Source organism: Aulonocara stuartgranti, assembly GCF_965226115.1.
Source record: "Aulonocara stuartgranti genome assembly, chromosome: 23".
Lineage (NCBI taxonomy): Eukaryota > Metazoa > Chordata > Actinopteri > Cichliformes > Cichlidae > Aulonocara > Aulonocara stuartgranti.
In genome coordinates, this window is record NC_138958.1 from 2,774,446 (window position 1) to 2,905,081 (window position 130,636).

Below are 130,636 nucleotides of genomic sequence, written 5' to 3' on the forward strand. Positions count from 1 at the left end.
TTTGGTCCATATTGATTGTAGTTGTAGATTTGTCATCTACACATCCATGATGTAAATCTCCCACTCCACCATATCCCAAAGATGCTCTGTTGGATTGAGATTGGTTTGAGATTGACTGCAGAGGGCATTTGAGTGCAGTGAACTCATTGTCAAACTCAAGAAACCAGTAGGAGAGTATTTGAGTTTTGAGACATTGTACAGCCATCAGAAGATGGGTACACTGTGGTCATAAAGGGATGACATGGTCAGCAACAATACTGTGGTGTTTAAACAATGCTCAGTTGGTGCCATGGAGCCCATGGTGTGTCAAAATGAGACCCCCTATGGCATTATACCAGAAACAGTGAGCCAAAACTGGATGGATTCATGTTTCCCAGTCTTAGTTGACATTAATGACACCTAGCGTGGTCTTCTGTTGCTGTTCATCTGTTTTAAGGTTCAACAAGGAACAGAGGTGCTCTTCTGCATACCTTGGTGGCAACGAGTGGTTATTTGAGTGGCTGTTGTCTTGTTATCGCCTCACAGAAATCGAGCCATTCTCCTCTGGCATCAACACATTTTCACCCAGAGAACGGCAGAAATGCTCAGAGCCGCCCATCCGGCATGGAATCAATTATTGCCCAGCTGATGCTTTAATATATCTAACTAAACTAATTTCTGAGAGCTTTGGAGAAACATGGGGGACAGATGTTTTTTTTGCCTGTTTTTTCTTAATCATTTGAAGTATTTTTTTTTTTAAAATAAATTCACATGTCTATAACACCAGAGATTAATACATGTGAATTTATATTGACAGAGAAACGGTGCAGGAGTATTACTATTTAGAAAAGGCTGACGGAGGAAAGTCGGGAGGTGGAGTTGTTTAGGACCATGAGGAGCGCGCTGTTGAATGAGGGCTTCCAGGAGAGAACGGGAGAAGAGTAGTGGAGTGTCGTTTTCTTTAGCTGCGCGGTGATCCCAGTAATGCCGCCGCTCAAGTGTTGCATGCTGAAGAGTCCCGACGCCTAGCATGAAGAGCCGACAAAAGGGGAAATGAAGATGAAGATAAAAGTGGTAATTATGAATGAAAGCCGTCGGAAGTATCACTGTAATATTCCGCTGTGGGGAGCTTTTATATATATATATTTCTGCCTCTCAGAAGTGGAGTTGCAGACTGAGCTCTTTCACCGAATGTGACCCAGTTGCACTTTGCCACATACGCGTAATATTCACAGAGAATAATCCTACAACAGCTCGGCCGTTTAAAGTTTTTTTCCCCTGCGTGGGTCGGGAGTGGGGATGGGGTTAAATATGACACGTCTGAACTGAGCAACCTAACAGTATTTTTGCAGCCTCGTTTTAAAACGTGTTTCCTTGTTGACAGAGCATGTTGAGCGCATTTGAGAAGAATAGCTGGCATTACGTTTTGAGCCTTGCATTTGTTATGTTGCATTTGTTTTGAAAGCTGGCAGTTAATTAGTCAAAAAGAAAGAAAGAACGAAAAACAATCCTGACCAAAGGTGCAGATTTCATCCTCAAGCTTGTGGCTGTGTCGGTCCTGAACTGGCTGAATCATGCTCTGGCGTGATGTTGAGATTTGTCTTTCTGGTGTTTCACGTGTCCCTGCAGTGCCAAGGGGTTGGTGGCATCATCATCGTTACCATGGTTACCGGCTTTTTGTTGGTGTACAACAGCAGCTCTGGTGACAGATCAGCTTCCTCATCAAGTTCTTCGTCCTCATCGTCCTCTTACCGTTTGGATGCGCGAGTTCAGTCCACTAAAGTACCGGACAGATCACAGAGACTCCAAACAACATCTCTGGAGGGGTACTCAGGTGTCATGGATCATAAGGTAAATACGGACCATCTGTTCCCTGTGAACCAAGTCAAGTCCTGTTATGGGCGGTAATGATGCTGCACCTGGTTCTTTGAAACTCCAGAGCACTTGCATGCATATTACAAACAGAGATATTATGGTCCACATTTGTTTTTGTCTTTTTGTTTTTTATAAAAGCTGCTTAGGAATTGAAACTGTGCAGGATATAGATCATCTCAGATGTTTAGCAGTAATGTTATCTCACCTGAAAATCAATAATGAAACTGTTTCCATTTTCAAAGATATCAAAGATATAACATAACACACAATAGCAGTGTTTGTTTGGAGTGTTTGGGTCCTTGCCAGTGCATTAGGTGCCTGCACAGAGAGGAGGAGGAGGAGGAGGTTTAGTCCTGGAAAATATATGTTTGAAGGTGAAGTGAAGTGTCTGGTGGCTAAATGTGTTTTGATTTAGGCACATGGATGCACAGAAACCAGTGACACGACAGAAACTCATGGGTCATAACATACCGCAGAGTGACAATGTTTGGAAAAGAGCAAGAAATTCGAATTCAGCATCTTTATGACGTTTTTTGACAAATTAACAGTTCTCCAACCATCTCCATCAGACTACACAAAGGAAGGTGAATTCACCCTGTGCATTTGGACATCTTTGTAATCGGATGGTCATATTATAAACATCATCAGAAAGCACATTGATTGCGCTGATTGCTTTGTTTTTGTTGTTTTTTTAGCAGCTGTACCTAATTTGTATTCTGCTGTCATCCAGGTAAAGCAGAGAGTAGCATGCAGAGTTCAGGTGTCCACTAAAAATGTGTTTTTTAAAATCCCCCCCAGTGACTGAAAACTCATTTGTGTATTTAATTTTTGTACTACTTTATGTGCCAGACAGTTTTCCTTTTTCCTTTTTGCAGCAGCAGCAGCAGCAGCAGCAGCAGCAGCAGTGAGGTCTTTTCGTTTGAACTTTTCACAACAATAAAAAAGTTCTAAAAACCAGTTAATTAAAATTGCTTAACACTTTCCATTAAGAAAGCAGCACGAGTCTATTAAAGGTTTATTTTGCCCTCAAAGGCTTTTATAATACCATCTCATCTCTTAAGCATGACCTCAAAGTTCTCTTTATAGTTCACTCTGTTGCTTAATTCATAATTAATGTCTTCGGCATAAAATATTTAGTGACAAAAGCACTTAAAACAGGGTGCATTTCAACTATAATGTCTACTCAAGATATGACCACTGTAATCTTTTGGTCGTGTAAGCAGCACCTTCAACAGTAATATAGTACAAAGGCCCGATTCTCTGACCCACTGCATTATCACAGGCTCGTCTTTGAGATAGATGGAGCATTCACACAGCATTACGTCTCCCCTCGCTGAGAACGATATACAGCAGGACACAGCAGAGTGGAAAGCATGCTGCAATGCTCAGGCAGCACTGGACAGGAACGGATTTGGAGAAAAAAAGTTTTGCTTAGTGTTCACCTTACACTGCTCAGCCATCAATGAACGAGAGTGTGAGAGTCATGCTGCTCTGAAGAGAGGATCCTGCTTAGGCCTGTTGGATTTGTCTCTGTGCTGTCTTGAGTAAGCTTGATTCTAAGATCAGCGCTCAGATTTTGCAGGTAGTCTTAGGAGAAATGAACGCAAGCTGCTTCACTTTGGACTTTGCGCGTGGGCACTTTATTATTCATGGTCTCTCCCGTTCATCCAACCCCTCCTAGCTGACAGGTGATTTGTGATGGATCCACACTGCGACAGTTTCATACTGCTTAGTGTCACTCTGTACCTCCCTCCCATTGGGGGAGATTCAAGCTCTGCTGCTGCTGCTGCTTCATCCTCTGCCAGAGCCCAAGAATGACTAACCAGAGCAGACCTGCTGCAGGATCTGTGGAGTGGGTGGATCCTTGCGTATAGTTCCTTTTAGGGTCATCTCAGGTCTGCTGCTGCTTCTAGTGGAGGGAATCTTGGCTTTGACACAAGTGTGTGTGCAGACACAGAGACACACACCATCACACAGCACGAGTACACTCACGCAGACACGCTGTTAAAATTTTATGCCCCCATCAGAGCCAGAGATGCTTGGGAATGTGAGGAAAGCTCTATCTGGTGTGCCTGCTGGACCCTGATTATTGCCTGTATTAACTTATGTGCATATCTTGTTCACATGGGCTGTGATTTCACTAAGGTGGGTGGTGGTCTGTGGCGGCTTTGCTCATTTATGCATCACCCAAGAGGTGGCAAAACACCCAGCACACATTAATCACTAAGACTGTGCTGCCTCATGTAGCAGAGGGTTATAGGCTTAACATTTGGCTTTCCTCTGTTCTCATTTCGTTGCTTAAATGTGTGAAAAGAAAACAGCAGCTTTGAACCCCACAAATCTCCGTACTGTGAGATCACACATCAGAGTTATGGTGCATATTTGTGTGGAATAGTTTCTCATTGTGTTTCTCTCTGTATGACTTTCGCAGCGTCTGCAAGTTTTCTTTTGGGGAGATTTCTGTCTCTAGTATGTGTTTCTTTTCTTTGGCGTGTTGCAGTGATTAGAGCTGCTGACTTGAACAGATTCTTTCACACACACACAGGTTAACACACTCTCGCTCCATCTTCTGCTTGGCCCCTCATCTTTGCAGCCTCACTGATGTTTTGCCGATTCGAGTTAAAGAGATGTTGACCTTTGAAGAACTGTCAGCAGAGCCAATCTACATTGGCCTTTATAGTCTCTAATCACAAAGCCGGTGTGAAAGCACGAGTGCGGACTGTGTGCCAGCGCAACTTTATGATGTACCTACTTATTATGGGCAATGCCTCTTTGTGCTCTGACAGCTTTTAATGCAGCCAGTCTGGGGTGAATGGGTGCCATTATAATGCTTATTCTGTCTTTACCTGTCTGACGTTCAATTTAAAGCCGTCTCGTAGTGTACAAAGGCAGCTTATATTAACAGTCAGCGTGTGGAAAAAAGCAGGAACAAAATAAATTCAGCTCTTTGAGCTCTCTTATTGGATGACTTAGGATATACACATTTAAATTCAGCTCAAGGTAAGGGAGCACTCCTGGTAAAACAGGCGATGTTATCAGCTGTAACACTCAGAATGATAATACAACGCCTAATTTGTTGTCTAGTTTTTACTGAAAAATTAGGCGAATAGCAATAGTCAAGAGGAAATCGTAAACATCACCAGCAGGAAATGATTTTTTGGCTCTTCTCTCTCTTAGTTGACTCGAGCAGAAGAAGAAGAAGACAGGTGCTGTTATTGTCTTAACTATTTCCTCAAATTGAGAACAGATTTGGAATCGCGACCTGATTGTGTGTCATTGGCAGGAGCTTAATGAGATGTCTAGGGGAACTGTCGGGAGGATTTCATTGTAATTAATTGGTCTCTGGGAAAAGAAAGCAGCACTGATCGTGAATCCCTCGTGCCACAGAAGAGGGGCTTTTTCCATCTCCTCCTGCTCTCAGCTGAGCCACTATAGCCCAATTCTGTGCACTTTGGAAAGTATTCAGTGACAATGTTCAACATCTAAATGATTTTGATTCCTTTCCAGAAAACGCATCTTGTTTTTTCCCCACTACTGCTCCTATCACAGGATAAGTCTTTCTATTGCTCACAATAATCAGAAATCCAATAAAAAAGTCTAAAACCAAATCAAGCAGTTATTGTCTGTGCATTCTTTCTGTGTATGCAGAGCTTTGTTATTATCTGAAAATGATTACAAACTAATTATTGAGGCACACTGTAGATAGCATGTTTCTACAGTTAAGCTTCCATAAGTGAACTTCAAATCTGCAGCTGAAAATAAAATAAATAAAGCCCCAATTATTGTTTCTGAAAATGTCTCTATGGAGACCACTGGGCTTGAGTCTAAGAGTCAGCTGAGATACAGTATGGAGTGTGCCCACTCCACTACCTTCTAGCAGTCTCTGTAGACTAATACCATTATAACCAGTGCTAAACAGACACCAAAGCAAGTTACCTGGATATCTAACAGTCATATGAACAAGTGGACAAAAAATCTCTGATTGAAGGTAATTCAGTTTCGTAATGTCTTTGGCTAAAACATGCTCTTTTTCCAACCTTGACCCTACATGTTGATCATAAACATAACAGGTAGCTTTACCTAAATCCAACAAAAACAACTTAGTCCAAAAGATAAGTCAGAAACTGGTGGTGAGAGACAAGCAGGTATAAATCTTCAGGTTACTTATCTGGGGTTTAATCTGTGGTTAATTACGACAGCAAGAGACGTTTTTTCCCAGGTTTTCTTCATCAGGTCTGTCTGACCTCTAAATATCACATCCCACGACTTCTTCCTGCAAGTCTGTGCGCTGTAACCTTTTTTAACCGAGTAGGTTTGCAGACATGAATTTGGAGACTGGAGGCACAATAGAAGAAGCTCTTGTTCAATATCAAAGGTTGACTGATGGGGTTTGCTCTGAAAGCAATTATGATCTTGGGTTCCCCTGGGAAGTGTATAATCAGGATCATACTGATTAGTCTGGAGTCAGAGAGTGGGCGGTAATTGACTGGGACTGGAACCAGAGCCGTACTCCGAACTGCATCTTCTTGTCCTGCTGTTAACAATATGGACCTCATTAATCCAGTCAGCTTCATCATGTTTCAGTGAACAGCCTCGGTTGAAATTAGTGTCTTTTTAGGTCACGTTAATTCAGGAAAGCGTATTGATTTATAGGTTGTGCACTATTGATCAAGGTAGACAACCTTCTGTCTGCATAATAAAGTCTGAATATGTGTGCGTAGGAGTCAGCAGGTGTTAAAGTGATGGTTGTTTCACGAATCAAAGGACAAATCAAAGGTAATTCAAGGCTGATTATGAGTGAAAACTACTTGTAATGAATTCCATTCATTTATTTATCCAGTCACTAGTCTGTGGGTTGCACCTTCAGCTGCCTGGCCTCTGAAATATTCTGCTTGTGATTTTGAAAGCCAGTCTCGCTGTGATACAGGATTTATAAGTGCCTATTTCCCAGCAACATCAAGCTGTCAGAAGCTCTGGGAGCTGAAGCTGGAACTTCAGCATCGCTGTCAAGGACACTTTTATTATTTTACAGGCACTTTAAACTATGACACCAGCCTGGCAACCTTCAATTGACTTTCACTTGTTTAACACACCTTCCTGACTTTTAACATTATTATAATTTGGATTATGCTTTGCGGTAATTGCTTGGACAGTGCTTAGGGGAAAATGCACTTTCTGTCTCTCTGTTGTCTGCAGAGAAAGAAAGACCTAAAAGGACTGTGATTCTTCCCAGCCAAGACGGGGAGGGTGTGTTTGTGCAACCAAGTGTGTAATTTGCTCCAACCTACCTGATATTGAGAGAGCGCGCACATCCCAACAGGGATGATTTTCAGGGGGGAAATCTGCTGGAGAATGGAAATGTGATGAGTGTTCCGAACAAAGACTTTGAGTGTGTTCGTTTGAAGGAATTCCAACTAGTTTTGGATCTAGATGTTTTTCAGACTGTTGCAAATTCTTGCCAGAGAAACATGATTTCATTACATATTTTGGGGCTACACTGAACTCACCACACAGATTTACAGACATCCCCAGACATTGCACTCATACACACATTTACGAAGAGACACACATGCACACATGGCAATCATTCAGCGTGGGGTCACAGAGATAGTGGGGGTGTATTATAAATATAGCTGTGGTAGCAGTGCAGCCTCTGGCGCTGGTAAAATCACCTGTCTGCACACACACACACACACACACACACACACACACACACACACACACACACACACACACACACACACACGTTCCCACCTCAGAACCTGATGGAGTGTGAAGTACCGAGCACAGTTCAGAATGCCGATGCAGCTCTCTATTAGGGTGGGGAATAATTCATGTGAAGAGTCTCTGGGTGTTTGCTGTCGGATCATTCAGTCTGAGCTCGCATTTTTCAAGTTTGAAAAACCTGGTTGGATGCCGCAACATGAATACCTGGTTCAATTCAAGCCCAAACAAGCACTCTTCACTCCAATGCTGCACAAAAAGCTTGCATGAACAGGATGTTGACCAGTGCATGTTGTCCCTGTTTTATGTTTTTTTTAATTTTAAGTGAAAACTGCTGAATGTGTGATGTTGATAGAAAATGAAAGCACTGTGTCAAATAGCCTCTGCTCTATACTGTCAACTGTTTAAATAACAGACAGAGTCGCCCAATACAAGTCTACCTGCTTGATTCAAGACCCGTCTGAATGCAGCCGAATCATAATCAATGATTGAAAGGGCTCTACACGAATTTGCTTTAAACTCCAGTGTTAGAATCCTCTTTGCTGATGCTTTATATCCTTCAAGCTTGCTTAAGCTTTTCGTGGTTGCCACATTTTAAAATCAAGCAGAGCATCTCAGAAAAAATAAGATTTGACTTGATAGTATCTCATTTCCCACATTTAAATACGTCAACAACTACTGAACGCAAATATTGTTGGTTTCTGGTTCTCAAAGGCTAAAAAACACTTTTTAACACACTTTTTATCTTCATGTGTTTAAGATACATTTTCAATCATGTAAGTAAAAATAATACAGTATCTTGCACATCAAGTTAGGACCTCGCTCTGAAGCTACATCTGGTTTTACGGAGTGCCAGAGAGATTTAAACTTATTTATCTGAAACTGTTAAGTCCATCTGCGACTTGTAGTTGGATTTTTCTCTTCCACCACTTTGTCTCATTACATAATGTGAATGAAACTGCAACGATGTCTGACTTTTTAACTTTGAACTTCACAGCCTCTGAACATGCACTGCAGGACTTGTGCCCTGGTGACCAGCTCTGGGCAACTGACAGCGAGCAAGAGGGGCGAAGAAATCGACCGCTCTGAGTGTGTTATTCGTATGAACGATGCTCCCAGCCTCGGGTATCAGCAGGATGTCGGTCGGCGCGCAAGCCTGCGTGTTATAGCCCACTCCAGCCTGCAAAGGGTGCTGCGGAGCAGGCAGGAGCTCCTCAACATGAGCCAAGACACAGTGTTCATCTTCTGGGGACCGAGCAGTTGCATGAGACGTGATGGAAAAGGCCATGTTTACAACAACCTAAAGCTTTTAAACCAGCTGCTACCCAAACTTAAAATCTACATTATTTCCAGGATCAAGATGCTGAAGTTTGATGAACTATTTAAAAAGGAAACTGGGATTGACAGGTAAATATTCACATGATGAGCAAGTTTTATATTTTTGGGACTTGAATGAGACAAGATGGAGAGGTGAAAAGAAATCAAGAGACACACAACACACAAAAGAACTGTCAGTAGTGTTTATATTAGGGGAATATATTACAAAGATAGAAAGCACTAATTTCCTACCTATTGTTTTATGTACAGAATTCAGTACACAGCAGATATATGTTTGTCATAAGCAAAGGCAGGAGTAAGGGATTCATTATTCATTATTTTTTGTTTTGACGCATAAACGTAAACACAGTTTAAAGAATGCAAAAACAACAGGATGCACCAGACACTGATATTACCTTCGAGATGTAAAATGCAATTTGTGAACAAACTCCAAACCCTGATTGTGCAAACAGGATGTGATGGATATATGAGCTGAGCGAGAGGCTGCGATTTGGATGAGGCTTTAATGAAGAGCTGCAGCAGCTCCCAGACATGCCAGAACCCTTTGATACATGTGACTCAATCTTTGTAGATGTAACTACATGAGTGGCCGACACCTTTGCCAGCATTCGTGATCGTTTTGGCAATCTCCCCTCAGGACATCTGTGAGTCCTTATCTTGAGGCTATCATCATCATTCACTCACTGATCTGAAAACTGGAGAAAAAAAGTAATGCATGGGAAGAATCCATGCTACTAAACTGGCCAATCACAACCATTGTAGGCTGTGTTCATGTGACATGTAGTTACATTTCCAGGAAGCAGCACATCATTTCATCATCAGTGTAAGGTTTCAGAGGGATCTACAGATATAACATACCTCCAGTGTACATTTTATGCAAAGGTATAATTGTCCTATGGGAAAGCCTAACAGGTTTATGCAGCTGGTAGGCATCAGGAAGTGAAATGCTTGCACTGTAGTCCCAATCCTGCATCTCGAATAAAATTATCTTTAATATTGCATTAAAAAGTAATAACATTCTAAAGAAACAGCTCACAAAAGTCTCAGCTGGAAAAAAGAAAACATTTTATCATCAAAAATCTCAAGCTGGGTTACCAAAGAGGTATACACGTTCTTTGCTTTTATAGAGATTATGAAGCGGAGGCACGTTTCCTGACTTTTAATACATGGTAATTGTCTCTTTGCATACGCGGGACAGGCAAAGTGAAAATGGCTGAATGTGACCTTGCAAAAAAAGACAAAGGCAGACAAAGACACCTCACTGTCGTGAATGCAGCTATTCATCTAAACTCATTTGCATGTGAACAATAAGCCAACAGAATGAAAACTGAATGAAAAATGTTGCATTTGAATGGCAATCCAGTGACTTCTGCTCTCATGTAGCAATAGCCAGTGTCAGAATGAATGTTTTTATGTATTTATCTTTATTTTATTTTCTATTCTATTCTATTTCTTGCCCATGTATCAACTGTCACACAGTCAGCTACAGGGTTTCCTCTTCAGCGACTGATCAGATGAAATCTAAAAACTACGGTTTTACCATCTTTAATCTTTTCTGAACAGGCAGTAAGAAGGAAGTGCGCTCAGTATATTTTTGTGAAAATGGTAAGCTTCTCTTTTCTTCCAGGAAGAGTTCCAACTCCTGGTTGAGCACCGGCTGGTTTACTATGGCTATAGCCCTGGAGCTGTGTGATAGGATCAACGTCTATGGCATGGTGCCTCCTGATTTCTGCAGGTAGATTCCTGCAGTTTCTTTTTCTTCTCCAAATATTTATTAGCTTTGCTTCATTTTTTTTTAAAACTTAGCATAATATGACTTGTAGATTTTTATTGATAAACCACCATGGCCAAAACATAGTTCCATGCAATTCAAATATTTTGGTTTTCAGTAATATTGTGTCAGTTTATAATTGGGTAAAAGGCCAGCAGGGTTTTCATTTGATGTTATAAAGTAAAGACCCCACCATTCTAAAATATGATATGTTTTTTAGTACCAAGATGTGTGATGGGAATTTTAATAGACTACAATGTAATTACTGAATAATAGAGCATTGAAAACCTATGATGAAATGACATATTATTATTGGCAATGTTTAATTTTACAGACGTACAGTTATTTAGTCTTGAAAATCTTAAATACATGAATGTTTCTCATATTTGTCAGATTTTACACAATATGGTTTCTCCACTATTTAGTCGGTTTATTACTACTAGGATAAACAAAAAACAAATGAAAAGAAGTCTGACGTTACAGGACTGCATTATTTCTTTGAGGACGAGCTCTTTTGGTCAGTCTGCATTAAATGTAAAGGTGTGTTAGAGTGGAGCTCTGTACCCGTCAGCGTCAGACAGCAGAGTTTGAAATGCCAGTTAAATAAATTAATAATCAGTTGATTGATAAGCAGATACAAAGCAGTGAGTTGGTTGTTCTCCTATTGCCAACTCGTTTCCCTTCACTATTGGGCTTTTGGTATGTTTTCTTTTTCTTCTTCTCCTTTTACCTTTTAAGATGTAGCCAGGGACCACATATTTAAATGATCCCAAGGCTAACTCTTGTGTCTTTACAGCAATGTTTATTAAAAAAAATATTTAGATAAGCTCCTTAATCATCTGAGCATTTTGCATTTTGCAGCATTTTGCTCTCCACCAACTCCCAAAAGAAATATCAATGTTCCACCATATTTAACATCTACTAACTAGCTTTGTCTGATGGGTGCAGTGGGTTTGGAGCTGCACAATGCAGCAGAAAACAAGACATACCAATCCGCCGAATGTTATTAGAATTAAATAATTGTACTGAGAAAGAGCGTGTCACACGTGCACGCACTTTTAACCCTTATTCACTGGTTTGTGAATGTTATTTTCTCCTTAGCATCGAGTTTTGTCTGTTAAAATATGCATTGAGATGCTTTATCCTCACGGCAGGTTCAGTTTGTCACTTCCTGTTTGAGCCAGTGGGCCAAATAGTGCATGAAGTGAATGGAACACTTCTTCTGTTTTGTGCTGCAGCCTCACTCTGTGATTTAGTGTGTGCCGACACCACTGATGTTTCCACATAAAATCGTGTCTAGTGCATCTTTAATGATGTCTTCCAACTTGGTAATATAGCATTTACTCCCTGCAGTGGACGACAGCACCACTGAAAACATCTTCACATTTTACAGTGAAACAGCGCTGCTGAAAATATACTGTACAGGTTTCACCATGTGTTTTTAGCATTTAAGAGACACTGGAAAATTTGCTGATTTTATTTTCTAAAATTTGGCCGCAAGGACAAGAGCACAAAGAACACTTTGAAAAATTCATGGCACTCTCACGTGTCACAGAAAGCTCCTCCACTGAGCTTTGTGTTAGCGTGAGTGTCAGATGAATAGGAGAGTGTATAATGAACATTTCTGTGAGTGCAGATTCTTCTGATCTTTCTGTTTTTCTTTGTTCCTTCTTCTCTTTATTCCCCTCTCCGACTTGTTTCTTTCCCCCTCCCCAACCATGAATCTCATAATTACACACTATTTCGACATCCCCCCTGTGCGCATTGGCTTTCATGCTATTTCATGGCTTCCTCCTCTCTCTTCTCGCCTGTGTAGATCCTCCTCCCATCCTACTGTACCATATCATTACTATGAGCCCTCGGGGCCCAACGAGTGCTCCATGTATCTTTCTCACGAGAGAAATCGGCGAGGAAGCCACCACCGTTTCATCACAGAGAAGGCGGTATTTGCAAACTGGGCTCGAACTCGTGACATCCACTTTTACCAGCCAGACTGGAAGCCCTCTCCCATCGTCACCACCGTGAATGGCTCGTACACTGCAAATCCAGCCGGATCCTGAAATGCACCCCAGAGACGATCCCCAGAAATGTGAAATATGTGTGTGGATGGTTTTCAGCGTTCAGATTCCCTCTCTGGCCAGTATGAATACACAAGACAGCAGCAGGACAGAGCGAGCTGCTTGTGGCTGTTAGCCGACTGTCTAAGCAGCTTGGCAGAATGGGATCATTGCGTAACAGCAGCACAAAGCCTCAACAATGCTTTGGAAGTGTAACTCTAAAAGGATGAATTTCATACTGGAATCAAAGCCATGAGGGTTGTCTCAAGTGTGCTTTTTACACAAAATAGAGCCGCTTTAGTAACACTTGAGCTGTCAGAGAGGAAACAGGCAAAAGGAAAACAGTAAACACTGAAAAACTGGGTGCATGTCTCATCTATTCTATCAATTAAAATGGAATAAAGGGTAGTAGTAGGCTAACAGACCACTTTACTGCTGGTGTTCACTGATGATTATGTCATGATCATCAGTGGTCCATTCACGCGTGGCGAAAAAAGAAGGGACTATATTCATCATTTTCATGAATAATAAACCTAGCTTTATGATTTTTGACTAAAGTGATTGGAATTCATGAGACACTTCACTCACAAGCACAAATGTCAGCTTCATGGTGGATGTAAAAGCGTATCCTCTTGGGATATAAATGTCTGTGACAAATTTCATGGGAATTTATCCGATAGGTGCAGCCTGAATGAAAGTGGAGGACCAACCAAGTGACAACGCACGGCTGGACTGAATTTTTACATTACTGGGTTGGATCATTTATGCTCTTAATGTCTGTGTTTCCACATTCTTGTAAGAAAGTCATGTATAGTTTGCCAATATTTGGCATTAAATGTGATGGAAATAAAATTCTTGTCACAAACATGGCACAGTACATCATGTGTAAATGTAATCTCCCCTCGATGGAAGTCGTATTTAGACACAGTCCAGTTTATAGAGACATGATAATTAGGTCTCATTTTGCTCTCTAGCTCTCTGTAACAGATTGCCCTCAAGAAAGCCCTGCCAGCCCATGTGTCTGATACTCGAGGCCATGATTTGTTCTGTGATTAAATCCAAATGTCAGAACAAGTCCTCAAAGGCTTTTTCCTTGACTTCCAGCCAAGTCAGCTACTCTACCACAGATAAAAATGATTATATCAAAGTGTCCTGAGCAGCCGCTTCGGTCTTGACCCACGGGCTTCTGTCTCCCTTCTGTTCAGCATACCAATAGAGGGAAACTGGATTCTAGCTGGGCCTGATATTGACCTATCCAACCATATCTCCGGGGTTAGGGGGAGCAGCATGACTACTGCAGAATTCAAGTTGTTTCATCCCGCAGAGGCGGGCTGCAAGAAAAAGGCAGAGTGCTGCCTGTTTCTGTGTTCATTCACATTTTACCAGTAGGACCAGCACTCAGGTTGAATCTTAATATTGTAAGGCTCTCAGGTGCTCTGAGAAAAGCCCACGCTGTGCTGCGGTGTCATGCTAAGTGGACTCACTGCTCCTTAGATCTGAACAGTGTGCACTGTGCACCAATTACTGGCTCTTCAGGTAGAAAGGTTGAATTTTAAAGACCTGAAAGGACAAGTTGGCTGCAAATGAGCCTGCTGTTGCTATCTTAAACACCTCCTTGAGGCCGCATAATCATTTCCATTAAATGTGGAACCGTTCAAAGAAAAAAAAGGATAACATCAAAGCTGTGATGTAGGCAATTTGAAAAAATTATCAGATCATACATCTTGGATGCCAAATGGCATTTAAAACATCATTTAAATGTAATAATAATTTATTAGATAAATAGTTTGACTAAAATATTCTGAGTTAGATAAAAAGACCATTACCATCATTATCTCTGTAAGTGAAAATGACCCAGAGCTTATTCTAAGAAAATCACTGGAAACAGAGAGAAGCAATAAGCCAAGCTGAGTTTATCGATACGGCACATTTCATGTGACAAACATACTATAGAAACATTATAACATTAATACTAATAATACTAGTGTGTAAAATGCCTTTGTTTTCTTTGCTGGGCTGTTTTTGTTGATCACTACTCCCTGACAAAAAATAGGCAAACTGTAAGTGTCTTTACTATTGTTGGATTACACTGAAATATAAATCATGTAACCTCTTCTGGATTAAGACCCTTCAAACAAAACTGATTATATAGGAAACTGATCATAAAATGTACGCACATATATATTTATGCCATATCAAACAATAATGTTATTCTGTACATTTCCCATTAGCAAGAACATGTAGACTTTGCTTTATGTCTCCTTTTTCAATTCATATAAGAATTATCATCATAAACAATGGTCAAAGATATAAAGCAGTACCACAGTGCTTGTTGCCCTGGTAGTAAAGGTTTAATCCAATTTAATAGCTATGTTTTCTCTGAGTCACTACCAGAAACAGTGCAAAACATCCAACAAATCCCCAAATCTATAATTTCCATTACCAGTGTTCCAATTTGAGTTTGATATTCCCTCTGTGCTTGGCTGTGAGGTCTCTGTGGGAGTAATTGAAACAGCAGCAGGATAAAGTCACAATTTCCTCTCTCCAGGAGTATTTTCCATTATGGTACATATCACATATACTCTGTGGAAGCACAGAAATTGGCTAGTGACAAATATGTCCTATTCATGACAGCTGAGTTTTATCAGCAAGTCTGCAAAATACCATCATCCTATGTGGAGCCAAGACACGTGAGAGATAAGAATTCATGGTGTTTAGTTTTCTCAGACTACACATCATCAATCTTAATGCCTAAAAAACTGTAAATTATCTTTAAAGAGAAATATTGAAACAAGTGCTTAAATTGAATATTGTAATGGTAATTTCCATTCAGGTCTGTATGTTCTGAGTCTACACTGACACCTGGTGGCTTCACAGATTATCAGCATTTTTTTTACACGGTAAATTCCTCTGATAACATCTTAGTACTATATATGAGAAATGTGTCAGGCTGTATTTATACCTGTAAACATGGTCACGATGGCCTGTTGAAGTTCAAACTGACCATCAGAATGGGGAAAAAGGGTGATTTAAAGTACTTTGAATGTAGATTTCTTTTTTCTTTTTTTCAGATTAGCTCATCTGAGTATTTCAAAAATGGCTGATTTACTGGTCTTATAGTCCAAATAAGAGAGAAAAGATATCCAGTGAGCAGCAGTTCTCTGGGTAAAAATGAACTGTTAATGCCAGAGGTTTGAAGAGAAAAGCTAGACAGCTTACACTTCTGTACACGTTAGATTTAAATCAACCAAAATGTACTAAAATGGTTTGAATGTTTCATAGCTCAATAAATTTAAGTGCTTTGTCATTTGAAAGCTTTCTGCAGAAGCATCCCCACATGTAAGATACAATCTGATAAAATGTTGCTGTTTTCCATGAAAGTAAGATTAGAGAATCTGATTGATTACAACACACTAAAATCATTGTTGCCTTTTTTCTACCATGCAAATGTTTTCTTTAAAGTAAACGTTGTAATGATGAAATCTGAATTCATCCAAGAAAAGTTTGGTCATCTTACTGTTTTTTGGGGAAAGGGTAGAAAATATACTCACTACATGTTGATGTGACTTATTTTGTGCACGACTTAAATGACTCCTTGATATGCTTGATATGAATGTGCATCATTTAACTAAAAGATAGTCTAAATCAAAAATACCTTTACAATATTATTAAAAAATGAATTCTGATACCTTAAACAGTTGTTTCAGATTATCATTACTTAGTTCTGGATTTTTAAAGCTCTGTCAGATATTGTCAGAGAAAAACACATATTAATCTTTGTTTATGTTATAGATCCCTGTAAACTTAAATTAAGATGTAATTCATCTTTTCATCTTAAACCCAGCAGATGGAGACACAACAGGCTGTTTTCTTCTTGTAACTCTTGTGTCAGGAGGTGCTATGTGTGCAACACTGTGCTTAGGGACCTCATTTATTAAATGTTCTTAGATTTATATTTTAACCTAGTAAATATTGTCCTTCAATTTGTATGAGACAAATTGCATGAAAACTTGCTCAAGCAGTAAGCTCTCAATCGCAACTTTTACAGCAAGTGTAAGTTTAGTCATGAACATTTAAAAAGACAAAAGCTAGATTCAACCCAGACAGTGAAGCAAAGTTAAGTAAAATCCACAGCTTGGGAGTGTGTGGTCGCTGTGGTAAACAAATGAAACACAAATCTCTTACATTATATGAGTCACTACCAGCACTATCTTATTAGCTTATTTTCTGTTAAGCTTAGTGGCAATGTGCCATCGCTCACTTTAGTCAAAGGCAAACAGTGTAAAGTGCTCCTATGATCGACCATGAATGAGCATATTTATTTTTTTCTAAATAGTCATAATTCTATGAAGAGGTCACATTTAACTAAATCCTGCAAAAAACAAAAATCTATTTCTGTGCAAATGTAAACATAAGATAAGATAAGATAACCTTTAATAGTCCAACATGTGGGAAATTTGTTTTGTTACAGCAGAAAGCGGACAGTGCAAAGTTACATAGAAAAAAACACTGGAATAAGATAAGAATAAGATACTGTACACAACTGTACACAACAGAATAGAATAAAATAAAATACTTTATACAATAGAATAAAATAGAATACAAATGCTATATACAATTGAGTATAATACAACGATGCCAGAAAAGAGTATTGCACTTAGTGTTATTGTTATTGCACATGTGTGGATGTGTGTGTTTGATCAGTTGAAGTCATTTTTTGTGGAGTCTGACAGCTGTGGGGAGGAAAGACCTACAAAATCTCTTCGTCCCACACCGTGGGTGCTGCAGCCACTGAAGGAGCTGCTCAGTGCTGTCAGTGTCCTGCATGGGGTGGGAGATGTTGTCCAACAGGGATGACAGCTTAGCCTCCATTCTCCTGTCACTCACCACCTCCACTGGGTCCAGAGGGAATCCTAGAACAGAGCTGGCCCTGCGGATCAGCCTGTTAAGTCTCTTCCTGTACCCGGCTGAGATGCTGCCGCCGCAGCAGACCACACTGTAAAAGATGGCTGAGGCCACCACAGAGTCATAGAAGGTCTTCAGGAGTGGGCCCTCCACTCCAAACGACCTGAGTCTCTGCAGCAGGTACAGCCTGCTCTGCCCTTTCCTGTAGAGGGCGTCTGAGTAATGAGTCCAGTCCAGTTTGTTGTTCAGATGAACACCAAGTGTAGCTGTCCACAGCCTCAATGTCCATACCTTGGATGTTCAGTGGTTGCAATGGAGGATGTTTGTGCCTGCAGAAGTCTACCAACAGCTCTTTGGTTTTACTAGTGTTGATCTGGAGGTAGTTCAGCTGGCACCAGTCCACAAACCATGGGTCAGTCCTCTGTATCCTTGTCGCCCCCATCAGTGATGAGGCCGACTATTGCAGAGTCGTCAGAGAACTTCTGCAGGAAGCACTGGGTGGAGTTGTGGGAGAAGTCTGCAGTGTAGATGGTGAAGAGGGACGGAGCCGGAACCGTTCCCTGTGGGGCCCCCTTACTGCAGACGACCCTGTCCGACACGCAGCCCTGAGTTCTCACATACTGTGGTCGGTCGGTGAGGTAGTCCAAAGTCCATGTAGTGAGGTGATGGTCCACTCCTGAGCTCTCCAACGTGTCCTTCAGGACTGTGGGAAGAATACTGAACCCCCTGAGCCAGAGGGTGAACCAGACATGAGCTAGGAGGAATGTACAAACTCAGAAACACTGAGACGGTGTATAAAATGTAAATAAAAACAGAATGCAAATCTCATAAACCCATATTTTATTCACAATAGAACATAAAAAAAGCATCAAATGTAGTTTCAAGTAAAGATAAAAGGGCAATTTGAATATGAGGACAGCAACATGACTCAAAAAAATTGGGTCAAGTTTAGCACTCAGTAGCATTCCCTTTTCTTTTAGGAATAGTCCTGCAAACGTCTTGAGAACTGAGGATGTCATTGCTGAACTTTTGTTAGAGGAAGGTTGTCCCATTTGTGCTCACCAGTCTCAGGACTTCTTTCTCATATTTTTTCATTTCATGACGCATGAAATGTTTTCAGTTGGTGAAAAGTCCGTACTGCACGCACGCTATTATAATAGACTCAGTGTACACAAATATGCAAGGCTTTGCCTGAAAAAAACATCTGGATGGGAGCATCTGTTGCTGTAAAACCTTGCAGCACCAATAGCGCCCTTCCAGATGTGTAAACTGACAATTCCACAAGCACTGGTTTCTTCTTTGGGTGATAGAGCTTTGACCTACACTTGTCAATGGCATTTTAAACGTTTCTGGAGCTGTTCCTCAGCCCATACAGTCATTTCCATAACAGTATCATATTGCCCCTGGCCCCGGGCACACAGAGATTTTGCCAGATTCTCAGAATCTTTTGAAGACATTATGTACTGTAGATGATCAGATATTCAATTCTTCACAATTTTATATTGAGGAACATTATTCTAAACTCATCAAGAAAGAGTTTTCCATACAGGATCAGTTGGGGGTCCTTGTTAACAACAACAGCCTCCAGTGCTGCCTTGTAACGTCTGTAAAAAACAAAAGAAACAATCTCTTTCCTTTCTTGCTACTCTTCATGTTGCTAAAAGACAAACAGCAGCAGCAGCTACTTTTCATCTGTTTCTTTATTCTCATTATTCATATTTTTACCCAGTGCTTGATTTATAAAACAGGAGGTCTTGGAACACAGACAGGGAGCCTTTCCAATGAGTCAAGGCAGAGAAAAAGTGACAGAACACATAAATAATCTGCACTGCCTGGAGAGTATTAGAGCTGGCTGCCCTAACACTGCCTGCAATCATAATACTTTCCTACACTATTCCTAATTCATAATAAAAAGAACTCCTGCCAATGAAAAAGAAGCCTCAACTTTCTCATTGATTACAGAGTTAAAGAAAGTCTGAACATGAAAAAACACAAAAGACAAAGGCGTACTTGTTTAACATGCTGGAGGAGCGCACAAAGGTCGTTAGCTTAATGAGACTCAAGAGAATGTGTTCCAGATCTGAGTAAATACCAACAGGAGCTGAACTTGTTTGTTGCTTCAAGCTGTTTGTAGGAGTCTTTCCTCTGAGCTTATTTGATACCTGCAGCTTCACAAAACTACATACAGCAGCACCCATTTGTGAGTCCTCAGAGCCAGATAGTTGTGCTTGTTTATTTGTGTGGCACAGAGTGGAAACTTTATTAGTTATTTATGAGAATCTGACATGATCATTTCAAAAATAGAAAAGTAATTAAAAGAAGAGACTGTTAGCGAAACAGCAAAAACAGAAGCAAGTGACATGAGAAGGACGTAGGTTTAGTTAATTAGTATTTTAACTTCACTGCAACGACAGCAGATGTAAAATGAGACCATAAATCCTTTATCACAATATAAGTTATGTCCCTACAGATCTCTGTCGTGTATCCAAGGTCAGGGAAGAGGGACTATGACACAAAACTACAATGTGGATCTGGAAGGTGAGCCAGGAACTGGCAGCTGTAGGCTGTTGTTATTGTCAGATAATCCGCTTCTCTCTCAAGTGTTAAGTACTTGCATGATCAAATTTGTGCTGTATCTGAAAACGAGGTTAATGTGAGATATTTGGCCTTCATCCAACCTGTGTCCAAACTGCTGAGGATTTTCAACAGTTTTGCCAGTGACTCCATTTTGAGCACATTTTGCTACTTCTCCCACTTTGCACCAACTCTGCTGAATTAACAATTTCAAACTGAAGGACATTTGCTGGGCAGGGTTGCAGAGACTGAGTGACAAATGGGGCAAAGTAATGACGGAAGAGAGAAGACGAGTGAGAACAGAAAGTACGTTACCTGTGAGTCTTTGCTCTGGAGTGGTTTTCTGAGATGATGGGAGATGTGAAGAAGAAGTAACAGTACCACTGGCAAAAAGCCTGCATTATGGGTTATTTTCCCATTTTTGCCCCATCTGCTCACAGCTCCATCTGAACCCTGCTGAGTCAGCCTGACTATTAGAACAGCCCCATTAGATACACCCAACAAAAGAACGCGATTGTGCTCCCATGCCTGTGCTTATGCTGGTTCTGCTACTTGTCAACACTACAGTAGAAGGTGTAATGTCTCCTCAGATGATTGCATCAGGAGTTACCTTTTCAGATAATTAGTAACCACCATAAGACAGCAAAGAGAAAGGTTTCATTACCACTTCAAGATGATAAGACATTCTGTTTTCGCACTGAGAACAGACAACGGTAATTACAGACTCAGGAGATAAAATCCGTGTGAATGGAAAAGAAAAGTACCTTTTCTCCTTTTCATTCATCTTTTCTTGTGGTCATTGAAAGCTGTATTATGACACGCAGCTAGGGAGGCTGCTGGATCATCTCCGACCTGCATCTTCATTGTTCAGACTGCGCTTTCACCGGCAATTTATTTTATGAAAATATCATTTCATAAAAATTACCTACTCTTATCTAATTTGATAAGAGTAGGTATGTTTCTTTTATTACTAATTGATTGTTCTGGCAAAATATATCATTATTATTCCTGAATGGTCTTTAGCACGTTTATTTATTTATTTTTTTGCTTAATGGTTTGGCTTATTTTATTCAAAGGATGGAAATCAATAGCAAAGAAAAAGAACTTGGGACTATTGTGCTCTTATTAATACTTCAAGCTACTGATACAAATCAATAAAGGCTTTGATCCAGGAGCTATAACTTCTGTGTGGCTGAGGTAACAGAGATTATCAGGTCACTTCTAAGAAAAAATACAACTTTACTGTTCCTAATATATAAAATTATGAGAAAAATCTTGTTTTTAAGTAAAAACACCATCATTGTAACGGTTTTATTGTTTTCAGTCATTTAACACCCAAACCTCTTTTTCATTTCCAAATAATCATATGATTCATAAGTAATCATAATCATGTAAGTATCAGCAGTATGTGTGCAACTAGTTTCTTCTTCTTCTACTATTCCCCTGCAATAAATATTTCCTCTTAGAAACCTTTGCTCCTTGTTGTGAGCAAGTAAGTGTGGAGCATGTGGAGTATGAACGCAATTTGTCCTCCCTCATCAGATAAATCACAAAGGATCAAAAAGATTGAACTTTGCTCCTGGAGCAGACAAAACTGCACTTCAACATATTCCATCTGCTTTGTAGGCAGTGCTAGAATCATGTGCAGCGTGTATAAACAGCACTCCTAACAGATTTGTTGTATTTTGTCAGAAGTGAGAATCTCTAGAATCAGACTTAGTAGACAAAGGAAAACGTACAAATATGATAGAAGGACAGATGTGGATTGGGTAATGTGTGGAGTTGAACCACACTGAGTCAGGAGAAGAGTCAGTCTGTGAGAAAGACTGTGGGGAAGTGAGCTGTAGTTATGGAAGAGTATAAATTCTTAATTGCTGCTGACCTACCAGTCTCCAGACATGTCAGCTTTCAATAAGCCATAAAACAGCTGCAGTTTTAGCTTAAAGCATTATTTAAATGAGTAACTCTACAGATTTTACATATCAAAATAGGTTTAAGTTAGTTTTGCAAATGTAGTGGAAAAAATTATTTAAATTATTTTGTGACTTCAGGAGTACCTGAAAGAAATCTCATGCACTGGATCAAGTAATGCCTCGAACCTCTAAAACCCTTTTCTTATATCCGATTGAGGCTGATGGCTCAAAACTACACGTGGTGCTCGTCACCCAACACAAACAAATCTCCGGTCCAGCAGTCGCCAGTGGAATTATGATGAGCAGTAAGAAGAAAAATGAGGCCAGTGATGATAAGATGACATTTGCTTTTTTGGCTCTGAACACTGAATCGATTTCGATCAAACCCTTCATCGTCTCCACAGACTGCAGTGATGATTTGGTTTAGTACTTCTTTAAAATAATGTTAAGCACAGCATGTCCTTCACATGACTTTTAAAACTTCTGAGAAAAAAAACAACTAAAATGGGTTGTTTCTTCTGACAGAAATGCGCACTTAGAAGGTCGCTGGCCTTTCCTGATCTTTTTATGGGACTTTTGGTTTGCTCAGTTCACCAGCCTTTAGTTTGTTCGCATTTCTTAAGGTCATGGCTTCTTTCTTTAGCAGACCTCCGTGGAAAACGAGACGCCTGATGGCAGATGAACAAAAATGACTTAATGTCCGGCTGCACTTTACCATGTGGAGAAAAAAAGGCGGGGTTGACTAATAATCTGGAGTGCAACAAATAAAAGGACACTGCCCTGAAGAGCCAAACGCCTGGGCACGTCCACCAGAGAAGACTGATGTGGTCTTAGGGCGCTTGGGTTCAACTTTATGAAGACATTTGTTATCGAATATTCAATTCAGGAGACGCGACCGACACTGCTGATAACTGCGTAAATAGTGCGGGCGACTAAATACATAGAACAATACAGAAAAGAGAGGAAAACTTTTCGATATATTTGCTCACACTTGGAGACGCTTTTCGTTCCATGGATAATTACAATCATTAATAACAATAATTAAATCATGTTAGCTTGGCAGCATTTTATCAGTCGGTGCAATCCCCAACCAGAGTGTTAACGCACATACAAGAGGACGAAAGCAGATTCTTTCTTGGTGTGCAGCCTCTTGAGTTGCGTCTGAGCTCAGAGCTCGCCTATGCGCCCTCATCGAGACTTGGCACCTGCTGTACGCAGACGGAACAAGGACTGGAACAACATTAACTGCCGTCTCTTCTGTTTTTAAAGACAGAGAACGAGGGGGCTTTTAACTTATGGAGAGCTATCCCAGCGAAGCCCAAACCTGAGGTAAGGAATTATTTATTGAAATCAACCAAACCGAGGAATCTTCAATAGTCAGAAAAAGGTCATGAATTTGAGGAAAGAAGCGTTCACTGCACTCTGATGTGGTCTGATTGTTCCTATTGGAAAGAGAAATGGATGAGTGGGAATTACTACAAAAGCAATCGCAATAGGAGTTTAAAGTGTATATAAGCTTTATTCTTGAAAATATTAATAATGTTAAACTTGTGTCTTACTTGCTTCCAAGTCAATTTTATCAGTAGATTTCATCCAAACCATTGTTTTGGTCTAATTGAATCACACAGATATTTTCCATTTACCTTCTCTTTCAGACTTATTCCAGCCATGTCAGCTAATGGGAGTTCAGAGTCCAGCTGCAGGTCAGAGGTTAGACCCACCAATAACACCTGTTTCCAGAAGGAACTGTCTATCACTGCATCAGTAATCTCTATGACTGTTGGCATCTTCTCCAACAGCCTTGCTCTGTTCATTCTGCTGAAATCCTACAGCAGCATCCGCACCAAGTCCAGGGCATCCTTCCTGCTGTTTGCCAGCAGCCTGGTGATCACAGATCTGCTGGGTCACCTCATTAATGGATCCCTGGTGCTTTTTGTGTACAGTGCTGAAAAGAAATGGGAGAATTTTGATCCTTATCAAATCATATGCACCATCTTTGGGGCATGTATGGTGTTCTTTGGCTTGAGCCCCTTGTTCCTGGGAAGTGCTATGGCTGTGGAGCGCTGCATTGGAGTCACTAAGCCTATCTTCCACTCCACAGTGTTGGCCTCACACCACATGAAAAGGCTCCTTGGGGTCACCTGGCTGCTTGCTGCACTGGTGGCTGCGCTGCCTGTAATGCTGTCGAAGCCCTACAAGGTTCAAAGGTCCAGGAGCTGGTGCTTTTTCCTTATCGAGCAAACCAAAGACTGGCTGGATGTGCTCCTGCCGCTGCTATTTTCATTGCTGGGGCTGCTGGCACTGCTGATCTCCATTGCCTGCAACACGCTAACAGGCTGTGTTCTAATACAGGCCAAACTGCGCCACAAGCATCACTGCAGAAGCATGCCTTATCACATAGAGATGATCTGCCAGCTCCTGGCTATCATGCTGGTGTCCTGCATATGCTGGGGCCCATTACTGGTAAGACCTCCTCAGCACACCTTTAACAGACAGTTAAAAATTACAGGGAAAAACGAAAAATTACAGAGCGTAGAGTGACACTGAGGAAGCTAAGCTGGATTTGTTCCCTGCTACCTAAAGCCTTTCCATATATCTTTGTTAAAGCAGTGTTATGTTGCATTTCTGATCATTAAACTACTGCTGTTGGTCAGTGTGTCCATGATGCATTTTGAAGATGAGTAAGTACATCGACATCACAGCAATAATGGGAGTTTGTTTTTTTAAATACTAGAATTGTTAGCAAACTTAACAGCTGCTTACTGGAGGTCAGAACAAGAAACCACATCACACTCCCACAACAATAGAAGCCTAACTGAGCATAGCTAAAATATTAATGACAGCAATACTAAATGAATGAGATTAAATTAAATTGAGATTAAATATTACCAGTCATCTGATTCTTTGCAGTATTAGTATTTATTTAATTAAAAATTCCCAAATAAAACAATAAATTAAATTACATTAAAGTCAATGTAACCAAGTAAGATTAAAAGGTTCATGTCAATTAGATTAAACACACAAATTTAAGTAATGTTTGCATTTTCACAGTAGTTTAATAACAGTGTTATCATAGTCAACTAAAACTAAATGCTAAAACCAAAACCAGGTGTGAGCAAACATTTTAGTGAGTTAAATTAAAAATAAAAACCAGATCGTTGAAACTCCCATAAACTGAAAAAAGAATACAAATATTTCAGCTTCCTTGATGAGACTTTGATAGATTTGTTTACTGACACTCTGCATGTCTGCAAGACTGTGAGTCAGCGGCGTTCAAAAGGTGTTTTTATTTTAGCACCTACATTGATTTCCATAAATGTTGCTTCTGACATATGGCCTCCATACACTCATAACAATAAAAAAATAAAAGTAACACTGAAACAAATGAAAACTAAACTAAAACTGAACATTTAAACTGAAATTTAAATTAAAAAACACTGAATTAAAAACAAAAAGTCAAAAAACAAAAGTGCAATAAATGTGATAAGATGAAACCATTTGGAAGAAAATCGATTGCAGAAGCATGAGCATGAAGACAGAGAGAAGAGTCATCATAATGCAGACTCCCAGATAAAGGCGAGCGGTGATGGAGCCGAGTGTGATTGGTGACGGGGTTTTCCATCGAGAGGCCTTTAAAAATGACAATGATATGGAAATGAGAAGGAGGAAAATGAAACAGAGGTGATGAAAAAATAAGCAGAAATAATAGCTGTTATCGCCAAAAGGAACGGAGACAGAATGTGAGAAAACAGATCCTACTATACCCGAGCATGTCTGTGGTGCCCTAAGAAAGCTCTGTTTGTCTGTCTTTGCATTTTAAAGGGTTTGATACAAACAGGTTTTTCTCCACTTCCATCACTGTTCTTTTCTATCCTTGTCATCATCATGTAAAAGATGTCTGATGTTTAATTGTTGTACACTGGTGGAAATCAGCAAATGTATTAATTAAGGACTTGTGATGCCAAGCAATAGATGCCTGACAAGCTGAAAAATATGGCAGCTGCTTTGAAGACTCTTCCAAATAATCGTGGTTTTGAATTATTATTCAAATTAAGCAATTTTAATATAAAAAAAAAAAAGAAAGTAAATGCTTTGAATTAGAGATCTCTTAATAACAACAAAGATGCAAAATTGCACACACTAATCTTACCTCGTTTTTCCTGTAACTTCCCAGCCAGTCTATCACAACCAGTCTAACACAACCAGTCTATCACAACCAGTCTAACACAACCAGTCTAAAATTGTTTTCTATTAAAGTATTTGATAAATATTTAGAATAACTGTTTTTCTACCACTCCAATAGATCCATGTCACCATTCTGAGTACCAGAGCCACGGATGAGTCTCCGTCTTTTAGTCTGCTGACTATACGCATGGCTACGTGGAACCAGATCCTGGACCCGTGGGTCTACATCCTGCTGAGGAAGGCTGTTCTCAGGAAAATCTTCGTGTTGCTTCACGGCTGTTGTGGCTCGAAATTTTACACCCTCCATCGGTGGCAGCGCAGTATGCTCCACAGCTCAGCGGAGACCAGCAGCTCCAGTGGGTCATCTGATTGCCGCTGCCTCGGTAAAACACCTGTGCATGATGTTGTCATCAAATCCATCACCTGAACCCTGTCCTGAGTCTTTTATCTGAGAACGCCAAGGTGCTGAAAAACAAAAGGAAAGAAAATCATTTGGAATACTAGAAGGACATTTCTAAAGAACACTTATCCTAAGGTCAATTTTAAAGTGACCCAGGTCCAAAACAAAATTCCTTTGATTCTTCCTTTGCATGCGCTCTTCCTCTTTGCAAAGTTTCATCCCATTTCAGCTCCTGCAGATGAATAAGACGCACTGAGACACTAGAAGACTATCAAAAATGCACTTACACAAACCACAAATGTTTTCTTGTAACATTTGCAAAATGATCACCATGAATTGTCACTATTACTGTATATTGTGGTATTGACTTTTTGTTCTAAACTTTTAGCCCCGCCTTCTGCATCAGGGGCACTAGACAAGTTCTATCAAAAACTGTCACAGTGTTAGAGACGAACTAACAGTCACTGTTAAGTCGTAGACATTGTTTTATTCATTCCTGGCTTTGTTCCACGTGCAGCTCCAGCCTGTGTCTTTGCACTACTATTTATTGATTGTGACTGAGTCTTCTTTGACCTTACATGTTAACTTTTTATTATAAGGATTCCAGTATAATGTGTTAATCATTTGGTTTGCACAGATGTGCAAGAGACAATAAGCGTGCAAAAAAACAAATGATCATCCTCCACCACCATGCTGACATCAGTATGATGTCTTTGTGCTAATATTGTGCTGTACTTAGTTTTCATCAAACATGGCTGTGCATTGATGCCAAACATCTCTACTTTGGTGCTGTCTGTCCAAAGCACATTATTCAAGAGGTCTTGTGGTTTGTTCAAATGCGACTTTGCAAACTTAAGCCATGTTGCTTTCATGCTTTTAAAGAGAAGAGGCAACCCTGGCATTTAGCAGGACCAGAAGCAGCAAGGGTATACCGGTACTTAGGACTGTTTTACCTGAAGCAAATATTTTGTGCTGAAAGTCTAGTTGATGTTTAAAACAAGCTTCTCCCAACAATTTCACCACAACAGTAAACTTTTGCTCATTGAGTGTTTTGAATGTCATCAAGTGTTTTCTTTTTTTATAGTGTGTGAGCTGTTAACGTGATGGTGTATACTGTACCAGCCTTTAAACAATTTAAGCCTGCATTATGTTATAACATGGACCAATTGAAAACATGATTTTTGCCTGTATCAGTACGTTTGATGTTTTAAATGGTTCGGGTGAGTGTTGTGCTTTTCTTTCAAAGTGTTGTAAAGAATGATCAGAGTAAGAAGTTTCTGATTGAAGTATGTAACGCTGCATTCAAGTGTGATCATGATCAGAACGAAAGCAGATGTTTTGAGAGGATCGTCTTTCAGCAGTAAGTAGTCTGCTGGTAGGTGCGTTATTACTTTGTAAATGTGATTTTTTCGCACCGGTGCTTCTGCATCATGACACTTTTTTTTTTACAAAACAACACAAAACTTTCCAATGTGTTTGTGCTGTACTGTGTAATAAAACGGAAAATGGAAAAACAAACCATAAACATTAAAGAGAAAATGGTGGAAATGGTTTTTTTTAATGCGTTGTAGTCAAGATAATGTGAGTTCACAGCGAGGTTTTCTCCACCTAAAACATCTTTCGAGGACAGAGTGCGTCTTGTTTTAGCCCCAAGGAGTCTGAAATATGAGACTAGAATAGGCAAGAAATCGGTGATTTCTTATTATAAATTATTATGTATTTTGAAAAAGAATGGATTTTGCTGCTTTTGTGAGTGTCATTTTAAAACGACATGTTATTATTTAGTTAGTTATTACATCCCATCTGTTGACAAAACAGAAATATGAGATACAATCTTTACTTTGAGTGTCCTGAACTGTAGTCTTATAACATTGCTTTAAGCACTGTAGACATCTACTTACATTCCACTCCAAGCTCCACTCTGTCACTTCATGCAGAACTTTATAAATGGGCACACATTGTTTGATTAACAATCGTTTTCAAAAGCAGAACTGGAAATGGACTAACATCACACATTCACACAGCGCTTATTCTCTACATTTGGGTTTGAATTAACATTAACATGCATGTTTGCATGTTTTAGGACAGTGGATGGAAGACGGGGTACTTGGAGGAAACCCATGAGTGAGAACATGAAAACTCCAGACAGAAAGGCCCTGGTTGGGGTTTAAACCAGGAACCACAACAGCACCCACCTCAACATGTTTAAGTCTCTCACTAAGCCTGTGGTTCAAGACGAGCTCAGTTAGTCAGAACAGCAGAACAGCAGATGAAAACAGGGGATACATGAATAAATAAGCCTGCTACAGAAGGCCATAAAAACAGACGTTTGCTTCCATCCATGCTTAACGTAGCACTGTTCACTGGGAAAAATGCATTTGCAATGACAAACCTGCAACTGTGCAGTTTGTGACTGAGTGAGTTTTTAAAAGTTAGATTTATCAGGCATCAGTGAAAAGTCCCACACACATACTAGCGGCCACACGTTGTTCCCACACTCGTCATGCAATTTTTGTTTGTTCTGTAATATTGACTATAAGGGGACATGTACACGGGTAATAACCAGAGTGGCTTCAGTTTCCCACACTGTGGTCCAGTCCGCTGACAGTGTCGCTTTACAGTTATTAGTGTAGTTTTAAACAGCATCCCATAGGTGGCAGCACGACACCAAATCCCTCCCGCTGGTCGGAGACGAAGAAGGGGTGGGACGGTGGGGGGGGAGATCAGCCATATGATGTGTGACGTCATCTCTTCCTCATCACCTCCATCTTTCGGTGCCGCATGCCTCTGTGCTTAATGGAGCAGGCTCGTTCCCGTAGATGCTGGCTTTTGTGAGAGGGGTGCGGTTTTTGCGGCCCGTGCGGTTGTTGGTTTGCGGACGGAGCGCAACTGCCGGCGCGAGCGGAGCAGCGATACGGTGTGTGTTCACTGTGGGCCGAGTGTTGTGTTTTCATCTCAGCAGCTGTCTGAGACGCGCGCGCGCGCACACACACGCGCGTCTGCTGTCAAGTTAGTGTCAGCTCTGGAGCTACAGATACAGTTGTATCTGCTACATCTAGCTTTCCTGTCTCTTTAACATCTCTATTCTCTCGCCTTGTTTTTATGATAATGATAATAATAGTAATAATAATGATATTTTTCCGTATTTTTGTAACATTGCTCATATTGTTGCTCCAGCTAATTTTGCAGCAGCATTCAAATACTCCCGTTGTTTTAAAAATAAATGTATTTTGTCTTTATTTTTTTCCTCCTATAGTTGAGAACATGAATCAGGAAAAACTGGCAAAACTTCAAGCCCAGGTGCGGATAGGAGGAAAGGTACGTTGCAAAAATGAAGGGATTTTGATTGCTGAGCTGGTACAGCATCACCTAGGACACATTAAGCAGGGTGGTTATTGTAGTTCTCCAGTTCGTGGTTATAATTACCAGTTACTGCTCTTTTTTAAAGTCTTTTTTAATTGTGTTGCCTGCAGAAAATAAGCACTGATTGGACAATCAAATTGGTTGATTAAAAACAAAAGAAAAAAAAGGAAAAAATGAATCAAGTATTCATTAAAGTGCCCATTAAGTGGTGTATTAAAGTTCTGATATACGATAATTTTAATAATTTATGTATTTTATTACAGTTTTTCCTAATTTTACACAATAAAATGCTTGATCATATCAACCCTTTTAAAAAAGTTGCCTCATTCTCCTCACATGCAAAGTTTTTAATAGTCTGGCCCGTCATCTTTTAAAGACGCAGGACTGCAGGCTTACTTGTGGTTCCTGGAGTTTCTGAAAGTAGAATAGGAGGCAGATCTCCTTCCAGCTCCCAGTTTGGATTCATAGACAGACTCTCTCTGCCTTTAAGGTTAGACTCAAAACTTTCCTTTTTGATACAACTTAGTTAGGGATGACTCAGGGGACAGTAAACCATCCTTTAGTAATGCTGCTATAGGTCAGACTGCTGCAGAACTGCATGTGATGCACTGAGTGCTTCATCTCTTTGTGTTTATACACTGCTGCAACATGTCATTATATTTTTATCTCCTCTCCCTCAGTCTGGTTTCTGTCTGGTCTCCCTGTGCTCTCCTTTTCTGTTCTCTTCTCTTTCCTCTCACCCTCCCTATTGCTTGTGGCAGATGGCTGGCCCTCTCTGAGGCTGGACCTGCTGGAGGTTTCTTCCTAATTAAAGGGAGGTTTTCCTTCTCACTGTCATAAGTGCTCGCTCAAAGGGAGTCACTTGATTGTTGGGGTTTTCTCCAGTTCTGCCTCTAGACACAGAATAAAGTATCTATCTATCTATCTATCTATCTATCTATCTATCTATCTATCTATCTATCTATCTATCTATCTATCTATCTATCTATCTATCTATCTATCTATCTATCTATCTATCTATATATATGTGTATATATATGTATATGTGTATATATATGTATATGTGTATATATATGTATATATATGTATATGTGTATATATGTATATATGTATATATATGTATGTATATATATGTATATATGTATGTATATATGTATATGTGTATATATGTATATATATATATATATGTATATGTATATATATATGTATATATATATGTATATATATACATATATATATACATATATATGTATATATATACATATATATATATATATATATGTATATATATATATATATATATATATATATATATATATGTGTATATACATATATATATGTGTATATATATGTATATGTGTATATATATGTATATATGTATATATATGTATATGTGTATATATGTATATATGTATATATATGTATGTATATATGTGTATATATGTATATATATATATATGTATATGTATATATATATGTATATATATATATATATGTGTATATATATGTGTATATGTGTATATATGTATATATATATATATATATATATATATATATATATATATATATATATAGATAGATAGATAGATAGATAGATAGATATATGTATATGAACCTGAACTGATCAATAAAATTGAAATTATCTTCTGATAAAACTCTTTCATGGCATGCATTTTTCATTTGTCTTTACTATTTGGGCTGATTGGGACCCGATAAATCATAACAAGAGTTGAATCAAGATGCTTTATATTGTACAGACCTTACAGTAATAGACAGGAAACAGAGAAAACCATGATATGAGGGCACATGTTAGGGAAGTCCATCAGCCTTTCACGGCTTATGTGTGCTATCGTTGTCACCAAGTTCTCAAGTTTGTGAACTTGAGTACCAAGCAACGTAGGATATAAATTGATACCATGTGTACCTACTAAAAAACTTGGACGAGTTTGAATATCGGTGACGTCGACCTCAAGGTTAAGTTTGTATGTCGGACTTTAAAATGTATTTATTGACAGGTGTCTCTACTAGGAGGCTGAGGGGTACTGCTGGCACTACTGGTATTTTTTGTGTCTGAAAGAAAAAAATATCAGCTGATATAATCGAATATTAGATTTTTAAATGACCACTAGTATCACTCTTATATCGATTAGGCTTTACTTTTAATCCTCGAATGATTAATTCATAATAATTCAGAAAATTCTGTCAATCGCCAAATAGATGAATCCATTATTTGTTTTGTATCTAACGGCATGATTTGGATTCAGTATGTGATTTATTCTCTAACCCATTATTTCTTCTAATCTTTAACCATTTATATTACAGTGAATGGCCCCCCTATGCCCTTATTAGGGGTGTGAATTGAAAACCAGTTTCAAAGTTGTCTGCTGTTATTGGTGTTGACATGTTTTGTTTTGAGATGATAAAACATTTGAGTTGATGCTGTATATACCTTCTTAATCCCCCCTCCCCCTCCCCCCCCCCCCACACACATGCAAACTGCGAAAAAAGATCAGCCCATGCACTTCCTCATGATTGAAGCTAAAGTCTTTTTTATAACTGATTAACTCACAATGGTATTTTTATGCAACAGGCTCTGATCTCTCTAGTTGCACAGTAGTTTACTTTTGGCTTCAGGGTGACTGGCTAGGCAGGGAAGAAAGCTGAAGACATCATTTCACTCTGTAAAAGGTTAAATGATGACTAAAACTATTAGTGAAAGTGTAAGTGGTAAGCAATCAGAACCGGACAGAGGATTTAAACACAATATTTTGTAACTAGCCAAACGTTTTCTGTCGCTGTATTTTCCTCCTTTCTTCTGTTTCTAAGTCACAGCCTATGACTTAGAAAAGTGTTGATCTGATTGTATGTTTTATGTTCTCAGGGCACTGCACGCAGGAAGAAGAAGGTGGTTCACAGAACTGCAACAGCTGATGACAAAAAGCTTCAGAGTTCACTGAAGAAGTTTGCTGTCAACAATATTGCTGGCATTGAGGAGGTAAACTGACGTAGGTGAATGTGCGGTCGTGTAGAGCAGACCACTGTTTAGTTTTTCAAAGGTATCAATAACGTGCATGGACTTGGGTGACTTGAGAGAACTTGGGTGATCTTTTCTCCTCAGGTGAACATGATCAAGGATGACGGGACTGTGATTCACTTTAACAACCCCAAAGTTCAGGCCTCTCTATCCGCCAACACCTTTGCGATCACCGGCCACGCTGAGACCAAACAGATGACAGAGATGCTGCCCGCCATCCTCAGTCAGCTTGGAGCAGACAGCCTCAGCAGCCTGCGCAAGCTCGCAGAACAGTTCCCTCGGCAAGGTGGGTCGCCCCTCAGGGCTTTGATTTTTATTTCATTGATTTTATGTTCATTTTTGGTATCAGCTTAACTTGTTTGTACCAAAAAGGATAAAAGAGGTAGGAGACACAAAGTTTACCTGTTAAGTAAACGCCTAAACTTTTTCCTTTTAGTTGGGATTCATTTTCACTCGCTTCCTTTTTGGGAGGATAATTTGTAGTTGACACCACAGGTTGATTATACTTTGATTCATGGGAAAGAAATTCTTGCAGCAGCTCATGTGCAAAATATTCGTATCCTCTTTCCAAAGCATTTACAGCTTCTGGTTTTCTTGGGTAAGGCTCTACAATCTTTGTCCACCTGGAAATGTGCAGTTTATCCAGTTCTTCCTGGTTCCTGGTCCTGATTCTAGGAACGGTTCAGGTGGTCAAGTGCTTCTTGGAACACTTAAAGCCACATTAACATCACAGAGGTCGATTGAGAGCCGTGCGACCTTGTGGTGGCTTCTTCGTCTTTTTTTTGTCTTAACATTCAGTGTATATGCAGGTTTCTGACTTTCTATGCTGCTGTATGACCCGTCAGATCAGTTTGCTCCATTTGAACCCCGGTCAAGTTCTAGCCAAAGAAGAGTTACAACACAGTTAAATATGCAAAATCCACTTTATACTTAATATTTACTTTTCAAGGTGAAGCAAATCTTTTAAAGATGAGTTTTTCCAGATGAGCCAAGATGGTATAAACATATACTGGCCACTTTATTAGGTCTTTAACAAACATATCTAAGCAGCCAATCACTTGAGAGCAAGTCAGTGCATTTAGGCACAGAACCAAGCATCAGAGTGGAGAAGAAAGGTAAAAGTGATTTTGAACATGGCATGGTTTTTGGTGCCATGCCATGAAAACGTTCGTCTGAGTATTTCAGAGGCTGCCGATCTACTGGGATTTTCCCGCACAAGAAGGTAATCTCTAAGGGTTTACAGAGAGTGGTCTGAAAAAGAGAATATATCCAGTGAGTGGTAGTTCTCGGGATGAAAATGCCCTGTTAATGCCAGAGATCAGAGGAGACTAGCCAGACTGCTTCAAGCCAATAGAAAGGCAACAGTTTTGCAAAAAAAATCATCTCTGAACCAGCAACCTGTCAGCTAACAGCAGGAAGCTGAGACTGCGATTCAAACAAGCTAAGGCAATAAACGACTGGAAGAAATGTTGCCTGGTCTAATAAGTCTCAATTTCAAGTGATATGAGCCAATACTGGCATATCATAGAGATCAATACCAGCATATATGATAGAAAACTCAGCTCAAAAAAACCTCTCACCTCTGTTTGCCAAATACAGAGACAAGCGGTGTCTCCACATGCCACCAGTGCAGCTTCAGTGCTCCTTTCATTGATTCTTCAAGTCTCTGGGCCTCATTGTTCTGAAACTATTCCCTTATTGTGGAGAATGCTAACATGGTGATGCCAAAGGCCACTGCCGATGATCCATCGCTCATGGTTTGTGAATGGAGTACTGTCATACTGGAAGAGAACACTCGTATACAGATATGCTTCATCATAGGTTAAAAGTCATTATTTGAGGCAACTTTCTATCACTTTCCAGCTAAAATGTGTTTTTTGTGCATTTCGTCTTAGCTCTTGAAAGCAAGGCTCCAAAGCCAGAGGACATTGAGGAAGAGGATGATGATGTGCCAGGTATGCAGTGTCACATGAATAAAAAGAAGAATGATCAGAATGAAAACTTAGAGACAGCTACACTCTGTTAAATTTTCATCGTAGTATAGAAGATTGCTCTTTTTACTCAATTTAAGTCAATTTGCTCTTTTGAATATTTTTCTGCAGCCCTGAAAAGTTACTACAGTTGAACTCATGTATGTGACTTTAGATTGTTCCTCTAGTTTAACTATTTAATGCTGTGCTTTTGCTGTTCTGTAGATCTCGTGGAGAACTTTGATGAAGCATCAAAGAACGAGGCAAACTGACAGAAAAATTCACTGGACTGAAGTGGAGCCTCCGTCTGTCTTTTTGAGTGTAGTGATCCGGGCATATCAGACAGTATCTCCAAATATATCCCACAGTTCCAATGACCTACAGATGTCTGAGTCACACACTAGCACTACTAGGTTGTGTATTTAAAAAAGAGAGAGAGAGAGAGAGAAAAAGAATAAGAACCCAACGCTCATCTGGTAAACGGTGAATCTCTTCCACACTGTCAGTCATTATCAGATTACTGTGGTCTTTAAAGCCAGTCTTAAGAGATTTTTTTTGTGTGTTTTGTTTATGAAACAAAAAAGACGTTTAACATTTTTTTAAAATGATGCTGTGATCATTGACTGAATGTTCTGAATGTTTTTATCAATAAATCAAAGAATTGTGTGCAGATTCATGTGAAAAGAAGCCTCGTCAGTTTCCTACAGAATGACAGGTCGTGCATAAGGCTGGATTTTTATGTTTGGCACCTTAGCTCTGCTGTCTTGGCTTGTACACCGTCCTGCGGGCTGTGTGGACAGCAAACTGGGGAGGGACATTTCTGCACACCTCTTGAGTTTCTTCAAAGAGCTGCAGAGAGGCACGGGGGAGGAGGGAGATCACACAGAAGGGGGGGTAAGAGAGAGGCGAATTCATCCCATCTTTCGCTTGTGAGCAAGGCACTGCTGCTTGAATCCATTTTCCTCCGCGCTCAGATGTAACAGGATAAAATGCTGAAGTTCTTCACAGCGCGGGATGATGAGAATGAAAGCCTTTTGGGAGCAATAACTGAGGGTAAGACGTTTGATTGCTCTGGAAATACCGGGGTGGGAATGCGTTTACTCCCATTCATTGCTTGTGCGCGCGCGCTTGTGTGTGTGTGTGTGTGTGTGTGTGTGTGTGTGTGTGTGTGCCACTGAAAAAAACGCTGATATAACACTTGGCTGCGCGCATAGACCGCGTCATCTGAAAAGCGCGTGCGCGTATGTGTGCGTGTTGCGCACTTTCGCGTGAACACGGGCTGCTTACATACATACTCCACTGTAGCCTCACTCAGCGTCACCTCAATAAAGTGTCCCGGCTGATCCGGTGTACCGGGGTGCGGGGTGAATGTCGCATTGCCTCCGGCCTCTGTGCCCGCGAGCACATTAAACATTTGCACGTGTGTGGAATGCGTCACTGTCCCGGGAAGTGAGCGCTCAGTGAGCCGGATCGGTGCAGGCAGGCACGCCGCTGTTTCGGGAAGTCTTCACTTTGTTGCCTTCGGTAGAAATGACGCCGCCAGCTTTTTATTTTTTCTTCATGTTTTTTAAGGATGGCTTTCTGTTGTAAATGAGCTGCAGTGCAGTTTAACGTGTACAGTTAGTCAGTAGCGCCCAATGTTTTGACAAGACTTTCAATCGAATAATCAAATACATGACGATCTGCATTTAAACCTATAAGAGCCTTATCCCCTTAAACCGGCCTATTCAGGAAACGCTGGTAGCTCAATGAAACATCAGTTGTGCATACATTAACTCCCTTTGCGCTGCCGGCTGCTAATGTGCTGGGAAGGGCATTGAATCAGTAATTGGCTGTAATTACGGGAGGTGTTCTTAATGTAGAAACCTTGAATGGAGTGATTGCAGAATCAAGCGGCTTACTTGCATATTTTTATTCTGAAACATGCAATAAACACAGTACTGTCACTTGAAACATCTTTTATTTGTTCATTACACATATTTAACATCCGCCTCTGTGTGTGTATTTGTGTTTGTGTAACAATATGGCTCAATATAAGGAAGCAGCAACGGTTTTGACACGTTTAAACACAAAGTTACTGCTCAACTTTTTGTTCTCTAGGGAACCAGCTGCTCTATGGTATCATTAATCTCTTGTACAACTACCACTGGCTATTTTGATCATCAGATACACCTCTCAAGGGCAACCACACTAATGCTGCCATTAGTGAGGGCTGAAATCTAGAAGATGTCTATTTAACAGTGAACAGCTTTTTCGCCTTAATGAGCAGGCAGGACGTGCATCATTGTATGTGCTAGTGTGTGTATGTTTGACAGATAGAGAGATGGAGATGTTGACTTTCCCTTCTTGCTGGTGATGTCATTATCATTGAAACAGATGAAGGGGACAGTACGTCTCTTCAGGACACCAAGCACCACTGGCTGAACAGACCCTGTCTGCTGGTGCTCAAAGATGGAGATGTGTCAAAACCTGCACTGGACTGTAGAGAAATCAGACCGCAATCTCCATCTAAAGCCACATCGGATGCGACGCTCAGAAGCAAATCTGGACCTTGTGAGCAGAAACCTATTGAACATCCCACTGAATCTGCTTCCCAAGTGGAGAATGGCAGCTGCACTGTGACTTCCATCTCCACATGGGGTGAAAAGGAGTCCCCAAGCCCTCTAGTGTTGGGCCCAGCAGAGGCCGCGTGGGCAGAGGAGGAGGAAGAGAAGAACCAGAAGTCGCCGGTTCTCCCATCAAAGGAAGACTCTGTGATTGAGGAGAAGGAGCGGGAGGAAAGTGGGCTGGAGCAGCAGGATGAGACCTGCAGCTTGGAGGGACCATCTCGAGGAGATCAGACAAACACCAATAAGGCTGGGGCAGGCCGCGGGGAGGAAGCGATGGGTGAGTGCGCTACTTCTCCTGTGGATCTCGATGACATGTCTGAGACGAGCCCCGTTGGCATTCTGTCCAAGGATCGAGTCACTGTCCTTGGTGAGGTGGCCCCCGTGTGGGTCCCCGATGCCGAAGCGCAGGTCTGCATGAAGTGTGGTATCAAGTTTACATTCACCAAGAGGAGGCACCACTGCCGTGCCTGTGGGAAGGTAAAAAATGATTTAAAAGTTCATTTCTGTGTAATTAAATCTGAAGTGAAATAAAATTAGCAACTTGTAAGTGGAGTGGAGTGTACGTGTGTGTCTCTGTTCATGTGTGGTGTGTGTGCATGTGTGTGTCGTCAGGTTTTTTGTGCACTTTGCTCCAGTTTGAAGTTCAAACTTACACACCTGGATGGGAAGGAGGGACGAGTGTGCATTTCCTGTCATTCAGCACTCATTAAAAGTGAGCGTAATTTTTTTTTAGGTATTGCTGTAGTTGTATTTTTGAAATCATGCAGAAATCATTCTTGTATCCTCTCTTCAGGGATGTCTCCAAAAGGAAAAAGAAGGGTGTGGTTTGCAGACGAAATCCTCACCAATAAGCATTCAGAGTCTGCCCCGACCACACCCGTCAGGGAGCCCGCGTTCTCACCGCTGATGAGTCGAGTGCTGGGTGGGCCTGTTAAAAGTCCTGTGGGTTCACCCCAGATCAGGAGAACTTTGAGGCCACATGGAACAATGATTGGTGTAGGTTCACCCAAAACGTGCCACTAAAACTCGACTACAGGGAAAATGTTGTTGTTGTTCTGTGATTTAGAGGAAAATGAATGATATATGTATTCTCACTCTGCCTCCCTTCAACTCCAGGAGGCCTGTGGTCCCTACGGCTGGGGAACCACAGCTTTAGTGAGCAGCTCTGCTAACCTCATTCCCTTGGATGGCTTGCCACCCATACTCACCTCCACAGGAGTCAAAGGAGGTAGGGCTAGCTCGAATTTAGAGTTTAAAAGTGTAAAGTAAACTTATTGTGTTTCCTCCTCAGATCCAGATACTTCTTGTTTTTCATTATATTCCTCCCCTTTTGTTAATGCTTTCATGTCTTGCATAGTGCATGGTGCAAATATTGATGGCGGGTCACAAAGAAATAGGAGTTCTATGTAAATTGGGCAGCCCATGGCAAGGGGAAAAAATGGTCTCTGATTTTGAGCAGTTAATAGTTTAGTGAAAGCAGCAATTACAGATTCACACTGAATAAATTAGTGGTTCCTCATTTTTTTCTGCTCACCCTCCTTTGCCTATAACATTCCCCATAGTTAATACAGAAAAACAACTTCGGCGTGCAAAAAAAGAAATGAGGAACAAGTGACTCTGTAAAGTGTCCATCTTGTTCCGCTACTTGCTGTCAGAAGCTACTATTTTATGACAAGAAAAACACAGTGTTCTCTCTCCATAGCCCACTATGGTGAAGCCAAGATTTGCCTCGACATTTTTTCTAGGCTTTGATGTTTGGATGGTTAGTGCAGCTTTTTTTTTTCAATCTTATTTAAGCATTAACCAACAGTACCTTTCACAGACCTGTCCATGGCTTGCTTTCAGGGCAAATGTTGTAATTGTAATTTAGCTTCACTGCCCCTCCCCTTTTATAACTCTTATCCCATCCAAGGGAACCACTGACCAGAAACTAGCACCTTTGTTTTGGTTTAAGCACTAACCAGAAGGGACAACTACAGCAAGTATTACATATATGCATGATTTCCACCCATTAATCTAAAGAGCCAGTTCATAATTTCACAATACCAAATATGCATGATGAATCTGTATATGTCTTTATGTTACCAACAACTTGAGCCACATTTGACTACTTTGCTGTAAATAATTCCAAATATTTTTTTCATGCTCACTCAGCTGCTCTAGGTTGTGCACATGCTCCGATGCCTCTTTGCTGCTCTTTGTGATTGCATTGTTTAAGAGAACCAGGCAATCCTTCCACATGTGTGGTCCTTATTTATTTATTTATTTATTTATTAATGTGTTGGGTGTTCTGACTTACTACACTCGAATGCTGCTACTTTAATTTATTACGTGGACACTGTGATGCCTGGTTAAATGGGGCAGTCCCAAGGCATTAATAAAACTGATCTGTTATTAATAACAGCTACCTGCTACTTGCCATCTTATTTAGAGCCACACTCTAATATTAATCTTTAATCTAATACTGGGCTGTTTTTTGTGGTGAGTAAGAGTAGATTAGAAAACACTTTAAAAGATGTTCTAATCTACCCCCCAGACTACACTGTGGAGGAGCAGCCCTCCGAGATGCTCCTTATTCAGGAGTTGGAGAGCGGCAGACCCAAGCCTCTGGTGTTTGTTCTCAATGCTAACCTGCTCGCTATGGTGAAGTTGGTCAACTGTGAGTATCTTTCCCCTCTTGCCTTTTACTGTGTGTAGCATCCAGTCGAACTGAGAAGGCCAGAACTGATGGTTGTTGACTGACCTTTATTATTCCTTGCCGTGTATCAGACAACGAACCAACGTAAGAGCTAGACAAACAAATAAAACAATTACCATATTATTCATGTAACAGCATCTTAACCGCTCATTACGCTGGTCTAACCGTTTTCTATTAAACTATATAATACATATTATGCATTTCAGATTGCTCAAATTAAATCATATACATTACAAACCTTGTTCCCCTGTCGACTGTAGCTAGAACCATTCGTTTTCGTACAATTTAACTATATCCCTCTCTCCCTTTTCTCCGTTAGCATTAATTTTTCACCTTCTTCCGTCTTTCTGCACATCAAGCCGTTTACCGTTAAAACATTCACTTCCGGTCCCACAGGAAGTTACCAAAACAAAAGCACAAACGTTACATTACGTGAATGTGGGCCAGCTTTACACATCCGCCGCTACACTCCCACCAAATTATTTGCTGTTACAAACAAATAAAACACAAATAATTTCTAAACAGGTAACTTAACAATGATAATACCTTTGTATATGCAACAACAAATTCTCATCGCATTTTAACTGCTTAGTGCATCTTGTTTTTCACAACTTTCCAGCAGTAGAACCAACTTATGAACTGGGCGTTCCACTGTAGACATCTTATGCAAACGTTCACCCTTTTTACTAAGGTTTCTGTCTGCAAAGGTTACTTTGACCTTTCTCACAAGTCCATCTTCGTCTGTTATGGTGTCCACAACCCTACCAAGTCTCCATTGGGATCGTGGCAGTATTTCTTCCTTGTCCATCACTATGTCACCTACTTGCATATTCCTTTTAACAACATGCCATCTCTGCCGGACCCTGATGTTGTGCAGATATTCTCCCTTCCATCTGCTCCAAAATTGCTCCGTTAGGTATTGCACCTGACGCCATTGCTTCCGGGCGTACAGATCCTCTTTAACAAACTGTCCTGGAGGAGGCAAGGCTGTTGTGGTCTTCATAGTTAGGAGATGATTTGGAGTTATTGGTTTCAAACTGTTTGGATCATTGAGATTGTCTGTCGTCAATGGGCGGCTGTTTACTATTGCAGCTGCTTCATAGAGAAAGGTTCTGAGCGATGAATCGGTGAGTCGTCTCTTTGCGAGAGCGAGTGTGGCGTTGAGGACGTTTCTCACAGTCCGAATTTGTCGTTCCCATACTCCACCTGCGTGGCTAGCATGGGGTGTGTTAAACACGAATTCACATTGTTTCTCAGATAGAAAGATTGTCAGTTTTTCAGTGTCTATTTCATTCAGTGCTGCACACAGTTCATTTTTGGCACCTACAAAGTTAGTACCTCGATCACATTTTATTTGTCTGACAGAGCCTCTCAGAGCTATAAAGCACCTTAGTCCATTAATGAAAGCGTCCGTAGTCAGGTCTTCTAACATTTCTACGTGTACTGCTCGTAAATAGAAACAAATGAAAAGGAGAGCGTACCTTTTGTTTTCTTTTCTTGCTTGCTTGGTTAGGAACGGGCCGAAAACATCCATACCACAATATGTGAAAGGCGGAGAGTGTTCGACTCTTTCTGTGGGGAGATCTTTCATTTTTTGTCCTTCCACAGCTCTCCTTAGTCTCCGACATGTCACACACTGACGGATGTAGTCTGATACTGTTTGACTTAGCTTGGGAATCCAATAACCGCTGGACCGTATTTCGTTCATTGTGAAGCTCTTTCCTTGATGATTTATTCTTTCATGACAGTGAGCGATTATGAGTTTAGTAATATGATGGTCTCTTGGAATGACAGTTAGATGTTTGAATGTGTTAGGAAGCGATGAGTGTTGTAGCCTTCCTCCCACCTTGAGCACATTGTCTTCGTCCAAGAAAGGATCCAAGTTGTACATTTTGTTGCTCTCATGTAGTGCCTTTCCTTTGCTTAATGTCTTTATCTCATCTGAAAATGTTAGCCCTTGTAAGTTTTTGATAATCACTATTTCAGCGTTATGTCTTTCAGTTACAGTGCTGAGTGACTTTGATTTGTCTCTGAGTAGGAAACGTTTGAGACGTGCTATGGCACTGACAGCGTGTGACCAGGATGAGAACCTTGTGAGACGGTCACAGAGACTTCTGTGTTCTGTAGTTTGGCTGTTGAGTGTTTGCACGTTTCTCACCTCTGGATCTCCCACCAAAAGTTCAATAGACTCTTTAGTTGGAAGGTTTAACTTCTTTTCCCATAAGAACTGAGGGCCTGTGAGCCAGTTTGATGATAGCAGTTCCGCTACTGATGTGCTCCTTGATGTTATGTCAGCAGGGTTTTCACTCGTCGGTACATAGAACCATTGCTGTGGTGTAGTATTGTTTTGTGTCTCGCCTTCAGGTCCATTATCATCAATCTCTTTGGCATCACCCCTTTGTATAATGTCATTCATGTATGTGACATAGTCTCTTTTGTATTTTTCATCACGCATTGGTTTACATTTGAGCTGATTGAGTCTGCTCTCGGCGAGTTGTCTGTTATCTGGCATTTGTAGCCTTTCTTTAAATGGCAATGGCATTTCATAATGTCCCTTTTCTGCTTGTGTTATGCCTTGTTCAAGTTTCTCAAGAAACCTAAGGTCGTCTTGAGACACCGTCTTTTCGTTTATTTCGTTTTCTTTAAAGTCCCTTTCTAGTGCACGTATTGCATCTGCGGGAGTACATGGAGGCATTTCTTTAACAGCTATTCTGTGACAGAGACTCCTTGTTGTCTCTGATGCACTGCATGGCACTGAGTTGCCAACTATGCTCCATCCTAAATCAGTTTGGATGGCATATGGCTCATTGTCTTTACCTAAGAGTACTTGTCTAGGCGCCAGAGCTTGGGGACAAGTATAACCTATCAGGAGACTCACCTCACAACTGAGGAGCGGTGGGATCTCATCTGCAATGGACGACAAATGACTCCACAGTTTTGCCGTGTCACATGTTGGTATGTGTTCTCTATTTGCAGGTATGTAGTCCTTTGTGTAAGCAGTTGGGAGCCTTAGCACAGTTGCTGAATTGTAACCTCTCACTAGAAGATCACACACCTTTCCGCTGCTTACTACTGCATTTTTACCCATCATTGTGGTAAGTCTGAGTTTCACAGGGCACACATTTGCTTGCAGTTTCTGTGTTACATCCTGATCTATAAAAACAGTGTCGCTCTGCGTGTCTAGTAGCGCATAGACTAGTTTTTCCCTTTGTGGATTAGCAGCCGTTGAGACCCATACTGGGACTATCATGGAGGTGCTGACTGTGTGTTCTGCTCTAGCGACATTTAACGCCATGGCTGTTGCACTTTCAGGTGAGTTCCCTTGTGTTGCGATGTCTATACTCACTTGAGCTTGCTTTTCTCTTTGCAGACTAATGCTGTAGTTCTCATCGTGAAGACCGGTCGGGTGTCTCTTAGAGCAGGTTTCACAAGTGAGGCGCCGTTTGCAGTCCTTAGCACTATGACCTTGCTTTAAACAACCATAACAATGTTTATTGTCCTTTACATGTTTCTTTTTCATTTCCAGGGTCATTTGCAGAAAGTTTGGGCACTTTATAAGTGGATGCGACTCTTGGCACAGTGTGCATGAAGAACTGTTGTATATTTTAGTCTTTGCATCTCGTTCAGTTGTGTTAATGTTGAATACACTTGCCTTGTTTCTTTTGACTTCTCTTGTGTTTCTTTTGTCATCATTTATTTCCGTGGAGCGAAGTGCATGTATGGAAGTGACTGGGTTGCATGCTACTTCTGCTTCAAGTGAGAGAAAGGAGGCAAATTCACTGAAGCTGGGGAATTCACCACCGTCCATGAGTGTCTTTGTTACATGCCTGTTCCATCTTGTGTTTATCCAGTCTGGCAATTTATGCAACAGTTTCTGATTTTCTTCACAGTCATTGAGTATTTGCAGTCCTTTCACGTGAGGCATAGCAAGTGTGCATGCATTCACAAAATCAGCAAAGTTCCTTAGCCCATCAGCATCTCTCGACTGTATTTTAGGCCAACTAGATAACTTCTCTCTAAATGCCCTTTGTAGCACGAAAGGCTGGCCATACCTTTGGTTTAACTTTGCCCAAGCATCGTTATACGCTTCTTCATCATTTCTGAAGAAAGTCCCTTCAAGGCACTTGCGAGCTGAGCCAGTTACATACCTTTTCAGATAGTACAGTTTATCTGCTGCTGACATGCCAGTTTGTTCAATAAGTGACATGAAAGTGGATTTCCATTCAATAAATTTTATTGGCTCACCACTAAACATCGTTGGTTCTGGCGTGGGGAGTCTATTTATTCTTATGCTGTCTTGTACCGCCTGTGCAAGCTGGCTGACACTAGGAGGGGTTGTTGGCGCCGGTATAGAGTATGATGGTACAGTGTGTTTGGGTGTGTGCTCTGGGTTCACCTTTTCCATCTTAACTGAATATGCATCATCAAGTTGCGACAACTCTCTGTTGTAGGCGTCCAACCTGGCGCGAGCGGCTTCCACCTCCCTTTCGGCTTTCAGGCGTTCCAACTCTGATGTTTGAACTGCCATTTGTTTCTTATGCTCCTCTTCTAGAGCCTTTATCTTTTCCTTCTGTCTTTGTTCCTCTTGTACAATCTTGTACTCTGCCTCCTTTGCTGCTAGTTCTGCTGCTGCCTCTGCTCGTTTTGAAGCAAGATGTGAGGCTGAAGACAGTTGGCTACGTTTCGATGCTGCAGTTGAACCATAGATGGATTGGGCATAATCATGTTCTAATAGTCTGCGTAGACGTTTTCTTTCATATTCTCCATCAAAATCTCCATCTACACCGCTTATTCTTTCCAGGATGACTTTCACGATGTCATGAGTAACTGCTTCACATGCATCGGTTTTTCTTCGTATGTCTGATGAAGGTGCAATGTGACTTCTCATTTCAGTGTACAACTTTAGCAGTTCATCTTTTCTTTGCTCTACATCATCTGCAAGATCTGCCATTTCTTTCTCTGAAATGTCCAACTTTAATCTTTCTCTTGTTTCTCGCACTCGTATTTTCCATTGTTCATAAAGAGTTAATAGTCTTTTTTCTTTTTTACTTATCTCTTCTTTCTGATAAGTTAGCATTTTTTCGGTTGGCACCTTGGCTCTTTCTGAACGCCTTGGAATCGCAGAGTTACTTTGAGCTTTATCTTGTGGCTCATTTAATATTTGTTCTTTGTTTGCAAACTGTTCATTAATGTCTTCTTCTGAATCCTCCATTTTAACTTTATTTTCCTTATGCCTTTCGCCGTTTTGTTCTCTGACCTGCTTCTGCCATCTGCTGGACGTTGTGGGAATTGCCGTTAAACCTTGAGCCCTCGTGGTGTAGCAAAATGGCGGCGGTCAAGCTCTTACTGTAGCATCCAGTCGAACTGAGAAGGCCAGAACTGATGGTTGTTGAATGACCTTTATTATTCCTTGCCGTGTATCAGACAACGAACCAACGTAAGAGCTAGACAAACAAATAAAACAATTACCATATTATTCATGTAACAGCATCTTAACCGCTCATTACGCTGGTCTAACCGTTTTCTATTAAACTATATAATACATATTATGCATTTCAGATTGCTCAAATTAAATCATATACATTACAAACCTTGTTCCCCTGTCGACTGTAGCTAGAACCATTCGTTTTCGTACAATTTAACTATATCCCTCTCTCCCTTTTCTCCGTTAGCATTAATTTTTCACCTTCTTCCGTCTTTCTGCACATCAAGCCGTTTACCGTTAAAACATTCACTTCCGGTCCCACAGGAAGTTACCAAAACAAAAGCACAAACGTTACATTACGTGAATGTGGGCCAGCTTTACACATCCGCCGCTACACTGTGCATTATGAACTGCATACAGAACTTAATGTACACATTTAAAATTGAGCAGTGTCAAGAATTACATCACTATGCAGAAAATATTTTGATCATTTTTTTAAAATTTAAATATAACTTCTGAGTATATATTTCTACCTCTTACATCTTGTAGTTGTTGTTTAAAATGTCCATATGTGACTGCCAGCTTATGCTTGATTTCCCTGATTAGACGTTAACAGGAAGTGCTGGTGTGTGACAACAAAGGGAATGCACGCTGTAGGGCAGGTGGAGCTGGTGGTGCTGCTGCAGTGCCTACCTGAAGAAAAAAGCTTCCCCAAAGACATTTTTAGGCACTTCATTCAGCTGTACAGAGACACTTTCACAGGTCAGAGACATTACAAGCCCATACACAGAATATTATCAGTCTCTACTTCACGACTGTAGTATTTCTTCCCTCTTATAATAACACACGTTTCGACATCTTTATGTTTCTGTAGGGAAGGTTGTGAAACACCTGTCACTCTCCCTGTTTGGCAGCAGCTTCTTTGGCAGTCAGGATCATGCAGGCTTCCTGTACGTTCGCTCCACTCTCCAGTCCCTTCAAGGTCTACCTCTGCCAAACCAGCCCTACCTCTTTGGCCTGCTGGTCCACAGAGCAGAGGTGGCCTGGGCCAAAGCCTTTCCCTTGCGCCTCATGCTGCGACTGGGGGCTGAGTACAGATGTAAGCCAGGCAACTATGTAAGCTCTCTGAGTTATAATGTTTCTTCCCCAGTTACCCACTTTCTGTCTCTTGTTCCAGTTTACCCATGCCCTCTGTACAGTGTACGCTTTAGGAAGCCCTTGTTTGGGGATATAGGTCACACAATAATGCGACTGTTAGTGGTGAGTATGGCATTTTGTAACATTTTTTTGTGTTGTTGCAAAACCGCCCTTCCTGTCAGCAGTGGAAGTTTGGTGTCACAACTTTTATTAAACATGGTGTAACAGACACCAGATCTTTTTACCATTCTGCTTTGTTCCAGGACTTTAGGAATTACCGTTACAGCCTACCAGTGGTATCGGGGCTCACTGTGGACTTAGAAGCTCATAGGACTTGCATAAAAATACCGAACACTGGGTATAATGAGGTAACACTAAGCCTCACAGAGTTAACTCTTACATATAGTTTCTTTCTCTATCATTTACCCGTGTTATCTCCCATGTTAGCTAATCAAGGCTGTGAATAAGTCCAATGAGCATGTGCTGGCAATAGGGGCATGCTTCAATGACACTGCAGACTCCCACCTCATCTGTGTCCAAGCAGACGATGGCCAGTATCAGACCCAAGCCATCAGCATCCACAATCAACCACGTAAAGGTAACAACACAGTTGTTGGGGCAGGAAGGGACACATGGAAAGTTTTGCTCAGCTAATATGAAATTACTTTATTTAAGCTGAACAAATGAGGCTAAAACAGCAGCTAAAAGTATAGTAGTACTAATACTTCTCCAGTTTTGTTAAACGACGAGGATCTAATAAATCAGCTAAAAGATATGCATAAGCTTGAAACAGCTAAGCATGATCGATAAATGATCAATGAAATCTTATCGCTTACAGTAAATCTTTAGCTGAATATACTCCAGAGAACACTGGAAGCAAAGAATAGATTTTACACATTTCAAATTTAGAAGGCATTCAAGTAAATTTGCTGCACAAACTGAATGGATTCTGCACAACAAAAACATTGTGCAAACCCACTGAATATTATTACAGTGCATCTAAACATATGTAGCTCATGGAACTGCATATAAAACAAAACAGTTTGAGTGTGAACTTAAGTGCAGCGGAGCAAAAGTAGGAGAAAATTCGAAAATGAAAGAACAACAGTGGTTCGAGATGTTAATCGCGGCCAGTTCCAGTTATGTGACTCTAGGTGGCAGTGCATGCACTTGTAGTTTTTGCCTTGTCACTGTAAAGACTGATCAAAATGACATTCCTTCCTTCCTTCCTTCCTTCCTAGTTACTGGATCATGCTTTATTATATTCAGTAGTGCGCTGAAAGCGTCAGCAGGATACCTGGCCAAATCCAGCGTTGTAGAAGGTAGGATACCCTCTGACCAGAGAAGCCAGGTTAACCATTACTTTCTCCTCACCTCTGAGGATAGCCATCATTTACATTTTAAGTAGAGCGCCCCTGCTTAAACTGGCTTATTCAGAATTTGTTGATCTTTGTATGTGTGTGTCTGTGTACATTTTAACAGACTGTTTGTCTAGGCGTGTGTCTCCCCATTGGTGTGTGTTTGTGTGTGTTTCTCCTGTATCGCTGTCCCCTCTTCGCAGATGGGCTAATGGTGCAGATCACCGTGGAAACCATGGCGGAGCTCCGTCGATCACTACGGGAGATGAAAGACCACACTGTCACCTGTGGACGGCTGGACCAATCAGAGAGCCAGGAGCTTGTTTGTGTACAGTGGGTGGAGGAGAAATGCACTGTGAATAAGGGGTGAGTGTGTCCAACTGTTTGAAGTGCAGGAAGGCTTTTGTGTTCAGTCCAGTAGAACAATATAGCACCCATTCAAAAGGTAGCTGTGAAAAACTAACGGTGGGCCATTAGTTGATTAGAATTTGGAACACCCCAACAAAGAGCTGCAAAAAAGCGTGTAAGAGTCCAGTGTAAGCAGGACACATCCTTTTCAGTCTGTTTTAAACTGTGTGTACATGTAACCGCATATCAATGTTTGTGTTCTCCAGCATCATCAGCCCCATCGATGGGAAATCAATGGAGTCTATCAGCAGTACCAAGATGTTCCAGAAGTCCGAATACAAAGAAAATGGAAAGATCATCCGCTGGACAGAAGTATATATAATGATCTGCTAAAAAAAAAGTTAGCATGTCCATGTGTACAGCCACCCGTCTTTACATTTGCGTGAATATTTTGTGCAGGTGTTTTTTCTGCAGACAGGTGATAATCCCAAAGGAGCAGTGACTGACTCTGCTGAACACAACCGGCTCACGGAGAGAATCGCCCGGGCATTTTGCTTGGCACTGTGTCCACACCTTAAACTGCTGAAAGAGGACGGGATGGCCAAACTGGGACTGCGTGTCACTTTTGACTCCCAAGAGGTCTTTAAAGAATTTAGCTTCTTGTAGCCAGAGAGAGAGAGATGTATAACTAACTAACTAACTAACTAACTAACTAACGTGTGATCTATTTCTGCCAATTTGTCTGGTTAAACTGGCCTTGTAAGCATCAGCCCTGAGCCATGTAAGGTCACATCAACAATAATAATCAAAAATAAAATACAAAAAATAGTCAGGGTTCTTTATGGTAAAAACGTAGCACTGCACTAGTAATTTAGATGGAGAGCAGAGTTCATTTTTAACTATTTAAAATTTGTTCACTGGTCGAGACAAATTAAAAAACACATTTTTAAGTGACGGAAAAATAAGAAAAAAAGACACTAATGCAAAAATGTTTTTAGCTAATTGAATGTGTATTGGAGCAGGCCGGTGATTTATAGTAGCAAAACCTTCCATTCATAAGAAGATGAACAGCAATGACTGAGAACCAGATCGCATACAGTATGTGGTGATTAAGACGGATTTACCCAAGCTTCCATATCGTAGGCTGGACGTGCAGACTGTGGTCTATAGACAGATTATCTGAGATAATGTGCTACACCCACTTCTGCAAGTAACACGAGCTTTGTTGTGAAATAAAACAGCTTGTGTTACTTCCCAGTATGAACTTTGACTACAGCAACACGTCGTTCTCTTGTGGAAAAAAAAATAGAAAACCTAGCCTAGAATTTTATCTCATTAGTAAAGAAAGCTTTGAACAAAGTTTAGAACACCACTGTGGCTTTTTAAAAAACTAATAAGTGGCTTATTTGTTATTTCAGGCTGGATTTGTGGCAGGGAGCAATGGGCAGCCCCTCCCAGCTCAGTACCTCAATGCGCTGAATAGCGTGCTGATTCCTGTCATCCACAGCAGGGGGCGCAAGAGGGACGGCGAGCCCATAGTGATGGAGCTCATTTTTTACATCCTTGAGAACATCACTTAGAGAACTCAGACTTTCCACTAATTCATCTTCTTAACCCTGACCACTGCTTCATCTCCAGCACTTCTCACCAGTTTCAGGGCAATAAAAGCATTCCAAAGGCAAAGCGGATCATATCCAAGGTCCGCATCCATCTCATCCAAGAGATCTGACTCTTTGTGGTTTTCTGATCTCACTCGGCCCAGCCACAATCAATCAGGCTACGCATGAAACCTACGATGGACCATTAGATAAGGGTGCAGCTCTTGCACTGTAGTAGCAATTTCATGGCTTGAAATCATCAATGTCACAATGTTTAATACATATTTTACAGTCAATACCTTTAAAGTGATAGCTCACAACCTTAAAGCTAAGAGAATGACTTGAAGTTATGTATCAAATCCAAATAGCAGCTTCATGCGCACTGAATGAATGCCTGGAGAATGTTTTAATATTTGATGAATTTTAACTGACTGCTCATGAAATGTAATGTTAGCTTGGAATTAAACTTGCAACAGTGACTGAGTTCTTGTCTATTGCCCAAGGACCCTGAGCGGTTTTACTGAAATATTGCCATTTTTCATCAAAAGGAAGGTTATGCTTTTTACCGTTTACCGCCCCCCCCAACTCATTCCTAGAGACTTGACTTTTGCTCCTGTAAGACCTAGAAACATGTACTTGTGATCTCCTTAGGTTGCTTTTGGAAATTTACAGTTTTTAATATAACCATCAAAAGGCATTATATTGTAGCTATAAACGATTTAGGTCTCCCACCATTTAAAAAAAAAAAAAAAAAAAAAAAAAAACCCCCCCCACACACCAACAACTAAAAGTTCTGAATTGTTATCCAATTTATAACAATTTTAAGTTCATTTATGGCTGCCTATGCAGAATAAGGGGAAAAAAAAAATCTGCAGTGTAATTTAATGATTTTAACATCATTTTATATTCTGGATAGGCAGATAATTTATCTGCCTCACACAGGCAAAGTAAACCTTTTTGCAATCACCCCAGTCCTGACCCTGATGAACTGATTTGAGCGGGAATTGTTCTGGTGGTTCCGGTCTGCGGGATGCCATTTCTGCCTTGTGCCATGAAGAATAGAGCCCTTGTTGACCTCCTACTTGCTGCACATATTTGGGATGGCAGAGACAAGAAGCACATGCAGACAATGCAAATGCTTTTGCTGCGACAGCAAAATGTTGGAGCCCAAAGATCTGCTAAGTGAAATCAAGTTACATATCCAATAAACTGTTGTCAGAGTTTGGGGGGGAAAAAAAAGTCAACGCTGATCATTTAAAATGGAATTTATTTGCATATTAATTAAATACAAAGTAACAAATTTTAGAAAGTCTAAAGTATAGCAATACAATTAGTTTCTTTTTTTTTTTGTAAAAGTATTTACAAAAAGCATCTTCAAGTTTGATAGAAACTGTACAGTCATCTGTCCACAGTGTGTCAGGAGGACATGGGGGTCAGATAAGAAGTGAAGACAAGTGTGGTGAAAGGCCACCAGAGTGATACTGAACTAGGAGGTTGTTTGCAACATCAGTGAAGACAACATGGGTCAAAACATCTTCTCTTCATACATTGTGTTCCATAGATGGTTCCCCAATGCAAAGAAACTAACAAACCAAACAACCAAATTTGGGACCCCACCCGTGGAAGTCACTGACCACATCATCCTCCCACATTTTACATAGAAAACTAAAAACAGAAAAAGAAAGGAACAAATTATTTGGAATCTGTAGTCGTTTTATCAGGTTTACAGGGCCATACATCTTGGGCTTTTCCTTCCAGACTTCCTAGGCCTTCTTCATCTTACCCATGTAAGAGCTGCCATTCTCGTGGTGGACCGAGCCATTGGTAACCCCGTGTGATACACCATTGGCAGTACCGTTTTTCACACTGTTGCCATTCTCACAGTATTTGCCATTTGTGTGCACAGCTGTGCTGTTCTGACACTGTTTCGGCAGTCGCTTGCCCTTAATGTAAGCCTGGAACCAGAAGTTGGAGAACAGAACAAAGAAGAAGGTACCATAAATCCAGATGAGGTGGAGGATCACAGGGAACTGGTAATCACAGCTGCTCATGAAGTAATACTGGGTAGCATGGAGAGATACCAGCACAAACTGGATCTATTGAGAAGAAAAATGAGAAATTAGCCAAATACACAATAAAAATGTGCTCTACTGGTAACACCACTGAGTCAGTATAGGCTATACGTACCAACTGAATTGCAGTCATGTATTTCTTCCACCACAAAAATTTCTGGAAGCGAGGTCCAGCAGCAGAAAGGCCATAGTAGAAATACATAACAACGTGGACGGAAGAGTTTACCATGGCATGGAAAGATCCCATTCCACCTGAAGTGATAACCACAAACATCAGACCGAATTCCCTTGGTTAATCATTTTCATATCGATAGTCAGGTCATCTGCACAAAGCTTCTTGAAAGGCTTTAAAAAGACCATCTTATCTTCAAGATTGGTATGCAGGATGAGCTAACTACATAACACTTCCGCAATGCTCCCCCTCCCTCCTCCATTAACCATTGACAACTTAAGGTTATGTACTTACCTGGAGCATACGCAACTCCCCACCACCAGGTCCAGGGCATGAAGGAATGGTGGAAGATGTGTAGGAAGGTAATCTGGCCGTGCTTTTTCCTCAACACAAAGAAGATCTAACAGAGGGGATTCTGGTCAGAACACCGTTTACTAAAACTGAACATTAAGGCACATTTTATAAACCATGGCATCAGAATATGCGAACTTACTGTGTCCATCAGCTCAATAATCTTGGAGAACCAGAACAGCCACGCCACTTGGACCATCTAACAATGAGAGACTTTTTAGTTTGTGACTCAGTGGAAGGAAAGTCAGTTTTTATATTCATCGTCTTTAATAATAGTAATTGTTATAGAGTTAGGGCGACTTACTCGTAGTGCTTGAGGACTGTTAGAGGTATCAACTGCATCACATCTCCAAGTATACGTTGTGGCCCACCCAGACATCAAAAACTGCAAATAAAAACACAAGTTTATCAGGACTTTATCTTTGCTGAGGGCATTGATCCTTACAGATGCAGGTTCAACCAAATGAATATATCCAACAATATCCATTGAGGAAAGCAGTCTTGAATAAATGATGAAATGCTAACAATGTGCATTAACTTTATTCTTTTAATATTTTAAATGCTAGATAACAGATTCTTACTTCATATACGATGAATATTGACAAGGCCACAAGCAAGAAGTTGTAAACTATCATAGGCTCCTTGAGCTGGAAAGGTTTGCGATTGGCCATTAAGCGAGGTCCGAGGTACAGTACAAAGAACAGGTAGCCCAGCAGTATTGTCGTCATGGTTATGGGACTCTGCATCAGAGGATAATCGGTGATCCGTGGATCTAGAGCGGGAAAGGGGAAATGTATTTAGACAAACAAACACAAGTCTGTATTTTCTCAGTGTTTAAAAACAAAAAAACTAAACCTACCAAGTCCCGACAGAAGGAAATCATAGATATCCTTGGCATGTGAGCCCATCTCCTGAATCTCCTGAAGCATATTGGCTCTTGTATTGTTATGACCCAATTATCTGCAAACAAATACACAAAAAGCTCATTGTTAGTTTTAGCTGAAAGGAAAACACTGCAACAATCCTTCCAGAGCTCCATGAGAATATCCCAAGGGCTGAAATTTGACTCAAAGCAGAACAGCATTTGTTTTAAACGGTGTCAAAAACACAAAGGTTCAAGGTCAAACCTGTCATGCCGGGATCATTTTTCCTGTTCAAACAGAACCCTGAACAGATAATTTTTAAACAGTTACATTTCTAGAGAAATTAAAACATGCAAAATTATTTTCTAAAGAAAAAAATACAACCCCCCCTCCCTCTGTCTTGCCGGTGTCCTCAGGGAGGCGCATTCTTACATTTCCTGATTCAGCAGGTCTGAAACGCAGTTACTGGAGCAGAGAGCTCATCCCTCACCAAACAAACACTCCCAACAGAAATTCCCAAGATGCTTTGCCCTGGTTCGAACCACTCATCAGACATGGCCTGATATCTGAGAGGAGGTGCTACAAGGAACTGAGGGCATCCCTCATCCCACACTGAGGCTGGCTGTTTGTGTACAAGAGCCAGGCCACGAGTTAAGGCACAATACTGCCTCCACCAATAAACCCAGCAGTTTAAGTTTCTGGTCACTGAACCCATTAAACTGACGACTGCTCCTTCTTGTGACATGGCAGTTTTATAGAGACCACTAAAAGCAGTCGGCACACAAGAAAACTGCTCTGCTTTCAAAACTGGACATTTTCTGATGTTTAAAGCAGATTTCAAATGTAAACCACAAAACATATTTATACGCAGGGTGCGGTCAGCGCAAGCCACACTGGGCCCAGAGGATGCATTGTTTGATACGAGTCTACAATGCTCTTTCACTGCCAAAAAGTACAGCGCTCCTAAAGTCAATACAATTAAAAGCTAATAATTTAAGCCTGAGGAATGAAGGTCAGGTGACCCGAGCTCACATGGGTGCCTAGAGGGGCAAAGAAAAGTACATGTGGATTCAGGTTATGCATTTTGTGAACAATGAGCTAGATCGATTTGATAGGCAGGAAATCCATTTTTTTAAAGTTAGAAATCAGATTGGGGAATTTGTGCAAAAGTCATTTTCTCTTCTGTTTTTCCCCCCCAAATGGGATTTCAGTCAGAAACCAAGTCGAAGTGAAAACAGAAGAGAAAGTGACTGTTGCACAATCCAAAAGTCAAATGCATTTCAAACAGTTTGTGATAAACTTTAATATTTCAAGCAATATTAAAGTTAAAAATAATTGAAGCATCACAGGATTAGTGTCTTGTGTCAAACTCATCCTCCTTCCTCGTCGCTTTGTACATTCAAGAAATTGTTAACCTAAGCACTGTGTCAACACCACTGTTTTTATAGTTGTTAAGCTTCCAAATTTACTGCAGCATTCCAGACCACTTCTTGTGATAGCCACATCGCTTCCTTCCAACGACATTTTGAAACCAAAGAGCTGTTTATTTGTGACATGAAAATTCGAGTATGACAATCAGTGTATTTCAGACGCCTCTTACACAAAGGTTTGTTTTTTTTGAATTGACGGATGAGGCCTTTGGTCAGGCACCTTACATTTCAACAAGAGTATCATCATGTCTGTTGTACAGAGTCTTGTTCTGAGGGAAAATGCTGATAAGTTAAATTGATCACATTATGGTTTAGCAAGTGATGCTTTTCATAAAAATAATAATACAGCATCACCACTGTTAAAAAGTGCAGGTTTAAGGAAATCCCACCACAACAAGATGAAAGTAATCCAAAAAATATCCCATTTTCAAATATGAACAGGCAACATGTGACTGCCTAGAAAGGGTACTTAGAATAAATCTGACTGTGCAAGTCAGAAGGATAGTCTTGTGATTCATGACAAAACAACCAAGAATGAATATTTTTGTGTTCTCAGGACAGGATGAAAGTCTCCATGAGAGAAACTAGAATTATTACCACCAATAATGTTTGTCTAACAGCAGTCAGTTTGCCTCACCTGGATAATAAAGTATCATTTATTGCACCCAGTTATCAATTAACCGACACATGACGCCACCCAACTGTCCACCAGTTAAACATCAGCATCACCACAGGATTTGGACTAGCAGTACACTGAAGCCCGACCAGTCGCCACTTTTCATCTCTTATCAGTAATTCCACAGGTCAACACCAACTTCCTCTTATAGTTGAGAGGGGTCCAGAAAAAAAAAAAAGTTTCCAATTCCAATGATGTAATGCAAGCTGGCATGTGGCCATTGAAGGCCCTTTCTACTTTGAATAGAAATCATTAAAAGCTTTTTAGAATTCCAATTTACACTTTGAGTGAAGTCCTAAAAGACCAGTCCCACTACAACCACCTATCCATTACTAAATGACCTTGACTTAAATGGTGTGGCTGGTTCGCAGCAGAGATACAGTGAAAAAGGAGGGGAAACATTTTCTTAAGAGAGCCATGTCAATGAATCATAGGGATGGAAAAAGGGAGCTCACGAGTTAAGAGTTAATGATGAACAAACTGGAGCAGCAGAGATGATGGGGAAAAAAAAAAAAAAAAAATTCAGGAGATGGGGGAGGGGGAGCAAACCAGGAACCCATTTGTTAAGCATACAGTCAATTATCTTATAACAACAGTGACAAAAAGCAGCCTGACCGAAAGGAACCAAAACCTTTGAGTACAGAAGCTTAAAACAACCTTGAACTGCTCGAAGTGTTGACAGACTCCACACACAAGTTAGTTCACCTTTAACATAACATTGAGCAACTTACCCTTGCTGAGACAAAAAATTTCCACTTAAAAAGCCGAAGTGGACTCCTCTTGCACAGCACGATAAAGCCTAAGTGTAAAGTACAAGGGCAGACGGCAGCAGCAGAGAAGTGACAGAAAGAGATGGGATTGAGAAAGTAAACTGACAAAGTGTGACTGGTACAGCGGTCTTCCAAAACTCCACCCTCCCTGACTCATACAGTGGATGAATAACTAGTTCACACAAGGAGAGGGAGGGAAAGAGGCTGAGCCTGAACGAGAGCGAGCGAGGGAAGAGAGTGGCTGCTCTGTGTAACCCAGAGAGAGAGAGAGAACTACTGAGGTGAGAGATTACCTCCGTTTAAATCCCACACTACCTTGATGTATGTATTCTGTGACCGCCCCCAGGTTTCACCAAGCTGCCGTCAAAACCCACCCACCCACTCGCCTACCCCCTCCTTACTTTGCTCTCCTTGTCACACCCTTCACTCACTTGAAACACCAGAAACCCTACTCTGGAGTCACCCTGTACGGCTCCTCTCAGGGGTGGGCTGATAATATTATTCACAGGGAGCGGGCGAGAAATCAGTAGAGACTCTGTTATCATGAAGGGAGCCATTGTTACGCCTTTACTGGTCCTCGGCCTGGCCAACACCCATAAAGCAAAACTAGCCTCCATTTCTTCTCCTGCACTGCTGGACAATCCACGGCATGAGTAAAATGCCTCAATAAGGCAGACTAGCCTCCTCCTATAGTTTGTGTTTGTCCTGTATTGTCCAACTGGAAATACAGCTTCATTAGGTACACATGCAAGTCCAGTTTAAAAGGAAAAATCCAAGAAGCCTCTCCTGGTGGCCTCATGGAAAAAGTGAAAAAAGGTGTTGGATAAATTTAAACTACAAGGCAAGATAAGAGAGCTATAAAGATGTTTGCTCAGGGTTGGATAGCAAAGCAAAAGGAAGATGAAATTAATTGCCGCAATGGGAAGAAGTGACTCATATGGCAATGCTTAAAATTCTTTAGTGTTGTGAAAGGAGGTTTTGCTTTCCAGTAGGAAACTTCTTATCCTGATCCCACTGCCACACCCAGCCATGCTTAAGGAGAAACAAAAAATGTGTAGTACGAGTTACACCACCTGCTTTTGCACATTACACCTTTGGCATCCAAGGAGTTTTTGGCCTTTCCCAAACACCAAGACTGCGATTGATTCATTTAAAAAAAAAAAAAAAAGAAAAAAAGAAAGTTTAAGTATTATAAATGTAATTTAATCTTATTACATGGTCAAAAAAAATGAAAGGAAAACACATCTAACATCTATAAGATAAGACACACTCATTTGTCCCTTAAAGGCACATCTAGAGCTTCCAGGAAAAACCCGGTTATGGATCATTTCAGCCTTGGCAAAACAGATTTTGTACACGCTAAAGTTCAATAGGACAGAAACACTGGGATCTAGTAAACATTAGTTGTAAGTAACAAAAAGTGGGTTTGAGTTTTAGTCAAAACTACAAGCAATCATTATTTAAAAAAAAAAAAATGAAAGAAAAAAAGTTGTTTTTAAAATTCCACACATTTATTATCAGTCTACTAGACAGCTTTGTATAAAGATCACTCACTCACTCACACACACACACACACACACACACACCTTTGTTTAAAGAGGCCGATAAGGACACAGAAACAAGAGCCCATAAAATGCCTGTAGCACTGATAAAAACAGCTCGAGCCAGCTGCAAGCATGACACAAATGAGCTTATAGTGGAAAAGGCCCCGTTTAGTGAGACAGTATCCGACCCAGCCAGCTTCGCCTGTTGTTCTGGCCCTGGGGGCAACATGGGGGAGTGAAGGTAGCACTCCAGTGCATTTCAGCCCTTCCTCCAAATACCAAAACACACCTGACAACAAAAACGAGATCAGCTGCAGTTTGAGGTGCTGACAAAGCCCTTTCAAATATGACAGTCATGCTCCTCAGTGAAACCAGTAACCCTTTTTGTTCCCATTGAACAAAATACAGAATATGACAGAAGCGGAAGTGCCACAAACGGTGGTTTCCAAGATCAGCCACTTTACTCCCGTACTGATAAACGTGACGCTGAGAACAGTTTTGATGTTTATCTCACTTCCACTCAGACCATTATCTGCATATGACTGACAGATAAATATTCAGTGTATTTTGGTTTGATCTAAGGGAAAGTTAAAGCAACATCTTGATAAAACCTGTATTTTTATTTTTTTAAATCAAAAGTTGCTTGACAGACGTCAGATGCTTCAGATGTCAAACTGCGTGAAAACCTTCCAAGTACAAGCATGTACATGCTTTCAGACACATAAGCTGGTAATATTGCACACATCACACGTTGTGTTAACCTCAGTGTCAGACACACACCAAAAGCCCATTTTACACGGTAAAATCAATTCACTTGAAAGGTGTACACCTTCAACTGTTGACACTGATGCAAACTTTATATTTACCAATAGCTCAGAATTAAACTGTAGAATCTCAGTAGATTGAGATGTAAAGAGCACAGTGAGCAAACTGTGTGCTGCAAATGCTTTAAGCAGGAAGCACAAGTCTCCCAGAATTTCCACTAGAATGTCACAAAGTGGTGTGACAAATCAGGCTCTCCCGCCAGGGTAAAAATAACTGGTCAAATTACATAAAGCAAAAACGTCCATTACTCTATAGAGTGTATGAACGTCACCTCTGAAGGCATGCTACTGGAAATTTTTAAACAATTGTTTAACACAAACTGCATTCCTGAGAGTCTGCAGTCTCGCCTCAGGTAGAAAGTCCTAAAGGCAGCAACATCAAAAACCTGACAGCACACTGACTGGCTACATAAGTCAGCTAAATTAACGTGAACCTCACGTGGCAAAACGCCGACACACATTCCAGTCAAGCCAGCTGGATGACAGACGCCAGAGAAAACAAAAAAAGGTATTAGTAGTATGTTCATGTCCTCAGGGACAGAACTGTCACCTGGGACCACAATCTTCAGGCTGACTGCATTTTATACAATTTTATCTGAAGTTGATAACTGTAATCATGGCTGTATAAGCTGGTTTCATTCAACCAAACCCCAACTTGCTTTGCAGCTTCGTCATCCTGACACACTGAGAGCACATGTACCTCTTGGACAGGTATGTGCTCTCACATACTTGCAAAAAACGAGACGACCGTTTAGGGGCAGCGAGGCTGAGAAAGTGTGCGAATGTGAAAGTATCTGGATGAACACCTGAGTGCACGTGTCAAATTTAAAAACTTGTCGTAGTGTATATTACATTACAGTAATGCTATTGAAAGAATGCTCAGCAATTATGTAAATATTTAGGTTTTTTCCATGCATGCTTAAGTTAATCATTTTGTTTTTATTTTCCTAAGATGTGGTCTAAGAATTTTACTCTTATATAAGCCTAACGAAAAAAAAAAAATTATGAATATACTCCCCACCAACAGACTCTCTGAAGATTCAATCTATAGAGCAAGGAACAAAAACCTCAGCATTTACTCTGCAGGCTTTGATTGCTGGCAAAAATACACAGACTGCTGACATAATACAAGTTGCATAATCTGGTTTTATTCTGGATTAAATATCCTTTGTCTAAAGAACCTTTGTCATGAACTTGTGTGATATTGGAACAGTGACTAGTCAAAATCCTCAGATTTGAATGCAGATTAGCATATTATCAAGCAGCCATAGCAGATTTTACATATGATAAGACTGAAAACATGCTTTAGTCTCACCAAGTGACATGTTTTATAAAATGCAAAACAACAACCAAATGCTGAAGTTGTAGAAACCACTACTCCCCGGTACAGGAATGTTGCTGAACTCGTCTCAGGACTGGCATGTTGACGCCCCCTCAATTGTATTTGGGTGTGTATGGTATTGGGGGGGCTGCATCTCCCCTACCTGCCGTCTGGACGTTCAACACTGCTCCTATTCTCTTAAAGCACCTCCCTCCTTCCTTCTGTCAGAGTACAGGTCTCAGATTTCTGAAACTTTCCATAGCTGTTAGTCCACTGCACCTCTGCGAACCCACCTGACTTCATGGTGAGTGAGTGCGTAGAGAGAAATGGGGGGGGTAACCAAAACAACCCCACTGCACTTTAGCACGTACAGGAAGCATGAAGTAAATTTGCATGGTGCAATCATTTAATCTGTGGTCATGCATAAAGGAATTATTTGGAAGAAAAAAAACTTTAATAACATAAACAAGCGAAGCTGGAGGATGCATATGAGTTTTATTTTCTTAGGACTGAGACTTTAAACCACACATTAGAGTCATTAGTAATATGAAAAGTTGGGCGTGTTTCCTCATTCAGCTATTATAACACAGGAACTTGACTCTTCAGATTAGTAATAAGCCATCTAAACAATTTAAGAGACAAAGCCAAACGTGAGCACACTGTAATGTCTGCAATAATCCCTCATTAAAAACAGAAGTGAATATGCAAGTCAGTTTACAGCACCTAAAAACTCAGACTTGATATTGAAACATACAAGAACCAACAGACTTAAAAACTCCTTTGTCCCACACGCCATCAAACTGTTTAACTCCTCTCTGGAGGGGAAACAGGAGGACAAAGGAGGGGGGAACAACTAGGTTGTAGTGCCTCTTCACTTCACTGTGCAATACTTTTTGTTAATAGTCAACGGTGCAATAGACTTCAATACTTGAAATGTGCAATTCCCTTGTATTCTTATTCCTATTTATCCCTTTTGTATATTTTATTTATATAAGTCTCTGTATTTTTATATATATATATATATATATATATATATATATATATATATATATATATATATATATATATATATATATATATATATATATATATATATATATATATAAAAAATATTCTGCTTACGTTCTGCAAGTCTGTCGGTGCTGTGCTATTGGAAACCGAATTTCCCAGAGGAACCCACCCGAGGGATTAATAAAATTTTATCTTATATGTTGAGACTGGGCAAGACTTTAACATGAGTGAATGAGACTTTGTGTCTGTCTGGATACCTGCAGAACGTAGGAACCTAGGCTTGCACACATCCACACACACACACACACACACATACACTTAAACTCTTAAGAGCAACCCTCCCCCAACAAAACAAAGGGTTCAAGTATTACTAATCAGTCTGTCAGTTTTTAATTTACAGTATTTGTATCATTTGACCTTTGGCACACATTTCCATAAAACGATACAAACGAATGGAAAATTGATTTCCATTTAGCCACCGTAACTAAACATGCTGGTCAAAACACAGAACCAGTCATAGCATACTGGAGGACATAAAACCAGTACTTTACTTCCTCTTCTTGGAATTGAAGAATTTAAATTACAACATAGGAATTCAAATATTAGATGCTTATACAGACTGAAGTGCACATCAAACGTTGAGCTTTAATTACTTCTAGTCCAACTAGATCAACTGTTTAGATCTGCTCACTTAAAAGGCCTCAAACTGAAACCCATACTGTCTACTGCTGCCGTTCATGCGCATTATGGCCACACCCCAAACAAAAGAGATAACAGTTAATTGACAACGTCACACTTCTTCCCCTCGACAAAGTTCCCTATCAGCATGTGAGCACTTAAGTGACATTCAGACATTTGGCTAAATGAAATGCTGAATATCAGGTACAGTAGCTTCTCCACCCGAATGGAGAAACATGAAATGAGCCTTCTAAAATACTTGTTTATAGACATCAGAGGTCAAATTTACTGCAGGTTCCTTGAACGTGCAACTTACTCCCAATTGGAGAATTTTCCAAGGAAGTTGTTTTAGAACAAGTTGGTCCATAAATAGAGACTATGAAGGCATTTGTCTAAATAAGCAGGAGTTCAGAGAGTTTCTGGAAAACATTTAAAGAGCCAATAGAAGCCTTAAGTTAACTGACAGCAGTCAGATCTGCCAAGTTCACACACAGAGTTTAAAAAAAAAAAAAAAAAAAAAAATCATGTCAGGGCAGATCTTAAAAATGTCAGTGAACTAACCCAGTTGGGGAAGCAACCTTAAAATCCTGCTTCCCCATTTAAAAAACAAAAAACAGGTTTTAACATGAGGTGAAGTAAAATGACACATCCCCCCACTACACATGCTCGCTGATGAACAGGAGACGCATGCGAGGTGTGGTTGCACCACCACCACACTCGGCACTGCTGGATAGAAGCATAGTCAGAAACACACCGTTTAAAAAGACCCAGTGTCATTTCTACTGGTTGAAGATTATATTTGAAACTACCCAAGGCCATCGGAGAAGGTGTTGACATTTGAAGGTGAAGTGATAAGAGTATGATGCTGAACTGTTAACAGCCACAGCACTGCTGTAGTGTTTACATTGCTATCAGAGATATGGCTGGGCTGGTTGACCTTGAGGTTTTTTGTCTAAGTCACACAATTGTTTGTTGACATTGTAAACATTTGTCGTAACTTTCAGTTAGTAGCCCATAATCTATCTTGGCACACAATTTGGAAACCATCAAAGGCTACTTTCACAGGGACATAACTGAGGGGAGGGGGGCATTTAAACACATTCATGAACTAATCAAAACTGTACAAAGCTTAAATTGTTTAACCAAACTACTTCTTGCATCGGTGTAATCTCTCCAGCTAAACAGTGGAAAATTGTGGCAATTCAAATAATGCAGAGGCTGCAGAGACTGTGGGCAATCAAATGCATAGCAATGCCATTAAATCTCTAGCATGGCATCCCTTTCTTCTATAGTCAGACTTTCCATACATTAAATGCACTTATGGATGTTAACATTACACAATAATAAGTTACACTAATTAAAAATACATGCACACGCCTACTCTTTGTCAATCACATGTTACATAACAGATGTGATGTTTGATGTAGTTCTCTGCCTCGCCACTATAAGAGATCACACAGCATTTAGTGGAGAATCTAAATTTTGCTGGTGGTGTGAAAGTTGTTTTTAGTTGTTGTTGTTGTTTTGCCCCTTCATATATGCAACAACTTGACTTTGTAACCATGTTTCACCTGACAGATTAGCTAAAGGCGAGTATGTTTCTGAGCTGGAGGAAGCTGAGTGTGCGCTTCTGCGTCGCTCTGGCTTAGCGTTAACCGTTAGAAACCGTTGTGACATTTGACCAGCAGGTAAACTATATTTCACTTCTCGCGGAAGCACATTTGGAGCTTGCAGTATGCACATTAATATGCTGTCTTTATTGCCTCCCTTTAGATGCATGACAGCTACAAAATGGCAAATGACATCAAAACCCTTCAAAGTGCAGAACAACAATAGGTGCACAGGCGATACAATTAGTCCAGTCAACACCGGATATCTGTCAACACCGGATATCTGGTTAGGGGGTAACGCCTAACTTTGAGGGTTTTTGTTTTTTTTCTTTAAAAAAATTTGAAAAAAGAAGATTATATACACAAAAATTCTAGTTTGTTTGTTTTTTTTACTTTACTGTAGGCGTAAGAAAAAAAAGAGCCTTTAAAGACAAACAACAAAAGAAAGCTTTGAATTTGACATTGTTTAAATTGACATCTGGCCCCCTCCCCCCCCCTCCCCTGAGGGAGGAAAAAAAACTGCAGCACCTTAAAGTAACTCCCTGAGTCAACATTTAACTCACTGTTAAACAGTCTGACAACAATGTCCAAAAGCTACTCACTTTTACTGAAGTAAACCTGTGGAGTCTGTCGAATGAATGCTGGAGAAAAGACGCAAAGCGTGGCTTTAGTTAGCGGTGCTTCCTCTTCCTCTCGGCTTAAATCTTCCTCCTGACCCAACCCTTTGATGGAGGCGGAAAAAGGTGGAGTCATCTCTACACTGGCGTGAGCTAGTCGCTTAATATGGACGTAATCATCTCAGTGTATCAAATGTCATTTCGTCTCCATTCCGCGGTCACTCACAGATGTTTCATTGTAACAGTTTGTAATGTAAATTCTGTAGAGTTTCGAGCTCATTTTCTGCTCGTTGTAACTACTACTGGTTACAATTGTAAAAAAAAAAAACCACTGACACACAGAAATGACTTTGAGTTTGGTTCCTCTCATATGTGAATAAAAGTATGCAGAGTATAGGTACGTTGCCATATCTTTAGAGAAAAACTAAAATACAATTAGTAAGTAAAATAGTAAGTAAGTAAAATTTATTTATATAGCACATTTCACAGATAAAAATCACAAAGTGCTTTACAATAAGATCAGACATACAAGTTTAAATTAATTAAATTAATTAAAATTGTATAAAAATGTCTTCAGCTGCTTTTTAAAGGAGTCAGTAGAGTCTAGACAGCGTAAAGACAACGGCAGAGAGTTCCACAGCCTAGGTGCCAGTGCCTGAAAAGCTTGATCCCCACGTGTTTTAAACCCGGTACGTGGGACCACCAGTAGCCTCTGACTTGAAGACCTAAGTGCTCGGGATGAAGCATGAGGTTTCAACAGGTCAGAGATATACTGGGGAGCTTCACCGTGCAGAGCTCTAAAAGTTACAACTAAAATTTTAAAATGAACCCTAAAATTTACAGGCAACCAATGAAGAGAAGCCAGAACTGGAGTAATGTGTGACCTCTTGTTTGTACCAGTTAAAAGTCTTGCCGCTGCATTCTGTACAGACTGAAGGCGATCCAGAGCTGATTTGTTGAGACATGTAAAAAGACCGTTACAAAAATCCAAACGAGAAGAGATAAAAGCATGAATCATCATCTCAAGTTCTGCCTTTGACACCAGTAGCCTGAGTTTAGAAATGTTTCTTAGATGATAAAAACAGTTCCGGACAAGTTGTTTAGAGTGTTTCTCAAGAGACATCGAACTGTCAAATATAACACCTAAGTTTCTGGGACTCGACTGAAATGAAGGGTCTAAAAAACTGATATGCTGCCTAATTTCTGAGAGCATGTGATCAGGTGCAATAATCAAAGTTTCTGTTTTATCTGCATTTAACTGAAGGAAACTGTCATTTAACCATTGTTTGATTTCTGACAGACAATTATTTAAACAAGACAATTTATACAACTCAGAAGCTTTGAAAGAACAGTACAACTGAATGTCATCAGCATAGACATGATAAGAAATATTATTGTAACGCCTGATAATGTGGCCTAGAGGGAGGATATACAGCAAAAAGAGAATAGGACCTAAAACAGATCCTTGAGGTGCCCCAGAAGACAGAACTGATGTTTCCGACAGCACGTGATTTATACAGACAGTAAAGGATCTCTCAGATAGATACGACATAAACCATTTTAAAACAACACCAGTAATCCCAAACAAGTCCTTCAGCCTATTTATCATGATGCTGTGATCAACAGTATCAAAAGCAGAGCTGAGATCCAACATAACCAGAACAGTGTACTCTCCAGAGTCTGCTGCCATCAGAATGTCACTAGACACTTTAAGCAAAGCGGTTTCAGTGGAGTGCAATTTGCGGAAACCAGACTGGAAAATGTCCAGAACATTGTTCTTTTCCAAAAAGTTGTTAAGTTGTTCTGCAACTGTTTTTTCCAAGATCTTTGACACCAATGGTAGTTTTGATATTGGCCTGTAACTGCTTGGAAGAGATGGATCCAAATTTGGTTTCTTTAATATTGGTTCAACAATAGCTTGTTTAAAATAGCTGGGAACTGAGCCAGTAAATAAGTAATAAGTAAGTAATAAGCCAATTAATAAGCTACTCAAATAATCACACCAAAAGCAGTCCGTGCGTATAGAATAATTACACATATATAGTAGGCCCGAAACACAGTTCAGCAACCCGGCTGTGCCTTTTATTGCTTCAACAGTGTTTACTTTTTTTCGAAGTGTACTGCAGGATATAACATGTGGCACAACACGCTGGTGTTCTTATTCAACAAAACATGATGGAAGGAAGCGATAAAAGTCGGCTTGTCTGTCAAACAAGTAGAAGCAACATGTTTTATATAAACACACGTGTTGCATTCCTCATGCCAGACATGTGTCAGTTTATGTAACACACTACGATTTAAAAAAAAAAATTATTTGCTTGTTTTTTCAGTTGAGCTGGTTCTATTTGCCCAAAGCTGTCACACACTCCTGGCCTTTCAAAGTAAAAACAGATGCATTCAAATCTCCTGGGCAGCAGAGTCCTGGTGGTGAGATTTAACTATAATGACCATTGTGGAAGATCTGTAGGCTTCCAGCCAAGCCATGACACCACATATCAGACATGTGCTCTACTTGTGGTGTAATGAATAACCTGCAAATGTCGTAGGCTCACCACCTTGCCTAAAGCTGTAGTCACAAACTGATGACCTTTGTTCTTACTGGGGTCCATACAAGCCAACATTACATCATCATATAAAACATCATAAAGCAAATTATGTAATGAATTGAAGAAATTGAGTAAAGCGCAAGAAAACATTATAAATAAACAACAATGAAACTAATGTTATGGTCATAACCATAACTATAACATTTATGTGTGCGTGTGTTAATTTAGGATTGTTTATTTATTTTTTTAATTCATCCTTTATTTAATCGGAAAGTCGATTAAAGTCTCTTTTTTAAGGTGAATGTGGCCAAGAAGGGACACCTTTACAAAACAGTCAGCAGTTGGAAACATAGAAATACAGTATAAGAGACATAAACAGAGTTTATACAGTTCTGAAGGATTTGAAAAGGTCTTCTCGACCCTGCAGGTTAGTAATCCAGTGAACAGTGAAAACCCATGTTTGAGAATAATATTGTAAAATGTATAACCTCCGCTTGAATGTACAGTTTAATTTGAGACAATACTTTTCACTTTTGAGCTCCAGAACAACTGAGTACAAATACTGCTGTTGAAACTGGATTAATATTAACCACAAACTTAGAGCATGTAGGTTTATCCAGCAATAGTTCAAGATACATAACACCAACAGCTGTACTAAACTGTAACTCTATGAAATTGTGCGTTTTATACATTTAAGGCATTTATTTTTGCTTTATTTTTTTAAAGGTTAAATGTTTTTCATCATATGCATGTGAAAAAATTGTTCTTTTTTGTTTTGTTTTAAAGAAAATCTACCTGCTACATTCAAGGAGTGGAAAAATATATGGTGCTTAAGGTGGTGGGTTTTTAAGAGAATAATAGCAGAGTATTACACTAAGTGATGGTATGAGGCAGGTGAGGAAATGCACGACTGGTTCAGCTTCCTCATCTGTCACATATCTGGATGATGACACTCACTCTGACATGGAAAACTAGAGCATAGGGCAAGGAATAATCATAAATGCACACCTGTGTGATTCATCCCTGCTTTTCTGTGTATGTCACGGAAAAAATATGAATAACATTGTAAACAATCATTACATCAGAATCTATTTCAACTTAAGGGAAGGATATAAATTTCAGAGTTTGAATTATTTCTCTTTAACGTTCTGCTTTATTATTTATTTATATTGATGAATATATTTTTTGAATAACTCAGATAAATGAGTTGTTCGAATGCTTTTGGTCATTTGAAACACAATGATCGGTTGAAAAAGTAAACTATAATAATGTAAATGTAATAAGCATACACTGATTATTCAAATGTGCCAGAAAGTTCCTGATTCTTTAATACACGGACATTTCTTTTCACAATATTGGAAACAACCATTACACAGATTCAGTTATTGGAGCAGCTTAATATTTTATAGTTAATCTTCAAACCTAGAAAATGAACCAAGACCAACTTACACAATAATTCAATAATTACTTAAGCAGTTCAGTCTATTTGTGTTTTGCACAACCATTAACCAGGCTTTGTACTTTCTTTATGAATGTTATAGTAAACTTATGTTTTATTTTAGTGACTTTATATTTTATTGTTAAATGTATGGCATCAAAAAACCACCACCAACAAAAACAATCTGACCTGTCAGTTCTTTTTAATCACTGACATGTGATCATGATTTAGTTATTTAAAAAGATAATCAGCTGCTCATCAGTAAATAGGGAATTTCCCTTGCTGATAACTGACTGATAGCTCTGACTAGCCTCTCATTATCTCCACCCACACGCCATCATTACAGTCATGCTGACCTCAGGTGGAAATGTTGGAGTACTGCAATTTAGATCTACCTTCCCCCACTCCCCACCCACCATAAAGTTTTGACTGTATTGTCAAATAGACATATCAATATGTTTTCACATATATATGGATTCATATGTATGTACAGACACACAAACATATACAATATTATCAGCTGGGAGGGAACAATTTCACAAAAAGTATGGAGAGCTTCTTCATGCATGGTGTAGACAGCCTGTGCACTTTAGTATCACCATTTTTCCGTAAGACAAACAGAGCAGCTATCACAAAAAAAGATAACCTTCTAAGGTCACAAGGAATTTGACTGTTAAAGTCACACGTGGCTTGTTTGTTCATGATTTGAACACAGAGCTTTTTTAGTCGTTTAAAGAGAAATTGTGTCTTTCAAAGAGCAGTTTTTCCATGTAGGGAACTTACTGAATTCCAAAGCAACTTCTTTAAAAGGCAAAGAATTTAAATAATATGTTATTGAGACTTCATAAAAAATAGCCAGGCATCATGGTCGTGGACTGCCAGGCATCCAGAAATGTTTGTGGGATTATTCTTTTCCCTGTGTCCTATAAGTGGCTCAAGAGAAGGGATGTTTTCTCAGGACCTTTACCAGAGGGCTGGGCTTTGGTTGGATAAGAGGGTTGGCTGCTTTGCCTGCAAATCGACAAGAAAGAAAAAAAAATGGAAAAGAGGGAGGGCAGAGTCAGTGTTCGGGGAAGGCCTTTTTCAGCCCTTCTTCTCTTTCACTTTATAGGTCCTCCAAACACCCACCCACATACTGACACACACACACACACACAGATAGCAGAACCTACTAGACAAAGTCAGGAAGTGACATCACCTACAGGAAGAGAAGGCAAATATCTTTTTTCTCTTTTAGTGTGTTGTCTGTTTTCCTGAGGGAAGTTGGAGCCCCTTAAGACCGTTAGCAACTAGCAGAGAGAAAATTCAGAGGACCTAGAGGGGGCAGAGTCACTGAAGCAGGCTTTCACAGGGAGTTTAGAATCAAAGGATCCAGACACTCGAATCCTCCCTGAACTTCCCACAACTCTCCACCACATTCCAAATACTCCGCTGCAGGATTTCGGCCAGGTACAGTGCACAGAGATTTTCCATTCTGTAATGTCTTGTTTTGCTTTCCCACTGACAATTTGTTTCTTGTTGTTGCTGCACCACGAAATGAAAGAGTTTCAAGAAATTGCAGTGTCTGATGGAAAACTGGTAGAAAAAGAAGAAAACAAAGCATGCATGCCACATTGCATGCTCTAACATGCTTCAGTGTGACTGCTCAGGCAAGTAGGGACAGAAATTGGTCAACAGTCACTTCCTCCTTCATACTGTCACTTTTGTATAAATCATAACTGTTTTCGTATCCCAAAGATGTCTGAGCTGAATCTTTAACTGAACCAGTGTCTCTCAGAGTTTAGGAGTGAATCAAGCTCTGTCTAACTCTCGTTTGTTATGGACATATTCAGAGCTATCGACTGACCACGTATTCAAGTTCCCCCAGTGGTGAGTTTTGAACTGAGATCAGGCAAACTATGAAAGCTAGTGGAAAGAGCCAATGGAGATGATCACATGTGTTTTTATTTTTAGCCATTGCCTTTTCCTCAGATTAAGACAGGAGGGACCCCAGTCCTCCAGAAGCTTTACAAACATGCGAGAGGCCTGTGGGTTGTGATTTTTGAGGTTATTTTGTCAATAGAAAGATAACAACACCCATATCAGTATCACGTGTTGGGAGTACAGACTGGCATGAAGTGACAGAAACATCTGCTAATTCAAGTCACCAGAGCCTCAGTTACAACCGTGGGAAATTCTGAATACGGCAGTTAACCCTCTCCAGGCAGACGTTGCAGATTTGCAACAGTTAAGAACTAACAACCTGATTACCCCACATACATATTTTATGAGTTTTTTTTACTCAGAAGTACCACTGCAGGACTTGGTTGTGCATTAGCAACAAAAAACGTAATTTGGGCCTGAGAGGGTTAACAATGGGACTCAGGACTCAATGCGGCTGCAGTATCATGTGTTGCAATCACAGCTGCTTTAATCTAGGTGTCAGATCTCTGGACATTCTTCCCACATCCTTCAAACGGTGAATAGAAATGTACAATTCAATTCGGTTTTGCCACGCTAACACGTTTACAAAACATATTTGAGACTATAAAATGTAACCGTCCATCTTCTTGTTTTAAAGTAAATCCTCCAAGTTAATATTTGTGTCCTTGGGCAAGACACTTCACCCGTTGCCTACTGGTGGTGGTCAGAGGGCCCGGTGGCGCCAGTGTCCGGCAGCCTCGCCTCTGTCAGTGCGGCCCAGGGTGGCTGTGGCTACAATGTAGCTGCCATCACCAGTGTGTGAATGTGTGTGTGAATGGGTGGATGACTGGATGTAGTGTAAAGTGCTTTAGGGTCCTTAGGGACTAGTAAAGTGCTATACAAATACAGGCCATTTACCATTTACCATATTATATCAAATAAATTGTGCAATCATTACTGCTTCATTACCATGACATTCAAAACCTGTGAGGTCATGCTCCCAATACAAGCAAATCACCAGACAGATGGACAATAGTTTTGCACAAAAAATATCCATAAACTCTTAATTTAATTTCATATCCACTTTCTCAAGGAAGAATGGGCCGTTTTCTATCCATATTTAGTGTGTGTGTGCGTGCGTGCGTGCGTGCGTGCGTGTGTGCGTGCGTGCGTGCGTGTGTGCGTGTGTGTGTGTGTGTGTGTGTGTCCCACACAAAATTAAAGTTGTGGTTCTGCCTTTAAGAGCATTAAAACTATTTGACTCAGGACATTTTCTCACACAGTCCTTTTGAGGACAGTTTAATCTTTAGTGGATCACAGCATACTATTCATTTTCCCAGTTATGCCTGACTCAATTGGCCTGACTTTTGGTACAGCAGACTGAAAGTGTTGCTATTTTTACTGGTAGCTGCAACTGAAAACTTTGCTTTGAGGTCATTTGGGTCACAAAGAGCAGCTGTGACTATAAAAAAACATTTTAGCTGGTCTTCTTTAGGAAAATGTAGGTTTTTGTTTTGTTTTTTTTACTTTATGGTAGCTATAACAATTGTTGTAATTAAATATTGCATGAATTGTTTTATCTTTTATGTTTTATTCACCCCAAAACATGCCTGTTATTGTCTTCACAGTGCCATCGTGCCAAATGAAAACAAGAGCTCCTTGCAGTCTCTACACGACAGACGCTAACCACCTGTGACCATTCCAAGAGCTGAAATCAGACTGGTTCCCCTCTCCCAGGAAGGCTACACGTTCTCATACTCCAACCTAATTATTTTTCATCATTGCGCACTCTCCCCTTATCTCAGGGGAAATAACTGAGTCAATGGCATTGTGTCTTGGTCAAGTGTTTAGCAAAGACAAAACATTTAGGCCAAAGAAGCGCTTTGAGCCCGGTACGCAGCGGTTTGAACTGTACAAGAAGGCCCAGGCTTCGCTCAAATCTGGCTTGGACCTGAGGAAAGTAGTTCAGCTCCCAGAAGGCGAGAACCTCAATGACTGGATTGCTGTTCACGTGGTGGATTTCTTCAACAGAATTAACCTAATCTATGGCACAGTGAGCGAGTACTGCAGCGAGCGCACGTGCCCTATCATGTCTGGGGGACTGAGATATGAGTACAGATGGCAGGACGGTAAAGACTACAAGAGACCCACCAAGCTGCCTGCTCTCAAGTACATGAATCTGCTGATGGACTGGATAGAGTCACTGATCAATAATGAGGAAATCTTCCCCACAAGAGTAGGTGTGTGTGAGGAGTTTACAAATGAAACCATCGGACTGCTCTTGAGTGCGTAAGCTAATACATGACTGAGTGCTGGCTGCAGAGATTTTATACTAAAGTATCAGCACAGAGTGCAGAGGTTGTCTCCTTCATTAAGCTCACGAATGCAATGATTGAGTTCAAGGAGAGGTTAATTAGACAATAAAATGTTGACATTTAGAGGGGGTTGTTGACAAGGTGATCATAGTGTTAAATTAGAGGTGAGAACTTCATGCGTCACAGAAGCGTGAGCTCAGAGCCTCTCTGTGGCGCAGTGGTTAGCACTGACATTCTGGGACTTCTCTTTTCTTATGTCAAGCCTAGACATGCTAGTCAGGTATGATGAAAACATTTCCCACGAGTGTGAATGGGTTTTGGTTGTGTGTTAGTGCTTGACAACTCCTTCAGGGTGTTTCTGTCCCTCCGTTTGCTCAGTTATCACAATCCTCCATGGACCTGAGGGAGAATAAGACAGCAATGCTGTCTTCGCTTTGCTTAGAAATTAAATACGAATAATTAGATTGTTCTTCACACGGCCTTTTCAGCTCTTCAGCACAAAACACAGATATTTTTTATTAAGTGTTTTGGGATTGAAACACAAACTATTCAATAGATTATTTAGGAAATTCGGTAGATTAATAGCCCTATTGTAGATAAGCATGATTAATGATGCTTTTTAAATCTGCATACATGGTAAATCCATTTACAATTGAGTCCTACAGTTTCCTTTATCAAATCTATTATTTTATTAGACCAGCTTCTGAATAGAAGTCCTTTTATATCTTATTGTTTTCCTTCTTCATCCTAGGAGTACCTTTCCCCAAGAACTTCCAGCAGGTGTGCAAGAAGATCCTGAGCCGTCTCTTCCGGGTGTTTGTGCACGTTTACATCCATCACTTTGACAGCATCTGCAGTATGGGTGCAGAGGCCCACATCAATACCTGCTACAAACACTATTATTATTTCATCTCAGAGTTCAACCTCATTGATCACTCTGAGCTGGAGCCTCTGGTGAGACATCAGATGTATGAGTGTGAAGTGAGGATGCATATGAAAAAGGATCAGATGGAGGTTTTGTAACGGAGGAACTGTCAGTCTAGCAGAGAATATCTACCATCTTGCCAGCTTTATCCCAGCTGCGTGAATGTTTGATGTGCTTATTGTTCATCTTTGAGTAGGTGTGTTTTCCAGTTTAGCGTACATACAGTGGCTTGCAAAAGTATTCTGCCCCCTTGAAATTTTCCACAATTTGTCACATTACAGGCACAAACATGAATCATTTTTAGTGGAATTCCACATGAAAGACCAACACAAAGCGGTGCACACGTGAGAAGTGGAACGAAAATCAGACATGATTCCAAACCTTTTTTACAAATAAATAACTGCAAAGTGGGGTGTGTGTAATTATTCAGCCCCCTGAGTCAATACTTTGTAGAACCACCTTTTGCTGCAATTCCAGCTGCCAGTCTTTTAGGGTCTGTCTCTATTAGCTTTGCACATCTAGCAACTGAAATCTTTGCCCATTCTTCTTTGCAAAACAGCTCCAGCTCAGTCAGATTAGATGGACAGCGTTTGTGAACAGCAGTTTTCAGATCTTGCCACAGATTCTTGATTGGATTTAGACACCAGACAGGTCAGGGATAAAGTTATTGAGAAATTTAAAGCAGGCTTAGGCTACAAAAAGATTTCCCAAGCCTTGAACATCCCACGGAGCACTGTTCAAGCGATCATTCAGAAATGGAAGGAGTATGGCACAACCGTAAACCTACCAAGACAAGGCCGTCCACCTAAACTCACAGGCCGAACAAGGAGAGCGCTGATCAGAAATGCAGCCAAGAGGCCCATGGTGACTCTGGAATCTGTCCGTAGGACAACTATTAGTCGTGCACTGCACAAAGTTGGCCTTTATGGTGGCAAGAAGAAAGCCATTGTTAACAGAAAACCATAAGAAGTCCCGTTTGCAGTTTGCCACAAGCCATGTGGTGGACACAGCAAACATGTGGAAGAAGCTGCTCTGGTCAGATGAGACCAAAATGGAACTTTTTGGCTAAAATGCAAAACGCTATGTGTGCCGGAAAACTAACACAACACATCACTCTGAACACACCATCCCCACTGTCAGACATGGTGGTGGCAGCATCATGCTCTGGGGGTGCTTCTCTTTAGCAGGGACAGGGAAGCTGGTCAGAGTTGATGGGAAGATGGATGGAGCCAAATACAGGGCAATCTTGGAAGAAAACCTCTTGGAGTCTGCAAAAGACTTGCGACTGGGGCGGAGGTTCAGCTTCCAGCAGGACAACGACCCTAAACATAAAGCCAGGGCAACGATGGAATGGTTTAAAACCAAACATATCCATGTGTTAGAATGGCCCAGTCAAAGTCCAGATCTAAATCCAATCGAGAATCTGTGGCAAGATCTGAAAACTGCTGTTCACAAACGCTGTGCATCTAATCTGACTGAGCTGGAGCTGTTTTGCAAAGAAGAATGGGCAAAGATTCAGTCTGTAGATGTGCAAAACTGGTAGAGACAGACCCTAAAAGACTGGCAGCTGGAATTGCAGCAAAAGGTGGTTCAACAAAGTATTGACTCAGGGGGCTGAATAATTATTTATTTGTAAAAAAAAAGGTTTGGAATCATGTATGATTTTCATTCCACTTCTCACGTGTGCACCACTTTGTGTTGGTCTTTCATGTGGAATTCCAATAAAATTGATTCATGTTTGTGGCTGTAATGTGACAAAATGTGGGAAGGTTCAAGGGGGCCGAATACTTTTGCAAGCCACTGTACATAGAAGGCACCGACAATAAAATCACTCAGTCTGAAGCTCATAGCGTTCTCACTAAGATAATATATTCCATATGACACACAAATTTAATTAGTTTTCACTCAGTTTTCCAGCATGAACAAAATGTATCCAGGAAATGGCTAGGTCTGATGAGAAAAGACTCATAAGAGAATCTGCTGACTTTGGATAGTCATGTGATTAAAGATTGTACTTGTTTCTGTTTTCCAACTAAGGAGCCTCTATCGCATGTGAGCTGATGGGGAATGGTGTTCCAAGTGTCAATAAAAAGCTGCAGTTATCATCATTACCTCGCTTGGGCTGCATAATTCCCCCTGCAATGTGAAAACAGGGACAAGGCATTAATGTCAACACGCTGCATAAAGATAAATCTTTTGAATAGACCTCGTTTTATTGCCCCACCTCTTGTGCCCCAGGAAATTATGTTTGTTTTTAGTCTTCAAGGAGCAACTGCTTTCTTTCTCAGAATCATGACGGTGTAAATATTCATTTTCTCAAACAACATATTAGACTCTATCTATTAACATCTCCTCTTTTTCTTTTCCTGCAGAAAGAGATGACAGAGAAGATATGCAATTAGACAAAGCCACATGGACAAAGGAGTTTACATTATGACGTTATCTGAGCCCCTTGAGAAAACTTCCGCATCAAAACACCAGACAGAGAACTGCTTTGTGTACACTTGTACGAGTGGTTTCCAAGCATATGACATGGCCCATAAACTCAGTAGACTTCTGCAGATGGTGGCAAAGTTCCTTTACAGAACTTTTCACTTCACATTCATTATGGTGCTGTGAGTTTCCTCATTATTCTGTATTGTTTTATACACTGCATCTCCTGTACTCTGTCTTTCCTCTTGTGCATGTATATGTTTTATCTTCGTGTAAGTTTTGATGCATTGTTTGTTTTCTCGTTGACCAGAGTTTGTATTTTGTACGATGTGTTTTCACTGTTTAAAATCTGATTTAAGGGCATAAAAGTTCTTCCCATCAGCCAATCGCGTCTGCTTTCATTTTCGCAGGAAAAAGAAAATCACAACAACAACAGATATAGCATACTTATTATCACTGCTCACTTGCCAAACCTGTTACATGGATAAATAAAGGCCATCATCATGCACCAAAAATCCCCACTACGTGGACTGAGGCGTGGTGACGAACCCTGCCAAGTGACGTTGCATCAGTGCGGTCACGCTACCAATGGGAGAGGAGTTAATCCGGAAAGGGGCGGGGCAAACGTCTGCTCTCGCGTTTTCCCGCCCGGTACGTCATCAGCTGTTTGGACTGATTGATAACAGAAAGCAATGGGAGCTTACATCAGCTGTCACAGGCTTTGACTGCAGGGATTTGGCTGGCGTGGAGTCCACGTTTGAAGGGTTTGTTGCATTTGTGGTTTTATTTTAACGTCGCTTAAACAGTCTCTGAATACAGTTAGCAACTGGTCATGTAAATCGGTTTAGCAAGCTATCTGAGTTCTTTCTTGCTAGCTGGGGCTAACAACAGCTATAGTAGGCAGCCACCGCTAGCTCTGGCTTTTGTAATGCCGTAATGATCTTTTATACAGAATTCCCTCCTGGTAACTAGGACAACGTTGCTAATGTTAAGTAATTATCTAAGTGGACGTTGTTGGCTGTCCGTACACATATTTATTAACTTCAGTATCGATACAAACTGCTGGTATAACTCCATTAGCTAACAGCTAATTATCAGTTTTGTGTTTTTCTAACCGAAACATAACATTTAACTAGTATGAACTAACTAATTCAATAAACTTTGCTGTAAGTGAATATTCTGCGGTCATGTAGATGAACAGTAACCGCAAACTCAGAGCGATACACAATGTAATACCAAAGAATGAAAGAAAGAGGAAACTGGAACACATAAGCTCGTTAGCTTATGTGTTCCAGTTTCCTCTTTGGGCGGTGTCTTCTCCATTGCTCTAGCCTTTTGCCTCATCACTGCATTGTATTTAGTTGTTACGTATGTTTACGTGACTAACTATATTTGTATGTGGCAGTTGGCAGATATGGTGAGGCACGGCGTGATGACTCGGAGTTGCAGCCCTTCCAGCCCTCCCTCCAGGTGATCTACTCTATGATTAGTGGTGATTACAAAAGCTGACTTCCTGAAACATGTCTGATAAGATAAAAGGACCAGAAAATGGTGCACAGTAGTTTCATCAAAGCACTGTGCCCTGTTGTTTGAATGTTTCTGGTAAAGTTCAGATAAGGCCTGTCACGGAGTTTCCAGTATTATCATATTGATCACTGTTTTGGCAGACTGCCATAGGTGGTTGTAATGATCAAAGTAGTGGTGATGCATCCCTATAACTGCAGTTAGTCATTTTACAGTTGCCAGCCTATGATATGTACAGAACATTTTATTATATTATGGATTAGTGTTTATTTTTAGTATTTATTACCAAGGCCAAATTAAAATTTTCCTTTTTTGCTTTTTTCATTTGCTTTTTCTCTACTGTACCAACATTGATCACTGGCTGATTTTGCACTATTCCCTCCCCCTGTCCCCCCCGTATGGCCTCCTTCTCTGTAACAGGGTAACTCCCTTGCTTTGGGCCAAGTAGGGCAAAACTGTGGGAGCATTCAGGAGAACCGAAATACCTCAGAGGAAAGACAGAATCTTTCCCAAGACCCAGCAGGTACAAATGCTTTACTTTTCCTAGCATTTCTATAGCTTTGTAAACTTTACAAAGCGAGAGCACTGTGCAAAAAAATTGCAATGTTTTAATTTGTGTGTATGGATTCATTTCTGCCTCTACAGAGTGTGAAAAAAGCCAGCCAGTGAACATCCCCAGATACAGGTAAACGAAAGAAGAAGAAAAGAACTAGAGCGACAGACAGCTCCACTGGCACTTTTGATGGTAAGTAGGCTAAAACTGAAACACATGCAGTACGTGTGAAAGCAGGAAAATTGACCAACACTTCATATTTTCTTCAGATCTCTACAAATTGACTCATGAGGTGCTCGGCCAGGGAGCATATGCTAAAGTTCAAGGATGTATCAGCCTGCAGAATGGACATGAGTATGCCGTGAAGGTAAGTAGGGACAGTTTTGCCAAATTTAAATGTCATTTGAACAGGTTGGGTTGCTCTTTAATGGCAACATTTTCTTTAAAGCTGTACTGCATTTTTTTTTTTTTTTTAAAGTCAATCAAAATGTCCATTGAATCACAATTTCTGCTGCTCGCCTTCATAGATCATAGAAAAGAGTGCAGGACACAGCCGCAGCAGAGTCTTTCGAGAAGTGGAGACTCTTTATCAGTGTCAAGGAAATAAGTGAGTTGATTTTTGTCTGATTAATATTTAAAAAAAAAAAAAAAAATGAGAGAGAAAAGAAAACTTATCCAGAATAAAAACAATTCTGATCACCTAAACATATCGTTGTCCAGGAATATTTTGGAATTGATTGAATTCTTTGAGGACAACAACTGCTTTTATTTGGTATTTGAAAAGCTGCGTGGTGGTAAGTGTGAATAATTAACACAACAGTTAATGTAATGCAAACAGAGCTGTTGCCAGATGGCTCATTATGAGCGCACAAATATACCCGTGAGTGATCCTCTTCTCTTTCTGCAGGTTCTATTCTTACACATATCCAAAACCGAAAGCACTTTGATGAACTGGAGGCTAGTAAGGTAGTGAAAGATATTGCCCAAGCTCTCGACTTTTTACACACAAAAGGTAGGTCAAAATTCAAGCAGGTGTTCTGCTGAAATCCAAAGGAAATAGAGGTTTTGTTTTTGTTTTTGAGTGTAAAGGTGACAGTGTTTTTGTTTGCAGGCATTGCCCATAGAGACCTTAAGCTAGAAAACATACTCTGTGAATACACTGATCAGGTAATTGGCATTTAATGAGTTGAGAAAGGCATTAATTATCCCTTAAGGTTTATAATTTAACAACATAACCATATATTTACTCTCTTTCTACTTAGGTGTCGCCAGTAAAGATCTGTGACTTTGATCTAGGAAGTGGAGTAAAGCTCAGCAGTGCCTGTACACCCATAACAACCCCAGAGCTCACAACACCAGTAAGTGTCTAATTCTAAATTGTCGGCCAAGTATAGACACATAATATTGTCCAATTAACTAATAAGGGATTACACTGACTTACCTCTTCTTTGCTTTTGATCTTTGCTCTCTCTCAGTGTGGCTCGGCAGAGTACATGGCTCCAGAAGTAGTCGAGGTGTTCACTGATGAGGCCTCCTTCTACGACAAACGCTGCGATCTGTGGAGCCTCGGGGTCATCCTCTACATCTTACTGAGTGGCAGCCCACCCTTCACAGGACACTGTGGCTCTGACTGTGGCTGGGATCGGGGAGAAAGATGCAGAACATGCCAGGTATGCCCCCTCCAATCAGCACTGTTGTTTAGCATCCATCCCATGGATAATTGCTCAGCTCAGCAGTGTTTGCACCAGAGATTCACTGTGTGTCCCCGCTTATCATTCTGAAATGAAGACATTATAAATAATATAAAACTACAGACTAGAGGTCTTAAAAGAACACATGCTCTGTAATGCCTCCTTTAGCTGGCATTACAGCTTGTTCATCTTAATGCTGGCCTCTTTGATTATCATGTCCATGGTAGACAGTTCAAATAAAGTAACTAAAAATTTTTCTTTTTTTGCTGTATACTGGCTTAATTAAGAAACATAATTAGTAATGTAGGTAAAGTTAGGCTTAGATGTAGGTTGAAATCTCTTTTTAAAAATAAAAAAAAAATGAGAAAAGCCGATGTATAGGAGCACTACGGCTGATTTGGCTTTAGCTGTTGACCCATATGTCAAATGCTCTTATGTGAATTATTCAGAAAAGCCAAACACTTTCAGTACAGTTTGGGGTTTTGTTTTTTTTGTTTTGTAGTAGAGTATTAGGGCTGAGAAGAAATGGGAAGAGGTTCTGTAGATTTACCAGGGAAAACCTTGTTTTAGCTTTCACTTCATCTAGATGGATGTCGTCGGTTCTTCTTCCATTATCTTGGCTTGAGCGGAGTTTTGGTTTGGTTTATTGAATTTTGTGCTGCTTGGAGAAAAAGCTCACTTTTGTAAAGAAGGTGCGAGGTCTGAATTTATAATGCACAACAGAATGACAACACCATTACAAAAATGAATGCAGCACAATAATGCAGCGTGTGTGTGTGTGTGTGTGTGTGTGTGTGTGTGTGTGTGTGTGTGTGTGTGTGTGTGTGTGTGTGTAAATGGCATGTACTTATCAGCAGGTTATTTGATCTTCTCCCCTCAGAGTCACCTGTTTGAGAGCATCCAGCAGGGCAAATATGAATTTCCAGACAAGGACTGGGCCCACATCACAGTGGGTGCCAAGGACCTCATATCAAAGCTGTTGGTTCGGGACGCCACTCTGCGCCTCAGTGCTGCTCAGGTCCTCAAGCACCCTTGGGTGCAGGGGGTGGGTATAATTACATTTGAGCACTACTTGTCTAATGTTAGACAGCTGGAATTATTGTCCTTATTTTCCAGCTGTGAGTTTTTTTTTCTTTCTTTCTTTTATTTATTTATTTTTTTCCAGAATGCTCCAGAGAGAGGTCTTCCAACTCCTCGTGTTCTGCAGAGGTCTGTCTTTATTTTAGCTCCGTTTCTGTGGTTGAAGTAGAATCAGACCTTTAGTGTTTGTGGTTTTTCATAGGAAACTAGAGTTTCTGCACATACCTTTGTTTATGAACAACTTTTTTTTTTTTAATTTTGAGAACAATTTCAGGTTCTCTCTGCTTCAAGATGGTTTTTGTTTTTGTTTTTTTGTTTTTTAAGATGGAAAATATTGGGATAGATGAAACAAGGATCTAGGATACTTTATTCTAATCACATTATTAAAGTGAGAAGTGGCAGAAATGTGCTTAGATGTCTCTCATATCTTTTTCTGCCTTCTTTCTTGTTCTAGGAACAGCAGCACCAAAGATCTGACCCAGTTTGCAGCAGAAGCCATCGCCTTCAACCGGCAGCTATCCCAGCACGAGGAGCAGCGGGAGGACGTCGGAGCCATCGTTTGCTCCATGAGGCTTTCTCCTCCTTCTAACTCCAGGCTGGCTCGCAGACGGGCACAGTCCAGTGCTCTCCGGCACGGAGACTTTGCACCCACTTCAGATGACGCCACAGCCTGAGGGTCCTTAACCTCCTTATCGTGTTATCTGAATAATTTTAGTTACCTCCTGTGTGGATTTTTATTTTTATAGGGAGCCTTGTAGGATTGGTCACACAGTATGGAAAGTGTCTCTGTTGTTGAAAGTCCTCTCCTTGGCCAGTAGTCTTATCAGTGAGAGTTTGAACATCAAGTGCGCAGTTAAACCTCAGCTTCTGCCTACTAATAGAAAACAGTAAAACTTCCAGGATTTGGCCAGGAGTTACTTTAAGCTGATGAGTATTTTTAACAAAGGTTTGATTTTCTTTCAGAACAACTTTGGCTTTAAGAAATTTATGTATTGTCTTCACAGGTTGGGTTAGTCATCGTTACCCAAAACACCAGAAACTGCTCTCAGTGCCAGCAGTTTTTACTAAAATACATATCAACACCAAAAACAGCATTTTAAGAATCAGGACAGCTACGCAGCAGCAGCTGCTGCTTTAATGCAATATCGTCTTATAGGTAGATTTTATTTTATTTTATTACTTGTTTTTCCAGCTGTGAATTAGTTATTTTATTTGAAAGCTTTTTAGTGACTAAAGAAAAGGGATTTTTTTTGTTGCTTTTTTAAAGCATGTTTTCTTTTCTTTTTTTTATTTTTTTTATATGATTTTTATGTGTGAATGTATGTGATTTAAGTGATAAAAACAGACAACACTTAGAGGAGTCTGAGCGTTAAACAGGGCCTTTCCCCTGTTTTACCTGTTGACTCTTTTGTCGAGCTGTGTCTTCATGACTACCTGAGAGTGTGGCTGGAGGTTGCAGAAACTCATGGAGTGAGACTGGATCTTAAAGTTTTTTTTCTTCTCATGTCAATACAAGCTACCTGCAGCACTGATGTACTTTAAAATAAATATCTTATTTAGTTTGCCCAGAATGGGAGGTTCTTGTGTTTTTAAAGCTTCACCAATGATATGAATTTGACACTTAAAAATAGTATTTATCTTTTCAGCGCTTTTGCTATAACTTCTCGTTGGAGGTCATGTTTGGTGTTGTGATGCAGATTATTCCAAGAGGTTTTGCTTAATTTCTTATTGTCTTAGTGATCTTATATATATATATTTTTTTTAAGTCTAAATTACTTGAAATGTGAAAATTGCATTTGTTTTAAGTTTTATGCAGTTCATGAGACTTAAAGCTGAACTGTGGGACTTTTATATATAATGTTAATGTGTGCACACAAAGATTATTCACCCTATGAGCAGCAGGTATGGTCTCTGTATTTTGTAGTGTTCCTGATTCCTGGGCTGGCTCGCTGGCTTAGATCAACCAGCAGTGACTGGGTTTGCCAGTCCTCAAAAGAGCTGCAGCTAAAGCAAATGGTGTGGCTTAAAAAAGTAGAACGGGACTGAGCGAGATCGTTTGCTGCTTCAGATAAGTGTCACTGGGAGGGAAAGCGGTTGACAGCGAGTAGAAACGTTTAGCGGTGGATAAGCCTTTCCTTGTTCTAGATTTGCATCACAAGCACTTGTTGATGGTATCTGTGTAATCTACCTGTTACAAGCCCTGCATGGCTGGTTTAAAGGGATGAGAGAATAGTTTATGTTACACTAGTGAGATACGTGATTCCATTCTGTGAAGTGAGTTTATAAAACTGTTAAATATTTTTTTAATCGTCCCTGTTTTGATTTTGTCTGTGCCAATGGAAACTGTTATGGATGAACTGAGAATTCTTTGATATTTTCTGATTTTTGATTTTGTTTTTAGAAGAAGCTACTTTTTCTTTATGTTGTCTTATAATTTAGACTGTCTGTGTTTGAATGGGATCTCCAAAGGCTCCTGTTTATCGTACCTTACAAAGTTTATGTGCCAGTGCCAACTCATTCCCTTATTTCACACTGTTGCCATGGACAACCCATCCCTATAGCAACTAAGGGCCTTCATAGGCTGGCATGAATTGATGGAGATTTGCTCAGAATGAATACACATGTTAGGAAACGACTGCTTGCTATGATAAAGCACCCACACTAGTATGATTCATAAAAGAAGCTGTTTGTTTCCCTCCGTCTACTTGAGATGGCCTAGAATGAGATGCAGTAATTGGTATGCGATTATAGAGTCGCTCTGAAATGTGTCAAAGCTCATATGGGGTCCTATGCATAAAGCTCTCATGTGTAGAGCGTGTTTTCACTGGCATGTTGTGTTCTCAATAAAAAGCTCTTCTTGTCTAAGCTGTGTTACATCAAGACAATATTACTGTGTTGTGCACTCAAAGGTCTCGTTCACAAGACGTGAGCAAATGGATTTTTGTTTTCACTGCAGCAGATGTGCTTTAGTTTACAAAGATTTATTTCAGTCAGGAGTGATAAATGGTAACAACTCATTGTTTTGGACTAAACAGCTGAGGAGGGGACAGGAGATGGTGAATAACCTCTACGCACACTGGTAAGAAACAGAGGCCGTGTCCTTGCTGAGACTTCTTTGAAAAGCAAACGAGAAAGAGGAGCGAGGCCATAGTCTCGAGCCTTTTTTCTTTTTTGCACTTTAATAACCCAGGTTTCACAAACTTTTCCCATCATTAGATTTAAGGAAATAAACATCAGATAGATGTAGGAGTGCAGTGGTGTGTGTGTTTCCACTTTTCCCGAGAGCACCTTTAATGTGACACGTTAGAAGCTTAAGCACTTCAGAGGGTGATGGCTGTGATTGGGCTGTTTGTTTGAAGCAGCTCCACAGCGCAGCCAGTGGCCGATATTCAGCAGTGCATCAGCTGCAGATCACTCCGCTGCTCACCTGCAGGAGGAGCAGATCACACCCGCCGCTCCTGTGCAACATGACACACGGACAAAGAGCCCAAACGGCCAGAGTCATGTGTCCGATGTAAGGTAAGCGACACAGAATGGTGCAGAGAAATTTTGCAGCAAGTGTTGCTTTCAGGTTTGTGTGTGTGTCTGTGGACCATCGGCGAGAGAACAAGACTGTTTTTATATTTGCAGATTCTCACTTGGCATTATCAGCGTTGTTGCCTTCGATGAATTGTATTCGCGCTTTAATGTTGTTGAGGTTTAAAGTCTCATAACTAATGCGTTTAATTAGACGGGGATGCTCACAGTTTTTTAACAGCTAAGAAATTACTTTGGAAGAAAAAAAAGTTGCCAGAGTTCAAAATCAGAAGAATGAAAAGTCTTTAAAACATTTGCACTGCTTCTAAAATGTGTCATGTTACTTTTCAGCCTCTCTTTCTAAAGAGATCAAATGATCTATTTTCAGCCATTTGTCTGATCAACAGCTTCTCTGAGCTCTCCTGAGACATGGTGCTACCTGAAAAAAACTCCAGTTCATCTGCTCCCAAGAAGACCCCCGAGCAGCATGCTCCGAGGCACCAGAGCATGCCCTCTCCAGCCCTGTGCTGCGCCTGTGGGCTGTGCATCATGCTGGCTGGCATCAACATCACCCTGGTGGGAGCTTTTGCGTTTGGTACCTTTATCCCTACAAGCAATCCTCCCATCTTCATTGGGCCTCTTCTTTTACTCATAGCGCTGGCTTTCTTTACAGCCTGCTGTGTCATCAGCAGGAGACCTCAAGCCCACACTGCCCATAAGGCCAAAGGAGGTGAGAAATGGGCGCTGATGAGGATGGGGGCAGTTGCTTTTGAGATGGAGACGAGCGAGCACACGCTTCAGGACACGACAGCTGTCCAGCTCAGCCCCACCAACTCCCCTAGCTCATCTCACAAATCCAGCTCCATCCAAGGGGAAGCCACTGCCCTGCCTTCCTGTCAGGATGAAGCCACTGAGCAGCACACAGAGACCTGTGGCACTGGTGTTACTGGAGATAAACCCACTCTGAGCTCTGACTCCCGGGAGAGCACTTCCACATAGATCAGATCACTACATAGCGTGGACTTTGTTCTGTTTACACTGTCTGGCGTGACTGCAAGGATTAATTGCTACTATAAGTTATAAGCTAAGTCGTACTTTATTCATGCCAAAGTTGGTAAACTCAAATAACACATGACTTAAGTAACTAGAATGATGGCGTGGTAATATGATACAAGAGCGAAAAGGCCTGCAGACTCAGCCTGTGAGCGTAAATGTATTGTGCAAACTCCCTGATAATTTTTCCGTGTGTTTCAGGAAGTTGTACTTTTACTGCCCTGTCCCAGGATGTACATTATCTTTCCAGGAAATGAAACAGGGAAGGAGATGATACTGTAATCCAAGTGCCTGTGTTATGTAGTTCTTGTTGTAGAACACATCTAGTGATTGTGTATTCATTGTGTATTCGTTTCCTATGGATTGATTTTGGTTAGTGTTTGCCACCTTTGTGAAGGAGGATCAGTGCAGTTATAAAAGCCGGGTGAATGCAGTCACAGCTTTTCTACACACTTCAACATAACTTTTCTTTCTTCTTCTTATTTCCTGCACCAGCTGCTTTGAGTGATGGTGTAACCTTGAGCTGTGCTAAAATAGATTCAGGAGTGTTTTGTGAATTTCTCTACTTGTGTTGTCGTGCATGATTACTACAGGTGCTAATACATGCTTGGGACCCCTGTATATTTTATAAATATAGATACACTATATACTTCTGTTCAAGTTAAGAGTTATCTATTCAGACAGCTCACTAAAACTATTAAGGATGCTATCTTGAGCAAATTATAATAATAATACTTCTACTGACCCCCTTTGTGAAGAATACACAGAAACAAAGCCACTGGAACTGTCAGGCTAAATGAGAAGATGCACAGGCTGTGATGATAAGTCATTTGTTATCTGAGTAACCCCAGCAGGGACTGTACAAACGGCTACGTTGCCCATCATTTGGCGTCTGACCCAACAGCTGCTGGCAAATGCGAAAGCCCTGTTTACTCATCGTTTTACATCAGCTGTCCTCAAACACAGCGTGTTCCCCTCACACAATCAAACCACGGAAAAGATAACACGGTGGCCAACGCCCACTGTTATTGCAGTGTTTTTTGAGTGGATACAGGCAGGCTGTGTGGGTGTCTGTAGTTATTCAATGACTCGTTTCTGTAAAGAAGGTGACATGTCTTGGCAACCTCAGCTCAACTAGTAATGAGGTCATGCTGCTCTGAAGAATGGCACAGCGGGATTAATTTAGCGCAGGGCTGGGTTTAACTCAGCAAAGGTTAATGTAACTGAGCAATTTTTATCTAAAAAAAATACTTCCATCCATTCATGCAGACTTGATCCTAACCCCACTATCATGGATGAGAGGTGCGCTAAACCCTGAACAAATCACCATTCCAAGGCACATCTGAACTTTTATCCATAGATATCATTTTCTTCTTTTGACTGGCCGCTTTAGGAATAGCTATAGCAGGTCATCTGCCTCCATCCCAGCCTAGCATCTCAGCCTCACCTCTCTACGTTCGTCTCCAAACCGCTGTCCCTCTGATATACTCATTTCTAATCTTGTCCATCCTGGTCACTTCAACAAAATACTTAGCATCTCTAACCCTAACCACCACCAGATAAGCCTCCTGTGTACCAGGTCTTACTCCCATTGTGTATAACCAGTTGCCCATCCCTGTTGCCAAGTGCTGGATCATAGTTGGTTGTCTGATTGTTGTTTTCTATCGAATACTGTAGTTTGTAACTTGCATAAAGCACCTTAAGGCAAGTGTTTTTGTGAATTTGTCCTATATAAATAAAATGTAATTGAATTGAACTACTCTCTTGCAGCTGCTTCTTTTTACCGTAAATGTGGAGTTTCTCTTTATATTTCCTTTTTGTTGTTATTAGAAAGGCTTGCAGGAGTGTGCATTTCCAGTTTGGTGCTCTGGTTTTATTCTCTCTGTTCAGGATCGAGGCATTTCTAAGCCCCGAGCCAGAGCGCAGTGTGCAGTAAATGGCAGACAACTTCCTGAGGCATGCTGGAACACGAAGGACGCTCTGAGGCTAAGCAATGACTGGAAATTTTCTCTGACCTGTGTTGTCACTGGGATCATAATAGTGGAAGTATTCCCACAGAAGCCTCCAGGAATAGGAATTATTTATTGTCTGTACTGGACACAGGTCAAGATCATCTCAAGGAGCACCCACTCCTGTCTAACACAAAGGGGGACGTTTGAGAGAAAATCAAGTAAAGCAGAAACAAAATGAGTTTTATTCATAAAAGCATACAATTAATTTTGTTAGAAAAAATGGAGCAATCGTGCCACAACTCTAAACTTTAAGAGTAACGCAAACTCAATAACCTATAAAGTAGCTTTAATCTATTCTAGTTGATCTGATGGTGATATATTATTTGTAAATTAACTGTCTTTGCAAAGCTATAAAAGGTTTGCAGCTACCTGTAAAACCTAATCATAAAAGTCAAGAATGACAGTTTGGGGTCTGTCAGCCACTGAAGTAAACCTTTTAATTGTTTTCACCAGAATATTACTTATGCACTGTAATGATGCATCATCATTAATAACAGTGTAATGCCCTATAAAGCAATATATCAGCCAACAGATGTATTTTAATTTTACTCGTGATACTTTCTGTTGATGATGATGTCTTTTTTCACTTTTTCACAGAAAATGATCTCATGTCTCTCCTCCTCCACACAAGCACAGAACATCTTGACATTTACTTTTTCTTCTTTAATTCAAACATTAAACACTTTAATATTTATTTTCATATATTTTCTACACATCAACACACTGCTGCAGGAACATTGCTGTAAAGTATTTCCCTACCCAAAAAACCTACCACGGCTAGCATATTAAATAATAAAATCCAAATAAAAGTGAGTAATCGTCTCATCATCTTTCACCACATTAAATTGATGTCTGACAGTTTTTATCTCTGGACACAGAGATACAAGCAGAGTCTAGACAAAGTGGATACAATGAACCTAAAGAGCAGCAAGTTTGTTTAATTTGAGCAATGGTTCAAACTGAATGTTCGTTGCTTGATTCAAAGTTAAAATCAGCTTAAAAAGAGTTCGGCTCAGCCGGGAGATATATCTGATCTCATGACTCCACCCTGTGGATGAAAAGCAGTACCGTATATCACTGCTTTATAAACATGGGACAAAACTTATGAAAGTCTGAGCGATTTTTGTAACAATGCTTCTTGGTAATACATTTTTTACGGTTGAAAGAGTGTTTATTTCCACTTAAATATGCCCTCATATTTTTATATCGAACATCGAGTACCCATCAGCGCTGATAAATGCAGTAATGCAGATGCAATAATTACGTATATCCAATCTAAACCTAACATTATGGCCAGCAGCTGTACTGCGTGTAGTGATAAATTATCTGCTATTCTCTTCTTAGTAGTTACTCCAAGTCATGGGACGAACATTGCAGTACTACTGTGCCCAGACCCTGAATCTTTTGACTCATCGGTAAGTATTAAGTCTGTATAAAGCTTCTCCAAATAATTCTTTGCTATATACTAAACAAGTGATGGGACTTTCCTTTTATTGCATTTTGTATGTATAAGTCTACAGATGGCATAACAAACACCTAGATAACTAAAGGACTGTCGGACAGTTCTTTATATTATGTAAGCCAAGATGTTTTATATTTGAAACACACGCAAAGTTGGTTCTGTGGGTTTCCAGCAATCTTGCAAGATGCCTTTGCAGGGTGAGTGTCACTATGCGCCGTTCACTGACCCAATATGTAAACATAGCTTTAAGTGTGCATTGAAATGTGTGTGTGTAGTGTGTAGTGTGTCACTGGTGAGTCTTGCAGTAATTAATAATTATAATGAATAATTATTACCTCGCGCTCTCCCATCCAAGTCTGTGACTGACTCAGTCTGATCATGTTGTCCTCGTTCGACTCCACCATCCGGGCCTTTCTGTGTGGTGTTTGCACGTTTCCTCTTGTGCTAGCTTATTGCAGTCGAAATCAGTTGGGTAAGGGTAACTGGTAATTCTAAAATGCGCACTGGTGTGAGTGCGAACGGTTATATGTGTTAGCCTTGCGACATTCTGATGATTTGTGCAGGTGGGTGGATTATGTATTAAATTCAGTGTTCAGATTATCACCATAAAAAACAAAGAAAAACAAAAACGCTAATATGAATATCCCCAAATCAGATAACTGAGAAAAAGTATTTATTTCCTTTCTTGGCCTGTATAGGATGCAATGCTCTTTTAGGACACTAGAGGGCAGTATCGTCGTTCTCACCGTGTTTCTGAGCGCGATAATCATCCAAGGTACACTAACCTTTCTTTTTTCTTCTTCTTCTTCTGTTTTTGGAGGGGTGGGTGGTCATTCGGATTAATGTGGTGGTGAAGGACATTTAATTAGTAATAAGTAAAATTTAACTCTAAAAAGTGTAAGAATTTGACGCTTTTTTAGTTTGTACCCCAGAAGAACATAATTAAAGTGTCCCCAACCTAGCAAAATGAATACCGCAGAATTAAGACAGTCTCGTTCTAATATTAACGTAATGGGCAAGTATGAATAAAAAAACAAATGTAAAACTGCACAGGTCCATGTTGCAGAAGTTTTAAACTGCACCTTTGCAGAAAATTTAAAATTTAAAGTCAGTATCATCCCCACAGAGTTTCTCTCCGCTTACTTTGAATCTAACAGTCTAACAGTGAAATTATTTTATAGCAGAAGTCAAATGTTTACATTTAACGCCTTCATCCGCATTTTTCATAGATTTCTTTTTGCATCTTTTTCTTGTGCCTCTTTGTGTGGAACAAAGTAATTCAGTACAAAACATGTTTGAGAGCTTGGATTTTAAAAGCATAACGGCATAATCTGCTAATTCACACGTGCTTAATGTGAAATAAAGAAAATGATCAAGCAAAAAAAAAAAAACCTTTAAGAACCAATAAATAAAAAGCGATAGGCTTTATTTTTAATTAAATACTCTATCCAACTGCTGATTTTTTTCTTTAATCAATATAGAATATTGTTATCATGGTAGTAACATAACGAACTTTTCATTACACCAGATGGGTGGTCACTGTTATTATTATTTTTTCTCACATTCACAGTGTGTGGACCACGAATGCACCACGGCCTCTATCTGTGCTTTCCTGTTGGTGGCTGTACTGCATCGTCCTTGGGCCTCCTGTGATCCTCCTGTGGCTCTGAACCACGTCCAGGTTGTCTCAGAGCTGCTGCCTGTAAAAATGCATTTCCCACAGGTAATACACTACATTCCCAGATAACAGGAAGCTAGAACAATAGCAAGGTTACCGTGTCTTTGCATCCTTCTGTGAACATAATCATTACCAGGTGAGTGACCCAGTGTGTCTCATACACACTGAACTTGTTACAGCTCATAAATAGTTTCCTCCTCCATCTTGCATAAGCCATTTGTCTTTCCATCCCACTTCTGTTGTTGGGGGAAACGGGGTGTTTAATATATCCCACCTCTGAAGATGAAGTGCCATTAATTTTATCCTTCTTTTCAGTTTGCGCACTGTCCCTCCAAACAGCGGCTGCCTTCTTCTAATTCCTAATGACTGGTGTGAGTGCTGACTCTGCTATTGTAAAACAAATGATATCTCTGTCCTGTTGGCATAATCCTAATCTATTTGAATGGAAGGGACTGCATTAAAATGACAAAGGGGAGGGGGGATATTTCCATCTCATGATAAATGTGCAAATGTCCACCAAAGCTGAATCAGACACCACATTTTAATGGCCTGATTGCACGTTCATTTCTCGCCTCATTCTCTAGCAGCTCTGCTCTTTCCGTTTTCAATGTAGAGCTGGTCATATTTTGTCCCAGATTAGTATAGATGATGGCTGACAGTTGCCTCTGCTCAAGGTATTTAGAAGACATAATTCATTCATAGATCTAGAAGTGCTCCCATTTGTCATCCCCATTTTTTATGCTCAGTGTCTCCACCGTCGCTCATTCCTCTGGGCAGCGATGTGCGTGTGCATGTGCGTGTCGAGGGAGATGAGGGCCAGAGCAGTTTTCAGCTGCTGTATTAGCTGGCATATGCAAGCAATGAATTATAAGGAGGAAAAGGAGTCAATTATCCACTCCTAAAAGAAGGGCAGAGCCTGTGTGGCCTAGGGGCCCCGTTCCATACTTACCAAATCATTTCGTAGAAAGGAACTCCAGGAGAGCTGGAGAGGAGACTGAGCAGACAGCACAATCACACGCACACACGGACGCACACTTACACCTACGGCTTCGACCCTCTCAGCCTCAGCCTCACCCCCCTCTCATCACTGTGCTCACTGCGCCTGCTCATTGCGTCCTCCTGAGTTAACAAGGACGGGCAGCGATGTGTTGGATCCATATGGTAATAATCCATTTTATACACACCAACTCCTAAAACTGATTTCGGCTGAGCAGGAATGGCCACGCCGTGACCGTCAGCCATTTTGCCGTGTCCCAATTCACTCCCCTGACTCCCTTCGAATCAAAATGGGGCTCTGATTGACTGTGCCGCTCCGACTAATAGAGTGGATATGGTAAATGAAATACCCAGCACTTTCATTCCAAAGTCTCTTACCCCCTGTGTCCCCAGTCACTTTGCCTTGACATATTTTTAGAGATTGAGCGCTCTATCCTGTTTTTGATGAGGATGGGCCGAGTTGAGGTGCGTGCAGCGGCAGTGGCGGTGATGCCCCGAGAGCAGCCGGGACCCTCGGACACGGGAGGCCATGCTGACAGGGTCTCTGCTGAGTGACAGGGCCGACACTTAGGGAAATGAGGTCGTTAGACAGCATTACGAGTGGGCTGATAGCTCGGTAATGGGTTTTAACTTCGGAATTTAACACAGAAGCCCACCGGGGATGGGTTTGATGTGTAGGCGGACAGGTGGGTTCCCACCAAATAACGAAGGCAACTCTCACGGGCACCGGAGAAAACTGACTTCTTCGAGAAAGAGGGAATGGAATGAGGAAAAGGAAAGAGCAGGACGGGAAATGTTCTAAAAATAAATTGCACCACATGGTGAGCCTCTTTAACACAAGGAAATCAGGAAGAAGGTTTCACTAGACGAGTGGCTTTTGTTTTCGGGCTTGCCCTTCCCTTCGGGCTTACTAAGAGAGATTTACTTTCCTTTAAATTTCCTTTAAATGTCTTTACAGACCCAGTGGAAAATCATCTCCAGCATCAAGATGATTTTCCAAATCTGTTATGGCTCAATTACAGAAGGTAGTGATTTCGAAAACAATGAACATTTTCCATTTTCTTTGTTAAGTTTCTTTGTTAAGTCAGGAGGTTTATAATTTTGCACGCTGTACGCACACAGCTTCCAAGCTGCCTTGAGTCTTAAGTAAGGGCGTCTAAATTTAGTGCATAACGATAAACTCTTAAGTTATAAGACATAGGCTAATGCGTAAGGGTGTTAAAACCAGTGGGATAGTTTAGTGGAGATTAAGGGACGTATCAAAGACTTGTGTAAAGCTCCATCAAGAGCGAGGCAGTTCGGTGGGCATCTGCACACGGTAGTTTGAAAAAAAAGGGGGCAGAAGTGACTCACAGAGCTTTGGCAGCCGTGAGTGACTGATAATGTCTCAACATCACTCCCATTACTCCTTTTGGCCGTGCTGTGAAAACGAATGGTCCACTTTAGTGCTGCTGTGGAACTTGCTAGTTCTGTTCAGGAGGAAGATTTAGAAGGGCATTATGGCCGTCCAGCAGAGGGCAAGACAACTCACAGGAGAGGATGAAATGGATGAGGTGGGGTAGAAAGATGACGGCAGTTTCATTCTTTCCCGGACTTGGTCTGGGGGAGATGAATCATGCTTGGCCTCTGTGAGAGGGTTATGGAGGGAAAAAGAAGGTCAGGTTTCCATGGCAGGATTTTTCACTAGAGCAGATGAGAAAGCTTGGCAATACAAATCAAGTCAAAAGGCTTCCCAGTGTGTTTCTGCGTCGTGTCCTGCAGGCATCTCTTTCATGGCACTCCAGAGAGTACACAGTGAAGTCAACCTCATCAGAACAGTCCAGCTGGTGAAGAAGTGATTTCTGGTTTATTAGAAGTAGAGGTGTGTGCGTGTGCGTTATGTGTGTGTGCAAGCGGCAATCTCATTTGTGTTGATTTCCAAAGCATTACCTATCTTTCACAAAATGCCGCTGCTCCTTTAATCAGCATCTGTCAGAGGATTCATTATGCCACTTTTAGTGAGCACAAAGCCTTTCTGCAGAGCTGTGAAAAAAACCAAGAGAAAAACAACAGCTCCTTTCACTTCCAGAGGTGTGGATGATTGCTGCTGCTGGTTTAAGTGACAGGTAAATTGCAGGTTAAGTGGAGAACACAGTCTTTAAACAAGAGACTCTAGGCTCCTGCAAATCCTCCTTAGTCTTTAATCTGAATACAAAAGGCAGGGGCGGGGGTATTAAATCTGACCCCTCAGTGTTCTGTTTGTTCCATACTCCACTCAAGGGCCCGCTGTAGCCGGCAGAGTCCCAGGTTTGCATTTTCCTTTATGCCATGTGGCGGCATTTTAAAAACAACACCGTCAAACAACACTGCCTCTTTAGTGGCTAACTTTGAAAGCATAAAGGAAGGCCCGGAGTCACCGGCTTCTCCAGTCTTATCAAACTCTAGCATAAAATGTAGTTGGGATGTTTTTGTAAAAGGGACTGTTTATTAAATTGTGGATGAAGCACCATAACGCAGCACTATTATCACAGTTCTGCTGTGGAGAAAAAAAACCCAAATCCTTCTTTATTTAGTAGCAATGACGGTTAGAAAGAGGAGAAGGGGCCGGGGTGAGGCAGGCGGTTAGGGCTTGTCGAGAGAAAGGCGCTTTGGGTTGTCAACGTTTTAGAGGCTTAGAGTCAAACCTATCCGGGCTCAGGAGAGAGGAGTCTGGGTGTTAGGCAGGCAGAATGACTCCTGATAGAAGGAGTTTGCGGCTCAAGTCGAGAGGAATCGTCTTGGCTCCCGGATGAGGCGAGGACTAATTGATTCTCTGAAGTTTCCTGTCGCAGAGCCCGATTACAGGTATGACCGGATTAAAAAAGGAGAGGGAAAAAAAACAAGGGATCTGGAGGAGGGAAATGGTAAAAATCAAAGAGAAAAGAAGATGAGGGCTGCCATAGACGGATCAGCATCGCTTATACCCACTGATGTGTTTGCTTGTGTATTTTGTTTGTGCGTGTGTGTTGGTATGCACATGTAGACACACTCAGGTGCAGCTGTGTTTGATCTCGGTACTCAGTGGCAATCATCAGGTCACACTGCAAGGCCCCTTTCTCTGGTGTGTTGCACAGGAGCACATTGTGTTGTAGCAGCATGCTTCCCATAATCACTCACTTCTGGTTAACACGTCTCAAAGCCAGAGGCATGTGTCTCGCCTGCCCATAACAGTCCATGACAAGATTGAGTACTGAGGCATGTGGGAGCCATAGTGAGGCGAGCTCTGAGAGAGAAGCCTTCAGGAGAAGGAGAGTTAGGACGCATATCTAGACCTAAGCTGTCATGCGTGCAGCTGTAATGGCTTGTTTAGTGGCAAAGTCCAATCTAGGGCCCCAGAGAGCCATTATTCCGGGACTATCGATTGGGCCCTACGGCCACCACAACTCGGGCCCCTGTCCCTGATCCTGTTCAGTAATAAGCGTACTCATGTCAAGGTGGTAATTATCATTGATCTGTAGCTGCTGTGACAGGGCAGCCGCCCCTTGCTGTGATTCATACGCTACATGGGACTACTGGACTTGAGGCACCAAATCACCAGTCTCATAGCCACATGCAGCTTCTGGTGGCACTGCCATGCTGCGTCCTGGAAACAAAGGCGTTAGGAGATGGATGTCAGCTTTTTTTTGTTGCTTCCTGGGTGGCAATTTTATATAAGGCTAATTGTGAGCAAGAGTCTCGCATGGCATGAATTCTGATGCTAACTTTGTGCTGTTCTTGTTCAGACAGCAAAGTCACCTGCAGGAAGTTAAAAAAACAACAACTTCTCTTTATTGTTTCTTCTTCTTCTCCTCACCCATTGTTGTTTGCCCTCACGTTGCTCTCTTACTTGTGCAGCAGCCGTGTGCTGTCTACTCTCCCCACTTTCTAAGCAGGGAAATCAATCACTGCTCCTATGCAACTCTGTGGTAACCTGCGGCACAGTGACAGAAGCAAAACACAATATGTCAGAACACAATGTTATTGTACTATGTTGTGTAGCCACAACTGTTCAAGCCACAAGTGTTTAGCATGGCTTTAGGATGCTGCGTCTTTGGGGCAGACTGGAGTATCTCAGCAGCTTTAAGACATTTCAACTGTTTTCTCTGAAGGTTTTGTGTGGACGTTATGGAGGACCAAAGATAATGACTTTGGTAATCCCCTGACTTAATATTTAGCACCTGCAGCTGTCTAATTCAAGTAGAGCTGCAAAATTACAATTATTCCAGAAATGCCAGAAGCTGCGTTTTCTCAAATGGCCACTTGAGGCTATTGAGGTGTATGCCCATCAGTGCTGGGGTTGTTACTCAAGAAAACAATGTATTACTCTTCTTGAAAGCAATTTAGAATGTTACATAATTGTTACATAATTGCAAGCTAAGGAGAAAATAATGAATTAAACTACTCATTTCATTACTGTCTTGTTACTCTGTAACAAATGACCTGAAACGCACAGTCACATGATTATCAGTTAACAATATAAACCTAGAAGCTACAGTCCACGCACCAACACAAATCCCTCTCCTAATGAGGACACACATGAGATCTTTCTTTTAGTTTTTAGGTATGAACACAATGCAGAGAACACATAGCAAAGATTCAAACCGGTGTTCAGGGTCTGCCTGCTGAGGCAAGCGCTCAGCTTTAAATTATCCCGCTGGATTCTTGGCTAGCTTAGCATTAGCATTCTGTCTGAGAAGATGCTTGCAAAAACCTTGAGTTGCTTTAGCATTATTATGCAGTTATTTCTGTCCTGGATGAAATCAGTTGATTCTAGCGTGAGTGCGCAAGAAGCAGAAAAACATGTTTATTTGACGTTTCTTTCCCGTTTTAGAAACCTGACATGCCGATAACCAAAGAACCTTTGTAATTCAAGTTATGACATCATTGTATACCACATAACTGAAAAATGTAATTTGATTTCAGTAATGCCCAACTCTGTTACACACAACACTAATGCTCATAGACATCTGTGCTAAACGCCCAACTTTAGCAGAAATACGTTTACAGTACTAATTTCTCACTTTGAGTGTGCTAGGCTTCAACATTCCTAAATATGATATATAATATGATTTGCTTTGTATTTCACTTTATTAATAGACCATCCAAGAATCTGTGATCCAGCTTTGATGAGTGAAATTTGAATATTTTATTCGTATGTTACTTATCAACAATGCTCAGGTATATGCTCCGTATCTCTATGATGTGCCCCTACAGTCTGTTGATACAACTTAATAACCAAACTTGACAGAATTTGCTGATGACCAATCTTCCCAAAATAAACTCACTTCACATTTCACAAGATGACAAAAACCATAATGCTAAAAACTGAGGTTTTAGGTTGAATTTGTAAATCAATGAATGGTATCTAGGCAGTCGTTTTCATGTCTTATTTAAACTTATTTAATTAATTACACTTTCCTAGTATTCGTTTTTATGGCATAAAGTCAACAAGTTGCTGGAAACATTCCTCAGAGATTTTGGTCCATGGTGACATGATAGCATCACGCAGTTGCTGCAGATTTGTCAGCTGTGCATCTATAACGTGAATCTGTTGTTCCATCACAAGACATGGTGTATTATGCTGGAAGAAGTCATTAGTGTGTAACAGAGGGATGTCAGCAAAAATACTCAGGTTTATCAAAGAATATAGCCACACCATCAGCAGCAGCCTGAACAATGGATACAGGAACAGGATGGGTTTATGCTTTCATGTTGTTTTTACTAAATTCTACTTGTCAGATGAGGCACTTATAAAAAATCTTCTAGTAGATCATTTTAATTGTGGCCTCAGTTTCTTGTTCTTAGCTGGTGGTCTTCTGCTCTTGTAGCCCATCTGCTTCAAGGTTTCATTCAGAGACGCTCTTCCTTGGTTGTAAAGAATGGTTACATGAGTTACTGTTCCTATCAGATTGACCCAGTCTGTCCATTTTTATTTGACCTCTGGCATCAACAAGGCATTTTCACCCAGAAAACTGCTGTTCATTTGATATTTTCTCTATGTAAACCCTGGAGATGGTTGTGCAGGTAAATCCCAGTAGATCAGCAGTTTCTGAAATACTCAGACCAGCCCATTTGACACCAACAGCTATGCCACGTTCACACGCATGTCACACCTCTCTTTCCCATTCTGATTCTAGGTTTGAGCTCCAGCAGGTCGTCTTGACCTTGTCTATGTCTCTAAATGCATTGAGTTGCTTCCATGTGACTGGCTGATTATCAGGAGTTTTGCACTGATAAGCAATTGAAGAGGTGTAAGGCAAGGCAAGGCAAGGCAAGTTTATTTGTATAGCACAATTCAACAACAAGGTGATTCAAAGTGCTTTACAGAGACATTAGAAACAAAAACAAATAAAAGCATGATTTAAAATTGATTAAAACAAGCAAACAAACAAACAAACTGATTAACAAACAAACAAACAAACAAAACAGGATATAAAATCAAAACAGATAAAATCAGAACAGTAGATAAAATCAGTAGTTAAATGTAAGTTTTGAAATTTAAGCTTAAAGTGTGGATTTGGTGCTTTATTCAAATGCAGCTGAGAACAGGTGAGTCTTCAACCTGGATTTAAATAAACTGAGTGTTTCAGCTGATCTGAGGCTTTCTGGGAGTTTGTTCCAGATATAAGGAGCATAAAAGCTGAATGCAGCTTCTCTGTGTCTGGTTCTGACTCTGGGAACTGATAAAAGACCGGATCCAGATGACCTGAGGGATCTGGAAGGTTCATACTGGGTCAGGAGGTCATTGATGTATTTTGGTCCTAAACCATTCAGAGCTTTATAGGCCAGCATCAGAACTTTAAAGTCTATCCTCTGACGGACAGGCAGCCAGTGTAAAGACCTCAGAGCTGGACTGATGTGGTCCACTTTTTTGGTCTTAGTGAGGACTCGAGCAGCAGAGTTCTGAATGAGCTGTAGTTGTCTGACTGATTTTTTAGGTAGACCTGTAAAGATGCTGTTACAGTAATCAAGCCTACTAAAGATGAATGCATGGACTAGTTTTTCCAGGTCCTGTTGAGACATCAGATCTTTTATCCTTGATATATTCTTGAGGTGATAGTAAGCTGACTTTGTTATTGTCTTAATGTGTTTTTCTAAGTTTAGGTCTGCATCCATCACTACACCCAAATTTCTCGCCTGGTTTGTGGTTTTTAGATGTATAGATTGAAGTTCTCTGGTGACCTGTAATCGTTTTTCTTTGGCGCCAAAGACTATTACCTCAGTTTTGTTTTTGTTTAGCTGGAGAAAATTGTGGCACAACCAGTCATTGATTTCCTCAATGCATTTACCAAGAGCCTGTACAGGGCCTCGGTCTCCTGGTGACATTGTGATATATATTTGTGTGTCATCTGCATAGCTGTGATAGTTTATTTTGTTGTTGTTTATAATCTGTGCCAGTGGGAGCATGTAGATGTTAAACAGAAGGGGTCCCAAAATGGAACCTTGGGGAACTCCACATGTGATACTTGTCTGCTCAGATGTGAAGTTACCTATTGATACAAAGTATTTCCTGTTTTCTACGTATGTTTTGAACCAGTTTAGTACAGTTTCAGGCCTAGCCTTTAGCTTTCCCTGTGGCCTTTCACTTTTCAACAGATTTTCAGACCTTATTTCGCTGCTTTTAGATGGATGGTTGTCCGATATAGATCCAGGGTCCTTTGATAGTGGAGCAAATCTGTTCTGCAGTTTCACATTCAGTTGTTTTGGAGGTTTGTTGTTAACCTTCCTATTCACGGTTGTCCAGTCCTGTTTCCTCTCGTATACAGGGGTAGAAGAGCTTCTCTGTCTCGTAGGAAGTGAAGGCCAGTCGGTTTCAGAGATTTCAGCTCGCTGTGCCCTGCCTGTGATACGTCCTCCCCCTTCCAGGAGACATGATTTATGTCTTGGTTTTGCACCAAGACAGTCTAAGGGGGGGATTATCACTTGAGGATTTATAATAATGCACAGAGTCTACTTTCTTGGTCATGTTATCTGTGCTCCTTAGCTGTGTACTAGCTTGCTCATCGCCATTATTTTGAATCAAAGGCAAGGTTGTTTCATTTCCACACAGTCCATTTACCTCCACGTTTACTTCTAAGCGATGAATTTTTGTCTCTAGTACTGCAATCTTCTGCAGGAGGCTGTGGTAGTCATCTGTGGAGAGGGAAGGCATCTTGTTGCTAGTTAGCCTAGCGGTTAGCACCTTTCCAGGCTATTGAGGCTGCTCGGTGCCCAGACGCTGTAATCAGGCTTCAGCTGTGTCTAGGCCACAGACACACGGAGCGCTGAGGACAAGGTAACCATAAAATGTTGCTGTTTCTGTTAAGAACACTCTAGTCCTAATGATCTACAAGTGTCCAGAAGTTATCGCAGGTAAGCTCACACGGAAAAAAGGGAAAAAATCAGCATAAAAATCAATAAAAATCAATAGTTTGCATGTTAACCTGAATATAGTAAACATGCAGCAATACCTGTACGCATGGTGTTGTTGGACTACAGCCTCTAAGCTTATTTTTCTTTCCTACTTTTGTTGCAGTGCTATTAACAGTCAACAGAACTGCACACTCTATGTCTATTATACTCTTGCTTGAGCTCGTTTGTACGGTTTCATCATTCATTAAAAGTACTTATATTGCGCACACATGGTAAAGCATCTCTTGGAATGACAGGAAAACAGTAAGAGAAAGACAGAAATATACAGAAATGATGGGTGTCTCAAAGCAAGAAATCAGTTTCCTTTTTGTAAGCACTGGAGCGGGACTTGTGTCACCTGCAGACCAAACCCCATTTCCTCTGATTAAGTCCGGTGAAATATTCCATTTGTCAGTGTCACAGCCCCGACGCGTTGCTGCAGTGAGCAGCCAACCATGTCTGTTGACTGTGTCATTCTCGAATTTACATCAGGCATTGACAACATCATCATATAGCTAATGTCCCCTTGGCTTGCTCTTGCTCAACCCTTTGCTCATGCTCTTTAGTTTGTTGTTTTTCCCCTCCTGTATCATTTGCCTGTCTGTGTCCTTTGCACCTGGTTGTTTTCTGGATCCACCTGTGATTTCCTGTGCAGAGTGAAACCCAAAGAGTTTGGCTGAATCTGTGGTCTGGCTACTCACCCAATGACCAAATCTAAAGGGAGTTTTACTTTTATTTTATTTTATTTATTTATTTTTATCTGCGTCTTGAGCATCAAGAGCTAACATCACTCAGCCCTCAAACTCTCATGCGTGTGATCTAACCCCATTAGCAGCCAATGTCTTTTCAGGAGCAGAGCTGGCATGGTTCAGAGCGGATGGAAATTTCAATCTCCCCTCTATCATTTTCCCTATCATTACTCCATTCACCACCATTTCTCTCCATCCTGAGTCCCAAGAGGCTGAAAAGGAGGGCATCGTGCACTCTGTTCCCAACTTTAATATGAGTACAGCAAAAAAAAAGAGAGAGAGAGAGCGAGAGAGGGGGTGTTTATACATTATTAGGGGTCTATTATAAGGCAGCTATCACATTCCGCCTCTTCTCTCCCTTTCCCTTTCATTCCCACACTCTCCTGACAGGTAGCGGGCGGCTGCCTTGATGACTAGACTCAATCACCTGTGACAGTTTTGATTTGATGTCACTCTCTGGGTCGCTCTATTTGTTTGAGCAGTTAAGAGGTAATTGTGTGACATTGGCGGTGGAAGACGTGCTTTGGCGGCGCACCCGCTGAACCGAGGGGACGAGTCGAGGGAGTGTGGCAATAATAAATGAGGGCTATTTCCCTCAGAATGCCAAGACTCTGTGCATGTGTGTGTCCGTGTGTGTGTCTGTGTGTAGCTGATGGGGGGAACAAGACAGGGCGATGAGCCCCTCTACCCTGGGGGAATTCAACTGTGAGATGCACATTGAGGTCGCCTGCACCCACTCTGATCATCACTTTCACTGGTCTGAACAGAATTGTTTCTGTGCATGTTTTCTTTTTCTTTCAAAGATGAGTTTGGGTGTCACTCTGAGGAACTTCCGAGCTCTCGAAACAAGTAATGCAGTACTGCTTGTGGGTCTTGGTGGTTGCTGAATTGATCTGCAAAAACACATTGCGTTTTAAGGGTCAAGAGTCAAATGAAAATGTGAGTTAAGCACATTTGCATTTTCTTTCTGCAACATCACTTTGTTGGCATTACCATGACGGTGCACGAGGAACAGAATCCACGGTGAGAATAATTCAGATATCAACCAAAACCTCAGAATGTTGCATTCACTGACTTTAGAGTCAGACCTGTTACAGATCGTCAACTTTTCTTTATTATCAGGTGTGTTTCCAGAATCACTAAAAACTGCTGTAATCAAACCTATACTGAAAAAGGACAATCTTGACAAGACACAAATGAACAACTACAGGCCGATCTCAAATCTCCCGTTTTTAAGTAAGATCATTGAAAAAGCAGTTTCTCAACAGCTCAGTTACTTCTTAAAACAGAATAATTGCTACGATGCCTTCCAGTCAGGTTTTAGACAGAACCACAGCACTGAAACTGCTCTGACCAAAGTGTTTAATGACATATGTCTGAATACAGACAGTGGAAAAATGTCAGTCCTAGTTTTACTGGATCTCAGTGCAGCATTTGATACAGTTGACCACAACATATTACTCAAACGACTGGAGAACTGGACAGGTCTTTCAGGAACTGTACTAAACTGGTTCAAAACATACGTAGAAAACAGGAAATACTTTGTATCAATAGGTAACTTCACATCTGAGCAGACAAGTATCACATGTGGAGTTCCCCAAGGTTCCATCTTGGGACCCCTTCTGTTTAACATCTACATGCTCCCACTGGCACAGATTATAAACAACAACAAAATAAACTATCACAGCTATGCAGATGACACACAAATATATATCACAATGTCACCAGGAGACCGAGGCCCTGTACAGGCTCTTGGTAAATGCATTGAGGAAATCAATGACTGGTTGTGCCACAATTTTCTCCAGCTAAACAAAAACAAAACTGAGGTAATAGTCTTTGGCGCCAAAGAAAAACGATTACAGGTCACCAGAGAACTTCAATCTATACATCTAAAAACCACAAACCAGGCGAGAAATTTGGGTGTAGTGATGGATGCAGACCTAAACTTAGAAAAACACATTAAGACAATAACAAAGTCAGCTTACTATCACCTCAAGAATATATCAAGGATAAAAGATCTGATGTCTCAACAGGACCTGGAAAAACTAGTCCATGCATTCATCTTTAGTAGGCTTGATTACTGTAACAGCATCTTTACAGGTCTACCTAAAAAATCAGTCAGACAACTACAGCTCATTCAGAACTCTGCTGCTCGAGTCCTCACTAAGACCAAAAAAGTGGACCACATCAGTCCAGCTCTGAGGTCCTTACACTGGCTGCCTGTCCGTCAGAGGATAGACTTTAAAGTTCTGATGCTGGCCTATAAAGCTCTGAATGGTTTAGGACCAAAATACATCAATGACCTCCTGACCCAGTATGAACCTTCCAGATCCCTCAGGTCATCTGGATCCGGTCTTTTATCAGTTCCCAGAGTCAGAACCAGACACGGAGAAGCTGCATTCAGCTTTTATGCTCCTTATATCTGGAACAAACTCCCAGAAAGCCTCAGATCAGCTGAAACACTCAGTTTATTTAAATCCAGGTTGAAGACTCACCTGTTCTCAGCTGCATTTGAATAAAGCACCAAATCCACACTTTAAGCTTAAATTTCAAAACTTACATTTAACTACTGATTTTATCTACTGTTCTGATTTTATCTGTTTTGATTTTATATACTGTTTTGTTTGTTTGTTTGTTTGTTTGTTTGTTAATTAGTTAGTTAGTTTATTTGCTTGTTTTAATCAATTTTAAATCATGCTTTTTATTTGTTCTTGTTTCTAATGTCTCTGTAAAGCACTTTGAATCACCTTGTTGTTGAATTGTGCTATACAAATAAACTTGCCTTGCCTTGCCACTGTAATATTTAACGGCCACATTGTCATTTCAAGGGGTCCCTGCAGGGGGCAGTGCCAAATGTTTGATTTGGCAGTTTTGGGCTTTTTTTGGATGCCCTTCCTGATGTACCCCCAAAGGGCTTTGTGTCCCCTCCCAGAACTGAACTAGGAACTCACTTTGTTAGGTGAATCCAATGATAATGATAATAAATTATGAATGAAAAAAGTAAGGCTACGTCCACACGTACACGGGTATTTTTGAAAACGGAGATTTTCCGTTTTTGTTTTAAAAAATAATCCCGTCCACACGTAAACGCAGAAATGAAGGAAAACGCTGCTATGAACATGCCAAAGCAACAGGTGGCGATATATTCCTAACCGTGCAGAAATGCTGGCCAATCAGAAGTCTGGAAGCCTCGGTGGGAAAAAGTAAACAAAGCTGGGGCATAGAAGCAGAACCGAGTCGTATGTGTGGAGGGACAGTAACTGTGTGTATATGTAAGCATTTAAACACTGCAGAGAGTACAATTAACAGTAACAGTATTGTAGAAATTCATTTCACCGAAACAATAACGTGGCGCACAGTGTGACGTCAAAAAAGGCGCACACCTTTGACGCTGCGTTTTCTGCGTTTTCTGCGTTTTTCTCGTCCACACGTAAATGCAAAAATGGAGTTTTCGAAAATATCCACCCTGGCAGGCGTTTTTAGAAATCTCAGTTTTCAGTGACCGAAAACGCCGTTTTACGTGTGGACGAAAGGTGCAAACGCATAGAAAAATTGGCATTTTCAAAAATACCCGGGTACGTGTGGACATAGCCTAAATCACATCTTAGTTGAGACATATAAGACATAAACATTTACTGTTACATAAAGGTTTTCTTTTTTCTTCCACATTGAGGACAGGTTATCAAAGGCGACTATTCCAGATCAAACTTCAAGAGTAACTCGTAGTTGTTTTACTGTTTAGCGCTGATGCAGGAATCTGGAGACAAAATGTGAACTCAAAAAACTGTTTTATTGCTGGAATTCACAAGAACTAAAATATAAAACTCTGGACTGGAAAGACATGAACCAGGAATTTGGAACTAGACACTATAGAGGAAAGATGCAGCACAAAGCACGAGAGGATATATGAGGAAAACTGAAGAGTGGAAACACCTGGGGTACACAGCTGAACAGAATCTACTAATGAATCAAGGGAAGCAATGTGGGGCGATCACGGCTCAAAGAGTTGGCTGTTCGTCTTGTAACCGGAAGGTTGCTGGTTCGAGCGCCGGCTCGGACAGTCTCGGTCGTTGTGTCCTTGGGCAAGATACTTCACCCGTTGCCTACTGGTGGTGGTCAGAGGGGCCGATGGCGCGATATGGCAGCCTCGCTTCTGTCAGTCTGCCCCAGGGCAGCTGTGGCCACAACTGTAGCTGCCTCCACCAGTGTGTGAGAGTGAATGAATAGTGGAATTGTACAGCTTTGAGGGCCCCGAAAAGCGCTATATAAATGCAAGCCATTATTATTATTAAAGCAGAACATCACACACACAATATGAGGGACTATCAAAATCAGACAGGAAGCATCAACACAAGACAAACAACTTTAACAAACACTGAGACATGACTGGCTTGATGTAACTAAAGAGAGCGAAAGGGAATTAACTAAATACAAATTACAAAAGAACAGAATATAATAAACACAAAAAACCTGTTAACGTGTTAATCAAAGACAAATGATCCTAAAAATGAAGAAGAATCACTTTCATTTGTTTTAAGTTTACTATCACCTTTAACCATATGTGGTCAACATAAAATGAGGGAAACAGATACAAACCATATTCACAGAGACCCACAGATCACTCTTATAACAACAAATGCAACCATATTGGCAGCAAATGGCCATCTGTATTCAAAGAGTCTTTGACTCTCCCGGGCTTTGACTGCCAGAGATAATCTAGAATCCGTCTTTTCTTATGTAGAAGAAGGAGACACAAATTGTGGCTGAAGATTGCAAATCTGGGAGCTTGAGATTTACTTCCCCATTCCCCCTCTTCCGAAGGCTATTCCCAAACATCAAGAAGGCTGCACAGAAGATAATTTTATGGACAACTTGACGTTGGCCCGGTTCAAAAATCAAAGAATGTAACAAAGTTTTTTTTCTTTCTTCTTTTTTCTTTCTGACCACTGTGCAGTACCGGGATAGTCTCTGATGCTGAAAGGTGCCAGCAAAAAGGCTTTCTTACTCTGCACATTGAGCTCATCCATTTGTTTGTTATCTCAATCCAGGATTTAGAGAGATACAAAGCTGATTAAACAACAAAAGCATAGGGGAAGATAAAGAACACTTAGGTAATGGGTTTAGCCTGCCTGTTTAGCACGCCAAATTCATCTCCTTTTTCCTCGGCTCAAAATGTGTTTGTTATTCTTCCCTCAATCTTTATCCAGATGCGAGAAAGGGAACAAGAAGAAGGAAAGAAACAAAAATAAAAAAGTGAGGAGAAGAAGAGTCTTGGAAACCACTAGCAAAGTGTCACTAACATGCTGTTTTTGTGCAAAATATCAGTTATAAATTGGTCCACACTTGATACAAAACAGCATTTAGCTTTGGAAAATAGCCGTAACGCTCAACATTTTTGCATGAGGCATTTGCAGAAGGGTAAATGTGCGGATGCCACATGAATAAAACAAAGGTAGAATTTAGGGGAGTTGGGATATAAATTTATTTTTTATTTGGGTAAATTGTTTCATAAGTGTTGAGAATAATTGCCTGATACAATAAGTAGAATGCTTTCTGTGTTTTTTGGGTTGCATGTAAACCAATGCAGAGCCATTAAAGCCAGCCTTACTTTCCCCTGGTGAACCTGACTAAAAGCAATCTCAGGGCTTAGCAGTCACTCTGATAATCACACCTCTAGAGAGGTCAGTGAGCAATGAGGAGTGATAGGGAAAAAAACATATTTATGCTCCTCCTGCTGCTTCCCCCTCGTGGAAGGAAGCCGTGAGAAAGGTGCTTACTTAGACGAGATAAAGAGGAAGATGAGAGGCAGCGGACTTGGATTAGCGAAGGGAGACGATCACGGCCAGAAAAGGCAGGGAAGGGGGGGGGGACAGGGAGGCCGGGAGCCGGTGTCTGGGCTGGTTGGATATGGGGGGAATATTAATCTGGGTTTAGTGTGAGCAGGACCCCACAAACGGCTCAAGCAAACACAGCTTAGAAGAGGCCAAGCCTCGGAGAAAGTCCTAAATCTTCACATTAGCTCCCCGCGTTTCTTCTGCTGAACCCATAAGCTCTTTTTCTAAAGGACAGCACAAACAAACCACAACCCCCCAATAGTACCTCTTGCCAGTCCTAAACTTCCTCTCTCACAAGGAGACACACACACACACACACTCTCAAAATCAAGACAGCTTTGAGTATCGAGATTGCAGGAAATTTATAAATCCAGGGCCTGAGTGGATAGGGAGAGATTAGATGGGTCCCCCTCTTAAAGCGACAGGATACCTTCCAATTGTGTTGCTTATTCTCCGGTGTGCCCTACTTCTCTGTCACTGAAGAAAGAGAGAGCAAGGAAAACACTTTGCAGTTTTGGAGAATAGTTGTCATGATAACCTCTGCAACCCCAAGAAAACCTTAAACGAGTGTGTGTTTGAAAAATATTTTACTGGTATAATTTCTGAAGCAGGAAGTTTTCAGGATTCGAGTAATCCACATGTACATCTCTAAAATCAAGTTTTCTCTCTAGTTAATGTGGATAAAACCATTAAAAACGGAGAAAAAAGTAGTCTTCTTTTTAAAATGTCCCTTTATATTTGATATTTCCCCATAGCAAACAGAACCAAACAGATGATCTCATCAGTGGAGTATAAATTGAAGGGGTTATTGAAAATCAGCAGGATATGATGAAGAAGGTAGGATGTACAGCTGAAGAGTCATACATCTCAACAGCTCTGGCACCTAAAGAGGGTATCGGACCGCCCCGTTGGTGGAGAGGGGGGCTGCTGAGGGAGAAACGGGGTGAGCTACTGAACCTCATCCCGTCACCCACAGCTTCCTGGCAGGGAGGGAACCAGGAGAAAGTGCCTTCTCACTGAGTTTCATTAACCTGACCACATGTGCCAAAAGCCCTGGTATTAGAGTTAATCAAACTGACACTGACACACTTGCTGCAGTCTTCTGGGTCACCTGGGAAGCTCATCCCGTGCCCCGCTGCTTCTAATGCCGAAGTTATACACACAAAGTATGCACAGTTTAAAAAATAAATAAATAAAATTGACGTGTTCTTGCACACACTTACTAACAAACTGCCATGCTTGTTGCAATCCTGCTCTCCAACCCTGACTCCATGAGATATCGTTTTTGGAGTTCAATTAACTGTAGAGGACTACTTTAACTGAAGGAAGTGTGTCTGGTACTGTGAGCCTCATGACTAATAGTTACCACCGCAGGAACGGGATTTAAACATCAAATGGGAACTATAGGTGTTATTTAAAGCTGTACATCAAATCATTAGGGTCAAGTGAAAAATGGACTGTGTTATAATAAAGAAAAGCAAAATTAATTCTGAACAAAACCTTTAGAATATTTTAAAAACAAATAGATTCCCCAAGTTCAATAAAATTACGTAATCTGATATCCTGGTAATGCTCTATGGGGACTAGATATATATGTGTGCAAGTGCAAGATGATTATTGTTTTTCATAATTCATCATCAATTTTAAATATTTTATAATATGTGTCAAAAATGTTTCCCTTATCATTAGGCCCAAAAGATAAAAATGGACCAACAGAAATAAACAATAACATCTGTGAATCATTTGGCCTGCCTAGGACCTCCACTATAAAGATTAAAAAAAAGAAAAACTGATTGTGTCAAAACTGGCTGCCCAGCTAAATATACATTTTTTGACAGGCATAGAGGAATGAGAATTACTGCATGATTAGCCTAATACGCTACATACAGGAAAAGTAGCAGTTTAAACTTGACAGTGAGTAAAATCCTTTTCTATGGACAAGAATTATTAATGGAAAGGAGTAAAATGGGGTTTTAGATATGTACAGTAGGAGGACTGGTTGTATTTAAGCTTCCTGCAAAGTCTCCCACTGGCAGCATTATCCGGCCTATGCACCTGTCAGACAACAGAACATGACGAAAAATGTACCTTCATGAAAAGGAGCTGAGCAAATGTTAGACGATTTTCAAAACATTAGAGACAGGACAGATGAGTCCCTTCATCTGCTAGCATTTATCAAGAAAAATACTCTCTCATTTTGACTACATTACAGAATTTCAACTATATTTATGATTTCTTTGAATGTGCAATTATGCACATAAGCATGCATAGCATGACAGGTTCCTCTGCAGGTTTCAGATGAGGCCCTTGGGGCATTGCAGAGAGTAACCAGATGTCCACTGAGACACCCACTCACCAGAACAACCTTCATCAAGACAAGGCCCACACCAGATCAATCTTCCTGTGACACTTCATTTAGACTGCATTAAAGTGGAATTAGGGCCCATTACGTCTGTTGGCAGGACCTGACAGTCCCACAGCACAGTGATTCTCCCTTCCCAGGAGAGACCACTGCTGAATGGAGCAGATAAGGCTTTTTCAGCCCTGCTATGCTGCAAAGATGAAGGAACCATTAGTTTTTTTTCCACCCTGTCTGCGTTGTTGCTAATCAACTAAAGGAATGTTTAATGCAATTTTACATTCAAAGGAATGAATCGCAGCCGTTTGAAGGGAAGATTTCATTTCTTTTACTTCTAAATGGGAGATGCCTATAAATGTGGTCTTGAATGATTATATCTGAAGTACAGATGCTCGAGTGATTCTGACACAATCCATGCATCCATCCATCAAAAAGAAAGGTTCTACTTTATCGTTTTGACATTTAGCTTATTCTTTGTTCACAAACATATTGTGTGTTTTAGCCTTTAGTCTCAGTTACAAATTGTATCTACTACATTTACAGAGCAGTTTTAAAGGTCTAACAATGACAGAGGCCTTTACATAAAGAGATACTGTATCTCCTCAATAATGCTGGCATAAATCTGTATGTAATAAAAAGTATCACATTGTAACATCAATGATATACGAATGCCATAACACAAGCCCAACCATGTCTGAGAGTGAGAGCGAAAGGTCACACCTCCAACAAAGGACAGTACTTTGCAAAATATTCAAGAAACCACTAAAAGTGGAAACAACAAACTTGCTTCAGTACTCGAAGCAAAAGGACACCGTCACGTACACTGTTGACTCAGCTGAGCAACGTGGGAGCACTCGCTAACCGCACTCCATATGACTCCATCGCTGATGTGTTTACATGTTGTTTGGTGAAGTATATGACACCCACTGGCTTTAAAGTAGAAAATATTGAATTTAATTTATTTAATAACTGTTATGCAGATCATGAGTTACAAAATTAAGTTACTTTAGTCATTGTTATTATTAAAGTGTTAAACAGTTATGTTATACTTAGAAAAGTTTAGGTAAAACCCTAAATGCGCTACCTTTGTATTTAATTTGATATATACTGTCTCACTATGCTGCTGATGCTGCTGCTTCTATCTTATGGCAATAGATTCACACTTTGAATTTGTTGGAAAAAGATGGAAAATGTCCTTTGTTTGCACTAGTAAAAGCTGCAACCTGAAAGCTGCTTTACCCCATAAAACATTTTTCTGTATTTTTCAGGATTAGTATCGGTATCATTACAGCAAATGTTCTTTAAAAATTTTGTGACATAATTTTGAGGCTATATTTCCCAACCCTACTGGAGATGCTCAGCAAACGTTTGAGATCTACTCTGAAATGACATGATTACCTAGTAAAAGCCAGACAAATCAAATCAAATCCTTTGAACTGATACCATCATTTATCAGGGGATTCTTTCAGCTATCACCAAACCTGTGAATCAGATTTGATCAGGATTTGAGCAGGATTTAGGGTCAGAGTGGTGGGAGTTATGGGGTGCGAGTCAGGTCAGCCTCCCTCGGTTTCTTTACCCCACCTCTTGCGTGTCATCCCGCCCTGCCACCCTCCACTGTCTCAGCGGAGTTCATGGCGAGGCCCCCCTCACGCATCCTTCACTGACCAGGCGGCTGAGGCACACAGATACCCCCTTAAGGAGCTTTACTCTCTAGAGGAAACTTAATCTTCTTTTTTAACGCCATCCCTAGGCTTCTCGCAGGCCCTGAATAGAGCGGGGGAGGAGCCGGTTGCAGAGTATCTCAGAGCCCACATGGCAGCCCAGCCCAAATCTGAATATCTGAGCCATGGCGGAGCTGAGGCGCTCCAACGCCAGCACAGGAATTAGCCCTCCGACAGGCCATGCTAAATCCCCCTGCCTCCTCCCCTACGTCCCACTTGCTCCTTCTTCCTGTACTCTCTTGCAGCTCCTCCCCCAATTCATCCACCGTCACACGTGTTTGACAGGCTGTGACAGTCAGACAGAAGAAAAAAAACAGAGGAACTAATACAAGGGAGTTTTAAAATCATCTATCCACAAAAAATAATAGCAGTACATTGCCAGTGTCCAGTGTATTCACCTTCTAGCTCCCTAGAGATCGCTCTTTGGTATGCAGGTACAAAATCAAAGAGTGAGAATGACAGTTTGTGATTTCATGGTGTGTTATCGGCAGAAACAAATTGTGGTTTTCATGCTTTACTTTTGCACTAATTAACAAAACGAGATGTAACATGCTGTTGGGTGGGTGTTATTGTTGTTTGGGAGAGCCAGGTTAGCTTTCACTCATGATGTTTAGCTAAAAAATGACCATTTGAATCCAGGTTTCAATTTTAAGTAGAGAAATGTGAACTCTGTAAAGGCATATTAGATGCCAGTATTTCCTTTTATATGACATCTGGTCGATTTTAACACCATAATTCTATCTGGTCATTAGAATAAAAAAAAAAGTCAGATAAACTATGTTGTTGTGAGGACTACCTGTAAAAAACTTCTACTCTCTCACTCTCTCCATCCCTCTGTCTCTCTCTCCCTCTTGACCAAAGGGCACGGGGTAAATATTAACCCTGACAGACTTCTGTGAAAATCTCTGAGCCATTTTATTTGGAAGGAGGTGTGACAGATTACCGAAGAAGGGCGGATTCCTCAGTGGCAAGAGGTAGCGGCTCTCTTTACCCAAACACTTTGGGACCCGTGCTCTGACATGCTCCTTTAGCACCCTGTCAGGAGACTATTCCCAAAGCAAACATAGCCAGATCTTTCTCTCCACAAGGCAGGCCCTCATAAACTCCCTGAAAGGACTTAGAGTGCTGAGGAGCCATAAGAAAACAAGATGTGGGGAAACCAAACAGACCTTACAAAGCCCCTGGACATGGTGTCTTTAGGCAACTTAACAGAAGTATGGTGTTCACTTAGGGGAGAAAATGAAAAGGCGAATTTGAACTCCGTTTTATCTTAGCAGGTCCAAACACACACCAGTGCTCTGCATTTCATGCCGAAAAGTGCCCGAGTGATAGCAACAGAGAATGGAGGAAAAGTCTGAGGAGCTGTTAAATCAATTTTCTGAGTGGTGTACAATATTTATTTCAACGTGTATATTCTCTCTGCATTTTATGATATTTGAGGGGAGCACTTTTTTTAGTGTCCTGTTGGAGTTGAGGCAATCAAATAATATAATATATTACTTATTGCCCGTTGATGACATGAGGGGAATGTTCATTCTGGCTAAACACGGACTCGGGCCTTGCAGTGTCATGTATGGTCATGGTGTGAGATTCTGTCACAGTCACGATAATACAGTCCACACACTGGCTTAGCAGGCAGGAAGTGTATGAGGAATTTTAAACCTGGACAGCTGCTAGAGAATATGCAGGTTTCTTTTATTTAACACGAGAAGCTTTATTTTCCCCAGATATTTAAAACTCTGCCTGTTGTTTGTGAATCAAATTAAGATTATTTTTTTAATTGATTTCCTTCTGATTGATCTAATTAACATTGTTTTTTCACATTGAAGTAGTTACATTTACAACATGAGATTAGTGAATAACACAAAGACTTTTGGTGAACCGCAGTCATCGTTGTCTGATGATGAGGCAAACTTAATTCTGTGACTACTGGTAATAGTTCTTGAATCTGTATCAACTTTAAACAGCAACGCGTCGTGAACAAAATATTGAAAGCCACCAATTCACTTTGAAGACAACGTGAAAATTATTTGGAAACGGCTCCTTCTTATTGTCACGAATCACAATGGTAAGATCCAGATCCAGTATTCAGGACTTCATTAGATTTCTTTAGGTTCTCCAAATACACAAAAATACAAATACAGATAATGGCAGTGGAGGAGCTAGGACAAGAGCAAGGGAAGATACAGACATTTATACACAAGGTCATGACACTTGGGTAAACCAGGTGGGAAATACGGCGGGGACAAATCGAGAGAAGGGTTTGATAGCAAGACAAGGGAAGTCAAACTCAATACACCATCAGAATACACAGGAAGTCGTTAACAAAGGATGTTACACAGACAGAAACTTAACGGGAAACACAGGAAAAGCGGGGATAACCTAAAAATCCAGGAATCAGTAACAAAAGCATAAGAACTAAACCTAAGCTTGAAGGTAAACTAAGGAAAGAAACCAAGAAGCGCTAAAACAAGGACTCAAACTACCAACACTCGGATAATAAACAAAACAGAATAATAAATGGCCTGTATTTATATAGCGCTTTACGAGTCCCTAAGGACCCCAAAGCGCTTTACACATCCAGTCATCCACCCATTCACACACAGGTGATGGCAGCTACATTGTAGCCACAGCCACCCTGGGGCGCACTGACAGAGGCGAGGCTGCCGGACACTGGTGCCACCAGGCCCTCTGACCACCACCAGTAGGCAACAGGTGAAGTGTCTTGCCCGAGGACACAACGACCAAGCCGGGGCTCGAACCGGCAACCTTCCGATTACAAGGCGAACTTCCAACTCTTGAGCCACGATCGCCCCAGAGTCCAAACACAACCTCTGGTTCATAGTCCCAGGACCAGGACTCACCTCTTTCCCTCTCTTCCTGTTTAAACAAAACTCTGTATTTAATCATTAGTTATTATTAATCTGTGGCTCTCTTCCACAGTGTGTCTTTTATCCTATCTTCCTCCCATCACCCTCAACTGGTTTCTGCAGATCTTTGCACCTCCCTGAGCCTGGTTGTGCTGCAGGTTTCTTCCTATTAACAGGGAGTTTTTTGTCCCCACTGTCACAAAGTGCTTGCTCATAAGGGGTCATTTGATTGTTGGGCTTTCTCTCTGTTATTTTAGGCTCTTTACTTTACAATATAAAGCGCCTTAAAGTGACTGTTGTTGTGATTTGGTGTTATATACATAAAACTAAATTGAATTGAATTGACCGTTACAGTCATGGCTGGAAAAAGTGCTTAAAGAACCAGCTGAAACAGCCTAAAGCCTTTTATAAAACTGTCGATAAATGTAAGGCAAGGCAAGTTTATTTGTATAGCACAATTCAACAACAAGGTGATTCAAAGTGCTTTACAGAGACATTAGAAACAAGAACAAATAAAAAGCATGATTTAAAATTGAATAAAACAAGCAAATAAACTAACTAACTAATTAACAAACAAACAAACAAACAAACAACAGTATATAAAATCAAAACAGATAAAATCAGAACAGTAGATAAAATCAGTAGTTAAATGTAAGTTTTGAAATTTAAGCTTAAAGTGTGGATTTGGTGCTTTATTCAAATGCAGCTGAGAACAGGTGAGTCTTCAACCTGGATTTAAATAAACTGAGTGTTTCAGCTGATCTGAGGCTTTCTGGGAGTTTGTTCCAGATATAAGGAGCATAAAAGCTGAATGCAGCTTCTCCGTGTCTGGTTCTGACTCTGGGAACTGATAAAAGACCGGATCCAGATGACCTGAGGGATCTGGATGGTTCATACTGGGTCAGGAGGTCATTGATGTATTTTGGTCCTAAACCATTCAGAGCTTTATAGGCCAGCATCAGAACGTTAAAGTCTATCCTCTGACGGACAGGCAGCCAGTGTAAAGACCTCAGAGCTGGACTGATGTGGTCCACTTTTTTGGTCTTAGTGAGGACTCGAGCAGCAGAGTTCTGAATGAGCTGTAGTTGTCTGACTGATTTTTTAGGTAGACCTGTAAAGATGCTGTTACAGTAATCAAGCCTACTAAAGATGAATGCATGGACTAGTTTTTCCAGGTCCTGTTGAGATATCAGATCTTTTATCCTTGATATATTCTTGAGGTGATAGTAAGCTGACTTTGTTATTGTCTTAATGTGTTTTTCTAAGTTTAGGTCTGCATCCATCACTACACCCAAATTTCTCGCCTGGTTTGTGGTTTTTAGATGTATAGATTGAAGTTCTCTGGTGACCTGTAATCGTTTTTCTTTGGCGCCAAAGACTATTACCTCAGTTTTGTTTTTGTTTAGCTGGAGAAAATTGTGGCACAACCAGTCATTGATTTCCTCAATGCATTTACCAAGAGCCTGTACAGGGCCTTGGTCTCCTGGTGACATTGTGATATATATTTGTGTGTCATCTGCATAGCTGTGATAGTTTATTTTGTTGTTGTTTATAATCTGTGCCAGTGGGAGCATGTAGATGTTAAACAGAAGGGGTCCCAAGATGGAACCTTGGGGAACTCCACATGTGATACTTGTCTGCTCAGATGTGAAGTTACCTATTGATACAAAGTATTTCCTGTTTTCTACGTATGTTTTGAACCAGTTTAGTACAGTTCCTGAAAGACCTGTCCAGTTCTCCAGTCGTTTGAGTAATATGTTGTGGTCAACTGTATCAAATGCTGCACTGAGATCCAGTAAAACTAGGACTGACATTTTTCCACTGTCTGTATTCAGACATATGTCATTAAACACTTTGGTCAGAGCGGTTTCAGTGCTGTGGTTCTGTCTAAAACCTGACTGGAAGGCATCGTAGCAATTATTCTGTTTTAAGAAGTAACTGAGCTGTTGAGAAACTGCTTTTTCAATGATCTTACTTAAAAACAGGAGATTTGAGATCGGCCTGTAGTTGTTCATTTGTGTCTTGTCAAGATTGTCCTTTTTCAGTATAGGTTTGATTACAGCAGTTTTTAGTGATTCTGGAAACACACCTGATAATAAAGAAAAGTTGACGATCTGTAACAGGTCTGACTCTAAAGTCTTTGAGACCTTTTTGAAAAAACTTGTTGGCAGGACATCTAAACAGCAGGAGGAGTTCAGTTTACCTAAGATGTCCTCCAGGTCTTTGCTGTTAATAGGTTGAAACTGTTTCATGGTGTTTAAACAGTTTTTTGGTGGGCACAGTACATATCCTGGATCTGCTGTTGATGTACCAATTGCTTGTCTAATTTTTTGGATTTTTTCAGTGAAGAATTTGGCAAAGTCATTGCAGGCCATGCTCGAATGAAGTTCAGCTGCCACTGACACAGGAGGGTTTGTTAGCCTGTCAACTGTAGAAAATAAGACCCGAGCATTATGGCTGTTTTTAGTGATGATGTCAGAGAAGTAGGACCTCCTTGCATTCCTCAGTTGTAAATTATAATTGTGAAGTTTCTCTTTATAAATGTCATAATGAACCTGGAGGTTTGTTTTTCTCCATCTGCGCTCAGCTTTCCTACACTCTCTTTTTTCATTTTTCACCAGTGTGGAGTTTCTCCATGGAGACTTTTTCCTTCCAGAGATAACCTTCACCTTAATGGGAGCAATAGTGTCCATTACATTTAACATGTTAGCATTGAAGCTATTGACGAACTCATTGACTAGTAGTTATAAGATATATATATTTGTTTTTAAGAAGAACAGTGATTTTTACATACACTTGTAATCTGTAGTGTATCAAGTGATGTAAAGAACACGCACTGAAATATGAAGTTGACCTAAGGACTTCATATATTGATTGCAATATGTCAGCCAAGAGTTGACTTGCATGTGTGTGTGTGTGTGCGCACGCAGCTCTGTGACTGCAAGTAATTTCCACACGGTTAGTTATCCTTAAGCTTTGGTCAGAATACACAGAGGGACAAACCTCTATTACCTCTGAAGCCAAAACTGGGTCAGATGGTTGAACCAAGAATTAATTTACAGGTGCTGGTATTGAGTAATATAAAGGTTCACCAGGTTGTATAGGCGGGTTGATGATAAAGGGCAAGGGGGCAAATAGAGGTAAATTCTTAATTTAGAATTGGAGCCTAATGAGTGGATTCCTCGGGGGTTAAGAGGGATCAGTGTTTCACAGTTTCTGCAATTGAAAGAGTTAGCCAAATGGATCATCCATTTATTCGTCATCTGGGTCTTAATTGGAATTCAATTTAGGAGTGTGTGTATGTGTGTGCGTGTGTGTGTGTAGCAGCTTGTGTGTGAGCATGTACAATCACGGGGCACGTCGGACCCTCTTTTAAATTTGCTTTGCTTGATGGGCTCCAAAATACATTTCTCTTGAGCCCCGAGCAGACTTAGATACACTTGTCACATAATCAAATGTGAAATACAAAGTACTGTATGGTGAAAGGGCCAGGACTTTATTCCAATGGAAATAATTTACTTTTTTTCCTCTCCCCTCTCCAGCCGGTTGCTTTCATGTCATTTAGATGAGTGGTTAATAAGGCAAAGCGTTAAGAGGATTATGATCTGGTTGGGCCGTGGCGGTGCTGGAGAAAGTAGGGGAGGGGGAGTCAGAGCATCTAAGGCAGCTTGATGTGGGGGGGGGGGGGGGGCACATATTGGCTGGTACAATACTGGGCAGGAGGAGAGCATCCTCCTCACTGTCAAGATTCATTTAGTCAGAACTAAGCACTCCAATAGACCTGAGCTCTCCAATAGGCCATATCTTCGTCCTGTTCTTTCGGGCTGGGGAGGATTTTCTTTAAAGACTCTCTATCTCTTTCTCTGCCTTAATGAAGACCAGTGGTATTGGTAAGCCAATGAGGAGGTGGGAGCCCTACTCAGTTTGGGAAAGGGGCAGATGGAGGAATCAGGGGACTTCATATTTCAGCCTGGGCCTGTGAAGATTTTAGGGTCGTGTGTGCTGGGGAATCCAAAGATGGAGCTTAAGCAAAAAGGCTTTTGAAAAACGGACACTTTTTTGGCCTTCCCAAGTGGTTTGACTTGAGAGAAAAGGAAGATATTTAGGTAAAATCTCTTACAGGTTGAAGACTCACCTGTTCTCAGCTGCATTTGAATAAAGCACCAAATCCACACTTTAAGCTTAAATTTCAAAACTTACATTTAACTACTGATTTTATCTACTGTTCTGATTTTATCTGTTTTGATTTTATATACTGTTGTTTGTTTGTTTGTTTGTTAATTAGTTAGTTAGTTTATTTGCTTGTTTTATTCAATTTTAAATCATGCTTTTTATTTGTTCTTGTTTCTAATGTCTCTGTAAAGCACTTTGAATCACCTTGTTGTTGAATTGTGCTATACAAATAAACTTGCCTTGCCTTGCCTTACAGGTAAAGCGGACTTCACCTGAGAATCATCCTCTTGATGTGTTCTTAGAAGAACTCTGAGGATGGACAGGACTTGATGCCGTATCTCTGAGAAAGCAAATGTAACGAGAGGCACCTCAGACAGATTGCTGCCACGGCTGGTGGGCTGCCAGTCCCCTCGTGCCTTCTCCAAGCGCGGTGCTTTGCAAGAGCCAATTTTTAAGAAATCTCCGTGGATCAGCCACCGAGAAGACACAAGCCTCCTCCCCCCCACCACCACCTCCACTGTTCCCAAACCCCCCTCCTCCATCCTTTTCTCCATCATAACCTCACACCCCACCCTGCGACTCACAACGCCCGGCACCAGGCTTCTTAAATGCATCTTTAATTCAGCAACTTTGAAGTGGCACTACAGCAAATGCACTCAATCAATTATAAATGAAATAATCTCCTTATAATATTAGAGATTTTTAAAGTCTAAGAAATACTGGGAGATTAGGGAGCCCAAATCAGTTTTAGCGGTATCTAAAGTGACAGCAGGAGAATCATTGGAAGGAGCGGGTAGAAACTTAAAATGATTATGTAGATCTGTGTCACTGCCGAATGTTTCTGCAAATCCCTGCTGGATCTACCGCAAAGGAGGAAACAGATTATTCCTGGCCTTATTTAAAGGGTTGGAGTTCTTAAGTGGCTTTTTAAAAGGAAACATTTATATATATTTACACATATATTTACTGCTACTCTCTCTACCTCTCCGCAGCCGCTTGAGGCTCCCTCACTGCCATCTTTTACCCTCCGGGTCAGCCATGTACAAGAGCATCCTTGTTGTACAGTGGATAAAGATATTATTGAAGCTTTTGGCAACATGTACATTCAAATAATTCACAGCAGATGACTGTAGATACGTGTCATCTCCTTACATTTTCTCCCTAAAGGTGTTATTGTATCATTTTAAAAAAATGTATGTAAATTTTATGTTGTGTGCTACTTTAGATCATACAGAATAAGATACAGACACAGATAAATACATCAAGAAATGTATTTGGTGCACATAAAATAAAAAATTAACTATTTTACATGTTGTACAAGTATTTTTGTACCTTTGGGTTTTATTATAAAGGGAACCATTAGGGGAAACTGGAGCTGTTTGACCGGCTCATTCATTTAATTACTGTAAAGAGTACATAAAGGCCATAAACACAGAGAGACTGAGGAGGAGCTTCTTCCCGCAGGCGATACGGTCTCTCAATCACACCACCACACAGTACTGACCCACACATATGGTTCTTACACACACACTGGACTTTCTGGACTTTGTTTTTGCACAACACTGGTCACTATATTCTTCATTTCCAGTTAATACTTGTACAGCTGCTGTTATTGTGTATATATTTATTTATATTTAGATTTCTTCATACATTCTTATATAGTTCTATATTGTGTATTGTGTATTTTGTTGTACAGTTATTTTATTTTCAACTTTAATTTATATATTTTATCTTATTCTTCCCAGTTAAATTTACCCTTCATTCTAATTTGTGTTGTACAGTTATTTCATTTTTAACCTTAATTTATATTTTATTCCTTCCTAGTTAAATTTACCCTTTTTAATTTTTCATATTTATTTCCTATCTTATTCATAGCCTTTTCCTTTTTTGTTCTCTTTAGGTCACGAGCAGTTGTCCAAGCATTTCACTACATATCGTACTGTGTATGACTGTGTACGTGACAAATAAAATTTGAATTTGAATTTGAATTTGAATTTTAAAGTGCTCAAAATTCATCAGGAGTTTAAATTATTACAGCTTTGTTGGCTGCGTTGGTGACAACACTTCAGGTCGGGTTGAATAAGCCTGGCTGAGGTGAAAGCCCCAGATGAAGTAGGCTATTCCAGAGAAGTCAAGTTTGCTTATCCATAAATATATATACACTCCCTTTTTATGTTATGGCCAGTTCATGCTTTACTAGGATGCTCATCTCATTTAAAAAAGTTTTTCAGAGGTGGTGGTAGAAAAAAGTCTGCCATACATGCACGCTCAGCAGGGCTTTACAAACCTTGGGTTTATTTCTGCCTATTTTCCACAGCGGCCGTTGTGTTTATCCCTTCCTACCATTACTCACAGTGGTAGAAATTATGACCCAGCGCACATTTCTATCACGCTAGGGTTCATTCATCTTTGATTACACCTTTCAGATGATATAAATTAGGCCTATCCCACCTTGTTAGCTTGATGGATTACAGGGGCCAATATGAAACACACTGATCAATACCATGGATTAGTTTCTGTGTTTCAAGGCTATCCAACTCTCTGAGAGCACGTTTCTCAAGTCTGCCTTTGCAAAATTCTCAGTGCAAATAAAGTCCTCTGATAGAATTTAAGTAAAGCCGCACTTGTACGCAACATCAACAAAAATCACAGCTGTACAGTAAAAAAAGAAAGAAATAGATTAATATTATAAGGTTGTTATTTCTTTGTCAGGTGGTCACATGAACGATTTCTAGTGTATACAGTTAAAGATCCATTATCTTTCCTTTTTCATTTCTTCTTCAGCTCCTGTGCTTTGTCTTTTACTGTACACTGTCGAAACAAGGAGTTTCTTTACTAACACATAATGATGTGTTGAAGGCAGAAAAATTCAGAAATCAATCGAGGGCCAAGCTCTCCAAAGGGCAGAGATCACGAGGGTGCTTGTTTCTCCATGATCTTTAAATTGCTCCTAACACTGTGTTCAAGTTGTGCAAGTGTTTTGGTGAAGTACTGTGGGGGGAAACAAAGCAAACCTGAGTATATATGACTTTAAAGGGGTCACTTCAATCTTTTATGCCTTTTATTTTACATGAAAGATAATTTTGAGATTTTTTCTGATTAAATCACTTAAATTCAAGTAGTAGTAAATAGATACACATTGCTCTGTAGAAGACTGACGACCAGAAAACAGTGGAGCATTTAGCTTGAGCCACACATTTATATATATTATAATATATATAGTATATATAGTATAATTTAGTTAGCTTTGTATTGTAAGGAAAAGATGCTACAATCAAAGAGAGAAACCCCCAGCAAGCAGACAATCTCTCATGAGCAAGCATTTGGCGACAGTGGGAAGGAAAAACTCCTTTTTAACAGGAAGAGACCTCCGACAGAACCAGGCTCAAAGAGGAGCAGCCATCTGCCACAACCAAGCTGGGTGTGAGCGGCGACAAACAGGACAAAAGACACATTGCTGAAAAGAGCAGCCGAGACAGGCTACAAATAGACTAAATATGAATCGTTTAAACACTTCTTTAATCAGAAAAAACACAACTATATGTACAAACTGGTGCTTTTAACAAAATGATATCACTACTCGGGCAGTTTCCCTACTTTCACTTATAAAAACCGGCTTTTTACCAAATAAAAAATAGTTTTTATCAGCTTTAAATAAATAAATAAATAAATTTTTATTTATATAGCACCTTTCAAGACAGAATCACAAAGTGCTGCACATAAGATTACAAGTCATAAAAAGATTTAAAAAGAGAAAATAAAGCAGTTTTAAAAAGGTGAGTTTTGAGTTGTTTTTTAAAAACAGCTACTGAGTCCGCTTTACATCCAAACACATTGGACCATGAATTTTCGTTCACAGTTTTTTAACAAATGATTCTTCTTTGATTTCTGTTTGCTTCTGTTTTTTGTAAGGGACTAAGACTGAGAGCGAAAACAGGTCACTATGTGGAACATGTCGAAAGATGAGCAAACACACAAGTGGAGGCAGATCTGGGAGTGTAATGCATTTGGCATCTTTAGGCAGACCTTTGACAGGGGGTGTGTTTAACTGCTCCTTTTAGCAGAAATGGGTGATTGCACAGAAAACAGCTAACCGCAGAGATTTAAATTTGTTTTGCAAAATGGAAACAAAACCTTTGGGAAGCAAAGAGCACGTGGAAATGTATTGAGGCATTTATCAAGCTTATAGAAAATGCTCCATATGGACAAGGGGCAGGTCAAATGAATAAGCTTTTAAAAATCAATCTCACCAATTACTGTCTGTCTCACTTGTGAGTGAGTCACGCCTGACTCAGCGCACAAAGGGGCAGATGCAGAGAGAAGCTGAAGAGGGAGAAGACTGACAACTTCATGTTTGGGTAATTATCACCACTTCTGGCATGAACTGAGGGGCCTCTTAACTGCCTCTTTGTTGTTGTTAAACAGTTTGCTCTGCTGATTGATGATGAAAAGGGAACATGCACCCACACCTCTCCAGGGACTGTGACATAATGTGTGTGCATCCCCTGTGACCCTGCCAGCTGGGCAGGCTAAACACAACGCACACACGCAGGGTTGTATGGACTATCACAGGGGCTGGCTATCGATACATTATTCATGTCCATCTGATGGGACCCGCTCAGAGGCACGGCGCACACACCCACACACACATTTATTCAAATTCAGCCACTTTATCATATCAGTGGCCCGGCTGAGAAGTCATACATCCCCGTAGATGCTCTGGTCTTTTCCTGCACTGTCATCAGATTCTCCAGCTTTCCCCTGTGTGTTACCTCCTCATTCATATTCATGTGAGTCAGATCTCTGCCAAAGGGCTCTTCTGATACTTGTGTGTGTGTGTGTGTGTGTGTGTGTGTGTGTGTGTGTGTGTGTGTGTGTGTGTGTGTGTGTGAATAATATGCAAGACCCTGAGGCAAGAAAAAGCACTCAAAACACACGTCGTAATAAATACATACATAAACCATCACAGTCCCACTGTGAAGCGTTTATTAAAACAAGAGAATGTATAAAAAAAATGTGGGAAATTATTTTAAGGTATTTTGAAAAAAGGCATCCTCTTCATGCCATGTTTTAGTTTTCTCATGCTCACGCTCCACTTTGGGAATCAGCTAATTAGAAACAGATAAACATGTATAGATATCCATGGCCTCTTTATTTCAGGCCTCCCCCCGTGAGCGATGTGTGCTTGAGGGATTATCTAACAAGAAGACTGCGGCTCTCACTCCTGTGGTTTCTGCTCAGTTGCCATCTGACAGCCAGGATGGCCCGACTCTTTACATGGCCAGTTGGGCCCAGCACGAAACCTTATTATTCTTAAAGCCCCTCTCTCCCCATTTGTACCCGATTTGTCCTGATGCTTGAAAATTTGTTGATGTTTTGTGCCCTTTCAATTCATTCTTACTCTTTCTGTCTCACCTCAACCACTTTAGTGTTGCAATGAGTGTTCTTCATACGTCCCTGATTGGTGCGATCTGTGTGTGCAGGTAAGTTAAGTGGTCCACTGCAGCCTCCCTGCAGAGAGATTGATGGCCTCAGGCCATGTCACACTGTAATTTCTTAAGCACTTATATCCACACTGGCTTGCCATCTCTGCGGCAGTCTTTGCACCAAACTGTATGTAATTAGAAAGCAAATGTCTGGGAGCAGGCCTGCTGATCTGCAGGTAACCCAATAAAATATTATGCCATCTTTACTGCCCATTGTTGAAACACAGTAATTAAGGGTAGTTTAATGTAACAAAGTCTACACTTTAAATTTTACTAAGCTCTAATATTGTTACCTCTATTCCTGTGGATATTAAAAAATTATTCACAGGAACTGTGAATATATATATTATACTTTCAGAGCAAACAGAGAAATATTAAAATATAATTAGCCACAAAGTTTAAACCATTGTCTCTTCTCTTCTTGCCAAAGTCTGTCTCACTCCAGTGTAAGTGGTCATGTTCAGTTGGCATCCCCGTGGACACTCAGTGGGTTAATGCTGGATGTCGCTGTGTCCTGATGGCAATCCAAAGCCTTTCTAAGAAGGCTTTGGCCGAACAAGGCATAAATCCAGATTATGAAATAACAATAAAACAATCCCTTATGCTCATTTCATAAAACACTATATAATAAAGCTTATGGGGAAAGAGCTTGACTTAACAAGTCCAGTGTGCTGCACTCTTTGCACTCTCTGCAAGCTGATAAGTGAGGAGCTGTGAGTAAGCAAAAATAAGTGCTGTTAATAAAAACGGTATATTCTGCACACATACAGATACGCGATTACTGCTCAGTTATTAGTCGTTAGGTAGAAACTTTCAAGAGGTATTTGAAACAGAGCCGTTATTCTCGTGAGGGGCTCTCACTAGTAAAGAGGAGAGGAAAGCAACTCAAGAGTGATATAAGCTCAACAGATGAGCCTCAATTCACTAAATGTTTGAATCCAGATGACCCGCAGATGCTTTAAAGCAGATTTAACAACAATAGACAGATGTTGGATGTTGAGCGGTAGCTTGTATAAGGGAAGTGGTTATCACACCGGCTGAGTTTTTTTTCTCCCCATCCCTTTAATCGAGGAAAGACTTAGAGCTGTTTCTAAGTGCTTCCAAATCAGATAAAACAGACAGAGAAAACCAAGTTCTCCATGTAAGTGAGTGCTGCTTTGTGAGGCTGATATGGACCAGAGAGGATTACTCCTGCATGGGAGGCAGGCTTTGGAAGGACTATGAAGACAGGAATATAGACTTTCCTACTTTATACTATCATTACAGTCAAGAAGTGGATGGAAGCCATTTGTGTGTGTGTGTGTGTGTGTGTGTGTGTGTGTGTGTGTGTGTGTGTGTGTGTGTGTGTGTGTGTGTGTGTGTGCCATACAAAGAATAGAATTTTATTTCTTATTTTATTTCTACTGAACATAGCACTAAATGTATATATGCATTAAAAATCAACAGACTCTAGAATTTTTCAAAGCATTCTCACCCTTGCTTTTACCTCAACTACATTTAACCCTTTCCGACTCATGGAAGTGTGGTAGACTTCCGCCATCCTTTTACGAGGCAAGTATTGCTCTTGTCCCAAAGAAAGGTAAGGATCCTGTGGAATGCTCATCCTTTAGGCCAATCTCTCTATTAAATGTTGATACTAAAATTTTGGCCAAGGTTTTGGCGCGTAGGCTGGAAAATATCTTGCCCTCAGTTATATCCGAAGATCAAACAGGCTTCATTAAGAATCGTTACTCTTATTCCAATATCCGCCGACTATTGGATGTATTATACACCCCTTCCAATCAGGGTCCTGAGTGCATTCTCTCCCTAGATGCGGAGAAGGCATTTGATCGGGTAGAGTGGAAATATTTATTCACGATCCTAGATAAATTCAATTTTGGATCGAAATTTATTTCATGGATAAGGTTATTATATATGTGCCCTAACGCTTCAGTTTTTACTAATTCCATACAGTCGCGGCCTTTCAACCTCCAACGAGGAACCCGTCAGGGATGCCCCTTAAGTCCTCTTCTTTTCAATCTGGCTATAGAACCACTCGCCATTGCACTCCGCAGCTGTGGGGAGATCAATGGGATCCGGAGGAAAGGTGCTGAACATAAAGTATCCTTGTATGCCGATGATCTTTTAATTTTTATTTCAAACCCCAAAATATCTATACCTGCAATGTTATCCATACTTCGCCAATTTGGCCAGTTTTCAGGATACAAGCTCAACCTATGTAAAAGTGAGTTGTTTCCTGTGGATGGAGGGGCACCAGTGTTTGACTATACTACCCTCCCCTTTAGAATAGCAGGGAATCAATTTACATATCTAGGTGTAATTATTACAAGGACACATAAGTGTCTCTTCAAAGCGAACTTCCTTCCTCTGTTAAATAATGCAAAAAAACATCTGGCACAGTGGTCCCCTCTCTCCACCTCTTTGGTGGGAAGAATCAACTCAATCAAAATGAATATACTTCCTAAATTTTTGTATCTCTTCCAATTGTTACCAGTATTTATCCCCAAATCCTTCTTTGATTCCTTGGACTCAATTATCTCATCTTATATATGGAGGGGTAAACGCCCTCGATTGAACAAGGCTCAACTCTAAAAACCCAAGAGTCGTGGAGGCCTGGCACTGCCTAACTTTCGATATTACTATTGGTCAGCAAACATGCGCTACATTATATCTTGGCTTTACTTCCACAACAAGGGTAATTGCCCATCCTGGGTGCTCATGGAGTTGAACTCGCCCACAGGCTCTTCTGTCCTGGCCCTGATTGGATCTTCACTCCCCCTTCCCCCAAACAAGACAATCGATAACCCAGTTGTCTGGCACACGGTGAGGGTGTGGGCTCAGATGAGGAAGCATTTTGGATTAACAGGTTTCTCCCTTCTAAGTCCAATTCTTTCTAACCCCCTTTTTCAGCCATCACTATCTGATCCTATGATAGGGGCATTACATGTTTCAATGATCTATTTTTTGACAATACTTTTGCATCTTTTGCCCAGCTTTCTGAAAAATTTAATCTCCCACGTACACATTTTTTCAGATATTTGCAGACCAGACATTTCCTCCAATCTCAGATTCCAAACTTTCCGGTAGCACCAGCTGCAAGCCCAGGGGATATGCTCCTCACCCTAATCCCAACACGTAAAGGGTTTATCTCTCTTATTTATGACAGGCTGGTGAGCATGAACGGTTCTTCGATAGATCGGATTAAAACGGCCTGGGAACAAGATTTAAATCAGTCCCTGTCTATGGATACATGGGACTTAATACTCAAATTAGTTAATTCCACGTCCCTATGTGCCCGCCACTGTCTTTTACAATTTAAGGTTGTGCATAGGTTCCATCTCTCCAAAGTCAAACTATCCCGTATGTATCCGAACGTTGACCCTACCTGTGATAAGTGTGGGAGTGCGGAGGCTTCCCTTATTCATATGTTCTGGAAGTGCCCTAGCCTCGAAGGATTCTGGAGAGATATATTTCAGACCTTATCCCTACTTGTTGGACACCACATGGATCCGGATCCTTTAGTTGCGCTTTTTGGCACCACTGGAGAGGCTGATGCACGGTTGACCTCGTCACAGCGTTGCATGCTCTCCTTCGCCTCCCTTGTAGCTAGACGTACAATCCTCCTAAGATGGAGGGGTGCCCCTTTGCCCACCCAGGCTCAGTGGCTGAGGGACCTTATGTACTATCTGAGCCTTGAAAAGATCCGGTATGCGATTAGCAACAACAGCGGTAAGTTTTACAAGGTGTGGGGGCAATTCCTGAAATACTTTTCCAGCCTCTGCAATGTTGTTTTTATTTGTTTGCTTCTTTTTTCTTGCTTTGTTTGTTTGGTTTTTTCCTTCCTGGTCTGAGGGATAGGGGTTCTAAGTGTTGTGGGTAGGGGATAAACTGCTGGAAGCAATTATAAGACATGTGAGTGTGTCATTAATCTGTATTCTGATATTTCAGTTTTAACAGTCGCTGTGAAACTTGCTTGTTTGGTGTTTGTCAATTCTGCGTGTATTTGCTTTTCTTTGTTGCTTCAACTCAATAAAAATATCTTTGAGAAAAAAAAAATCAACAGACTCAAATAAAGAAAAATGTTTTAGCAGTTTGGTTTGAATTTCTGTGCCAGTTTTTGCAAACCTGCCAGCATTTTTTATATATGACTCATAGTCATGGCTACATTATAACATATAAACTCAGCACTCAAGGGTTCGACCACACCCTCAGATTATTGAGTTTTGGTCACAGCTACACAACTGTAGAGTGTTGTGCGTGTTTCTTGCTTGGCTGTGATGCTCATGATGTCTGTCCATGTATTTACAGAACTATCTGCAGAACAGATGTTCATAAGCATTTCATTTGACTCAAGAGGGGAAACACTACCCACAACACTATCAAGGTTGTGTTCTCATTCGCTCTTGTATATTTCTAGTACTGTATATAAATACGAATCTAAGGAGACAGCATAACTCGTCAACATATTTCCATAGCATATTATAAACAAAATACTCTTTGACTATAGAAAATTAGTATTGTTCAGATTCTTGTGTTGGTTAACCAGTTCTCTAATGGCCTGTCATAGTTCACAGTTTGAAGGTTATCAGTCAAAGTCAGAGAATCACAGAGCAGAATGTAACAATGTTACTGGTGTTGTTTTCACCTTTGACATCCACACCTTGGAAAAACTTTATCTGCTGCAGCAGGAAAAACCACAAATGTCCATCCACCTGTTTACCAGTGGGAAGATCTTTCAAACCTTCAGTCATGCATCAAAATGGCGTGTCAGAACACATCCACTTTTGAATGCATCCTTACGTGAACGGGTTTTACTGACTTAAAAGCATGAGATAAATGACTCCCTACTCACAAAGACATTCCCCTTTAAGGAATATCAGTGTCATGGTTTCAGCTGTGTAATGCATTGCTTTATCTCCATATTAAGTATCTTTATCTAGTATCTGAACAAATAATATATTGAAAGATGGGTACAATATGACCACTCACTGGCATCATGGGTAGCATGATCCCATTGTAGTTTTTACTCAGTTTTCTCAGGTGGAAAATACCCAGTTGCTACAGGCTATACAGATACCTAAGCAGCACATATTTGGGGAAATAATAAGTCTTGCAGCACGTTAAAGGAAAAGAATACAATTCTGTGAATCACTAAAAAAGTAGTGAGACACTGTATAAATATGTGAGCTGTGGAGGTGCTGGCAGGTGAGTTTTCCCCTCCGCATGATGGCTCCATGTAGGTTACTGATATCCCAAGTCCCAGCCCTTTCCCTCGGTGATAGTTAATTACACTGGATAAATCCATCGGCAATTTGTCAGGCTGTTTCAGTATTCCCACCCAACCCACCCACCCAAGACCAGCCACTTCCCTCCTCTCTTATTCCTCATTCTAAGCTTATGTAATGAATCACTAATCACTCAGTCCCTGATGAACATCCCCAGCCTATTGTCTCTTAATTACCCCATTCGAGAGGCAACAACACAGGCCAGCAGGGGGCGGGCAGTCAAATAAAAATAAGGAATATAATGCGCATAAAATAGTTTGTGCTCAAAAGCCTGAACATCGTTGTGTGTGTGGATGAGGGCAGTGTATTTACTGTCAGGTGGTGAATTATGTATGTCACCGTGTTTCTGTTCATGTACCTGAGAGAGCGAGCGGGACATTGAAAGCCCCCCGGCTGTCGTGGTTTATGTACATAGAGCCAGAACTGGCTTGCTCTCAATCTTTGCTCGGCTCTGTGACCGCCGGGCTCCAAATGGTCCTCTTGTGGAGCATCTTGGCTGTGGCAGAAAATGGAGCCTCTAACTCACAGTCATTTGCAGATGCGACACTTGGGATTCGAAGCGAGTTGCCACAGAGCAAAGATAGAAATTGGAACTGGCAGCAGACATGAAATGGGGTCAGGGGATTTGCCCCCGACACCCTCTCACACACACACACACACACACACACACACACACACACACATATATATGTCCGTATACGTATATATATATAAATAATGAAGATGTAAGTTTCAGGAATTCATGAGTAGCCAGTTCAATGATGTTGCAGATAAACTAAAAAACGGGCTTTGAATCAAAATATTAATTTGTTGCTGTATTTTAGTGTCTGCTAAAGAATCCATACACATTGAATGAAATACATTCTCTCTGACTTCGGTTCTTAAAAGTAAAGACTTCATGGTTGAAACACCCAGTCGGTGTGATGGAGCTGGGGGGTTTAAGCAGTGTGTGAGGCGGGAAAGAGAAATTCCCATACTCCCTTTTCGCAGTCTGAGAAAAGCGCAAAAGAATAGGTTCAAGATCACACAGTTGTCGCTTGTTTACATCAACCGAGCAAACCGAGAACAAATTTTTATAGCGTCCCCATCTGACAGGTGTCCCCTGCCAAGTACTCTTAATAGTTAAGGTTTTTGCATTTAATCTCGCTAATTTCAACATATCCCTCTAAGGATCTTAAAGCTTAACTTTCGAAAAGAAAAAAACCCTGTACAGCCCTTTTTGGAATCCTGGTGTCTGTTTTTTGTCAGTCTTTTAGTGAAAGCCTGTCAAAAATGGTTAGCTTCTCCAGTGAAACTACTTCTTTGCATCTTAGCTCCCGGTCTTGCCCTGTGTCTGCACAATTTCTTTCTATCCTCTTGTTTCTCTCCTTTTGTTTAGATAAAGCGAGGGATTAGGAAAGATTTGCCCCCATAAAGCAGTGGTTTGATGGGCTTTTATCCCACCATGTTGCTAAAGCTGTGTAGCCCCTGGATTAGGTCTTGACAATAGGAACCCTTGTGCTGGGCCGCAGCCTGAGGGGCACAACCAAAGACCAGTTCTGAGAAAGAGGGAGGAAACAAACCTGCCAACCTCGATATGTCAAGTCTGCCACAGAAACCGTTCAGAGGAGCGGCCCTGGCTGCTGCATGGTGCGCCGCATCTACAGGATCATACAAGGATAAACAATAGAGTGAACAACTTGTGGTCAGCCTCACATGTGGAGAATAACTGTGTCTCTATCTCAGTGCTCTCTGTTCACCTCACTTTGGTTTCTACCAAAGTGCTTAATGTAGAAAGTTTCAGATGCATGCTCCACTCTGGGGAGATTTTTATAGATATTGTGGAGTATTTTAAAAATAGCTCTTAAGTGATGGCACTTAAGTCAGCATCAGGTGGGCCTGAAGGCTATTTTGAAAGTGAAATCTGAAGGTTGTGGAGTTAGAAGAAGTGAGGTTAACACAACCACATCGCTAACTGGTCGAATCTGCAGGCTTGAGGCTACATCGTGAGCTGCTGGGGTAACACACCCGAGTCTCTGACTGAGCTTTTGGTATTTGAGTTGCATTAGATAACATAGAAAAATGACAGTTGCATTGAATGTATGTGTATTTTTTCTTTCTTTTACTATCTCATATTAATCAGTGTATAGAGAGTGCAGAGTACTCTATAAAACGGTACACTAATAATAATTTTACATAAACAGCTGATTTGACAACTGTGTGTATTATGAAAAGAGTTGGCGATAAAAGGGGCGAGTAAGTCACCAGTGTTTACAGCAGATCTATTAGACTCACACTATGTAGGCTATGTGGTAAGCAACAGGCAGCTGTCAGACAAATTAGTGATGAGCACTGACAATTTAGCATTTGTAACATTGCAAGTTAATAAATGCAAAAAGGTGTAAGTTATGTGTTGACATGACGAAATAAAAGGCAGTTAGTGCAGTTTTAAATGTGATGCTTTG

The 130,636-nt window shown here is 40.7% G+C and overlaps 8 protein-coding genes and 1 long non-coding RNA gene across 15 annotated transcripts; 8 read left to right on the plus strand and 1 right to left on the minus strand.

Annotated features, from left to right (window-relative positions):
• Positions 1–825: 825 nt before the first annotated feature.
• Positions 826–13,201, plus strand: st6galnac5b (ST6 (alpha-N-acetyl-neuraminyl-2,3-beta-galactosyl-1,3)-N-acetylgalactosaminide alpha-2,6-sialyltransferase 5b). The gene is made up of 5 exons (XM_082523495.1): positions 826–1,053; positions 1,609–1,830; positions 8,576–8,985; positions 10,544–10,651; positions 12,504–13,201. Exons 1-5 carry the CDS (start codon positions 1,033–1,035, stop codon positions 12,745–12,747), a joined length of 1,005 nt encoding a protein of 334 aa, XP_082379621.1. The 5' UTR covers positions 826–1,032; the 3' UTR covers positions 12,748–13,201.
• Positions 13,202–22,924: 9,723 nt separating this feature from the next.
• On the plus strand, positions 22,925–26,964 carry ptgfr (prostaglandin F receptor (FP)). The gene is made up of 3 exons (XM_082523028.1): positions 22,925–23,465; positions 23,792–24,599; positions 26,440–26,964. Exons 2-3 carry the CDS (start codon positions 23,805–23,807, stop codon positions 26,746–26,748), a joined length of 1,104 nt encoding a protein of 367 aa, XP_082379154.1. The 5' UTR covers positions 22,925–23,465; positions 23,792–23,804; the 3' UTR covers positions 26,749–26,964.
• A 2,484-nt stretch (positions 26,965–29,448) lies between these two features.
• Positions 29,449–35,763, plus strand: btf3l4 (basic transcription factor 3-like 4). Its single transcript, XM_082525329.1, has 6 exons — positions 29,449–29,638; positions 29,978–30,039; positions 32,966–33,079; positions 33,203–33,404; positions 35,014–35,073; positions 35,314–35,763. The coding sequence occupies exons 2-6, from the start codon at positions 29,986–29,988 to the stop codon at positions 35,358–35,360; spliced, it is 477 nt and encodes a 158-aa protein (XP_082381455.1). The 5' UTR covers positions 29,449–29,638; positions 29,978–29,985; the 3' UTR covers positions 35,361–35,763.
• A 233-nt stretch (positions 35,764–35,996) lies between these two features.
• On the plus strand, positions 35,997–50,740 carry zfyve9b (zinc finger, FYVE domain containing 9b). Of its 3 annotated transcripts, none has more exons than XM_082523372.1 (16): positions 35,997–36,141; positions 37,465–38,174; positions 38,310–38,409; positions 38,491–38,693; positions 38,814–38,925; positions 40,234–40,356; positions 46,427–46,582; positions 46,695–46,919; positions 46,998–47,080; positions 47,221–47,325; positions 47,405–47,555; positions 48,199–48,308; positions 48,440–48,681; positions 48,930–49,035; positions 49,123–49,302; positions 50,082–50,740. In XM_082523372.1, the coding sequence occupies exons 1-16, from the start codon at positions 36,078–36,080 to the stop codon at positions 50,241–50,243; spliced, it is 2,832 nt and encodes a 943-aa protein (XP_082379498.1). In that variant the 5' UTR covers positions 35,997–36,077; the 3' UTR covers positions 50,244–50,740. The 3 variants fall into 3 exon arrangements, with proteins under 3 accessions (XP_082379498.1, XP_082379499.1, XP_082379500.1); XM_082523373.1 differs by having other exon boundaries at positions 48,199–48,279; positions 48,519–48,681; XM_082523374.1 differs by lacking the exons at positions 49,123–49,302; positions 50,082–50,740 and having other exon boundaries at positions 48,199–48,279.
• Positions 50,741–51,510: 770 nt separating this feature from the next.
• Positions 51,511–64,324, minus strand: elovl1b (ELOVL fatty acid elongase 1b). Of its 2 annotated transcripts, none has more exons than XM_082524171.1 (8): positions 64,186–64,324; positions 53,716–53,816; positions 53,438–53,628; positions 53,161–53,241; positions 52,999–53,055; positions 52,800–52,905; positions 52,449–52,585; positions 51,511–52,357 (listed from the first exon to the last, which is right to left on the minus strand). In XM_082524171.1, exons 2-8 carry the CDS (start codon positions 53,783–53,785, stop codon positions 52,025–52,027), a joined length of 975 nt encoding a protein of 324 aa, XP_082380297.1. In that variant the 5' UTR covers positions 53,786–53,816; positions 64,186–64,324; the 3' UTR covers positions 51,511–52,024. The 2 variants fall into 2 exon arrangements, with proteins under 2 accessions (XP_082380297.1, XP_082380298.1); XM_082524172.1 differs by lacking the exon at positions 64,186–64,324 and adding an exon at positions 56,557–56,775.
• Positions 64,325–69,294: 4,970 nt separating this feature from the next.
• mob3c (MOB kinase activator 3C) lies at positions 69,295–76,145 on the plus strand. 3 transcript variants are annotated; one of them, XM_082523053.1, is made up of 4 exons: positions 69,297–69,633; positions 71,715–72,326; positions 73,153–73,355; positions 75,364–76,145. In XM_082523053.1, exons 2-4 carry the CDS (start codon positions 71,909–71,911, stop codon positions 75,385–75,387), a joined length of 645 nt encoding a protein of 214 aa, XP_082379179.1. In that variant the 5' UTR covers positions 69,297–69,633; positions 71,715–71,908; the 3' UTR covers positions 75,388–76,145. The 3 variants fall into 3 exon arrangements, with proteins under 3 accessions (XP_082379177.1, XP_082379179.1, XP_082379178.1); XM_082523052.1 differs by having other exon boundaries at positions 69,304–69,633; positions 75,699–76,145; XM_082523051.1 differs by having other exon boundaries at positions 69,295–69,633; positions 73,153–76,145.
• A 1,028-nt stretch (positions 76,146–77,173) lies between these two features.
• On the plus strand, positions 77,174–83,472 carry mknk1 (MAPK interacting serine/threonine kinase 1; the record flags this gene model as incomplete). Its single annotated transcript, XM_082523050.1, is given in 15 exon segments — positions 77,174–77,194; positions 77,197–77,229; positions 77,704–77,806; positions 77,929–77,957; positions 77,959–78,028; positions 78,106–78,203; positions 78,364–78,443; positions 78,557–78,630; positions 78,744–78,848; positions 78,948–79,003; positions 79,099–79,194; positions 79,312–79,506; positions 80,408–80,572; positions 80,693–80,736; positions 81,062–83,472. Coding segments are annotated over 15 exon segments (1,389 nt in total). The 3' UTR covers positions 81,282–83,472.
• A 492-nt stretch (positions 83,473–83,964) lies between these two features.
• LOC309701221 (transmembrane protein 275-like) lies at positions 83,965–86,835 on the plus strand. 2 transcript variants are annotated; one of them, XM_082525320.1, is made up of 2 exons: positions 83,965–84,126; positions 84,512–86,835. In XM_082525320.1, exon 2 carries the CDS (start codon positions 84,553–84,555, stop codon positions 85,120–85,122), a length of 570 nt encoding a protein of 189 aa, XP_082381446.1. In that variant the 5' UTR covers positions 83,965–84,126; positions 84,512–84,552; the 3' UTR covers positions 85,123–86,835. The 2 variants fall into 2 exon arrangements, with proteins under 2 accessions (XP_082381446.1, XP_082381447.1); XM_082525321.1 differs by having other exon boundaries at positions 84,531–86,835.
• A 2,511-nt stretch (positions 86,836–89,346) lies between these two features.
• LOC309699870 lies at positions 89,347–118,582 on the plus strand. The gene is made up of 3 exons (XR_014274518.1): positions 89,347–89,425; positions 90,221–90,373; positions 117,678–118,582. It is a non-coding gene; the product is annotated as an uncharacterized lncRNA (long non-coding RNA).
• The last annotated feature ends 12,054 nt before the right edge of the window (positions 118,583–130,636 follow it).

Excerpts from the sequence above, each read along its gene's own strand:
- st6galnac5b (XM_082523495.1), top strand. The coding sequence starts at position 1,033 with ATGAAGATGAAGATAAAAGTG. Across the intron at positions 1,054-1,608 it reads TGAAGATGAAGATAAAAGTG|TGCCAAGGGGTTGGTGGCAT; the intron begins GTAATTATGAAT and ends GTGTCCCTGCAG. Across the intron at positions 10,652-12,503 it reads GTGCCTCCTGATTTCTGCAG|ATCCTCCTCCCATCCTACTG; the intron begins GTAGATTCCTGC and ends TCGCCTGTGTAG.
- ptgfr (XM_082523028.1), top strand. The coding sequence starts at position 23,805 with ATGTCAGCTAATGGGAGTTCAGAGTCCAGCTGCAGGTCAGAGGTTAGA. Across the intron at positions 24,600-26,439 it reads TATGCTGGGGCCCATTACTG|ATCCATGTCACCATTCTGAG; the intron begins GTAAGACCTCCT and ends CCACTCCAATAG.
- btf3l4 (XM_082525329.1), top strand. The coding sequence starts at position 29,986 with ATGAATCAGGAAAAACTGGCAAAACTTCAAGCCCAGGTGCGGATAGGA. Across the intron at positions 33,080-33,202 it reads ATATTGCTGGCATTGAGGAG|GTGAACATGATCAAGGATGA; the intron begins GTAAACTGACGT and ends TTTTCTCCTCAG. Across the intron at positions 33,405-35,013 it reads AGAACAGTTCCCTCGGCAAG|CTCTTGAAAGCAAGGCTCCA; the intron begins GTGGGTCGCCCC and ends ATTTCGTCTTAG.
- zfyve9b (XM_082523372.1), top strand. The coding sequence starts at position 36,078 with ATGCTGAAGTTCTTCACAGCGCGGGATGATGAGAATGAAAGCCTTTTG. Across the intron at positions 40,357-46,426 it reads TATGGTGAAGTTGGTCAACT|ACGTTAACAGGAAGTGCTGG; the intron begins GTGAGTATCTTT and ends TTCCCTGATTAG. Across the intron at positions 47,326-47,404 it reads CGAACACTGGGTATAATGAG|CTAATCAAGGCTGTGAATAA; the intron begins GTAACACTAAGC and ends CTCCCATGTTAG.
- elovl1b (XM_082524171.1), bottom strand. The coding sequence starts at position 53,785 with ATGCTTCAGGAGATTCAGGAGATGGGCTCACATGCCAAGGATATCTAT. Across the intron at positions 53,056-53,160 it reads ACAGTCCTCAAGCACTACGA|ATGGTCCAAGTGGCGTGGCT; the intron begins GTAAGTCGCCCT and ends TCTCATTGTTAG. Across the intron at positions 52,358-52,448 it reads ACATGACTGCAATTCAGTTG|ATCCAGTTTGTGCTGGTATC; the intron begins GTACGTATAGCC and ends TCTTCTCAATAG.
- mob3c (XM_082523051.1), top strand. The coding sequence starts at position 71,909 with ATGGCATTGTGTCTTGGTCAAGTGTTTAGCAAAGACAAAACATTTAGG. Across the intron at positions 72,327-73,152 it reads AATCTTCCCCACAAGAGTAG|GAGTACCTTTCCCCAAGAAC; the intron begins GTGTGTGTGAGG and ends TCTTCATCCTAG.
- LOC309701221 (XM_082525320.1), top strand. The coding sequence starts at position 84,553 with ATGGTGCTACCTGAAAAAAACTCCAGTTCATCTGCTCCCAAGAAGACC.